General features: G+C 52.0%; 2 protein-coding genes across 2 annotated transcripts; one reads left to right on the top strand and one right to left on the bottom strand.

Annotated features, from left to right (window-relative positions):
• The first annotated feature begins 13,046 nt into the window (after positions 1 to 13,046).
• DLEC1 (DLEC1 cilia and flagella associated protein) lies at positions 13,047 to 83,128 on the top strand. The gene is made up of 39 exons (XM_044001936.1): positions 13,047 to 13,077; positions 13,150 to 13,295; positions 14,684 to 14,824; positions 16,113 to 16,260; positions 18,228 to 18,338; positions 20,939 to 21,276; positions 21,521 to 21,741; positions 22,367 to 22,448; positions 23,959 to 24,046; positions 24,865 to 25,038; positions 27,522 to 27,658; positions 27,878 to 27,970; positions 30,786 to 30,876; positions 39,569 to 39,731; positions 40,173 to 40,365; positions 41,050 to 41,108; positions 46,284 to 46,452; positions 46,856 to 46,949; positions 48,567 to 48,697; positions 49,284 to 49,442; positions 51,197 to 51,336; positions 55,216 to 55,369; positions 56,477 to 56,587; positions 57,455 to 57,585; positions 60,246 to 60,428; positions 61,163 to 61,233; positions 62,543 to 62,694; positions 64,871 to 64,986; positions 65,543 to 65,613; positions 66,797 to 67,005; positions 68,325 to 68,462; positions 68,903 to 69,025; positions 69,149 to 69,243; positions 69,388 to 69,472; positions 69,692 to 69,895; positions 72,885 to 73,046; positions 82,060 to 82,213; positions 82,623 to 82,740; positions 82,916 to 83,128. The coding sequence occupies exons 1-39, from the start codon at positions 13,047 to 13,049 to the stop codon at positions 83,016 to 83,018; spliced, it is 5,289 nt and encodes a 1,762-aa protein (XP_043857871.1). The 3' UTR covers positions 83,019 to 83,128.
• Positions 83,129 to 83,435: 307 nt separating this feature from the next.
• ACAA1 (acetyl-CoA acyltransferase 1) lies at positions 83,436 to 95,939 on the bottom strand. Its single transcript, XM_043979915.1, has 12 exons — positions 95,660 to 95,939; positions 95,464 to 95,557; positions 94,976 to 95,033; positions 88,591 to 88,670; positions 88,334 to 88,376; positions 87,368 to 87,466; positions 86,724 to 86,804; positions 85,383 to 85,573; positions 84,991 to 85,170; positions 84,572 to 84,627; positions 84,096 to 84,241; positions 83,436 to 83,834 (listed from the first exon to the last, which is right to left on the bottom strand). The coding sequence occupies exons 1-12, from the start codon at positions 95,846 to 95,848 to the stop codon at positions 83,759 to 83,761; spliced, it is 1,293 nt and encodes a 430-aa protein (XP_043835850.1). The 5' UTR covers positions 95,849 to 95,939; the 3' UTR covers positions 83,436 to 83,758.
• Positions 95,940 to 107,077: the final 11,138 nt, after the last annotated feature.

Genomic DNA, 107,077 nt, shown 5'->3' with positions numbered 1-107,077 from the left:
GTGATCCAGCTCTGCTGGGGAGCAGTATCCCGACTGGGCCAGGACTTCAGAGCCACACAGCTCTGCCTTGGCTTTCAGGGGCATGGGCTTGTTGGCCAACATTGTACAGGGGTGAGCAGAGCCCAGTCTGGCTTCATGGAGCCAGGCCCATTCACTCCATTGTTCCACTGACGGGGGCGACACAGAGATGCGCACCATCTCCCAGCCATCTACAAGATTGGGTCCCACTATCTGGCAGTGCCCGTTCTCCTCTCCTTCTTACTGTGTCCCAAACCCAGCTTGTCTTTCCCCCAAACTCCCACCTCCCTCCCCTCTCCACTCAGGTGGCTCCTCAGTGTGATTGACATTCCCACCTAAGGGTATCAGCCTTCAGCACCTTGGTCAGCCCAACGTTGCCCAGACTTCGTCCTTGGCCATGTGCTGCCCCTCAGAGAGGCTCCTGTCCTTTTGTGCCATCGTGCATGGAGGGGAAGCATCTATTTCTGCTCTGCCGGCTTCCTAGGAGAGGGAAAGAACACTCCCCACCACCCCAGGCCCTAACTTCTGCCTCCCCCCCACCCCCATCACAATACTCAAAGATTCCGGCCGCCGCTCTTCTGTCCGGCCTCTATCCCGCCAACAGTCACCGCCTCCCGAAACTCAGCAGGAGGAATAATGGCAAGTGTTACATTCAGGTAAGTGCTTAGGGCAGTTCCTGGCACACAGAAGGCACTTAATAAATGTTTATAGTTATTGACTGGGAGGTGGGGGTGGTCGTCCGGCATTCTCGAAGAGGACCCCAACGGCATCACAGTGTTGGGTTCAAGGCGCAGCATGGCCGACTGTGGCCGGTCAGACCAAGAAGGCTCTGCCACAGGTCGGGCACAAATAGTCCATGGGAACATTTGGAGGGGAGATGGCTCTCGATGTGCGTGTCGCACATTTCCTTGGAGCTGCTGCGATCCTGCTTTGCTCACAGAGCACGGGCTCTTCTTCGATGCGGGCACGTGACTCAGGACATTCCTGTGCTACTGTTTCCCAGGTTCTTCCCAAGTTCTTCAAAGAGAACTTGGGAATGTCCTTGTACTGTTTCTTCTGACGTCCATGTGAGCGCTTGCCTCCTGTGAGGTCTCCATAAAAGAGTCTTTTAGGCAAACGTGCGTTTGGCATTCGAACAATAGCCAGCCCATGGGAGTCCCACTCTCTGCAGCAGAGTCTGAATGCTTGGCAGCTCCGCTGGAGAGAAGACCTCAGTGTCTGCTCCCTCATCCTGCCGGGTGAGCTGCACAATCTTCCTAAGACCATTCAGATGGAAGTGAGTCTGTCTCCCGGCAGGCGCTGGCCAACTGCCCACGTTTCACAAGCGTACAGCAATGAGATCGGCACAAGCGCTCCGGAGACCTGTGGTTTGGGGACAGAAGATCAATCAGTCAACATTGAATAACTATGTGCTAGGCACTGTCCTAATCACTAGAAATATAAAAAGGGACAAGATAGTCTCTGCCCTCAAGGAGTTTACAATTTAAAGAGAAAGAAACCATGCAAACAAATATACATATATATGTACATATATATACACACATATATACATACACACACACATATATATACAGGATAAATGGGAAATAATCACAAGTAGGAAAGGCACCAAAATTATTATCAGTTTCACAAGTTCAAGATTTGGGGAGGGGCATGGTTGGATAGTAGTTCTGAAAAAGATCTGGAGGGTTGAGTGGACTACAAGCTCAATGTGGAGCAGCTGTGGGAGGAGTGCAGCCAAGGAAGTGAACATGATCTTGAGTTTCACTGAGGGACTTAGCTTCCAAGAATAATGAGGTGACAGCCCCACCATGTCCTACCACGGAGGATTGAGTTCAGCTGGCTTAAGAATCACTTTGATAAGGAGCAGCTAGGTGGCGCAGTGGATAAAGCACCAGCCCTGGATTCAGGAGTATGTGAGTTCAAATGTGACCTCAGACACTTGGCACTTACTAGCTGTGTGACCCTGGGCAAGTCACTTAACCCCCATTGCCCTGCAAAACAACAACAACAACAACAACAAACAAAAACAAGAATCACTTTGATAAGCTGGAGTGTGGCCACAGAAGAGCAATTAGGATGGTGAAGGGTCTGCAGCCCACATGAAGGTTGGTTAAAGAAATGATGGGCAATGTAGCCTTGGAGAAGAGAAGGAAAGGCAAAGTTTGAGTGTTTGAAGGGCCTTTGTAGGGAAAAGGAATTCCATTGGTTGCACTGACCAGGAAGCAGATGCAGGAGCGACGGGAGGAAGATGAAAGGTGTCAGGACAAACATCCTCCCATTGAGGTCTGTCCCAAAGTGGAGTGGCTGCCCGGAGGGGCTCCCCTCCCTCCAAAGTCTTCAGACAGAGGAGGGAAGGCCCATTCATTGGGTGTGGGAGAGTAGGGATTCCTTGTGGGTGAAGCTGCTTCTAGATCACGGGTCTAGATTGAAGGGAGCCTGTGACTTTGGAAATGGAATCTTTTCTGGTTTTTACCAGTGTTTAAACATCATTGAGTGCATCCTTCCATGATGAATATAGAGAACTAACCATGATTCTGAGGAGGGTCCATCGGGATCCCCAGGGGGCTGAAGGGGAGCCATAACACAAAGGCAGAGAGTCCCTGGGCTAGGTGGATGCCAGACCCTTTCCAGCTCCCCCTTAGGCTTGGGACTCTGGGCTCTTCCTGCTTAGAGCTGGCATGGTCCTCATTCTGCGGCTCCCCAAGCCAAGCTAGACCACATCTGCCTGATCATCTGGGAACAAGCACCCCTCCCGACTTCTCTCCTCTACTCCTTGCCACCCACATCACCCACTCTCTATTTCTACCAAATCAGACTCCTCCTCCTCCCTAGAATTGCTCTGCCTTAATGCAGGCTGTCCCCTGCCCTCGCCACCCTCTGCTGTTGAATTCCTTCCTGCCCATCTATTTGTATCTCCATTCCATTCATTCTCACACACCAAAGCAGCACGCTGCTGGCTGGAGTTGATTGGAGAACAGCCCCATTGATGCTCTTGGGGAGGAAGAGGGGAGGCCAGTGGGTTCTCCTCAATGTCTCTCCCTGCTTATCCCTGTACATCCCCTGGGGTGGGGAGAGGGAGAGCCCCAGAGCCTAGCCTGGCTTCTGAGTCACCTGAGGTCCAAGGCCCGCAGAACCGAGTGGCAACAACCAGAAATGATCTGTCATTTTTGTAGCATTTGGAGGGAGGCTTGTGAACTTCCATGATCTCATCTGATCTCACATCCACCCCATGAAGTAAGTGTTAGGAAGAGGGATAGGGGACCAAGCACAGAATTACATTGGGGTATGGAACTCCCAGGTGAGAAAACACCCTCCATCAATGCAGGTTGGCACCTCTGCAGCTTGTGGGCTTAGGTTGCTGGTTTTATTATCCTCATTTTTCAAACAAGGAAACTGAGGCACTGAGAAGTACAATGACTTCCCCAGAGCTTGACCAGTAGCTCTCACTTGATTCCAAGGCCAGCACTCCTCCCCACCAAGGCTCTGTGAGGGAGGCTGGATCTCAAGGTCAGCTCTGGCTGCTTCCTGGACAGCCCTCCTTCTTCCCCAGGCCTGTCTGTGCTCTCAGGATGGGGACACTGGCCTTCTCCAAGCAGGACAAGCACAGAGGCTGCTGCCCTTGGAATCCAGATCAGAGCTTGCCCTTGGCACCGACCCCTGGTGCGGCCTCCGGGAGGTTCCCCTCACTGGGCCTCCATTTTGACCATTTGTCCAAGGAGAGGGCCGGACAAGACAACCTCTCAGGGCCCTGCCAGCGTGACTTCCAAGGCTCCCCTCTAGCTCTGAAGCACAGGAGAAGGGTGGTGGGCCTTGGATCCTGGACCACGATGAGGATTCCGAGGGTCCAAGATGGCTGCAAGCAAGACGGGCACCCACGCAGACATAAAACTGGGCATGCCTTTGATATCACTCCCAGCCTATGCCTGAGAACTCACCAAAGGAAAGTAAGGAAAGAGCCCATGGTCACAGGTACTTAGAGTAGGTGTGGCCATGGGGCAGGCAAGCAGGAAAGGCTGACCAAAGCATGGAGCATTATTGTGCTGCAGGAACCTATGAAGGGGGCGGCCGACAAAGCGGAGGCAGAACGAAGTGAGCAGAACCAAAAGGACTCTCCTGCAGTGACCAGCCAGGATCCCAGAGCATGGACTCAGCAGCAGGGTGCCCATCTCTGCACACAACTGACGGATAGAACCGTTCGATATGGTCAGTGTGGAAATGTGTGTGGCTTGACCAGGGGCGTCTCTTACAAGGACTTCTTTTCCAGTTAAGGATCGATAGAAGGGAGGAAAATGCTTGTCAATTGAAAAAATTAAATAGAGGCTCTGAAGGCTTTGGCCCCGCCCCCCAGGCAGAGGGGACTGAGGATTTGGGAGGATCAGTCAAAAGGGAAGGAATAAGCATTTATAGAGCGCCTACTATGCGCCGGGCACTTGCTAAGCACTTTACAAATCAAATCCCATGGCATACGAGGTGCAAGGAGGGAAGGTTACAGAACAAGTCTCCCCCCATCTCCCCCACCCCCAAAGCCACACCTGGTCTGGAGAACATCCGGGTAGGCTCTTGTCAGGCCGCAAGCCTATGGGGGCGTGGGGGGCGGGGCTGTCCCACTCTGGTTTAGGGAATGGCCCTGCCCCCGTCAGGCCACACGGTGAGAATCATTGCTGCTCCCTGAATGGCAGGGCAGCAGCATCTTCCTGCAGCAGAGGGAGCTGTGCCACCACCCGGGAATGCCAACCTTCAGGCCTGCCAAGCCCAGCTCAGAAGTCTAGGTTGTCTTAGGGGGAGGGGAAGAGTCACAGAATTTCAGGACTGGAGGGGCTCAGACTCATGGTTGAGCAGAGAACCTGGGTTCAAGTCCTTCCCCTGTAAGGTATGACCTGTCTGACCCTGGACAAGTCACTTCACTTTCCTGTACCTCAGTTCCCTCATCTGTAAAATGAGGGGACTGCACATAAATCAATCATTTCAGTCATGTCTGACTCATCATTTGGGGGTTTTCTTGACAAAGATAATGAAGTAATTTGCCATTTCCTTTTCCTGCTCATTTGACAGATGAGGAAACTGAGGCAAACAGAGTTAAGAGACTTAACCAGAGTCACACAGTTAGTAAGTATCTGAGACTGGATTTGAACTCAGGTCTCCCTGACTCCAGGCCTGACTTTCTATCTACTGTACCACTTTGCTGCTCCCCAAAATAAAACATCTGTATCAGACCACAATGAGATCAGCCAGGTGGACAGTTAGGTGGCCCACTGAATAGAACCCTGGGTCTGGCATCAGGAAGACCTGAGTTCAAATACAGCCACCAACACATTTACTTAGTGTGTGACCTTAGGCAAGTCACTTCCCCTCTTTGCCTCAGTAAAATGGGAATAATGATATTATTTTCATCCCAGGGATTTTCTGAGGATCAAATGATGCAATGAGGGGGACAATTTCAGAGAAACCTGGGAAACTTGTATGAATCGATGCATAATGAAGTGAGCAGAACCAGGATAGCAATTGGTGCGAGCCTTAGTCACTGATCAGTGCAAAGGCCAGCCAGGACTGCAGAGAGTGCACAGGGAGGCCTAGCCTCCCCGCCCCCCCGCCTGCCCTCCCCCTGCCCCCACCACTCCTGGTCCAGAGGTGATGGCCTGAGGCACAAACTGAGGCTCCCGTCTTGTCTCCCCTTGTTTGTATTGGGGGGGTTCTTTTCTTTCTTCATTCCTTCCCTCCCTCCCTTTCCTTCTGCTTGTTCTTTATTTCTTCCTTTCTCAATGGGGTATAGGGAGGTGGGGTGGGAGGGGGAGAAGGAGAATTTTCAACAATTGAAAAAAAATTAACACAAAAATAAAACGAGGAGGTTGGGTTCATGGCTCCTGAGGTCCCTTCAAGCTAAACAATGATGACCATATTTCTATTAAATGACCACTTTCTATTAAAATCTGCTTAGAATTATTTTGGAAAGAAATTCTGGGTTCTATTTTTCTAGGATTTAACTCTCTGTCTCTCTTTCCCTCCCTCTCTCACCCCTCCCTCCATGTCTGTCTGTCTGTCTCCCCTTCGCTCCCTTTCTCTGTCTCTGTCTCTGTCTCTCTGTCTCTGTCTCTGTCTCTCTGTCTCTCTCTGTCTCTCTCCCTGTCTCTGTCTGTCTCTCTGTCTGTCTCTGTCTCTGTCTCTCTCTCTGTCTCTCTGTCTCTGTCTCTGTCTCTGTCTCTCTCTCTCTGTCTGTCTCTGTCTCTGTCTCTCTGTCTCTGTCTCTGTCTCTCTGTCTCTCTCTGTCTCTGTCTGTCTCTGTCTCTGTCTCTCTCTCTCTGTCTGTCTCTGTCTCTGTCTCTGTCTCTCTGTCTCTGTCTGTCTCTGTCTGTCTCTCTCTCTCTGTCTCTGTCTCTGTCTCTCTGTCTCTCTCTCTCTCTGTCTGTCTCTCTCTCTGTCTCTGTCTCTGTCTCTCTGTCTCTGTCTCTCTCTCTGTCTGTCTCTGTCTCTGTCTCTCTGTCTCTGTCTCTCTGTCTCTCTCTGTCTCTGTCTGTCTCTCTCTCTCTGTCTCTGTCTCTGTCTCTCTGTCTCTCTCTCTGTCTCTCTCCCTGTCTCTGTCTGTCTCTCTCTCTCTGTCTCTGTCTCTGTCTCTGTCTCTCTCTCTCTCATCTTTTTAGCTACAAGATAGATCTGCTTTTCACCCAGGAGAGGCAATCTGTTGAGGGAGACGGTGGTTTTACCTGAAAGCTTTGATCAGAACTGGGGGTTGGAGGAAGATGTTTCTAAACTCTGGCCCTCTCTCCGGCGTAAACACCCCTCCACCAACAAGGCATGTAAAGAATTAAAGGAATGCTTCTGTGAAAGGTGGGCAGACAGGCTCCTGCTGGGACCCTTCCAGCTTGGCTCACTTTTGTCTCCTGGGCTTATCTCTGCTTGTCCATCATAGGTTGAACATATATTATCAGCCTGTTATCAATCTCTGTCTCTGTCTCTGTCTCTGTCTCTCTCCTCCACCCCCACCCCCACCCTGTCTGTTTAGAGAACACTGCTTGCCTCACCAGGTAGATGGGGGTAGGGTGGGGGAGGGGCAGCAATTCTGGGTCTCTCCCTCCCTCGCCCCTTTTGCCTTTCTCTTTATCTCCAACCATTCAATTAATTAACATTTATTAAGCACCTACTATGTGTCAGGCACTGGGCTAAGTGCTGGGGATACAAAAAGAGACAAAAGACAGTCCCTGCGCTCATGGAGCTCCCCAGTCTAATGGGAGGGACAAAGAGGAAATGAATAGATACAAACATGCCAAATACAGGCTAGACAGGAAAGAAGGAAAGGGGAGGGGAGGCAGGATTTCAGCTGTGGCCAGAGAAAGTACCCAGAGCAGAGAGATGGAGGGTCTTGTTAGTGGGACAGCTGCGCGGGGGTCCTTGGATGGAAGAGAATGAGGCAGTGAGAAGGTCTAGGGAGATGGGAAAGACAGGACAAGTCCAGCTGGGAAGGGCTCAGCACTGTGCTGGACACACCGTGTTCATTCCTAAGAGGACCAGTGGCATCACAGATGGCGTCTTGACTGGCCGTGAATTGGATTGGAGCGAGGCAGAGCAGCGCAGAGTGTCGGCCTCACTCTCTCCTCCAGAGTCATCACAGTCCAGTGGCAGGACAAAGTCAGGACGATTTGGAATGGCCAGGACGCAGTGGGCGACCTTGGCATCTTCTATGTCTGCCCAAGCTCTGAGCGTTCCAAGCGTCTGCTGTCCTGTTGTACCATCTGCCCATTCAGCTGGGGGAAGCCTTCTGCTAACTCTGGGGCCCATTGGTTACCCTCAACCTGGCTTAGTTTGTCTGTTGGAATGGTTGGCCAGGTTGTTGCCGCTGTGCGTGCTCCAGCTTCTTGGAGCCCCAGGTGAGAGCGGGGTGGCAGGGGGACACCAAAGGTGGAGGAACAGCTCCCACAGCAAAGGTCTGTCTTCCCTCAACACCCCAACCACCCCGGCACATAGTAAGTGCTTAATAAAGCTTATTGATTGACTGCTAGATCTGAGACAGACCCAGAGTGCCACCCTCAGAGACCCCCAGCAAGGCCACAAAACCAGCAGCCTCAATCAGTGAATAAATACATATATACATATAGCTACATGCACACGTGTGTATGTATATATTTATAGTCTCATATATAATGTGTATATACACACACATCATATATAGTGTATATGCACACATATATCATCATATATAGTGTGTATATGTACACATATATAGCCTCCTATATAATGTATATATGTATACACATGTGTCCTATATAGTGTGTATATGTACACACACATATAGTCTCATACAGTGTGTATATGTACACACACATAGCCTTACATATAGTATGTATATGTATACACATATATATCACCAGATATTGTGTGTATATGTACACATATATCATTATATATAATGTATAATTATATATAATGTATACACACATATAGCCTCATATATAATATGTATATGTGCACATATATCATATATAATGTGTATATGTACATACACATACAACCTCATATATAATGTGTATATGTACACACACATAGCCTTACATATAGTATGTATATGTACACACACATAGCCTACATAGTATGTATATGTACACACATATATATCACATATGTGTATATGTACACATCTATCATCATATAGTGTGTATATATACACACATATCATTATATATAATGTGTATGTATACACACATATAGCCTCATATATAATGTGTATATGTACATACACATACAACCTCATATATAGTGTGTATATGCACATACACATATAGCCGCATGGTGTGTATGTGTATACACATGTCATCATATATAATGTGCATGTGTACACACACGACTTCATATATAATGTGTATATGTACAAACACATATAACCTCATATATAATGTGTATGTATACACAAACATATATTATCATATATAGTATGTATATGCACACACACATAGCCTCATATATATATATATATATATATATGTTCACACACACACACGTGTCTCTCAATCTGCCATGGGTCGGCCGGCATTCTAGGCCTTTTTCCCAGGGCAGCAGCACCTGAGAAAAGAAGCTGTCCTGCCGACCCCATTGCCTTCTTCTCCAGCTCGACGTTGCAGACCTTTGTGTCTCTTCCCAAGTGGAGCCGCAGCACAAAAGGCATCTTTGGATGAGTCCCTCGAAGGCCCTTCCCTCAGGCTTCCCAGTTCCCTCTGCTCTCCATCCCACCCCACTTCAGAGCACCTAGAAATGGGGAGCTGCCAATCCCTTACCCTGGGGGTTCCAGACAGAGTAATTGGGCGTCTTCTCCAAGACCCTGCTGTGGGCACGCTCTCTGCCCCTCAGACGAGCCTAATGACAGCAATGATCATAGCTAGCATTTATAAAGCATCTACTATGCACCAGGCACTGTGCCAAGGACTTCACAGACATTTCATGTGATGCCCACGACAACCCCACAAAGTACGTGCTGTCATGATCTCCATTATACAGTTGAAGAAACTGAGGCAGACTTGCCCAGGGTCACCCACTGAGGAAGTATCTGAGGCTGAATGTGAACCCGGTGCTCTACTCACCACGGTGCCCCCAGAGCCCTTGGTCCTGGTGTGGGGAGCAGGCTGCAGATTCTATTTCCACCTTGTTTTAGCTCTGGGTACAGTTTGGCCCCAGTGTGGTCTGTGCCCAAAGGGACACCACCTTGGGGGCTGTTAGCCAAGGAAAGACCACCCTTTTCAAGACAGGGCTTCACCACTCCCTCCCCCAGGCCGTCCCTGTGCAGGCTGGGCCCAGAGCAGGTGCTCTCTTGATTGGATTCCGCTCAGCAGACCCTTCCCCCCTCAGCAGCTTGGAGCAGTGGAGAGAATCCTGGGCCTGCAGTTTAGATCTCAGCCTTTCCCCTTACGCCCGGCACACCAACCACCTCAGCTCGGCCCCAGCTCCTCCTCATCTTCTCTATAAAGCCAGAGGCTTGGCCACAGTGATCTCTCAGGTTCCTCTTAGCTTGCAGACTCTGATCCTGTGGAATCAGATGGGGCTGGGCTGGGGGGGGGGGGGCAGGCAATGGAGAATCACTGTTTGGATGCCCGGGGAGTGGGCAGGTGTGGTTTGTGGTCACGTAAATGACTATAATCAGGACTTCTTGGACCAAGCCAAGCAGAAGATTTCTAAACGTGGGGTGGACAGGGTTGGGCAGGAGGCACTCCCTCCCCGCCCAGAATTGTTCCCATCATGGATTCTCTTGGATGAGCAAGCTCACACCCCTGCGTCCCTAGGAGGCCAAGGGGGGGGGCTGCCTGACCCCTGACCCTTAGTGCCCCTGGGAAGATGAGCATCCAGTCCCAAGATCAGAGCATCCCATTCTCCAGGTGTGTCCCTGAGCAGGCTCAGCCTCTGCTTGCAGAGCTCTGACGAGTGGAACTCTGCCTGCTGAGGCATCCGCTCCACAGTGGGACACTCGACCTGCTCTTTTCAGCTCCTGGTCCTGTCTCCTGGGAGACAGAGATGATGGAGGCAGAGAAGGCAGAGGCAGAGAAGGCAGAGGGAAGCACGGAGGCCGGCTCCCTGCCGCTCGCTGCTGCAACACTACTGAGCCTTGTCCCCTCCAGCCTGTGAGTCTTTTCGTGCACACGTTGGCAGCTGTGGTTCAGAGGCAGAACAGGCTCATCTGCCTCCCACAGTGGCACCACTGGGATCCAGCCCGGACCTCCTACCCCAGAGCCCTGGCCTCTTCCCCTCCTTGCCACATTGCCTTGGAGGAGGGGCCGAGGGCTGGGTGGGGAGACAGACACAGTACAGCAGGGGGACCTGGGGCCTGGAGGAATGGACCCTTCCCCTCCCACCGGCTCCCAGGAGGCCCAGGGACAGCAAAGTCAGGCGCCTGGCTGTCCACAGAAGCACAGAATGGAGGCTGCAGGGGGAGGGGGAAGAGCCCCCAGGCGTGGTGTCTGACAGTGGGGTCTGAGATTCACACCCACAATGCACACGCATGCACTCGTGCACACACACACACATGCATGCACAGGCACACAGGGAAGGAGACAGCATGTGTGTCCAAGCCCCCTAGGCCCCCTGGCAGGTAGGCAGGGTGCCCTCCTAAAACAGTGGTCGGAGCTAGAAGTCAGGGGACCCTCTGTCACGCAGGCCAGGGCAGGCCAGGTCTGATGTTCCCAGCAGAGAGGGTGATGGGGGCAGGGCAGGCCTGAGCCGGCCTTGCGCCTTCCTTAGGGACTCCCGCAGTCACTGCAGGGTCCCAGACCACAGAGGAGTCACCCAAGCTCAGGCCTACTGCCCTTGCCTGTATGGGTCTGAGCTCACTCCAGGTTTCACAGCCTGAAGGGACCCAAAAGATGACCCAATCCACCCCCTCCCCCAAACCTGCCTTTACTATCCAGGACACCTATTGTCCATGCTGAGAACAAGATGCCTGGAACTCCCCAGATAAGGGATTGGCAGCTACCCCTTTCTTCGTCCTCTGGAGTGGGGTGGGTCAGAGACTTAAAGGAACCAGGAGGCCCAAGGGAAGGCCCTTCAAAGGACTCATTGGGCAAAGGTCTGGCTCTCTGCTGGCACTTTGAGAGGACCAGGCCCTGGCCCTTAAGGCAGACTCTCACTTGGGCTTCTAGGGGCCTCTGTTTGTACACAGGCAGAGACAGTGGGGAGTGGGGGGTGGTCCATACACTCCTGGGGTCCTGGGGCATGGCCTCCTAGCTTCTCCCTATAACAGGACAGGCCTCTCTGAGCCTTGCCACTAGCTAGAGAATTCCATGCCAGCAATTCTCCAGGTTCTCTGGCAGGAGGCCTTCCCACGAGATGACGGACCATTTATCCTGTATGGACAAGGCTGTTTACCCATGGTCTCCCCCATTAGAATGGGAGCCCCCTGGGGAAGGCACTGATTTTACTTGGTATAGTACCAGGCATACAGTAGGCGATTAATAAATGTTGGCTGACTGTCATGCAAACAGGGAGACCCGGAGTATATAGGAGTCTCAGAAGGAATCCTCCTGAAGCCTGATGGTCCAGAAAGAACTCCTGAAGGCAGTGGGATTTACGTTGAGTTTGGAAGGAGAAAGGAGTAAGCCTTTATACAGCTCCTACTGTTTGCAAGGCACTGGGCTAAGTGCTTTGCAAATGTTATCTCCTTTTATTTTTACAACCACCCTGGGAGGTAGGGATTGTGATTACTCCCTTTTTATAGTTGAGGAAACTGAAGCAAGCAGCAGAGAAGTGACGTGCTCGGCGTCACACGGAGAGCTTCTGAGGCTGGATTTGAACTCAGGTCTTCCTGACTCCAGGTCCAGCGCTCTGTGGACTTTGGCGCCTCCTAGCGGTCTCTAAGGAGCCTTCTCTAAGCTCCCCGGGGGATGCGGTTCAAAGTAAGAGCCCGCGCCTGCTCCTAGGCCCACCCCAGCGTCCTCGGACCATGGCGCCATCTGGTGGCCAGCTGCGGAAGGCCGTCCCCGGCGTCACGTGCAGCAGGAAGGAGAGGCGGGGGCAAGGGGGAGGAAGAGGCGGCCAAGGCAGAAAAGGGAAAGGATCCTCAGGGGGCGGGGCCAGAAGCTAGGCTGGGGAGGGAGGAAAGCAGGGTTGGTTGAGGGAGGAGGCGGGTCGCGACGAGCCGGCGAGAAGGAGGAGCCGTGAACTGGTGGAGGGAAGCTGCTGGGTCTGAAGCTTGGTCCGAGTAGGCGGAGAGGAAAAGGCGGGACCGGAAGCGGGGCGGGGCAGAGGCCTGAGGAGAGAGGAAGGAGCAGGGCCGGAAGTGGGCGGGGCGCGGCCAAGAGGGAGGGCAGGAGAAGCCGGAAGTGGGGCGGGGCGCGGCCAAGTGGAGGCGCGGCTCTGGGAGGCAGCAGTCAGGAGGAAGAGGGCCGGCGGAGGGAAGGAGCTGGGCGGGGAGCGGACTGAAAGAAGAGGGCGGGGCTAGAAAGCCGGCTGTGGAAAGGGGCGGAGCCGGAAGCAGCCTCGGAGCGTCGTTGTCGCCATGGAGACCCTGAGCCGGGCGTCCCTCGGTGCCCCTGACGCTCCCGGAGGCGCAGAGCTTCATGGAGCCCCCGGGGGAGGCGCTGGGTGGCGGTGACTATGCCGGACCCAGGCCCGGAGCCGGGCCCCCGAGGGGGAGCCCCGAGGGGGAGCTGAGAGCCTGAGCCGGAACCCGAGGGCGAGCTGAGCTCCCCCGGGGCCGGCAGCAACCTGAGTCAGCCCCGGGGCGGCAGGCAGCTGCGAGGAATCCCCCGGAGCCGGCGCCGGAGCCCCCGCTGCCTGCGGCTGCGGCCCACGTCCTGCAGAGCCAGGTGGGGCGCTGCGCCCCGAGCGGCCCGTCTCCCTCCCTCCTCCCTCCCTCCCCTCCCGCCCCCTTCCCTTCCTTCTTCCTTCCTTCCTTCCTTCCTTCCTTCCTTCCTTCCTTCCTTCCTTCCTTCTTCCTTCCTTCCTTCCTTCCTTCCTTCCTTCCTTCCTTCCTTCCTTCCTTCCTTCCTTCCTTCCTTCCTTCCTTCCTTCCTTCATCGTTCCTCCTCACACCTCGCTCCCTTTCCCTCTTTCCCTCCCTCCTCCCTCCCTCCCGCCCCCTTCCCTTCCTTCCTTCCTTCTTCCTTCCTTCCTTCCTTCCTTCCTTCCTTCCTTCCTTCTTCATCGTTCCTCCTCACACCTCGCTCCCTTTCCTCTTTCCCTCCCTCCTCCCTCCCTTCCTCCTCCCTCCCTCCCGCCCCCTTCCCTTCCTTCCTTCCTTCCTTCCTTCCTTCCTTCCTTCCTTCCTCCTTCATCGTCCCCTCCTCACACCTCGCTCCCTTTCCTCTTTCCCTCCCCCCCCCCTCCCGCCCCCTTCCCTTCCTTCCTTCCTTCCTTCCTTCCTTCCTTCCTTCCTTCCTTCCTTCCTTCCTTCCTTCCTTCCTTCCTTCATCGTCCCTCCTCACACCTCGCTCCCTTTCCTCTTTTCCTCCCCCCTCCCTCCCGCCCCTTCCCTTCCTTCCTTCCTTCCTTCCTTCATCGTTCCTCCTCACACCTCGCTCCCTTTCCTCTTTTCCTCCCCCCTCCCTCCCGCCCCTTCCCTTCCTTCCTTCCTTCCTTCCTTCATCGTTCCTCCTCACACCTCGCTCCCTTTCCTCTTTCCCTCCCTCCTCCCTCCCTTCCTCCCCCCTCCCTCCCGCCCCCTTCCCTTCCTTCCTTCCTTCCTTCCTTCATCATTCCTCCTCACACCTCGCTCCCTTTCCTCTTTCCCTCCCTCCTCCCTCCCTTCCTTCCTTTTCTCCCTCCCTCCCTCCTTTCCTCCTGCATCCTCCCTTCCTCCCTTTGTCTGCCCTGCCTGTCTGCTTGTTTGCTCCATTCCATCCACTCACTCCCTTGTTCTATATATTCATTCATCAGTTCATTTACTTCCATTTATTCATTCACTCCTTCCTCCTCCCTTCATTAATTCATTCCCCCACTCCTCCACTCATTGCTCATTCATTGCCACTCCCTCCTTGGTCCATTTCGAGTGCCCAGGAGCCCGCTCCCCTCCCCTTCTCTCCCTCCCTCCCTCCCCCAGCTGTACCCTCCCTGCGATGTGAAGCATGCAGAGGTCTATCAGAAAGGGGGGGGGGCGGGGAGGGTTCTAGAGGACTCCCCTTCCCCAGTGGGCAGAGGGACTCCGCCCTCAGCCTGGGCAGGGTCCTCCCTGAGCCGGCCGCTCTGCCCTACACAGGACATTTCACACTTGCTGACAAACCTCTTCAAGAATCTGTACACTCTGGATGTGATTGGAGAAGACATCGGGATGAACCTCATTAAATCCCGGGGTGGCGAAAACATCCAGCATGAGAAGTTTGTGGACGAGCTGCAGAAGGTAAAGGGAGCATCTCGTCTGGGGGAGCACAGCCACAGGAGAGGAGTTTTCTTTAAGTTCCCTTTGGAGTAGAACAAGCAGCCAGCCCGGGCTGGAGGGACATCTGGAACCTGAGCTTCAACCCCCGCAAGAGCCACCCTTTTCATCATGACTTCTGTGCCGCCCCCCCCCCCAGTTCTCAATCACTCGATCAGGAAACATTAATTAGGCTCCTGCTGTGTGCCTGGCCTGTGCTAAGGGCTGGGGGTACAAAAGACAGTCCCTGCCCTCAGGCAGCTCTCAGTCTAAGGGGAGGGAGGACAGGCAAACAGACGGGTGCCAAGCCAAGCTCTGGCCGAGATGAGTAAGGGATTGTTAACAAGGGAAGGCCCTGGAATGAGGAGAGGTGGTGGGAGCGTCCTCTAGGATTTGCCCTTCTGGAAGCTGAGCAGGTCGGTGGTCAGAGCAGAGGAGGAAGAGCCTTCCAGGCCTGGGGGTGGCCTGAGAGAAGGCTCAGAGCCCATAGGGACCCGCTCATAGAAGTGGCTGAATTGTTGAACAGCAGTTTGTCGGGAAGAGGTCTGGGAGGGGGCTGTTGGGCACAGCAGGCGGGAGCTGTCTTAGCCTGGTTAACACTTGTACAGGGAGAGAACACCTGGAGATCCCCCCCTTCGGTTCTGCTTGTTGATAAGCTAGAGAAGAGGAGGAAGGCCCCTGGAGGGCTGAAGGGATGGCTGTCTCCAGCAGAGAAGCCTTGGACATGGCAGTGGGTGGGACCAGTGGTGTCAGGCCCATGAGCCTCTTGGCCCAAAGCACACCACATTAAATGCCCCTGGGAAATACCTGACAAGTAAAGATACTGTAGCACACAGATGATGTTAATCTGTGGTTTTCTAAGTCCCTCCATGTGCAGTTAAGTGGCCCCGTGTCCTTGAGTCTGACGCTCCAGAGGACTGAGCTGGGGATTTGGCGGGGGGGGGGGGGGGGGGGGGGGAACTTGTCATCCTCAGAGCTCTCCCAAAGGAGAGCGTCTGCCCTGGGAAGGAATGGCTGTTGGCTCCTTGGTAGATCTTCGGGGGATGGTTCTCCTGGTTGGGGATATTGGGGAAGGCTGCTTGTCCGGGGGCACACCGGACCAGCCTGGGCAATCTTGATAGGCCATGCCTGGGCTCCTTGGACAGGATGGCCTGGGTGGTCTCTCCCAGCAGGTAGGTGGTTCTGTCCTTCCCGGAAAGCCATGGGGCTGAGTCTGGGAGGACGTGATGTCAGCGTCACAGTGTCTCTGTCCCTCCCCTTGCTCTTGTGCCAGCTTCGAGATGAATACGCCCAGAAGTTAGCAGACACAGATGTGGTGGAGAGGCACATCATCCAGGCCCGGGCTCGGGCCACAGCAGAGGAAGAACGGATTCTAAACAACATCAAGGCCCAGGGATTTGGGATCGTCCATTTGCCTCCAGGTATGGACTCTGCTCCGCTCTTGTCCGGAGCTCCAGTGGGGGCTGGCTGAGCCCCAGCCACTTTGGACAGGCCAGCTCACGCTGTTGCTGAGGGTCATGGCCTCGGGGCCCCTCACCGTCTCAGTTGGCCTCCTCTGGACACACCCAGTCTGCCAGTGGTGTCACCACCACCCTTGCCATGATGGGGCCGGGGCAAGGAGAGGAAGTGGGAACTGGCCTCATTGGGTCTGAGGCCTCTGTGTCTGTGGGCTCCTGTCCACACTGTGGGTCCCCCATGTTATACTTGTACAGCTGACTTAATACTTGGGGCAGCTAGGTGGTACAGGGGAAAGCCTTGAGCCTGGAGTCAGGAAGATTTGAGTTCAAATCCAGCCTCAGACACTTGGCAGCTGTGTGACCCTAGGCCAGTCCCTTCACCTCTGTGTGCCTCAGATTCCTTCTCTGTGGAATGGGGTCCCAGGGTGCTCGCTTAGCATGGTACCCGGCACACAGGAGGTGTCATGTAAATGTTGAATCCAAGCATATGAGAGTGTCCGTGTTGAATCTGATTAGTGACATTTAGCCCATCCTGCTAGCCTATTAGCACTTTCTTGGTCCGTCAGACACCCTCTGGCCCTTGGGCCTGGTCGTCCCAATTTGGGGTAGACTGGCACAGGTCTGGATAAACAATATTGCCCCGTATAGACCCTGTGTTGTGCTAGGCCAGAGGCAGAATCTTGGAGAGCTGCCGGCCTGCTACTGCTGAGGTCTGGGGCCACACTGCTGGAGTGTGGGCATCCAGCCTTTCTAAATATCCCCACTGGGTCCCCTGGTCCAGCCCCCGTCTCCTTATTCAGCTGCCGCTTCCCTTTTGTGCTTGGCCAGAGGACACTTCCTCGCCTCCCCCTGGCCCGGCCTGGCCTTTCTTGGCTTCCCCCAGATACCCTCTAGGTCAAGTCCTCAGCCCCCTTTAGCCCTTACCAGCCCCTTCACCTCCAGGGAAGATCGAGGGTCATCTGAGGACCCTGGCTGGGGCTCATAGGCAGAGGAGAGTCATGACGCCTTTCTGAGGGGAGGGCTGGGGTCAGGAAGATGATGGGCATATAGGAGGGTCTGGAGTAGGGAAGACCTTGAAGGGGCTTGGCCGCCATTACCGGGCCTCAGAAGGACGGTGCCCATCCAGGGGGGCTGCGGGAGTGGATCCAGGAAGGAGCCAGATGGAGTCCCCAGGGAGAGGGCTTCTTTTCTTTGCACAATTGCTAGGGGTCTGTCTATAGTTGAAGGCCACGTTCCTCAGAAGCCTCCCCAGCTGGCTTCCCCCTCCTCCTTATTAGTATATAAGCAGCCTCTGCCCTGTCCAGTCGTGCCTGTGGTCCGCACCTGCCTGACATGCCCTCCTTCCTGTCCAGAGCCTGAGCGTCTTACCAGGCCCAACTGGGTGCCGCCCCCCCCCAAAGGCTTTCTTGTCCCCCTCCCACCCTGGGCCAACCTGATCCTACCCTCCTCGTCTCTCACCAATATCACACAACCTGGGGCTAGATGGTAATTCATTCGTCCCCCAGCCAGTCTGCAAGCTTTGAGAGGGGAGGGCCAGCTGTCTCCTTGTTCTGCCTCTCTCCCCTAGGACTGACCTAGCAGTCAGTCAGCCCTGATGAAGCACCTACTAGATGCCAGACATATGTAAGCCCTAGGGGCACGAGGGAAGGCCAGAGACCATCTGGGCTCGGGCAAATGACTACAAACAAGACCCTGACAGGATAGGCAGAGAACGTTGGCACCCTGGGAAGGAGAGCATTCCCTTCCAGGCGGGGCGAATCTGGGAGGAGGGAGCTGGCGGGGCCCCTGGAGGAAGAGCCGCGTGAGGCCCTCATTCAGCATCAGCGAATCTGGACTTCTTAATGAATTCCATGGCCGTCAGTGGAAATGGGCATCTGCCTGGCCAGGGAGAGCCTGAGGCCGGCATGTCCGTCCACATTCCTTCTATGCAGTGAAGTCCACCTTCAGATGGTGCGTGGATAACGGCCTGCTGAAGAAGAACAATTTGATCTGTCCCAGCGACTACCTCCGGGATCCTGCGCCCATTTCCCGAGCGCCTAAAGGTAATCGTTCTCTCGTCTCTGAGCAGTCTTCTGGGTGCGCAGCCGGCAGCCCGCCTCAGGCGCGTCCTTCCTCGCTGCATTTGTCCCTAGTCCTGCCTTTCAGAGAGGTTCCTCCTGGGCCGGGTGCTCACCAGGGGTCGGCGAGCTGGGCCCCGCTGGGCCCGGGGCAGTCCAGGCAGCCCGTACGGCTGGTCAGGAGGCCGTGGCCAGCTCTTGCTGACGGAGCCCTTCGTCTGATCCCTTCTCGGAGGAGATCCCTCTTTAGCCGGAGGCTTGCAGTACTTTGACCCTCCCCCTGGTCACTGAGTGCTTGTCTTAGATGAGGCCAGGGCTTTGGGGATAGAGGGTAAAGCAGGGGTGCTTAGGCAAGGACGAGGGCATAGCACGTGACCTGCAGCAGGGTGGGCACACGTAGGGATCCCACCAGAGACGGCGGGGCCAGGGCAGATCACAAGGGCCTACTTTGCCCACGTCAGTGGCAGTCAACGGTGTCCCGGCAGATGAGGGTCCCCTTTTCACTTGATGCTGGCCCAGCATTTGGGGTTGGGGAGTCCTCTTCCCTGGAGTCTTCCCCCACCCCAGGCACCTAGAAACAGGGTCTGGCTGAGGAACCTTGTGACCTTAACCCCGAGGGGGGCCACAGGGCCCTCTCGGGTTTCCCCCTCCCTGTGGCCCCCACTGCTCTCTTCCTTCTCCCTTTCTTGGTTCTCTCTCGGGAGTACAGGACTACGTGGCAGGAAGACCTTTTTTTCTGGCTGGCCCATAATCCCCCACGTGTACTTGAACCTCCAGAAGTTTCTGCTTTGTGGTTTGCGTTAAATCTTTGTATGGTCAGCGGGAAGTTCTGGGGGGCAGTGTGGCGTCCAGGCTGAGGCCCTGCCTCTCACAAGACAGGAGGGAATCCCCAGGATCTTTGGAGCTCTGCCCTGCCCCGGAGACGTGAGAGTGGCCTGGCACCTACTAAACAACCCGCAGCCGAGACAGGAGCCCACTGCTTTCAGGGGCTCACGCCACTACCGCCGAGTTGGGGTCTATGGCTCCGGGCCAAAGATGGGCCCTACTCCCTGGGCCCCCCCAGAGGGCTCCATATGGAGCTAGTCGTGGCCAATAGGTGCCCACATAGGAGCCGCTTGGGCCTCTCTGAGCCTGCCTGAGGCATGTTCACTCCCCAGGGCCTTGCAGCCCAGGCCCACTGAGACCCTCTAGAAGGTTTTAGTCCCTGAAGCAGGTCTCCCCTTGTGCTCTGGGATGACCCAGAAGCCCAGTCTCATCTCAGAGGATGGTGAGACAAAGCTGGGAATTGTATGGATCAGCGCCCCACTGCCAGAGTCCCTCCTCTGAGAAGAGCAGGCCCAGCATCTCATGCCTCACTGCGGCTGTTGAGCAGCATCCGTCCATTCCTGGTCCTTTGCTGGCAGTGTGATGTTTGGGGGGAGGGAGAGAGGAAAGGGCTGCAGAGTCTTCCAGCCTTAAGAGTGCTCCTTGTCCATCGGCACCATGGCGCGGGCCCCCCAGGCAGGGAATGAGGTCCCCTCCAGCCTCTGCTTCTCAGAGGCGACATGACGTGCTGAACCCGGAAAGGAAATGGCTCTACCAGTTACCCAGTCTGCTCACTTACCTGTTTTTATATATATATATTTGGTGTGGGGCAATGAGGGTTAAGTGACTTGCCCAGGGTCACACAGCTAGTAAGTGTCAAGTGTCTGAGGCCAGATTTGAACTCAGGTCCTCCTGAATCCAGGGCCAGTGCTCTATCCACTGCGCCACTTAGCTGCCCCCTTACCTGTATATTTTTAATAAAGCAAAATTTTATTTACATCCTTTGTTCTTTTTTTTTATTTTAAATTTCTAATTTTTCACAATTACATGTAAAGATATTTTTTGAGTTCCAAATTTTTCTCCTGCCCTCCCTTCCCACCCCCTCTCCTGAGGCCAGCAAGCAATCTGATATAGGTTATACATTACTATCATGTTAAACATATTTCCACATTCATCAGAACTAAAGGAAAAAACACAAGAAAGAATAAACAAGAACAATAACAAAGAAGCAGCAACAAAAGTGAAAATTGTCTGCTTCAGTCTGCACTCAGACTCCACAGTTCTATTTCTGAGTGTGGAGAGCGCTTTCCACCAAGAGTCTTCTGGCTTTGTCTTGGTACATGCTTTGTTCCTGCATCACCTACGTTTCCCAGTCCGTCCTCACCCCGTACCACTGCTGCCTCCCAGAAGGCAGAGAACAAATAAGGGGGAAATTGTCAGCAAGACTAACCTGGCAAAAAGGCCAGAGTTGATGTCGTATTCTGTCCCAGTGGTCCCCCACTTCTCTAGAGGAGCAGAGAGAGGGCCCACTCATGAATTTCAGTCTTTCCTTAAGGCATATCACTACTAGAGACAGCAGGGGGCTTTGAGCCCAGAGCTCAGAAGTAGAATTCCCCTCTTGATCAGTGACGCGTGACCCAGAGGTGAGGTCCTGGGGCTGCTTATTCTCTCCTAGCACTCCAAAGGGAGGTAAGCATTGTCGTTACAGCAGCAATGAAAACCGAGGCTGGGAATTCTCTTCCCCGTAAAGTCTCCCTAAATCCAGCACTTTGTCCTGGCAGGCCTCACGCAGGCCCTGGATTCCTGGAGGATCCCGTGGAAGGGACCCCTTCATGTGGACCTGCGCGGGGAGCTGCTGACCTTTGGGTTGGCGGGCCGGCTAATTCGTTCTGTCCGTTCCCTTGGTGATAGCCGCGGCTTCCTTTGGCCCACAGGAGAGGACATCTCAGAGTGCTACAAGCTGACCTTTAGCTGCAAACAGCACAGTATAGCCACTGAGGAAGTTCAAAAAGTCACAGAGATAGTCAGCAAGAAGCTTCCAGCCATCCCTTCCGAAGTGTCCTTGTCCACCCTCACAAAGTGCTCGACACCAGAAGTGAAGCCCCCCAAGGTTGTCAAGGTAGGCAGCAGAACGCACAGGCCCGTGAGTCTTTGAGGGAGGGGATGGTGGTGGAATGAGGCAGAAGAAAGGGGAGATGGAGAGAACTCCCCGGCGATGCCTTCCGGGGCCGGGCACGGGGGCAGCAGAACGCACGGGCCTGCCTGTCTCTGGGGAAATGGTGCATCTGCCCATCTTTCCTGGGTGGCCCGAGTCTGGGTCTCCCAGGAAGCTCTTGTGAGAGGTGCTTCTGCTTGGTCCCCAGAAGTGCCGCTGCCCCAAGAATAAGATGTGGATGAATCATTTAAACACCGCCCAGAGGGTCCAGGAGCGACAACTTCTTAACAGATTCGAGAACCAGCATCAATTTCTCAAGAACCCGCGCTTTTACCCACCTAACACTGCGAATGGAGGCAAGTCCCTCATCTTTCCTCTCAAGAAGACAGGACCGATGGGAGATGAGCGGAATGTTGAGTTCAGTGAGAGGTTTGTCTGGGACGGGTGTGTCCAAAGAACATGAACCCTAAGAACAATAAAAGCTTGCTGGCTTCTCCTTTTACAAAGGGCGTCCTGGCTCTGCTTGGGCGGGCTGGGGGTGGGGGCTCCAGCAGTCAGACCCAGAGAAGGGACGGGTGCCACAGCACCGGCCAGCTCTAGGCCCCCGTTCTTCTTCAGGTCAGCGCTGGGTTGCGGTGACAAAAAAGAGGTCCCCGTTTCTTTCCTAGTGCTCTCGGTGCCTGCTGGGGGCCCTCTCAGTGCCTGCTGTCGCCGGCCCTTTGGCTCACTGGGCCTGCCGGGCTTTGCCTTTCCCTCCCGATACGACAGTTACCAGGAAATGAGCAGAAATCCAGATTTTTCTGCCGACCACTCATTGACACCATTTCTCCTAGTCAGTCAGCAGTCAGCAAGCACTGATTGGCCCCTACTGTGTGCCAGGAATATGAGATAAAAGCGAAATCTCCCTGGGGGAGGAGAACAGTGGCTATGCCCGGAGCTGTGGAGGGTGAGCTTGTCTGCCCTGTGAGGCCCGGGCAGCCAGCGCCTGTGGGGTAAATCTACATGCACACACGTGTGTGTCTAACAGGGCTTTTGTTTTCCCATTTCCTTCCAGAAATGTTGATGATGCTCCAGTGTTTCTAGCTAAGCCAGCAGTGGTTTTTTTTACTGATTATGTAGTTGGACCGGTTTACGAGGTAGAAATCTTGCTTCCTTACTGACTTCTTCTTAACTATCGCCACTCACAGCCTTTGGCCCAGGCCGGACAAAGCCGTGTTATTCTGATGGTCAGTCACAGATGGGGGGAAGCCAGGCACATCCAGACATTGGAAAACACCTTTGGTGGCAACGATTAACAAGAGGCTGAGCATTCTCAGGAAGGGGTTTGGAAACTCAAGGGAGAGCCAACCTTCTCCCCTTGTTCTAAATCATGGCGCTGCCATGCCTGGCATCCTGGGGAGAGGTTGGAGGAGGCCTAGGAAGGAACAGCCTGGAGGGTGGGCTTGGGAAGGCACCTCTTGGACTGACACCCATCAGGACAGGACGGCGCCGAGGGCGTGAGGCAGACTAGAATTGGGATTCCCTCCGGAGCCTGGAAGTGGGTGTAGGTCAGAGTAAGAAGCATCATTTAGTGGTGCACAGTAGCAGAATGTAACAAAACTTACTGCCCAGAAGAGAACTTGATGGCAAACCCCGTGTGCAGACGGGCCCGGGAGAGTTTATTCTAATCCCTCCATCACAGCTCTGGGACGCGTCCTTCAGGGCCGTTGGGGATTCGCTTGCTCATTCGTTCACCACACGTTGATTGGGCATGTGCAAGGTATTGGGTGTCAGGGAGAAGAGGTCCAGAGATGTGTCCTCAAGGAGCTTATAGTCTAGTAGTGGAAAAGACCTGTCCACAAAGGGCCGAGTGCTTAGAAAGTGCTTTGAGTGTGGGAAGGGGCGGGGGGGGGGGGGGGGGGGGGGGGACTCTTGGAAGGCTTGGGGGAAGGACGTGGTTTTGGAGCTGGGCTGGAGTTGACCAAGAAGTGTGGACAAGCAAGCAAGCAAACATTCGGACAAATGAGGTCTAGTGTGACCCAGAGGTAAGGTCGATTAGGGCCAGGGTGGACTGAAGAAGGGCAGTGACGTTTGAGGACAGAGGGGTTTCACCGAAGGGCAGCGGGACAAGCTGCAATTGCCCAAGGCCTCTCAGAGTCACCACCCAGCAGCCGCCATTTCTTCTTGGGAGTTAGGTTGGGCAGCCCCTGGGAGAGGGAGTGGAAGTGAAGGGGGTTACACAGGATCTCAGAGCAGATGGGACCTGAAGGTGGGGAAGCCGTGTCAGGGTCCTCCCCAGAGACCCTCGGTGAAGGCTTGGGAGTGGGTGAGGTTGTGTAGAGGAGGTGGTTGGGGACAGAGCCTGGAGAAACCACCCTAGTCAAGGAGAAGAGAGAAGAGATCCAGGGCAGGAGACGGGAAAGACTTGGTGGCCCCAGAGGACCAGGTCCCGGGCTTAGCTCAGTCTAGGGAAGGAGCTTCTGCTCTTTCTCAGTATACGGACCTCAGCTCAGACCAGACCACTGGGGACCAAAGACCGCGCAGGGCTGCAGGAAGAGGCGGAGCACTGGGCCTCTGGGCTGTGCCCCTGAGTTGTAAATAGCGGGCTTGGATTCAGATTCAGCCTAACCTCTGGTCCCCACCTTGTTCTTTAAACAACGAACTCAGATTGTGCTTGAGCTGCAGAACATGACGTCCACCAGCCGCCACCTGAGAGTGCTTCCTCCGTCCACGCCGTACTTTTCCCTTAGTTTAGGTGAGTGTGACTCCCCCTCCAGGGGCTTTTCCCCAGCAGACTCTCCTCCACTCCCCAGTGACTGGAGGCCACCGAGATCGGGGCCAGCTCACGCTGACCCCTGGGCAAAGCCCAGGGAAGTTTGGCCACAGGAGCACTCTGCCCTCCTTGAGCACAGCTGGGCTCTGGGCTGGCCGGTGGCCTACCCCCTTGCGGTGTCCTAGAAGCAGCCCAACATGACTCCAGCACGCATCAGCCCCAAGCGTGGCTCAGGGCGGTGGGAACAAAAGCCCGGGCTGGCCTCAACATCAGTGCACTGGTTTAGGGTTCAAACCCTAGCTTCCAACCTGTTAGCGCCAGCCAGCCAGCCAGATGTTGGTGCTCACCAAAAAATTAGGGGGGAAGGGGGCCTTCCTGGGGGACAATGCTCCTTCCCCTTGGTGAGTGGGCACAAAGCAGCAGCTGCCATCACATGGGGATCCCGGGGTGGCTATGAGGATCCAGATCACATTTGTAAAGCTCTTAGCACAGTGCCTAACGAGCACATAGTAGGTGCTTCATCAATACTTGTGCCTTTTCCCTTCCCCTTGGGCAATGTTGACTCCTCGGCTGCCCCCTCTTCCACATCCCCCAGCCTGGCCATGCCTGGACCAGCAGCCCCTTGAGCCATCCCAGGCGTCCGGGGGACAGAAGTCACGTCTTTGGGGGTAGTTTGTTCTCAGGAATATTGGTGCCTATGACCCACGTACCTCTCCTGTTCTCCAGAATCCCAAAGCCCGGGTCCCAGTGAGCTCCTGGTGTGGGGCCTGGATACCCAGATGTTTGCCTTTGTCTGACAGGAAAGTTCCCGGGAAGAGGAGGCCTGGTGGCCCCCGGCATGATCTGCCGCTACACCATCCGCTTTGCTCCTGACAGCCTTGGAGATTTTGATGACTTTATTTTAGTGGAGACTCAGTCTGCCCACACACTTCTGATCCCCTTACAAGCCAGGAGACCCCCTCCAATACTGACATGTTAGTATGGATCCCAGCGGGTGTGGGGCGATGGGAGAAGCAAGCAGGTGGTAGATTGGAGATGCGCCACCCCCCCCCCCAGAGCACCTGCATCAGGAGCTCCCTCTAGCAAAGCAGGCCATGGACAGCTAGACTACGGTGTAGACATAAGCACAGTGCCCCGGGCCCTGGATTCTGAGCCCTGCTCTGCACTGCGTCTTGTTTTCACATCTGAAAAAGGAGGGGGTTGAATCAGTGACCTCTGAGGTACCTGCCAGCCTTAGAACTGTGGTGCTTGATAAGTCTTAGGGTGTTCTTCGGGGCACATAGAGGGTAAGGGATTTACCCAGCATCTATCTCACAGGTAAGTGTATTGCTCTGGGTCCCACAGCTAGTGTCAGTAGTGGATATGAATCCAGTTCTTCCTGATTCTGAGCCCAGCAATCTACCCCTTATGCCAGATTGCCACTGGTGGGTAGTCATTGAGCAAAAAGAACTAGAAACAAAGGGAGTTTCCTTTGAGGAGTGGCTGAACAGATGATGGTAGCAAAGATGTCATGGAATATGGTTGTGCAGTAAGACATGGTGACTGAGGGATTCAGAGAAACACGGGAAGATTTGCATGAACTGATGCAGAGCAAAACAAGCAGAACCAAGAGAATATATAAAGATGTGCACACGTTTGCATGTAGAATATATGTGTATTTGTGTGTATGTATACATATGTATACACATCTCCCCACACACATATCTCCGTGTACACATAGACATCTCTGTGGAAGAGGACAGAATATTGCAGGCATCATCTGATCAATCACTGTATCAGATACTTTTGCTTAATTGTTTTTCTTTGGAGGTGGAGGGATGGGAGTGTGGGTGAAATCGCTGTGATGTAAAGACAAAAGGGACTGACGAAATGTACTTAATAAGAAAACCTAAATAAAGATTGGGGATTTCCCTCAAAGATAGCAATATTCTTTTCCAAATCCCATGGAAGGATCTCTTCCCTGGTCTGTCCTTATTGTTAATGCTGCTCGGCTCCTGGCCTCCTTTATTTTTTTCTGCTGTTCTCATTCAAAATGAACTCAAAGTTACCTACAGCAATGGAGACCAGTAGCACAGACAATCCAAAAAATTATTTGTATTTGGCTTTTTAATCCATCCAAATCCTGGTTTGGCAACAGGTTTAACATTTTCCTAATTGTTTTACTTGAGGCAATTTAAAATGATTGCCTTCCCCATATGACTCAGAAGCAGGTAAGCCAGGATTCAGAATTCATTACAAGGGGCGGCTAGGTGGCGCACTGGATAAAGCATCAGTCCCGGATTCAGGAGGACCTGAGTTCAAATCCGGCCCCAGACACTTGACACTTACTAGCTGTGTGACCCTGGGCAAGTCACTTAACCCTCATTGTCCCCCTTAATGAAAATGATGATGCCAGAATTCATTACAAATAATCCACAAAAGAAAGAAGTTTAATGTGGATACTTAAGAATCAACTTGCTCCATTCCTTGCTGTGATTTTGGGGGCAGTAAATTAGCCTCACCATGGCAATCTTTTTACATTGCTACCTTGCACTGTAAATGCTTCATAAATGTGGGCTAGGTTACATCAACTTTCTTGCTTGTCTTTGTAATTTTAATCAGCTGGAGAATATTTGACTCGAGAAGAGGTCCGCCTCCCTTGCCCACCACCTCATGGGCATATAGCCCACACAGTCTTAATTCACATGAAAATAAAAACCACTCGTCATTATCTGGAGATTTGCATTTGGTGCCAGTCCTCTGTTTTTATTACCACGATTAATTCTTTTTTTTTTTTTTTTTTGGTGAGGTGATTGGGATTAAGTGACTTGCCCAGGGTCACACAGCTAGTAAATGTTAAGTGTTTGAGGCCGGATTTGAACTCAGGTCCTCCTGACTCCAGGACCGGTGCTCTATCCACTGCACCACCTAGCTGCCCTGATGAATTCTTTCTGAAGTAAAAACTGGGGGGAGGCCCTGCTCAGGTAAATAGATACCTCCCCATGGGCTCTAGAGCTGACTTCTCATTGGAACATTCTGTCTCCTTTGGAGTGTTGGTCTTGGGACCAGTTTCTCAGGCACTAGCTCCTTTGGCATCCTTTAACCCAGTGTGGACAGAGCTCATGTGACATTGGTCAAGACTTTGGGGTTCTCGTTCCTCATCCATCAGAGACATAAGGGCATGAGGAAGTACCCTTCCGGGTACTCCAGGTGCCCCCACTTACTAATGCCCACTGGCCTTGGAGACTGAAGCTAGCTTTATGATCTCTTGGCAGATCTGAAATAAATATGAGCTGAGATCAGTCCTGGCAGCTCTTTCCCTTTACCCTGGGGGTCTCTTTCTTCCTTGGGGCTCCTGCTGCTGGGGTAGACTCAGTGTCTTTCCAGTCTCATCACGTGAGTAAGTTAACTTGCAATGTGAGAGGTGCTGTGGCTGCTTACGCCTTGATGTTCTGTCTTGTTTTTGTGATTGTTGCAGTGACACAAGCCTTAAACTGTGGTTACTGCCTCGTTGGGGGAATAAAAATGACTGGATTCATCTGCAAGAATGTGGGGCTGAGCCCGGGCAGGTTCTGTATCATGCCGAAGTTGTCCTGGCCACCTCCTAGTTTCCGGGTGAGGGCTCGCTCCCACGTTGTCCTGGGGCAGGGGCTTCATCTATGGACAAGGGCTCAGGCCAGGCCGCTCTGACTGCTTGCGAAACCTTGGCTTCCGCGTGTTCCAAGACACGGGAGCACCGGCGGAACAAGCTGGCCTTGGGGAGAGAAGGACAAGCCACAGGCCCGTCCACCCATCTCCCCGCGCCAAGCCTTGTCTCATTTCTATTTCCCACAGGCTGTTGCTCCTGTGGGCTTTGTGGAGCAGGCACCATTTGGCATTCTGCCCGCTGTGTTTGAACTCATCCCAGGACAAGCCCTCTTACTGGAGGTAGGGAATTGGGGGGGGCTGGAGCTTCTCCCGACAGTGACTGATGTTTGACCCTTTTTGGCCAGAGCCCCGGAGGCCTGCCTTTCATTCCAATCTGAGGTCATCTTATTTGACAAATCTCCTGCTGTAGAGCTTCACAGTCATTTATTGCACAAAGAAATCCCATCCAGAAACTGGGCCATTTAAATGTCTCCTGTGGGGAAAGTGTACTCTGGCTAATTGTTATTATTTGTGCCCAGTGGATTTCTTTTCTGGTCCTTGAGTCAGCTCACGAAGCCCTTCCTGACGCCTGTAGCCACTGGTGCCCTCCCTGCCAAACCGCCTCAAGTTCATTTTGGGTGTCCCCATTTTCCCCAGTTCCAAACATCTCTCCTCTCAGAGAGCCTTCTGTCTGCCCTTGTCTCTACCTTGAACGTACCAGGTTGTGGACCAGAAGCATCTGGAGGGCAGGGACTGGCTTTGCCTCTTTGTGTTCCCAGCACTTAGTGCCCGGTATACAGTAGGTACTTAGGTACTTAATAAATGCTTATTGATGAATCATACTCATCTCCTGGGAGCTTATCCTTGAGCATCATTTTGCTATCTCCTGTATTGAAATAATCTTCAGAACTCCTGCCTCTGCCTGAGCCTTGACTCGTCCTGTGATGTTTCCTGACTTGGGTATGCCCTTGTCACTCCCAGGAAGACTGTGGAGCAGAGCCTGTTATCTCTCCCAGCTGCTGCACCCCAAATCAGGAGGGGGCAGGTGTGGAAGGAAAAGGGCTTGGATGTTTTTAATCATAAAAGTATTTTATTATTTTCCAGTTACATGTAAAGATAGTTTTCAACATTTGTTTTCATAAAATTTCTAGTTTCAAATTTTTCTCCCTTCCCTCCCCCCTCCCCAAGACAGAAAGCAATCTAATGGAGGGTATATATGTACAATCACATTAAACCTATTTCTGCATTAGTCACGTTGGGAAAGAAGAATCAGAACCCAAGGGAAAAGCCTCAAAAAAGAAAAAACAAGAACCAAAAAGTAGGAACAGTCTGGTTTCATCTGCATTCAGAATCCACAGTCCTTTTTCTTGATGGGTAGAACATTTTCCACCATGAATCCTTTGGGATTGTCCTGGATCACTGCACTGCTGAGAAGAGCCAAGTCTCTCAGAGTGGATCATCCCACAGTGTTGCTGTTACTGTGGACAGCGTTCTCCTGGTTCTGCTCCCTTCACTCAGCATCAGTCCCCTTAAGTCTTTCCAGGTTTTTCTGAAATCTGGAAAAGGGCTTGAATTTGTAGTCAGGGGAATTCGGTTCAGATATCAGCTTGGCTCCTTATTTCTTGTCTGGGTTTGAGCAGACCACCTCACGCCTGGGGGCTTGAGTTCCCACATCTCTAAAAGGAGGAGGCTGAATGAGATGACTTCCCATTCGAAATCTCAGCTCCTGTGAAGTTCAGCAATTGTTCCAGGAGTTTGCTTTGTTCCCCAGTCGAGAAGTAAGGACCGTCACCGAGGCCTTTGCTGGCCTGGCTCCAGGTGTCCACTCTCCCCGGTCAGTCGCCCTCCCTCCACACAGTGACAGACCTCATCTTTTTCACACATGGTCTTATTCTGCACTTCTCTTCCTTGAGAAGTCCTCCCTTCCCAGAGAGCCGTTAGTGACATGAATGCCCTGACAATGAACGGGAAAGGTGTGAGAGTGAAGGGACCTGATGAGCTCCCCCATTTTGTGATTTCCTCAGCTCTAGCTTTCTGTTGCCACGGCCTCTTTGGGTGGCAGGGAATGGTTCCCCCAGCTCAGGACTGAGTCTCTGGTTCAGAGGAATGGTTTGGGGTTGTGCTGTGCTCAGCTGGGATTCATCCTCCAGAAACAGCTGCACCTTGGGTGTCTGTGTCTAGGCCATGCCCCATCTTCTCTTCCTCTGAGTTGTAGGTTCTCCTCTTGGAGGCTCCAGGGGGTCCCCACTTGTGTCCTGGTGTTCAGGGAGCAGCAAGCGTGCTGGCTCATTCCAGTCTTAGGGTTCTGATGTTCACCTTAGCCCAGTTTCCGAGAGCAGTGACCTTTGTGCTTGAGAACCAAGGACTTGGCTCCATTCGGAAAATATCAATGAAGCCCTTCTGCTATGCCAGGGGCTGCCCAAGGAAAGGTCCTCATATCTGTGGTTTCCTCCTTCGTTCTCGTGTCCCCGGCACCTAGCATGAGGCCTGGACAGCATAGAGGCTTAATAAGTGACTATTGGTCCCGTTCCCACCCAGCAGCCTCAGACACTTGCTGGCTGAGTGACCTGGATAAGGCCAGAAACCTCTGAGAGCCTCAGTTTCCTTACCTGTGAAATGGGAATCCTTCTGGTCGTCCTAGTTACATCACAGGGCGTGGTGAGAAAGGAGGATTGTTCCCAACCTTCCCCAAGGAAGATCTACCATTGGGTCCTAAAGAGACGTCCAGGGCCTCCTCCACAGGACTGGGGGGAGCAGTTGTTGGTGTGCACGTGCTTGCTCTCACACCACGGCCATGCTCCCCATGCCCCATGATCACCGGGCATCCCTTCCTCACCAGCTGGGGGGGGGCATCCCTTCCTCACCAGCTGGGGGGGGAGCTGCTACCCTCTTTTTAGATTCCTGGCACTTACAGGCTCAGGGACCAGGGTTGATGTTTGCTTGGTCATATGGCTCCCTGTGTCAGACAAGAGACCATGCAGGAGCTCGCCCTTAGGATGCAGGGGAAGGATCAGGTGTCAGCGTACTCTGGGACTGGCTCAGAGGATTCTTTAGGGCTCTTTTCTCAGCTGGAAGTTGGAGCAGCATCATAGACAGTCACATGACTCTGTTTCAGGTGCTGTTTCTTCCAACTTCCCTGGAAACTGTGGAGAAACCCTTCATCATTGTGTGTGACAATTGTCAGATCAAAGAAGTCATCATTTCAGGTTGGTTTGCCCCGGGGGAAGCACGCAGGGCTGCCAGCTTTGGCATGAGCTCTGAGGGGACTCTCTTCTGTTTCTAGTAAAGGTTCTTCCTCTTTCAGGCCCTCTCCCTACATGTTGGCGGCATCCTTCTAATGGCCTCCTCTCTCCCCTCTTGGGTCCCCTCTCCCACTCAGCTGCCAAAAGGATTTTCCTGAAGCAGAGCTCTGATCGTGACACTCCTGCTCAGCAAACTTCCATGGTTCCCTATTACCTTCAGGATCAAACGTGTCTTTTCTCTTGAGTCCCTAAAGCGTGCCACCACCCAGTCCCTTCCAATCCTCCTGCTCTTGTCATACAGAGCCTCCCCGCCCACTGGGCAGTACAGAGATGCCTGCTTCCTCACTGTTCTCTGTGGGCAATCTCCGTCTCGTCTTTGCCTCCTTCAGGATTCAGTTCAAACTCTACTTTGTATTCAGTTTTTCCTGGTTACTCTGCTGCCAGTGGCCTCCCTCCCACAACCACCTTGCATTCATTTGTATGTGTTGTGGGTATTCTGACATGTATACATGTGGTCTCCCATTACACTCCTTATTGAGGAAGCAAAAACCCGCTTCCCTCTTTTCTTTGTAGTCTCACCCCAGCACACAGTAGGTGCTTCAAGCATGCTTGCTGACTGACTGTGCATTCACACTGCCTCTCAGAGTTCATGCGATGCCTGTCACACTTACATCTCAGCCATGACCCATTTCCTGTGCTCCATCTTGTTTACTGTTCCTATGTAAAGCCTGAACCATTTATAGGTAAAGAAATGTCAAATAAAGCTCAAGTAGATGATAAAGAGCAAATAACCCTATCTCCAAGTGAACCCCTGAGTTCCATTATCTTGACATAGTGGTATATGTTTAACTGCCTAAGGAAGGAAGACTTGACACATGAGAGAGCCTGGTTTAGAGAGCACTGGGCTGGGCTATTCCATTCCAAGCCAACAAGCATTTATTAAGTGCTTGCTGTGTACAAAGCCCAATGCAAAGGGCAGTTAGGTGATGCAGTGGATAAAGCACCAGCCCCGGATTCAGGAGGGCCTGAGTTCAAACCCAGCCTCAGACACTTGACACTTACTAGCTGTGTGAACCTGGGCAAGTTCCTTAACCTTCATTGCCCTGCAAAAGAAAAAAGCCCAATGCAAGGTGCTGGAGTTTCAGAGACAGCGGGGCAATACCTATCCTTAAGGAATGTTATGGGGAAATCAGATGGGGGTTGGGGTCAGGGTCCTTAGGAATTCCTTTCTAAAGAATGACACCCTCTGGGGCAGCTAGATGGCGCAGTGGATAGAGCACCAGCCCTGGAGTCAGGAGGACCTGAGTTCAAATCTGGCCTCAGACACTTACTAGCTGTGTGACCCTGGGCAAGTCACTTAACCCCAATTGCCCTGCAAAAAAAAAATAATAATAAAATAAATAATGACACCCTCTTGCACACAGATCCAGTAGAATAAGATCATAATTTAGGGGCTGGGGAAAGGAAACCAAGAGAGAAATCCTTGCACTTCTCTTGGGGAGAAGGCATAGGACTGAGGTGTGACTCTGAGATACCTATCTCCATGAGCAGGAGACAGGCAGGTACTTTTGTAGAGGACAGATGAGGTGATCATCTGACTGGAAAGTTCCCTTATTGGGGGAGGACCATCCCCCACTGGTGGTGGCTGGGGGAGTTGGGTGAGGGGTGGCTGCGGATCTCTCAAGCCATCTCTCTCCTCGGGCCACAAAGGCAGCAGCCACACCTAATCTTATCTCCCCAGGGGTGGGGGAGACTGGAATGAAGGGTGGGGGTCCTGGGGCTAGCTGAGTCCGGATCCTGTGCCACTTGTCTTTAGGTGTGCCCGTCCTTTGGTTTAGTTTCTCAAGGAGAGGTTCTTTTGATTTACCCCACAAAACTTCTGGGGTGCCCAGGGCCATTCAAATGAGGTGCCCAGGCCCACAACTAGGAACTAACCTTTTCTTTGTGGAGGAGACCAAGGCAGAGCTGTCACTTCTACACTGCTCAGTCTGTACGTGGTCATCGAGGAGGCCAGAAAGAATGCTGACTCCTGGGCTTCCTTCCCATGGAAGCTGGCCCATAAGCTGGGTCTCCAAGGAAGGTGGAGAATCTCCTGCCCAGAGGTGAGGAGGAGAGAGCCACAGGGAACAGAGACAGGAGCGAGAATGCTGGGTTGGGGAAATGGCAAGGAGCTGTCCAGAGGGGGATTGGCAATGGGCAGCCAGCCTAGAATGAGAGGCCAGAAGGCTTTAAATGCCCAGCGGGAGAACTTAGATCTTCTTATCCCACAGGTGGTAGGGATCTGGTGAAGGTTCTTGAAGAGGGCACTGGCTAGGAAGCTGGTTGCTATGATACCTTGTGCCCACCTACAGGCCGTCCTTACTGGGAAACCAAGCTTCAGAATTTCCCTCCAAACCCCAGGCACTTCCTCCCTTTCTTTGTGATTCCACACTAACCCACCACAGCTATCACCCCTGCCCCCCCCATTATCCCTGTGTGTTCCCCAGGACAGGGGCTCTAGCAGGGCACTTGGCTTCGAATTCCAGCTGTGAGGCTTTGGGTTAACCCTCTCCAGGTCTCTGTTCCTCAGCCTGAAAACAAAGCAGCCGGACGACCCAGGGACAGCTTGTTGTGGTCGAAAGGTCCAAAACAAGTTTTCTTTGGTGTCTTCTGTTTTTGACTTCATCGGAGTCCCCAGCTCCCCTTTCCCTGCCCCTCCCAGAGAGTCACGGGTATAACAAATAGTATTTTTAAAGACAGAAAAAAGGAGCTGGGACCCCTGTGGCCCTCCCACCTCCGCGAGCCAGCAGGTGGCTTGGGGCAGCCTCTGGTCTCACCTCAGGTGATTCACAAGGTCCCTTCCGGCTCTAACCCAGTGATGCCAGCACTTGATGCTCTCTGTCGAGGTAGAGAAGGGAGTATTTGCAGTGTGAGAAGAAAACAAAGCTTGTTGGGCAGCAGAAGAGAGCGTGTGGATTGGAGGTGGGCTCAGCCTCACTGGCTAAGGGGCTTCTCTAGCCCTGTTCAGGGGGCCAAGCATTGAAGGGGAGAATGTGCATGGAGGAGGTGTTGCACCTGAGAGGTGGCACACGGGGAGGTGGCGCACAGAGGAGGTGGTGCACGGTGGGCTTTGCAAGGCCTGAGGGGCAGGAGGACGCAGAGAGTAGAGGATGGGGTAGAGGTGAAGGGGAAATGAGGCCAGAGCAAAGCTGATGACGAGCCTGGGAGGACAGGATGGCAAGAGAGAAATGTCGGGGCAGAGGAAGTCCAGGCTCTGGTGGTCAGGGCTGAGGGAAGGAAGGGTGTGAAGCTGGAAGCCTGTGTAGTTGCGCTCCGAAGGCCCCAAGGACAGGACAAGGAAGGGGGCACACAGCACGGCCCGGCCAGGTCCTCGAGTCCATGTAAGGGAGCAAGGAGGCCTTGGCTGTGGCAGACAGTGAGGACAGAGTGACCTGTGGGATGCAGGGCGGGTGAGCCGCGCTGTGTCTGCTCCTGGTGCTCTGTGCTGAAGGCACCGTCTGGGGTGGCTGGGGCTGCTGTGACTTCTGCAGGAGAGAGCGGATGACAGGACAGGAAAACAGGCTGAAGGGAGGTTTGACCTCTGGTCGCTGGGCCTGACCTTGGGGAAGAGCTGGTCAGGCACACCGCACAAAGCCGTGCTGGGGCATCGCCATTTTCCCTGGTGACAAGCCCTGCTGTGGTCATGATGTCACTCTGTGCCTCAGTGTCCCCATGTGTAAAGTGGGAATCATCATGCCTGCAGCACCTCCCCTCCTCCCTGGGCTGTGGTGAGCGAGGTTCACAGGGGACGACGTATGAAAAGGGAGCTCAGTACAGTGTAGAGCATTCTGCGTGTGCTATGTGGCTGCCTGACCAGAGTTTTGCTTAGCCTGGATTCTCTAAGTGGCTTTGCCACTTAAGAGCTTTGCTTGGCCTCTCGATACTCCAGAGTCCAAGGCCCTTCCTTCTCTGGAGGAGATCTCCTGGCCCCTCAACAGCACGTCTGATCTCCCTTTCAGCTGTGACACATGCTACCCCCTTCCCGGGTCTCAGGGCATTACTCAGGCCCCCTCCAGAACCTGGGCCTTTAGCCAAGTCCCACATGTTGGTAAGACCTAGCTGGGTCATTGCTGTCACAGACCGTGAGCTTGACACATGCCCTAATTATAGAGGGTTGTACATGAGACTGTACTGTTGAGAAGCTGGGGCGGGGGGTAACCCTGAGCTGCTGGGGACAGTGCAGGCTGGGTGAGGCCCAACAAAAATTAGCATTAAACCAGTTGTGAGTTGTGAACTGATACAGCCATTCTGGGGAGCAATTTAGAACTATGCCCAATGGACTACAGGACTGTGCATACCCTTTGATCCAGCAATACTACTGATAGGTATATATCCCAAAGACATCCCCCAAAAGAGAAAAAGACCTATTTGTACAAAAATATTTCTAGCAGCTCTTTTTGTGGTGGCTAAGAGTTGGAAATCAAAGGAAGGCCCATCCATGGGGGAATGGCTAAACAAGCTGTGGTATATGATGGTGATGGAATATTATTGTTCAGTAAGAAATAACAAGCAGGATGATTTCAGAAAGGCCTGGAAAGACTTGTATGAACTGATGTGTACTGAAGAGAGCAGAAATAAGAGAACATTGTTTACAGAGACAGCCATATTATTTGAAGAACTGTGAAAGACTTAAAGACAATCCCAAAGGACTAATGATGAAGCATAATATCCACCTCCAAAGAAAGAACTGATATGGATTGAACACAGACTGAATCAGGCTATTTTTCACTCTTTCATTTTTTTAATTTTATCCAAGTCTTCTTGTACAAAATAACCAACCTGGTCATGTTTTATGTAATTGCAAACACCAGTTGCCAAGTGCTTGACAGATATTATCTCCTCTGATCCTCACAACCCTGGGGGGAGGGGGACACATTACTAGTATTCCCATTTTACAGAGGGGAGAAACAGGCACAGATAAAGCTAAGTAAACATCAGAGGAAAGATTTGAACCCAGGTCTTCCTTACTCTAAGTCCTGGACTCTGCCACCTGACTTCCCATTCCTTAGTAATTTTTTGCTATTATATGGTGTTTTGTGTGTGTGAAAGTGCAAATGTGAATGCTGACCCTGAACATTCTTGGTGTCCATAGGGAAATTGTTCTGTTGGGAAAGTCAAATGAAGAGTATCAGAGTGGCCATGTGACCCCAGCATTTATGTGTTAGGTGACCTCCACCGGGGCTAAGACTCTGTTAAGCCCTTGCTGTAATTGTACAAGTCATTCTGGCCAGGCAGGCTCTTTTTCTTGATACCTCCAGTGATGGGGAGCTCACTCCCTAAGGGAGGTGACCCATTCCATCTCAAACAGATCTAATGGTTAGGAGGTTCTTATATTCAGTAACATATTTATTTCCTTGTAACTTCTGGTCCTAATTCTGCCTTTTGGGGCCAAATGGAGGGAATCTTTTCGTCTTGTCATACCAGCCCATCAGACATTTGAAGATAAGGATCATGTCACCGTTAGTCATCTTTTCTTCTGCTCAGCCCATTCCAAGTTCTTCAGACTAGCCCCCAACCAGTTTCAGAGCTCCTCACCATTCTAGCCTTTTCCCTAATGCCAACTTAAGCTCACACCATGCTGATTCACCTCAAGTTGGCAGTTGTCTCAATACTAGAGCCTGTGGAGTCACATCTCTCTGATCCTGGGCTTATGTAACTGAGTGTGTAAACCCAAGTTTAGGACTTTACACTTCTGTCTCTCACATCTGTCATTAAGGGAGATAGGAGAAGTCTTCTTGTAGGAGAAGAGATTTTAGCTGGAACTCATAGGAAGCCAGGGAGGTCAGTGGTCAGAGTGGAAGAGGGACAGTGTTCCAGGCCTTGGGGATAGTCAGAGAAAAGCAGGCAGGAGGCTGGTGTCACTGGACCAAAGAGTATGTGGTGGGAAGTAAGGTATAAGAAGTCTGGAAAGGAAGGAAGGAACAAGTTATGAAGTGTTTTGAATGACAAACAGAGCTGAAGTAGTTGAACCTTGGGGTGATCGAATGACATGGTCAAACTCACTTTAGGAAAATAATGTTGACAGCTGAGCAAGGGTTGGACTGGATTGGGAAGGACTGGGGCAGGCTCTTACAAGGGTCAAGGTGTGAGGGGATAAGGGTCTGCGCTAACCTGGGGACTGTGTCAGAAGAAAGAAGGGTATTTAAGAAATGCTGTAGAGGTGAAATAGATCAGAGATGCTGCAGAGGTGAAATTGACTAGATGTACAGCAGAGGTAAAATTGACCAGAGAGGCTGCAGAGGTGAAATTGACCAGAGAGGCTGCAGAGGTGAAATTGACTAGATGTACTGCAGAGGTAAAATCACCAGAGATGCTGCAGAGGTGAAATTGACCAGAGATACCGCAGAGGTAAAAATCAATGAGCGATGTTACAAAGGTTTAAATCGACAGGCCTTGGATATGGGGGGTGAGAGTGAGAAGTCTGGAATGACTCAGGTTGTGAGCCTGGGAAGATGAGGGTGCCCTCTACAGTAATAGGGAAGGGAGGAGAGTGGAAAGTTTGGGGGGAAGATAATGAGTTCTCTTTTGGTCATGTTGAATTCAAGGTGAATATCCAATTGGAGATATCTGAAAGGCTGTTGGAGATGCAAGATTGGAAGTCAGCAGAGAAACTGGGGCAGGAAAAGGTAGATTTGAGAATCCTCAGCATAGAGATGGTAATGAGGAGTGGTCAGAGAGGAAACAGGAGAATGGGGTCGGGGTTGGGAGTGGGGGTAGAAGGGAGGTTGTCCTGAAAACCTGGAGAGAAGTGTGTCAAACAGAGAGGGTTGTTTGGCCACAGAAAATCTGTAAAGTTGTTAGTAGGGGGCCTCCCTCTACCTATGCAGAGTGCGTCCTGTTTCTGACTTAGCAGCTGAGTTTTTTTTAATAAACATTTTTATTTATAGTGTTGAGTTCCCTCCTTCCCTCCCTCCCCTAACCCCTTCCAGAGGTGGTAAGCAATCATATGTGGGTTATACATATGCAATTATGTAAAACATTACCATATTAGTCATTTTGTACAAGACAACTTGAATAAAAGAAAATGAAAGAAAGAAAGTGAAAAATAAGCTTCAGTCTCTGTTCAATCAATATCAGTTCTTTCTCTGGAGGTGGATAGTATGTTTCATCAATAGTCCTTTGGGATTTTCTTGGATCATTGTATTGCTGAGAATAGTCAAGTCATTCACAGTTCTTCATTAAACAATATTGCTGTCTCTGTGTACAATGTTCTCTTGGTTCTGTTCACTTCACTATACATCAGTTCATACAAGTCTTTCCAGGTCTTTCTGAAATCATCCTCATTTCTTATAGCACAATAATATTCCTTCACCACCATATACCATAGTTTGTTTAGCCATTCCCTAATTGATGGGCATTCCTTTGATTTCCAATTCTTATCCACCACAAAAAGAGCTGCTAGAAATATTTTTGTACAAATAGATCTTTTTCTCTTTTGGGGGATGTCTTTGGGATATATATATATATATATATATATATAAACCTAGCAGTGGTATTGCTGGATCAAAGGGTTCTATAGCCCTTTGGGCATAGTTCCAAATTGCACTCCAGAATGGTTGGATCAGTTCACAACTCCACCAACAGTGGACTGCAGCTAAGTTTTAGGGAGTTGCCTGAAGCGCCCATCCTCACTGGTGTTCCTGACGTATCCTGTCACCCCTGCTGCTCTTATCTCTTCTCTTCCTGAATATGTTCTAAGGTGCCATGACAGCATGAATCTCATGCTGCTAAGCATCAGTGATGACAGAAAACTCATATTTTCCCCTTTTGCCCTAAAATCTGGGTTGGCTTTGTTCATTTCAGGCCCCTCTTGGGTAACCCATTTTTCTCCCTTTTGGCTTCTCGTCACTGATTGTAAGTGTCTGGTCCCTGTCAGAGTGTCCGGTGCCTAGTGAGCCCTTAATAAACGGTCCCACTCCCAGACCATTTCTTCACACCAGAACTCTGTCCTCTAGTAAGACTGACTTCAGTAGGGTCCTTCTGCCTTCTTGCATGGGGACCCAGGACTTTGCCTTTAATGCAGGGCTCTCTGGCCTCCAGCAGGGACACAAACATAGCTGTTTTCCTTGGTCATGGGGTCAATTCCCTCCATTTCCAGACTTTGTGGACTTTAAACCTTCAGCTCTCGGCCTTTCATTCTTTGTCATTTCCCTCTCGATATCCAGCAGATTGGCCCTGTCTGTCTGCTGCCAGTGGGCACCAGTCACCTGAAGTTTCCAATGCTGTTTAACCAATTCTCTTCAACCTTTTCCCACTGTTTGATGCTAAGTCGTCACCTGACAGGCGTCTGTTAATAACAGTCACCACAGCTGTGAAACACACATGTCACGATCAGAATTTGTGAGAGTCCCTGCTCACTGACTTACCAATGGCCAGCGGCAGATAATGCACAAATCATTTCTTTTGGCTGGAAACCCGTCACATGCATTGGGGCACACGGGGGCACATATCAGACCTCTGGCTTTGTTTAGCATCCACCTAATGATGCTGCGGCGGTGACTCGGACTGTGTGAGTCTTTGTTCCCTGAGCAGGAGCCCAGCCGTGGGCGAGCCCCCCACAGATCCCCAGGAGCACCGCACCCTGGGAAGATCTGACCTTGTGAGCCTCTTTCCCCAGGAACGGGCCAACTGGTCGCCTTGGAGCTGCTCTATGTGTCCGGTGAAGCCAGCTGCCCTGAGCCAGGGGAACTCACAGACCTGACTGCTCAGCATTTCATCCGCTTTGAGTCCCAAAACATCCAGACCACAGCCTCCAAACACCTCATTATAAGAAACGTCACGTAAGTGGCCCTCGCTGGTCTCCTCTGGGGAAGTGAGTGGTTTTGCCCGTGTTGGTCAAGAAGGACACATACCGTGCAGCTGCTGAAACATGAGCTTTGAAAGTCATGACGTAGGAGTCACACCTTATGTTTTGCTAAGCACAAACTCCCAGTCTTTTGGCCCCAGAAGGGCGGGGCTGGGACCTCTGGTAAGTGTTGGGAAGGCGTCCTGAGAGCCGGCTGCATGGGCTACCTTAGTGGGACCAAGATCACCTCGCCCGTGCATTCTCCCTTTTCATGTGAAACTTGAGGGTCCTTGGGATGGACCCCCGTGAGAGAGAGAGTCAGGGGCAGTGTGCTCCTTCTCCTCTCCATCCCCATGAGGATCCTGAAGACCCAGATCTCTTCCTCCACTTGTCTGTCGAGGAGAAGCGTGTTCACCGGGCCTCTCCCCTGCTTCAGGCACGTGGCTCTACCGTTCCACTGGCAGATTATGAAACCCAATTTACTACCCCTGATGCCAGGAGAGGTTTGGACCTGGAAGGACATCAAGTACTACCCTGATGCAGAGACCGCCTTCTATGTTACGCCCCAGAAGGGCGTCCTGCAGCCTCACTCCGACCACGAGTTCATCCTGAGCTTCTCTCCCGAACAGGTAAAGAGGAGGGCCTGGCCCGTCCACACTGCAGGGAGGGCACCGACGTTTTGTCTAATGACATGGGGGTGGGGGGATGTGTGGTCCAGGCTCAGTGGCCCGAGCCTGGCCTGACAGACTCCAAGGGCCCTCAGGAGACCTCTCAAGATCAGCCTATCTCTGCTTCTCTCCTTGCGGTACCATGAGAATGGCTGAGATGGTGAATTCAGCTTTCTGGTTTTGGAGAAGAGAAGGGGAAGCCACAGGCAGACTTCATTTTAATGCATTTTCACTGTTTGGGGACATTTTTTTTTCAGGGCAATGTGGGTTAAGTGACTTGCCCAGGGTCACACAGCTAGTAAGTGTCAGATGTCTGAGACCAGATTTGAACTCAGGTCCTCCTGACTCCAGGGCCGGTGCTTTATCCACTGCACCACCTAGCTGCCCCCAATATTCTTATTTCTAATAACATCACTACTAAGAGTCGCTATTTCTGTAGCATTTTTTGGTTATATGACTTTTGCACATTTTAATTTTGTTTGATTCTCACAAGAAGTATTTTCCCCCTCTCTGGGCTTATCCGTGGGTCCTCAGGGCACCTTCTGTTCTAGTTCCTGGGATCCTAAGGAGGGATGTATCCCTCCCACACCCCAGGAGCTCACAGAGACCCATAAGGGGCTCAGCCAGTGACCTTTTATCTTGCAGCTGAAGGATTACCACAGTGTGATCCAGATTGTGCTGGAGGAGATCCCAGACCCCATTCGGTAAGCGGAGAGGGTCCCTTGCCTCAGCAGGAGGGCTTGGGAGATTTCCCTCCTCTTTTCCTTACAAACCATGTCCCTTTTAGGCCTCCCCATGCTTGTGCCCCTGCCAGCCTCAGGTGGGGTGATCTGGGCTGTTCCCAGTGCTGGACCTTGAGGCTTCGCGTGCCTTTTCTCTGTCTGAATGACCAGGGCACAAGATGGCTCCTGGGAGCAGTCACAGCCTGACCAAATCTCTGTCCTCCTGTGCGTTTCTGGGGCAGTATAGACCCCCTCCCACCTTGGCACTGATGGGGCCTGGCAGCCGGAGCTCCTTTGCTTCAGTTAGGCAAGGGGAAGCAGCGGCATTGGCCGATGGAGCCGCCAGGGTGGTCTCTCCACGCGGTGCAGGTTGGGGGGCGGGGTGGGTTGTTTTCTGAAGCCTAGCCCTGGCTCTTGTTTGGGTGACCTTGCATTCCCTGACAGCCCTCATGTCTGACTCTGCTGGAGATGACCTAAATGTGAATGGAGTTCCCAAGTGTCCTGGGCCTGCCCGAAAGTCCAAGCCAAGCCTTGGTTTGTCACCCTTTAATTTGCCCACTTCCATTTCCTGTAGAACCAAAAAGGGACTGAACACCCAGGCAGGCTCCTTGTAAAACTGCTTCTGAACCTTGTGTTGGCTGTGAGAAATCCGCGTTGGGTTATCTTTTAGGAGAACATCTTTGCAGATTAAACATTAGGTAACGCTGCTTGCCAAAGGTGCGGGATCTTCACTTGAGGCTTTGATGGGGATTGGGGATTATGTGAGGCAGAAGTGAGAAGCGACGGCATTACAGGTGTGGGGCACAGCCTGGGCAGGAAATGGAGGCTTGTGGGCCGGGAAGAGCAGAAGGAAGCCAGGGCTGGATGTAAACTGGGCAGGGGAGTGAAAGGGTCCGACTTTGGCCTCCATCCAGAATGTGACAGGTTAGCAGGCGCCTGCTTGGTCTAGGCAGGAGGGGCCAAGAGCGCCTGTGTGCCAGGCACCGAGCTAAGCATTATTGTCTCGTTAAATGAGATGTCGAGAAGACCCGTGGTGGAAGCCAAATCCATCAGCAATTCCCCGGATGTGGGGGAGGGGAAGAGTCTGGGAGATGTCAAGGTGGTGAACCCGAGGGACTGGAAGGAATGAGGAAGATGTATGGGGGGCGGGAGGGAAGCAGGGGTTCTCTTTGGAGCTTGTCCAGTCGGAGGTACCTGCCCTGGAGATACCTGCCCAAGAGGCCCGGAGGGTCTGGGCATGGAGGGGCTAGAGCTCAGGAGAGGTTGGCCCTGTCTGCCTCCAGGTGAGCCGGTGCCCTCCCCGGGAGAAGGGCACGTGCTGGGAGGATCGAGCGCTTCTCCCTGGTAGCTGTAGCTGCTTTGCTTCCCCCCCCCCCTCCTGGGGAAAGGTCCGGCACAGCCCTGAGGAAGGAGCATCACATGGCCGCAGCCTCCCTCCCTGTTCACAGCTGCAGGAGATGATGGCATTCTGGCCCTCGGCCCATAGGCCAAGGGTGCTGGAAAGGGCCTGGCCCTCCCCATGGCCACAGAGCTGAAGATGCCTTCTCACACAAATGCCCCTGCATATGAGATGCCTATTTAACCTCAGTTGTACCAAATGCCAGGGATGCGATATGTAAACTGCCAAGGGCCTCCCAGGTTGTGTGCAAAGAATAGTCATCTGTAGTCAGCCATGCTCGGCTGTTACCTGTGTCCAAGTGAACAGACATTCCACACACCTATCCCACTGCTCTTAAATACCCTCTGGTATGTATACCCTGGCTGTGGGTCAGAGCATGCTCTCCACACAGGATTACTTCAAGTCCTAACCTCACACATGAACATATAGCTAGTAAGGGGCAGGTGACAAGGCCAAGGACTCTCTGCTCAGTGGTCCAGGACATGGAGAAGAACTAAGTAAGACAGTAAGAGCTTGTGCATTTGCCTCCGAGAGTGTGGAGGCGCCAAAGTACAATGGCAAGATTGGTTATAGTGACAGAATTATGGCTGTAGCTGGCGTGGTTAGCGAGCTTTGCTCTGAGAGGCAGAAGCAGGGACGTGCTTATAACAGCACCAAGACGGGTCCTCCAGACCTGAGCCCAAGGACACAGACTGACTCAGCACGGGTCTGATAGGACAAAAACACTGTTTGTTTCAGATGACAGTTTATGACAGAAGGCCATAGACAGGCTCCAAATGCACCGGGTGGGCAAAGCTCTTGCAGGGGAAACTGAGTCAGGAAGCACCCTAACTCAGCCTGCCAAGGTTGCTCACTCCCAAGGTGGATATCAGGGACAGACAGCACTCCCATCACACAACTGGCATTTTCTTGAAGTGGCAAAACATTGGCTTAGTGACAATGAAAATGAAGCTCACAAAGAAAGTGCACAAAGTCTCATTTAGGGCTGAATGCAGGTATTCTTTTTTTCTCTCATGGTGTTGTGATAAGTTATGTAGGAGAAAAAGTTTGCCAGGCTTCACACATACACACATGCAGGCACACACACCTGTAGAGACACACACACACACCTGTAGACACACACACACACACACACCTACCAATCACTCACCACTCACCACCTCCTTTTTCTTCCATAGTCTAAACTCATCCTGGTGTGAAAATCAAACATTAGAAATAAAGAACATAGTTATGATCTGGAATTCTATACAGATAATGAATATGTGTTTGTTCACTCAAAAAAAAAAAAAGCCCAGAAAACACTGGCTACTGTAAATTTCCATATAGCCTTCTCTTAAGCTATTGTATCCCTAAAGCAAAATTAAATCCCTCGCATTGGAATCTGTCAAGATCAAGTTGGTTCAGAATGTAACATCAGTATGTACTATTCCAGATAAAACTTCATAATTTTCATAATCACAAATCATCACATAAATTGCTTCTATATTATAAACAAACTTGTAAATCTCCCCTCCCTTTGTCAAGGAGCATATGCAATGGGATCCCATTTTCTCTGTAGAACAATTAAGAAGGTTTTTCACAGAGTTGAAGATTTCATGCCCAAGCAAATGGTCCCAAGAAACTTGGAAGGTTTACAAATAAGATTTTAACAATCTCTCCTCTCTCTGTCTCTTTGTCTCTCTCTCTCTTTCTCTCTCTCTCAGCAATTATTATTCTTCCCTTTTGAAATACCAATTAAATCTGGGTAGGTTTTTTTTTTTTTTGGTTTGTTTTGGTTTGTTTTTTGCAGTGCAATTGAGGGTTAAGTGACTTGCCGAGGGTCACACAGCTAGTAAGTGTCAAATGTCTTAGGCTGGATTTGAACTCAGGTCCTCCTGAATCCAGGACTGGTGCTCTATCCACTGCAGTGCCACCTAACTTCCCCAAATCTGAGTAGTTTTAACATTATGAACAATAACCTCTAATAAATTAATAATTTCACAGCATCCAAATGAAAAGGATATAAAATGATATCATGGCATCATCTCTTCAGCAGCATTTCTTATACAATGGTTTCCCAGAATTTACAAGACAATAGAATTCAGGAACACAATAATAACATTCACAATATCATAAATTTAAAACATGGAACAAAACTTCAGCCTACTTCAATGATATCGGATCAGTCAAAGGCATTTCCAAACAGAGAAAATCATTTTTTTTTTAATTACCGTTATAACACATTTTACACTGGTCACATCTAAAAGCTCAGTGCAGAGGTTGTTCAGTGTGGAGAAATTGCATTCAGTTAAATAAATAACAACAGTTAAAGTTTATATCGTGCTTACCATATGCTGGGTCTTGTGCTAAGGACTTAACAATCATGTGATTCTCATGGCAGCTCTAAGATATGGGTGCTATTTTTATCCCCTTTACAGACTCGTCAACTAGTGAAAGCAACTTGTTTTAAGATCATGCAGTGAACAGATTTCCCCAGACCACAGTGTAGGTCAAGCTGCCCTGGTCCATGCATTTCTCCAACATTGTTTCTTTTTCCCCCCATTTAAAAAAAGAAACCACAAGCATTTTATTAGGCAGTCGCTTGTTCTTCAGCAGAAAGAGGGGAGTGAGTTATTCGGTTTCTTGTTGTCCTTGAAAGAGTATTGGTAGATTTCAGTGAACAAAGCCTGGTCTGAAATTGGTCCAGAAGCTTTTGTCCCTGAGTTTCCCATAAACCCTCTGGTCTGGCTTTCCGCCTGCTCGCACACGCATATCATTCTCAGACACTATCAGTGGAATTCCAGGGTCACAAAGAGGGAAGCAGTTGCGAAAGAAAATTAAGAATTCACCTTTCTTGGTTTGCTGCCCTCCTAAACCTGCACCATTTTGTCTTAATTCCAGAGAGTAGAGTAAATTCTGACTTCTTATAATTGTCCTAAGAGAACACTTCCCACTTAAATTAAGACCAGAATAAATTCAATCATTCCTGGATCTGTTTTTACAAATGGTATCACACAGAATCTGTTTTTATGTCATTTTTAATTTTTATTCTAAGCACTTAATATTGTAGGGCTCACTATTTCCATCTAGTCTGCTGCCAAATATTTTTGACCTGCAGTATCACCTGGTTCAATATATAATCCTGCCCAGTTTCCCCCTAAATGGAAGGAGATAAGGAGACATTTCTCCTCTCTTCTTTGGGGGGAGAGGCTTGTTTTTTTTTTTTTTTGCGGGGGCAGTGAGGGTTAAGTGACTTGCCCAGGGTCACACAGCTAGTGAGTATCAAGTGTCTGAGGCTGGATTTGAACTCAGGTCCTCCTGAATCCAGGGCCGGTGCTTTATCCACTGTACCACCTAGCTGCCCCAGTTTTTATCATTACAGTGTTTCGTTCCCCTTTTTGTTGCTCTTTCCCTCACATTGTCTGTGTTGTTTTCCTGGTGCTTCTTACTTCCCTTTGCTCAGTTCCCACAAGTCTTCCCAGACTTCTCAGAAGTCTTCATATCCACTGTTTCTCATGGTGTAGGGATATTCCATCACGTTCTCCTGCACAACCTGTGGATCCACTTCCCAGTCGATGGGAACTGACTTTGTTTGCAGGTCTTTGCTGCCCTGAAAAGAGTTTCTCTGGCCATCCTAGAACTTCCTCTAGGTCAGCGACATACCGAGCAGTGGGATCCGAAGAGAGAAACTTCACACTAAACTAAAAAATGTTCCACTAGAAGCAGAGCCCCAACCCCAGGCCTCTGTAGTGGTCACGGCTGCCTGTGTTTTTGCATAGTCTAGAACACGAGAACACCTGCGAATTACCTTACACCGCAGATGATGTCATCGCCCTGGAAATTGAGGTGAAAGGCTCCACCGAGCCCTTCCAGATTCTGCTGGAGCCCTATGCCGTCATCATTCCCGGAGAAAACTACATCGGAGTCAACGTGAAGAAAGAGTTCAAGGTGGGGCCTTCCTTCTTCCTGCTGTGCGCACTGGGCTCTCTGGACACTCTCGGATTCCTGGGGCGGGTGGGCGGGAGGGTGCATTCCCCAGAGGGGCGTAGCTGCCCCAAGGGACCAAGGGACTGCCCCCCGCCCTGCTCTTGCTGCCTTTCCAGCCTCGGCTTCCAGTGCTGAGTGAGTGCCAGCTCTCGCGGGTTGCCCTTGTTATCTTTGGTCTCACAAGGGAGCTGACCACGGGCCATCCTAGGGAGTCAGTCCCCAGCCCGAGCACCCTATGGAGGACGTCCGCCAGGAGACACCCAGGACTTGGGTTTGGGAAGCACAGTAGATGTCGCATTCCCGCCGCGGTCTAAGACCAGAAGGACCTCTCCCAAGCCAAACTCGGGGTCCGCTTGTCTTGTAGATGTGGAACAATAGCAAATCCGCCATCCAGTACACGTGGGGGAAAATCAGCGACTGCCACATCGTGGAAGTGGAGCCCTACACCGGGACCATAGGTAACGCGCTGGGCCATGGCGGGATGGCACCCGGGCAGCGGGGAGCCGTTTGCTCCCCCATTTATGGGAAAGGTCCTGGAGAGGGCATCTCAGAGGAAGGACCCCTGCCCCAAGCAGCAATGCCCTCCTGGAGGATGCGCCAGGCACACAGATAAGGAAATGGAGAAAGAAGGCGTGGCCTGGGAGGGGTCCAGACCACCAGGGTCCTCCATTCTCCTGCAGGCGGAAGCCACGTCCTGATTGTGCATAGTAGATGCAGGATGGGGAGGGGCCCTTTGAAGGGAAGCTGGGAGCCCCAGAGAAGCCTTCCTGATCTAGGGTACAAGGGCGCCAGAGGGAGAGAGAGGACTAGGCCGGGTTAGCGTAGGTGTGAATGAAGCACCTACTATGTTCCAGACGCTGTGCTGAGTGCTGGGGACAGAGAAAAAGCAGGCCTGCCCTCCAGGGACTTCCAGTCTAATGGGGGAAAAGACACAGGATGGGGGGGGGGGGGGCGGGGGGCTTTTGAAATCAGAGGAGCAGGAACAGTCATGGGACAGCTCTGTAGGAGACCCAACACCTGAGACGCTCTGGAAGCAGAATCACGGGACTGGGCAGCGGCCTGGTAGGCCCCGCAGGCCCCGCAGAGCAGAGGCAGCTCCCAGGGAGGAGGAAGGGAGCGTGGAGAGGCAGGGCGGCGGCCGACAAGGCCAGTGGGTCCCCATGTCCACAGGTTGTGTGAACTCGAGAGCCCGGGGCTCAGCCTGTCCATGGGGCGTCCTCCAGCGGGAGGCGGTTAAACCCACTGGGACAGGCCACGTGATGGCCTGAAAGAGGAGACTAAAAAGGGGGGGCTGAGTGCCCAGCCTTGGGGCCCCCATCCTCCAAGGGTGGTCAGGAGCATGTAGGGACGAGGACTGAGAGACCGCCGGCTCCTGAGAGCCTCTGGGGTGGGGCACAGAGATGGGGATGGACATGTGGAGAGAGAGATGGGGAGAGAAAGAGTGGAAAAGCAGGGAGAGAGGAGAGAGACGGGAGACGGGGAGGGAGACAGGAGAGAGATAGAGAGAAGGGAAATGGGGAGGGAGAGAGGAGAGAGGTGGAGAGAAGGGAAATGGGGAGGGAGAGAGGAGAGAGATGGAGAGAAGGGAAATGGAGAGGGAGAGAGGAGAGATGGGGAGGGAGAGAGGAGAGATGGAGAGATGGGAGATGGGGAGGGAGAGAGGAGAGATGGAGAGATGGGAGATGGGGAGGGAGAGAGGAGAGAGATGGAGAGAAGGGAAACGGGGAGGGAGAGAGGAGAGAGATGGAGAGAAGGGAAATGGGGAGGGAGAGAGGAGAGAGATGGAGAGAAGGGAAACGGGGAGGGAGAGAGGAGAGACGGCTGGGTGGGGGAGACAGAGCACACTCACAGGAGTGACACAGGCTGGCGGAGCCATGGAGAAGGATGGAGGGGGCCTCACGATGGGGTCATTGGGAGCACTAGATGCTAGAGGATTATGAGGGGTAAATAGAGCCGGAGGCACAGGGCTCGGAGGCTCTGGGGTCTGAGGGGGCTCCAAAGTCCCATCAGGGCCAGTGGCAGAGCCTGTGGTGGAGACACGCCCCTGGTGACCCCGAGGTCTTTTCCTTCCCCAGAGCCCAATGAAAAGGGCGAATTTGAATTGAATTTCACTGGAGGGGTCCCTGGGGTGACGAGCCAGGAGCTGCTCTGTAAGATCGAGCGCTCCCCGGTCCCTGTAGTGCTGCACATTGAGGCTGCCTTCAAGGTGAGGAGGCAGGCGGCCCCTGGCGGGGGAGGGAGCCCGTTGTCTGCTGCCATGGAAGACCCTGGGTTTTTAGAGCTGCTCCTGTGAATGAAGGGGCAGAGGGACAGAGACAGACAGATGAATGGGTGAACAAAAAAGCACTTATTAAACACTTACTGTGTACCAAGCCCTGCACTCAAAGGAAAATGCAGACAGCCCTGGCTCCCAAGGACTTCCCATTCTGTTGGGGGGAGACAGTGTATGAAATAAAGTGCCGCAGGATGGATGGGAAAGCCCGGAGGCCCTAAGGTGCGCGGCAGATCAGAGAGCAAGCCCAGAGGGCCTAAGATCTTGCCAGTGTCAGGGCTCTCAGGGTACAGAGACAGGGGCAAGGCCTCCATCTGGTTGGGAGGATTGGAGTTGGTCATTCCCATCTCATCCAGGTGCCGTTAGCAGCCTCTTTGGCCTTGGACTCTGGACGAGCCAGGGGTCAGGGTGAAAGGAAGGCAAGGGGAAGGGCACCGGCCCTAGCAAGCAGCAAATGTAATTGAGAATCTGTATAGAGAGTGTCAGGAATGGCACGTTGAGGGCCTTTGTCGGTACTTAGGGGCCCACGCTTAGCATCGATGTCTCAGCCCTGCGCTTTGGTCTGGTTCGACTGGGGAAGAGAGCCATCGGCTTTATAAACATTCAGAACACAAGCCAGCTCCCCGCAAAGTGGAAGATGCAAGAGAGCGCAGCGTGCCTCGAGGAGAGGAAGGGAAAGGTGAGCTCCCCGAGGGTGTCCCAGGAGACCTGGGCTGTGCGGGGCTAGAAGCCATGCGTGACCTCCGAATTTGGTGGCCCCTGAGCTGGGTGACCTGGTCATCAGTTTGCTTCTCCTCCCCATGGGGGAGACATCAGGGCTTTATCTCAGACTGAGCGACCCTGGCCAGACTTGGCTTGGAACTTACTGAGAAAATACGGTACCTCAGACGCAGCCTCTCCAAAGTGAAGCTCCCCCCCGCCCCAACTAGGCCTTCTCTCCCAATCTTGTCCCAGTCCCCGGGGCTGCTCAAGGTCAGCGGATCCCACAGGTGGAAGGGACTTCTCCAGCCTCAACACGCCCTGATCTTTCAGCTGATCCTAGGATGCCCCGGACTGAAGGCACCTTTGCCGCCTGCCCGGGACCCTGTCCTGTTGCTCTGGTCCTCCTGAAGCTGTGGTGCCCAGAACTGAGTATCCCCTCCAGGGGGCGTCCCAGGACGGCCATGACCACCCCCCTGCTCCTGGGAGCGCATGCCTTCCCCCAGGACCGAGGCCCTCCACCATCCAGGCCCCTCCTCTGGGTCACCTCTGCTTCCTCCCTGAGGAGTCTGGCTAAGCTCGAGGGCCTTTCTCTTCTCCTCCAGCTCCGGGCCCTGTGCTCCCCTCCTCCTCCTCCAGTCCTGATCTGTCTCCTCCTCCCTCCCCGCTTCCCTCCCTTCCTCCTCCTCCTCCCTCCCCCCTTCTCTCCCTCCCTCTCTCCTCCTCCCTCCCCCTTCTCTCCCTCCCCCTTCTCTCTCCCTCCTCCTCCTCCCTCCCCCCCTTCTCTCTCTCCCTCTCTCCTCCTCCCTCCCCCTTCCCTCCCTCCCCCCTTCTCTCTCCCTCCTCCTCCTCCCTCCCCCCTTCCCTCCCTCCCTCCTCCTCCTCCCTCCCCCTTCTCTCTCTCCCTCTCTCCTCCTCCCTCCCCCCTTCTCTCCCTCCTCCTCCTCCCTCCCCCTTCCCTCCCTCCCTCCCTCCTCCTCCCTCCCCCCTTCTCTCCCTCCCTCTCTCCTCCTCCCTCCCCCTTCCCTCCCTCCCCCTTCTCTCCCTCCCCCCTTCTCTCTCCCTCCTCCTCCTCCCTCTCCCCCTTCTCTTTCTCCCTCCCTCCCTCCTCCTCCCCCCTTCCCTCCCTCCCCCTTCTCTCTCCCTCCTCCTCCTTCCCCCCTTCTCTCTCTCCCTCTCTCCCCCTCCCTCCCCCCTTCCCTCCCTCCTTCCCTCCTCCTCCCTCCCCCCTACTCTCTCCCTCTTCCTCCTCCTCCCTCCCCCCTTCTCTCTCCCTCCTCCTCCTCCCTCCCCCCTTCTCTCCCTCCCTCCCTCCTCCTCCCTCCCCCTACTCTCTCCCTCCTCCTCCCTCCCTCCTCCTCCTCCCTCCCCCTTCTCTCCCTCCCTCCCCCCTTCTCTCTCCCTCCTCCTCCTCCCTCCCCCCTTCTCTCTCTCCCTCCTCCTCCTTCCTCCCCCCTTCCCTCCCTCCTCCCTCCCTCCTCCCTTCTTTCTTCTCAGACCCTCTTGATCCAAGGTGTCAGAATGAGGCCTGTTGGCCAGCACAGATCCAACCAGACCCTGGGAAACATTTCACAGAATAAATAGAAATACAGATGCTGTTCATTGGCGGTTCCCTCAGTCAGCTGCTCGCCTCCATTTCTGTTAGGGTTTGACCCCCGGCTCCAATGCCGATCGTGAACAGGATCCAGAGCCGGGAGCCTCCCATGATGATCCGTTTCTCTTCTTCCTCCCCAGGTTTCTCCCTTCATCATAGAGCCACCCCGGGGCCATATTCCTCCTTTGGGAGAGCACCGTGTGACCATTACCTTTGAGGCCAAATGCTGCCAAAGCCTCCAGACGGTCTTAGAGTTACAGGTGGAAAATGGGGAACCAAGGTAGGGCCTAGGGCTGTGCCTCAGTTGATCAACAACCAGTCAGTAAGCATCACTTAAGCACCTGCTGTGTGCTGGTGATACAAAAGGAAACAAAAGATAGGCCCTGCCCTCCAGGGGGCTCTAATGGGGAAACAGAGCATCTCTCTGTCCAAACATCCATCTGTCTGTCTGCATGGTGCTGCCCCAGTGCCTCCTACGGGGCTTCTTTTCCGATCATGATTTTGACTGGGAGCAGGCTCCCTTTCCAAGACATCGAGTAGCTGTGCCACAGTGCCTCTGCTATCTGGCTTCCATCCCCACCACTCCTCCTTCATTTGGGGAGCAACCTCATCAGCTCACCAGATAACTTCTTTATTAAGTCATTTTTGTATTCTGAACTTAACAAACACCCACCCACCAAAATGTGCGTTTTCATATACAGAGCAGAACAGAAAAGGAGAATTGTAAGTGCTATATTTCTGCTGTGTACAGTTCACCAGGTAACTTCCAGAGCTGGTCTGCGGGCCCGTGTTCTGTGCACTTAAAAACGTGCTTCAACCACCCCACTGTGTTTGCTTTGTCTTTTCTTTTTTGGTGTCCTGCCTCTCTCCCTTCTGTCATGGGGAAAATGAGGTAGGGGGTTAGGGATAGGGGATAGGGGTTTGGGGTTTGGGGTAGGGGTTTGAGGTCCTTAGGAATTCCTCTTTAAAGAATTACACCGTCTTGCCCACAAAAGCAATTAGAATAAGATAGTAGTTTATTTAGGGGCAGAGGAAGGAAAGGGAAGGGAAACCATGAGAGAAATCCTTGGACTTCTCATGGGGAGAAAAGCATGGCACAGAGCGTGGCTCTGAGATACCAATCTCCTCGAGCAAGAGACAGGCAGGTACTTTTATAGATATACTTTTATATACTGATGGAGGTGATCATCTGCCTGTGGAAAGTTCCCTTAGTGAGAGAGGACCATCCCCCACTGGTGGTGGCTGGGGGAGTTGGGTGAGGGGTAGCTACGGATCTCTCAAACCATCTCTCTCCTCAGGACACAAAGGCAGCAGCCACACCCAAACTTATCTCCCCAGGGGTCAGGGAGACTAGAATGAAGAGTGGGGGTCTTGGAGCTAGCTCAGCCCGATCTGGTTCCACTTATCTCTCTAGGCATGTCTGTCCTCTGTTTAGTTTCTCAAGGAGAAGTTTCTTTGATGTGCCCCAGAGAACTTCTGGGGTACTCTGGGCCCATAACACTTCTCAAAAAAGAAAAGCAAAACTCAAGTAACAAGTATACAGTCAAGAAAAAGAAATTCCCTCATTAGCCACATCTAAAACTGTATGTCGCCCTCTGCTCTGGAGGGTGGCACCTTTCTGGAGGTGGGCAGTGTGCTTCACCACACTTTATCACAGGTCCCCTGGGGACTTGGTTGGTCCCTGATTTGATCAGTGTTCTTAAGTCTTCAGAGTTAAGTTTCTTTACCATATTGTCATTACACAAATTATTCTAGCTCTGTTCACTCATTCTGCATCGGTTGATGTAGGCTTTAGATTTATTGAAACCGTCCCTTTTGGCATTTCTTATGGCTGAACAAATTATGGTATGCGAATGTAACAAAGTATTGCTATTTTCATTACATTCATGTACCGTAATTTGTTCAGCCTTCCCCCAATTAATAAGCCCCCTCTTACCATTCAGTTCTTTGTCACTACAAAAATAGATGTAAATATTTTTGCACACATAGATCCTTTTCCTCTTTCTTTGATCTCTTGGAGTATGTAGGCATAGCAGTCATATCACTGGGTAAGAGTGTGGGTAGTTGAGGGATTTGCAGCCATAATGCTCTACCAAGAGTGCCTTAGTGTACCCTTTTCCCTGCAGCCCCTCCAACATTTCTTATTTTCCTTTTTTGGTCATCTTTTTTAATCTTACAGGCATGAGGTATAACCTCAGGGTTATTTTAATTTCTGTTTCTCTAATATTGGTGATTTGGAGCATATTTTCATATGACTGTTGATAGTTTAGGTTTCTTCCTTTGAAAACTTCCTGTTCATATGCTTTGACAATTTATCAGGGAATGATTCTAATTCTAATAAATTTAAACCAATTATACACACACACACACACACACACACACACACACACACATATATATCTCTTAAAAATGAGACTTTTATGAAAGAAATTTGCATCAAATATTTTTCCCAGTTAACAGTCTCCTTTCTAATTTTAGCTGCATTGATTTTGTTTGTGCAAAAATTTTGACATTCTATACAATTGAAATTGCCCCTGTTTTACTTTCCACCCCCTGTTTGGTCATGAATTATCCACTGATCCAAAAGGACATTTCTTTATTGTTCCCCTAGTTTGGTTAAGATGTAGCCAGTTATATCTAAGTTCTGGATCCATTTGAAGCTTCTCTTAATATATGGTAGGGGATGTTGATGTAAACCTAATTTCTGCCACACTGCTCCCCATTTTTCTCAGAATTTTTTGCCCAGTAGTGAGTCCTTACTGCAGTATGGGGTCTTTGGTTTTACCAAAATCTCTACCGCTGTTCTTTAGGGTAAGTTCTGCGTCTCTTCCTCAGATTTACTTCAGTGATCTCTTCATCATTAAACCCAATGAATGGTCTTCCTCCTCATCTTCCTTGATCTCTGCAACCACTGACACTGCTGACAACCCCTTACCTCAGGAGCCCTTCTCCTCCCTGGGTTTTCAGGACATTGCTCTGGTCAGGTTCTCTTTCTCCCTCTGTAGCTGTTCCTCCTGACTGTAGGTGTACCTGTACATCTGTCCTGAGGCCTTGGGTCTCTGTCCTGAGCCTCTCCTCTCTATACATGTATGTGATCTCTTTCTGTCCTCTCTCCATCTCTCCCCATCTTCCTTTACTCCCCCTTCTCTCTCTCTCTCCCTCCCTCCATCCTCTCTCTCTCTCTCTCTCTCTCTCTCTCTCTCTCACTCTCTCTAGCTCTGTCTCTTTCTCTCTCTCTCTCTCCCCCTCTCCCTCTCCCTCTCCCTCTCCCTCTCCCTCTCCCTCTCCCTCTCCTTCTCTCCCTCTCCCTCCCTCCCTCCCTCCCTCTCCCTCTCCCTCTCCCTCCCTCTCTCCCTCTCCCTCTCCCTCTCTCCCTCTCCCTCCCTCCCTCCCTCCCTCTCCCTCTCCCTCCCTCCCTCTCCCTCTCCCTCTCCCTCTCCCTCTCCCTCCCTCCCTCCCTCTCTCTCTCTCTCTCCCCCTCCCTCCCTCCCTCTCTCTCTCTCCCTCTCTCCATTCTTTCTCTCCCTCCCTCCATTCTCTCTCTCTCCCTCCCTCCATTCTCTCTCTCTCCCTCTCTCTCTCTCTCTCTCTCTCTCTCTCTCTCTCTCTCTCTCTCTCTCTCTCCCTCCCCCCTCTCCCCCTCCACATCCTCCCATCAGTTCCCATGAATTCAAGGACTGTCTTTATGGCTGTGACTTCCCGATCTGCACATGCAGCCCTGTCACCGCCCAGCTGCCCTTTGTCACTCCTCCTCTACATGTCTCTTAGGCATCTCGATTCTAGACCATCATTACGATAGGAGGAGATTCCTTAGGTGGACCGTGGCCCCCTGGGGAGGATGGTCCCAGATGCTTGGCTGTGGTTTGCAGTGGAAGGGCACTTCCTGTTTGCCGGCCTTTGGGGGAGCTCCAGCCGGGACATTGAGGGGCTCAGGGTGCACAGGGCCCTGCCCGCGGTGTCTCAAGGGTCACTCCTGAGAGAATGCTGGATGAAGGCAGCTGCCTGGTACCGGGTGGAGCGCAGAGAAACTTGGGGGGGCAATCGGAGAGAGTCCCCATGGGGATGGCGAGGAGGAGGGGATTCGGGGTAGGCCTGGCCCAGGAAGCCTGGAAGAGACGGCAGCCTGAGAGGCCCTCAGCCTGTGCCCATTCGCCCCCAGCTACCTACCCGTCTATGGCGAAGTGCAGCGACCTTACGCGTATCTGATGTGCAGCCAGCTCCTGCTCACCAACATGTACTTTGGTGTCCCCACTGAGGCGACCGTCACGCTCTTTAACGGGACCCTCCTGCCCACCAAGTTTCTGTGGGGGAAGGTAGGAGACTCACCCTCCACGTGGGCCTGGCCTGGTCACAGGGAGGGGAGAAGGGCAGCAGCCCGTGTTTCCACTGGAGCATGGATGGTTTGCAAAGGGGCCATGGGGTTGTTAGAGCCTCAGAGACCGTCCAGGGAGTCCAGCCTCTCATTTTACAGATGAGGAAACTGAGGGAGGGAAGTGGCCCACCCACAGTCCCACAGGGAGTAGGTGTCAGAGCCGGCCTGTGAACCCAGGCCCTCTGTGCTCCCCATGGTGTCCCCCTCTCATAGCTGGGCAAGCTGAAGCTCCGGGGGGGTGCCCATGACAGGTGGTGAGTGGGTGCCCACAGCCTTTCAGGCAGCTTCAACCCAGCATGTCCAAAAGGCAGCCCATTTTCTTTCCCCCGCCCCTTTCCCAGTTCTGTCCCCCAGGCTCCTAGCCGAGGGGGGGGGGTCATCCCGGATGCCTCCCTCTCTCCCCCCCAGACCCAGTGTGGTGCCATGGCCTGCCAGTTTCATCCCTGCAGCGTCCCCTCTGACCCTGCATCTAATAATAGCGAGCGCTTTACCTATATTGCTTTACAAATATTTCGTGGGATCCTCACAGCCACCCTAGGGAGTAGGTACTGTGATTACACCCTCCCCCCATTTACAGATGAGGAAACTGATGCAGAGTAAATAGACTTGCCCAGGGTCACACAGCCAGTGAGTATCTGAAGCTGGATTTGAACCCAGGTCTTCCTGACTCTGGTCTTGGGGCTCTCTGATAGACCTGGTCTTGTGAGAACCTGAGGCAGTGCCCCTTGGCAGTGCCAGATAACTTCCAAGATCCCCACTTCTGCTGCATCGGCTCTTTCTGAGAGCTAGGAACAGAAGTGACCTGGTGCCTAGTAACCTCGCCTCTGTGGTTCTCCAAAGAGTAGAGGGTCTCCTGGAGGGAGATGAGGCCCAGGCTGGTGGTGTGCACCAGATCCGCCGAGCCGCTAGGGCATTGGGGCACTGTGCCCTCCCTTGGCCTGGGCAGGAGCGGCTGGCCCTGTGGGCACAATGTTCAGAGCTTTGGGCATCTCTGAGATTAATTGGGAAACATCTAATGGCTCAGGAGGGCATTTCCCTGCACTGACAGCTCCTGGGGACTCATTCTGGTCTCTGCCTGGCGGAAGTCTGCCCCAGACGCGGCCTGTTGGGCCCCAATGAGGAGAAGCAGCTGAATTTGCAGTTCACGGCTTTCACTATGGTAAGTGCTGTGGCAGAACCTGGTGGGGAGGGGGCTCTGGCCCGGCTGGGGCCTCAGAGAGCCAGGGAGAGACCAGGACGGCTTCCAAGGCTTCCAGCAGGCTCTGGATGAGGGCCCCATTTCTGCCCCCAGCCCCCGCATGCACCTTCTAGTGCTGCCCAGTGCTCGCCCTGCCCTCCTCTCTGAGGCTACCCCATATAAGCCTAAGAGGTTTCGAAATTAGGCTAGAATCGTTTGGGTTTTCACAAAATGAAATCCACATTTTTGTGCCAGAGGGTGAGATGCCCCAAAGTCTCCTGTGTTAAAGGGCTCTCAGGTTTACCTGTCACAGTAGGGCCCAACATTGTGTGTCTGTGGACCCCATAAAGGAGCTGAAAAACTGGCTTTCCTAGTTTTCATTTTCACATCTGCAAGCATTTTGTGCATCTGAGAACTGGGAGTAAGGGTTCTGATCCCCCCTCCGGGATGATGCCGTGAGCCCCCCTTCCCCAGGACTCTTACCTCAATCAGCCCCAGGGGCCTCTTGGCTCCCCTGCCCCTCTTAACTCTTCCAGCCCTCGCTGGGTGGTCCGAAGCTCTGCATTTTATCACTAGACCTGCCGCGGTTAATAGTGCAAGGACTCATGACAGAGAGATGGACATTCTGCAAGGGATGGGGGATACATCTTGAAATTGAAAAGACACAAATGGGGTCATTGACACTTGTTCTGTTTCATATCCTTGGAAATGAACTGTGCAAGTAGGTCCAACACTTACGGCCCAAAGAGCAGGGGAGTCCCTTTTTCTAATGACCTCCCACCCATGTCCCAAGCTGGTTCAGAGTCTTGGCTTGGGAAGCAAGAAGGTAGGACTTTGTCTTGCTTTTAGGACGAGCTGACAGACCTTGCCCTCCCGTGTCAAATTGAAGGGATGAAGAAATCTCTTGTTCTAGGCATTTCGGGGAAGCCCAAGGGGCTGGATGTGACCTTCTCGATACCCCAGGCTGATGGCAAAAGCAGGTGAGCCACAGCCATAGGGGGAGGGCCAACCTTGTGGGGAGACTGAGGTTCAAGACCCTGCAGTGTAATAGCCCAAGGAGCTTAGGCAATTATAGGGTGATGGGGAGGACAGGGGCAGCTGGGCAGGCTTAAGGGGGACAGGGTGATAATGGGCCCTGTTTTGGACACTTAGAGCTGGCGCTATCAGCAGGGTGGCCCGTGATTTCTAGCAGGCCATTCGTGTGTGGGACCGGTATCAGAGAGAGACAAGGGTTAAAAGAGAGATCTGGGGGGAGGGTCCAAATGGAGATAAACCAGGGATCCCGATGAGTGTAGAAGAGGGCCTGGGACAGAGGCTTGAGCAACAGGCACACTTAGGGTGATGATCTCCCATGGGAGACTGAGAAAGAGGGAGGCGCCAGAGAGAGGCTGGCAAGAGGAGGACCAATCAGAAGCCAGAGGGGAAGAGATTAGGAGATGAGCAGGCCAGATAGAAGGACGGGAAGGGCCCCTTCTCTGCACACTTGTGCTGGGCATCAGGATCAGCAAGCTCTTTACCGAGGTCTGGGCATATGAGGAAGGCTCAGCCGCAGCACAGATAGAAAGGGCCCCATGCTCCTTAGCAGCAAAGCCGCTCCATTTCTTCTTCTTCTTCTTTTTTGTTTGTTTTTTTGGGATTTTTGGTGAGGCGGTTGGGGTTAAGTGACTTGCCTAGGGTCACACAGCTAGTAAATGTTAAGTGTCTGAGGCCAGATTTGAACTCAGGTCCTCCTGACTCCAAGGCCGGTGCTCTTCCACTGTACCATCTAGCTGCCCCATTTCTTCTTTATAGAGAGTTTAACTCATTTCATTATTTATTCCCCAGTTACACTTCTTCTTTAAGTTCTAATTTCGCCTTCCTTCACAAGTTAATATCACATTTACTCTTGTGTCCTTCCTGCGAGGACATCTTTTTGTGTGTATTTTTACTTTAATTTTATGTATCTGTTGGTTACATTTTGAATGGCAAATTGTCTCCCTCCCAACCCCACATTAGAGAAGGCCAACAATGGATATAGATATATGTGTGGGCCCAGACAGTGCATCCTTCATAAATCAGTTCTTTGTCTGACAGGGAAGAGCATCTTCCTTCATAATGATGTTTATCTCGCTCCTGGGTTTGTCTTAGGAGGTTCACTCCCAGGTGTTTTACATTGACTACAGTTATTTTAAAGGAAATATCTCTTACCGTCTCTTCTTGCAGGGCTGTTGGTGATATACAGAAATGCTGATGATTTATGGGGGTTAATTCTGCTACTTTCCTCAATTGTTGTTTCAACTAACTTTTTAATTGAATCTCTAGAATTTCCCAGTATATCATCGTATTGTCTGCAAAAGGAGATAGTTTCCTTACCTCAGTGCCCATTTTGATTCCTTCCGTTTCTTTTTGTTCTCTTACTGTGATTGCTAGCATTTCTAGGACAATATTGAATAATAGTGGTGACAATGGGCATACTTGTTTCACTTCCTGATCTTATGGGGAAAGCTTCTAGCTCATCCCCTTATAAGTAATGCTCACTCATGGTTTTAGAGAGATGTGTCTTATCATTTTAAGGAAAAATCCATTCATACCTATGCTCTCAGGTGTTTTTAATAGGAATGAGTGTTGTATTTTGTCAAAAGCTTTTTCTCTACCTATTACTTTAATCATACGATTTTTATTGCTTTTGTTATTAATTTAATCAGTTATGTTAATAGTTTTCCTCATATGAAACCACCCCTTCATTTCTGGTATAAATCTCACTTGGTCATTAACAACAGTCACAGCTCACACTGGCACAGGGTCTTGGGGCTTACAAAGCACTTTCTTTCCACATGACGACCTTGTGAGGGAGGCTGTGTAAGCACCACTGGCACCACTTTACAGTTGAGGAAACTGTGTATCTTTGTGATATATTGTCATAGTCTCCTAACTAGTATTTTATTTAGGATTTTTGCATCAATATTCATTAGCAAAATTGGTCTATAATTTTCTTTGTTTTTGCTCTTCCTGTATCAGAACTGTTTTTGTTTCATAAAAAGAGTTTGTTATGACTGCTTCCTTGCCTATTATTCCAAATAATTTATTTAATATTAGAATTAGTTGGTCTTTAAATGTTTGGTAGAACATTTGTAAATCCATCTGGTCCTGCCAATTACATTTCACATTTTGTAAAAATTTCGGAGTTCCAAATATTCTCTCTCTCTCTCTCTCTCTCTCTCTCTCTCTCTCTCTCTCACACACACACACACACACACACACACACACACACACACACACCCCTCTCCCCTACCTTTGGAGAAGGCAAGTAATATGATATTGACCATACATGTGAAGACATGCACAACATAGCAGATCTGTTTCTGGTGTTAAACACTGCTAAGGACCCTAGTGTCAAGACTTCTTTTCTGGGTCTTCAGTAGCCATGACTGCTGAGGGGGTGGGAGCCATCATACCTGGAGAGGCAGTCACCAGCTTGCATTCCTCCAACAGAGGTTGCTCCCCTGCATGATGGCTGGAGGGCTGGGGTCTCAGGGGGGCTCTTGGGTTTGGAGTCCTGGGATGTCTCCATTGGGGACCACAGGAATGAGTTTCCATCTCTCCAAGCCTAGGAGATGGGATTGTCCATCAGATGATGCATGGGATTGTTTTGCTTTTTCAGTGAGGACCAAGATCCGGGCAGTCCTCAGGATCTCTACTTGGACTTTGGCTCGAACATTCCATTGAGATATCTACTGAAGCGCCAGCTGATCCTGACCAACAATTCAGCAATAAAAGCATCCTTTTCCCTCGAGTTTGATTATTTTGGGGTCACCGAAGAAATCTGGGACAAAAAGCCAAAGCTGTAAGTCTTCCTGCACCTTACCACGCTCAACCACCCGAGTCTTAGTTGGGGCCATGGTGCTGCTTGAGACTCACTGGATTAACGAGGGGGAGGAGGCATTTTGTCCCAGTTTCCTCGGGCTCTGTAGGAACCCATGGTGCCGGTCTGATGGCCGAGGGTGGGCACCTTCAGGGCTCTAGAATGTCCCCATTGGGTTAAGAATGTCCTGGGTGGTGGGGAGGGGGTCTGCAGGAGGAATTGGACCCATATGCTGGCAGGGTGGGGATGACACAGATGGTCAAGTGTTGCCGGCCCCGCCCTTGTTCCATGTGCTTGTTGGACGACACGCTCCTCACGAGCGTGTGGCGGTTTAGGGACAGTCGGGCCCTGTGTGCATCTGGGAATCAGGGATGGGAGCCGGGGGCAGAAACCAGCTCACAAATGTTTAGGAGCCCGTGAAAAGAGCTTCGGTGGAATGGGCTTGGAAGCCAGGCAAAGACTGGCCTGGCCGGGGCTGTTGGAGCCAAGCGAGGGAGCGGGGGCCCTTCTAGGGTTCCAGATGGCGAAAAAGGTTCTTGCTCCATCCCAAAAGCTTCTCTAGGCTTTCTGTCGGGGCAGAGACCGGGGGGACCAGTCACTGAAGCATGGAAGTGTAAGGGAAGTCCCACAGTCCTGGGCTGCCCTGCTTGGGGGACGATGGGTGGACAGTGGATGCACTCGGTTGATTGACTCTGCTTTCCTTTCTGCTTTCTAAGGCCTGATGTACCACCCTCCATGAGACACTCAGTGAGGATTGCGAAGCACATGGCCAGGAGGGAGCTTCTGGGTAGGAATCCCTGCCTCACCTGGCCAGCTGCACCAGCCTGCATCTTTCAGCCTGTCTCTGGAGAGGGCAGCACCCTCTGGAGGCCACTGGGGAGGGCACTGTCCAGCTGGGTGGCCCCAGGCCGTGTCCTGAACTCCCAGTGTCAGTTGTCTGGGAGGGCACAGGTGGGCCTGTAGAACTGCTCCTTCCAGACTCTGTGACAGCCAGAATCCAGCCTCTTTCTGGCCTCCTGGTGAAGGGCTGCTGGAGTGTGGAGGGAAGGCGTGCCTGCCTCAGGGACCTGATCCATCAGAAGGGACTGTGAACAAGCCCTCAGTTCACAGGGTCAGAGGGGAACCAAGGGGGCCAGGAAGGAGGGGCTGACCTCCCACAGTCACAGTTTCCTCAACTGTAAAGTGGTGCCAGTGGCGCTTACACAGCCTCCCTTACAAGGTCGTCATGGGGAAAGAAAGTGCTTTGTAAGCCCCAAGACCCTGTGCCAGTGTGACCTGTGACTGTTGTTAATGCCATCATCTTAACTGGCATATGGTGCTTTAAGGCAGCAGGACACTCTGTAAACCTCACCTCGTTTGAGCCTCGAGACAGCTGGGTCGGTGCTCATTTGGCCTCATGCCACAGATGACGCCATTGAGGCAGACAAAGGTTGAGTGACTTGCCCAGGGTGCTTAATAAATGCTTGTTCCCTTGAGCATGAATGTGGCACCTTCTGTAAACAGTGTCCCTTTCCCATAGTGAGTGAGCTCCATGCCCACCCAAGCATCCATCCTTCCCGATAAATCCCATTATAGACGAAGTCAGTTTTGCATGAATTCCCTTCGGGTCCTGGCCAGCCACTGCCAACAAGCTGGCCCAGGAGGCAGACGCAGGATAAACTGCAGCTTCTTACACTGTGAGGGCAGTGAGGCAGTGAGCCCCAAGCATCATTTTGTGCCTTCAGAGAATCTGGCTCCGTAAGCAGGGCGGGTCCCCGGGGCGTTTGGCAGAGAGCAGAGGGATAATGAGCTAAAGATGATCCCACCGGGAAAACAGGGAGCGACTTGCTTGCGACCAGAGCCCGATCTTTGTGCCCACTTTACATAAATGTCTGCGGTGAGTTGAAGCTGCGGCCTCTTGCGGCTGCAGTTGTTCTCTTGCGGGCTCTGGAGTCTGGTTGAACAAGACCGGCAGCCGTGAGGACGTCCCCCTTCATAGGCGGCTCGTCTGTAAAAGGAGGGGATTGATGACGTTCTTCTCAGCTCTGGGTCCAGGCTCCATCCTTTGATCTTCTGGGGAGGAGTCTGAGTCATCCCTTCTCACCATTCTTTCCTAGACTCTATGGAAACTCTCTTATCCAAAGGGAAAGGAGCCGCCTTCTTTCTTCACATCTCCCAAGGGACATTGGACGCCTTCCAGAAACTGACCATTGACATCACTGCGTGTAGCAACATGTGGGGAGACTACCAAGATGAGCTCATCTGCAAGGTAGGGGGATGGATGGGCCCATGGTGGGAGTGAGCAGGGCACAATGGTGAGGAACTAAAGAGGAACGGGGTGGGAGGGGCAGCTAGATAGCACAGTGGATAAAGCACTGGCCCTGGATTCAGGAGGACCTGAGTTCAAATCCAGCCTCAGACCCTTGACACTTTCTAGCTGTGTGACCCTGGGCAAGTCACTTAACCCTCATTACCCCACCAACAAATAAAAAAAATTAAAAATTAAAAAAGAGGAACGGGAGGAAGACACCAGCAAGGAAGCATGAGGGATGGACCAGTGCCGTGGCAAGATGGAGGGGCGACAGATGGGCCGTGTTCCGCTGGGACCCTGGCAACGTTAAGGGCAGAGTTGGGGAGGGGTCTTCAAGCACGTGGAGTGGACGTAGATGAGTCACAGAGGATGGATGGTTGCCATTTGTATCGATGGGAAGTTCTGAACTGTGATCAGACCACACACAGACCTATTGAAGTATTGGAGTTTGCTATTTGCTATGATCAATACCTTCCGATTTCCTTCTTTTAAAAAATTGGGGAGGGCAGCTAGGTGGCGCAGTGGATAGAGCACGGGCCCTGGATTCGGGAGGACCTGAGTTCAAATCTAGCCTCAGATACTTGACACTTACTAGCTGTGTGACCCTGGGCAAGTCACTTAACCCTCACTGCCCTACAAAATCAAACAAACAAACAAAAAAATTGGGGTTTTTTACATCTGAATTCTCTTCCGTCTTCCCTTCCTCCCTGACCCTCCAACTCCACTGAGAAAGCAACAAGATGAAAACCCACTGGAAACAGGTCTAGTCAAGCAAAGCAAATTCGCATATCAGCCATTTCCAGTCTATCCACTGATCGAAATCCATCTAGGTGTGCCTCAGTCTGTGCTCTGAGCCCATCACCTGGGGGCTGGTGTGTTTCATCATGAGTCTCCTGGAATTGTGGTGGGTCACTGTCTTCGTCAGAGTTGCTAAACCTTTGGAATGGAAATCATTGATGAAATAATTAACAACTTTAGTAAGGTGGCAGCATATAAAACAAATCCATACACATCATCAGCAGTTCTACACACCTATAACCCAGAAGACAGTGAGACCCCCAAGGGAAGCAAGTAGTGTAGAGGAAGAAGAGAAGCAGCCCAGGACAGAGCCCAGTTACAGCTGTGGTCAGAGGGCGGGGTCTGCAGGAGGAGCGGTCAGAGGGGGAGGCGTGTCCTGAAAGCCCAGAGAGAAGAGAGGGTGAAAACGGGGACAGACACAGGGACTTCTGTTTGATGTGTTGGTCCGTTCTGGAAGACTTTTCTCTCTTTCTTAATACATTGAGTAGAACAGCAGGGAGGGGTCTCTTTGCAAGTGAAGGTGATATCAAGCTAGATGTATTAATAAGAAAACAAAAAAGCAAATCGAGTCAGGAGGTGCACCAGTTCAGGTGGCACCCAGCCCCTCTTAGGCCTCTGATCACAGCGTGGCCCCTTGAGAGGAGGAGGTGCCCCGCTACTCAGCAGAAGACAGCCCTGGCTTCATGTCCCTGATCCTTGGTCCTCAGCCGAGGCTGGCACCTTCACAATGCCGGTCATGATGCCAATGCCCACTCCATTGCAGAGCCAGATGGATGACTGCCCTGTACGCAGGACAGAACCTCTTAGTGCAGAGGAATAACTGTGCAAAGAGCTAGCCTTTTGGCTGTAGAGTGCTTTGCAGGTAAGATCTCATTTGTAACCCCAGTTACAGAGGAAAAACAAGGCCAAAGAGATGGCAGCTGAGGGCTGACGAACACACAGGTATTAAGGATCTAAGGCAGGATTTGAACTCCCTTCACCTTCACTTTCCCTACCCAGCAGCCACTGAGCTGGTCCTGGAAGTCTAGGAAGGACTTCCAGAGTGTGCCTGGAGTCCACACTGGTTGGCCCATGGGCTATGTGAGGGCCAGGCAGAGAGGAACCATAAATGGGGATACCCCGGTCCAGAGAAGGGGGAAATGTGCCAGCACACACTCTAAAAAATGATGCTGCTGAGATTTGGAGCAGGCCCCTCCAAGGCCATTCCCCATTCCAGTGCCCACCTACCAGCTGGACGAGTAGGTCTAGGAGAGGTGAGGGCAGACCCCGCAGCAGGGGGAGTAGGCCTATGGAAGCTGGGCTGTGGGACCTGAACGTGACCTGTGTCTGTCCCCAGGTGGAAGACCTGCCGCCCACCATCATCCCGGTCCATATGGGTGTGGTGGGCTGCCCCATCACATTGTTTCGGACGAGCCACCTGGCCGACGAGCCTCCCCAGGACCAAGTCATCAGGTACTGCCCTGGGGGATGCCATCCTGCGGGTGGGGGGGCCACCGTCCTGCGGGTGAGGGGAGGCTGCCATCCTGTAGGTGGGGGGCCACTGTCCTGCGGGTGAAGGGGGGCCGCCGTCCTGCGGGTGAGGGGAGGCCGCTGTCCTGCGGGGGGCGGGGGGGGAGGCCGCCATCCTGCGGGTGGATCCACCGTCCTAAGACCAGCAGCCCTGGGCACACCTCTCTCTGCTCTCTCCTGCTGTGACTTGGCTGGCCTTCCTGCTGAGTCTGTTGGCAGGATTCTGGTCAGTCGGCCTCTGGCTCTGCCTCCCTCCTTCCCAGGTCTTGCAGCCTGGTCTTTTCCCTTTTGAGATAAGAGATCATGGCTGGAGAGAAGCAGACCAGGCCCCTGTACTTCGTCTCCGTCCAGAGCCCAGACTTGGCCTGCTTAGCCTGTGGACTCCATGGAGCCCCTTGAGATTGCTGAGGGTCCCTGGCCAGGCCTCTTCTCCCTGGGCCTGTTCCCCAGGCTGGCTCTGGGCAGCGGCTGAGCCAGGGGCTGTCTCCTCCCTTCCCAGGTTTGGCACCCAGATCTCTGGAGGAGACGCCGTCTCCCGCACTCTCCGCCTGAATAACTCCAGCCCTTGTGGTAAGACTTCCAATTGGTCAATCATCAAACACTCCCGGAGAATCTACCATACGTGCAGGGCACAGCGCTAGCCGCTGTGGGGGAGACCGAGCTGTCTAAGACCCGGCCTCTGCTCGTGAGGAGTTTGTAGAGTGGTTGGAGAGAAAAGACATACACGGTGATCAGTGATGCAAGGTGCTGGTCTGGCAGTGGAGGGGGCCCAAACGGTGTGGGCCATATCCGGCAATTGCCAGAGAGAGCCTGCTGGGCCCAGGAAGGAGGAGTGACCCGCCGACCTTTAGAGCCAGAGGGCCCAGATCACATTGTCCAGCCCCCCTCGTCATCGTACATTTGGGGAACAGCAGCTTGGATGGCCTAAGACCTGCCCCACCCACAGGGAGAGATACCCCATGGGTCTGCTTTCTCAGCATATGCCTTCACTGAGGCTCCGGGATGCCAAGGCCATAAGTGCCCGCTGGCCCCCACTCAGGGCTTGCCTTCCTCCATGGTTTGTCCCTGCCCGTTTTTGACAGACCAGGGAGTCACTGGCCTGTCTGGTGCCTGGGAGGCCCTGACTTTGGCTCTTTGCTGTGCAAGTGGGTTACATGTGGATGTTAACCTAGGGGTGTCCCACATATTGCACTCTCCATGTCTCTGCCTGCCGGTGACAGGAGCCCTGGGCCAGGGGGCAGGAGGTTCCTAGCATGAGAACCCCCAGGAGATGGGGAAGTGGGGGGGTTCTGGATCCCCTTTTCAGGACCATCCCTGTTGGCCTTGTCATCCCCAGGAGCACAGGGCAAGGGAAGGAGCTTGGGAGAGTCCCCCTGGCTTAGGTGAGGCCCTGCCGCAAGGAGGCCTCCCCCTCCCTGCCTGTCCCTGGAGTCTGGGGACAAGATTGGTACTGGGGAAGCCTCAGGCGATAGTGGCCGTGTGGCTCCCATGTCTGCACTGGGCTCGGTAGTCAGCCAGGTCCCCACAACAGTCCCCAGTGCCAGGAGGCCTCCTTGTGGGAGCTTCCGGCCCTGGGCAGACTCGCCCATCGCCCAGTGGCCATGAGGCCCTCCCTGATAGTCCTAGTGTCTTCTTGGGGTCCCCCACCCCATGATTGTTTCTTTTCCTGGCCCTGACTCCCACTTTGCCTCCTTCCCTTTCACCGTCCTGCTGTCTACCACCACACCCTTATCCAAACTGTGTGATAATGAAGACATCAGAATAGACTGGGAGCCCTATAACCCAGAAGACAGTGAGGATAAACTGCTGGACTTCTTGGTGGTGTATGGGACACCCTTCCCCCTGAGGGACGCTGCTGGGGTGGAGATCAATTCCAAGGAAGAGCCTGTGAGTGACACATCCTTCGTGTCCAGCTCTGGCCAGTCCTCCACCTCCCTGGGCAGCGTGACCACATTGGAAGCTGTGAGTATCTCTGCCCCTGGGAAAGAAGGGGTCCCAGGGGATGGGGGGCATGCCCCCCTGGGGGATCAGGGGGCACACCTCGATGACAGTCCAGAAAGCCCGGGCTGTGTGCCAAGCCCCCAGGGGGCAAGGTGTCTCCCTGCACCCCAACGGGAGGACAAAAGAGTGCCTGGGGAGTCTGCCAGGTGAGGCCAGCCAAGAAGCAGAGGCCAGAAGTGGCAGGCCCATGCTGGGAACAGCCCACGGACCACTGGTCTCAGAATGGCCGTCTGGAGCCTGAATGTCAGGAGGAGAAGCTGGTCGTTGATCCTGGAGGCAGTGGTGACCACGGGCACTTCTTGAACAGGGAACCAGCATGGCCAGGGCTGTACTGAGGAAGAGACCTTTGGCAGCTGGGGGGAGGAAGGGGAAACTGAGGCAGGGAGGCCAGGAAGGAGGCTGTAGCAATTGTCCAGGCAAGAATCAAGGAGGGTCTGAACTAGCCAGAGGCCACAGAGTGAGGAGTGGCGGTGGAGGGGGGGGGCATTAGGGGGATTAGGAAGGGCCCCAGGAGGAGATCATGGTCCCTGAGCTGGAATTGAAGGAAGGGAGGAATTAGCAGAGGGGGAGATGAGAAGGGAGAGGATTCCAAGCCCAGGGGACAGCCTGGCAGAGGCAGGAGAGGGGAGTGTCTTGTCTAGGGAATAGGAAGGGAGCCAGTTTGGCTGAACTGTCTCTCTTTGCGAGGGGGATTCTGTGTGGATCATTCTGGAAAGACAGGTGGGAGCCTCAGAGCTGCCTTCTCTCCTATGGGCAATGGGGAGCCACAGGAGGCTCTTGAGCAGAGGAGTGACATGTTCAGACCAGTGCTTTTGGAACAGTAGTTTGGGAGCTGTGTGGAGAATGGGTTGAAGAGGCTGCCAGGAGGACCGTTTAGAAGGCCTTGCAGTGCTCCAGGCTAGTGGGATGAGGGTTTGAGGCCGGCTCACAGGCTTTGGGAATGGGTGACTTGGAGATGGGCCTAAGGAGCAGGGAGGACATGAATGGAGGGAATCGGAAGGAAGAGAGGGGACCAGCTCTTGACACAGAAGTTGGTGAGGACATCCCATCCAAAATGTCCAGTCTGAGGGTGGTGGGTGCCACAGGTCTGGGGCCGGGGTCTGCAGGGGGTCTGGGGGGGGGGGTGGAGCTGATGAGGCCTTCCAAAGTGAGGGCCAGCGGGAGGGAGGCGGTGGAGAGCCGCGGGCCGGCCTCCCCCCTCTTCCCAGGGCACACCAGCCTCCCAGAAGGCTCACCCCCAGCTCAGCCGCTCAGGGGCGGCCGATTGGTTTCTTTGTAAGCAACCCGGGTCCAGAATGGTGGGTGAAGAACCTTTCCCGCTCACGGCCGACGGGAACCCCAAGATCATCTCGGTGATCCTGCAGACCCACGACGGGGTCCGCTCTGACAGCCCCTACACCATCACTCCCAAGCAGCTGGTGAGTGGGCTCCCTGCAGCTCCTTGCCTGCGTCCCAAGTGCCCCAGGCAAGCAGCGCCTGGTGACCGGGCCACAGGCCTTCCCTCTCTTCCGAGGGGCCCTGCCCCACCTGCCGGGGGCCCCCTCCCTCCAAGGGCCTCTAGGTCTCTGTGCCCACATTCCCTTTGCCCCTTTGAGTTTGTTCATCCTCATTTCCATGACTAATCACAGTGACATTTGGGGGTCCTGATGTGTGGAGAGGCTCCACCCAGAGACTCCTCAGAAGAGGAGGCAGGCTCGCCCCTTTGCTGACCTGGGTCACGTGGGCCTGTGCTTAAGGGCCCGATGGGCCACGTCCAGGGGCCACATCCTGGGCAGCCGTGGCTCCGGTGGCCGGCCCCATTCAGTGACTGGGCAGGGCTCCCCAAACAGTTGTATCTTAGTTTGGGCTGCCTTGGCAGGTGATTCCAGCTTCTGGAAGCAACTTCATCCACATCTCCTTCACACCCATGGTCCTGCCAGGATCCGTCAGCAAGATGGTGTGCAACAGCTACATCTTGGGCTTCATGAGCCTGGACAACAAGGTGAGCCTCGGGTCCAAGTGGGCCACAAGGCCAAGGGAAGGGGAGGCTGAGGGGAGGCCTGCCTTCCCCACCTGAGCACCCACAGCCTGGCCTGAGATGGCTTGGCCTCTCTGGCTGGGGCAGATAGCGCGAGAGATCCCAGGAAAGGTGAAGCGTCCACAGAAGTTTGATGCTGAGCTCTTCCGGCTGGACCTGCAGGGCCTTGTCAGGCCTGCTCGGTGAGTGGGGGGATGGGGTCTTCCTCGGCCCTCCCATCCCCCCCCACTAGGGAGGGGAAGGGAAGGGCCCAGCCCCCCAGACTCTGCCCCGGCCATGTGATCGGGAGGGTCTCCTGACCATGCTCTGCTTTGGCTTTGGGGCAGGCTAAGCATTGAACAGGACTATGATGGGGGAATGGTGTTCCACATGCAGGCGAGTGACCTCATCCCACCCGATCCGCTTACAGGGGTGAGTGTGAGCAGCACCCAGCACCTGGGCAGGGCTTCAGACCCTCATCCAATGCCCCCCCCCCCCAGGAGAAGGCCAGCCCTCAGGCTGAATGTCATGAGCTTGTCAGCATGAGAGGAGACTGGCCAGGCTCCTGGTTCTGTGCTCTGCCTGCTGGGGGCCTGGGGACAGGCTCTGGCCTCTCCCAGACCAGCCCGGCCCCTCTGGCCTGACTTGCAGGTGCTCACTGAGTTGGTGACCACTCACCGCCTGAAACTCAACAACTTCACTGAAGTGGCCCATTGCTTCGGGCTCTTGGTGGCCGCACCATTCTCTGTGACTGGAATCAACCCCGAATACAACCGGAGGACCTGGGACAGGGAGGAGGAGGAAGAGGAGCCGGCCGGCGATCAGTTTGTACTCTGCCCTCAGCAGAACATGCTGGTAGGCCAGACCAGGCCAGGTCAGGGAGGGCTTCCCAGGGGGAATGGCCTGGGAGGGGAGGAATGGCCTGGGGAGAATAGCCCCAGGGTGCTCTGCCAGCCTCTGGCTGGGAGATACATCATCCCTCCTGGCCAGTCTCAGCTGCCCATCTCTGGAGGGGCTGGCGTGGGAGAGACACCACCTGCTGCTCCCCTGGGACTCCTCACCTTCTGGGGGGCTGGGCAACCAGGCAGATGAGAACAGAGGCGGGGCGCAGCTCTCTGGGGGTTTCAGAGCAGCGGTCACAGGCTCATCTTGCCTGGGGACGTCTGCACAAGTCACAGCTCTGGTAGGGAGCCAGTAACTGGCCCAGTTCACACACTGAGTCCCAGAGCCCAAGACTCGTAGCCTCAAGGACACAGCCCAGCCGGTGCCTGGGGCGAACCCGGTGACTGGGCCTCCCTCCCTCCTCACCTGCGGTCACTTCCACTGTCTACTGCCCTATCCTCCCTGACTCCCCACTTTGCCCTGACTCCCCTTGCTTGCTACCTTTCACGCCCACCCACACGAACACACACATGTACACACGTGTGCACACATATGTGTGCACATGCACGAACACACATGCACACACGGCCACTGAATGAAGACGGATCACGTCCCTCCACTGTCCTGACTGCGCCCAATTCAGATGCGTTACACCCCCTCCGAGGGTGCCCGCTGGGCAGTCCTCCTGCTCCTCCCTAAGGGTGGTCTTTTCCAAACCTTGTGGCCTCCTGTTTCTATGATGTGTTGGAGCTGCCTCTTCTCCCTCCTCAGCTCTCATCTCCCAGGGGTCTCTGCCCCCTCTCCCCCATCATCCAGCCTCCCATGACGAGGCAGCCCTTCTCCTGACAAACAATGCCGTTCCTTCCCCCTCTGTCCTCCCTTTTTCTACCCTCATCTCCAGTCTCTCCTCTTGACTGATTGCTTCCCTTCTCCCTGCAAACACCCCTAAAAAACCCTCACTGAGCCTGCCATCCCCACACTCGGCCTTTGTCTCTTGACGAGTTCTTTGCAGCTGAACTCCTGGGAAAGCCACAGGGGCCTCTTAACCCCCCCCACAGCCGGCTTCCAGCCTCATCCTTCCTCCCAAACTTCTCTCCCGCATCACCAGGTATCTCTTATTTGCCAAATCCAGCGGCCTTTTCTCCAAGTTCATGATTCCTGACTTCTCTGCAGCCTTGGATGCTGTAGGTCACTCTCTCCTCAGTACTTTTCTCTCCAGGTTTTGGGGGCACACAACTCTGTCTCTCTCTGCCTCTCTGTCTCTCTGTCTCTCCATCTCTGTCTATGTCTCTGTCTCTTCCCCCACACACTCCCCCAGCCTGGTTCTCCCCCTCCAGTCCTGACTGCTCCTCTGGGTCCTCTTCTGCCTCCATCTCCCTTTGGGAGCTCATCAGTTTTCCTGGTTTCTGTTGCCATCTCCAGGCTAAAGATTCTCAACTAGGACAAATCTAGTCCTGACCTGTTCCTGGGCTCCTTCCTGCCTTCTGGCTTTCCGTCACCAACTGCCTCTTGGGCATCTGAAAGTCCACGTCCCAGAGCCGTGTCCAGTTCAGCACAGGCCAAGCAGAGCTGATTCTCATTCCCACGGCTCTGACTTTTTCTGAGCTTCCCCAGAACCTCCCAGTTACCTGGACTCTGCGGCATTGAAAATCTAATGCGTGGTCGCTTTTTTTCTGTCCCCAGTGTGGGGGGAGAACTAGCTCAGGTTTACCTATAAGCTAGAAATGTCAACACCAGTTTGGGGCATTAAGCATTTCTTAAAGAGTAAACCTGAAGTAGGTTCTCAGTCAGTCTCTCTCTCAGTCTCACCCAATTCAATCAATTCCAAATCAGTCTTCAGGTGGGGCCTCTGGACGTCTGCCAAATCCCATTATTTTCTCACAGCCCAAACCCCCTTGTGTTCACCATACGCGTTAGTCTATTGCTACCTTATAGAGTGCACAGCCACGGTTTTCGGCCCACCTCACACGGCTGCCCCCCGCCCCGTGCAGGCCCTGTCACCTCACACCTCGACCTTGGCAGTAGCCTGCAGGGGTCTGTCCCTACACCAACCCACCCTCTGCTCAGCCTCCAAAGAAATGTTCTTATAGTGATGGCCGACCATATTCCCTACACACCCATGCTCGGTGGTCTCCAGGGGCTAGCCCCTCCAAGATCAGAGTCCGCTGCCTTTTTTATCATTGTCTTGATATTACTTTCTTTTTAAATGGGTTTTTTTCAATGAACAAAGACTGTTGTTGTTCTCCCTTCTTTTCCCTGCCCCCAGGAAAAAAAATGAAAAGGACACCCTTGTAACCATACAGGTAGTGTAGTGGCAAAGAGCTGTAACCCGAGGGCAGACAGGGAATGACAGGCCATGGGATGGAACACCAGCTTCCCTCAGAAATGAGAACCCGGGAAGACCCCCATGACCGGGTGCAGAGGGAACTGATTGGAGCCAGGGACCCTTCAGATAGCATGATGGAAAGACAGACGGACAGCTCAGAAAGGCTCGGCCTCTCTTCGGCATTTAGGGCCCTCTGTACCCACCCTCCCTCATAGCACTCTCTCTGGACCCAAGGCTCGGCCCGATCTCCCTCCTCCTGCCCCCCTGGACCCCTTCGGGACTGGAGCCCCGGCCCCACTGCCAGCACCTCCCCTCTGACATTGTCTTCATCTGCACAGTCCTGGCGGGGGGGGGGGCAGTGTGCCCCCTGCACTTAGCACAAGATTGTTGCTGACATCCTGATGGCCCTGATGGTGTAGGTGTAGGTGCCGGGGGGGGGGGGTGAGAGGGGGCAACGCCGGCCCCATCAGCCCAGAGCTCGGCTCAGTCTGAGCACGGCTTAGCGCCAGCCTTGGCCAATCCTGACCCTGTGGCCTCAGAGCTGCGGGCCCTGCCCTGGGAGGTGGGGAGCGATGTGGGGAGGCTGGGGCGAGTGATGGCTCCCCCTGTGATAAGCGGGAGGCCATATCCCCCCAGATTGAGGTATCCTTCTCGCTGTCTCTGGAGTTACTGACGTATCAGAAGCTGCCTTCGGACCAGATGCTGCCGGGAGTGAAGATACTTCAAGATGAGGATGGTGCCAAAAAAATGGAGTTCAGTCAAGACCTGGTGTTGGAGTACAGCAACGGGACCACCCAGGCAAGTAGAGGCAGACCGGCTGTCGCAGTGGCTGCCTGTATTATCCACGTGGCAGCAGGCTGGCCCAAGAGATGAAGCCCACAAGACCTGTGAGGCCAGGGATGCTTTCCATAGGATTCCACCCCAAACGCATTGATTAAGCATCTATAGTGGGCAAGGCCTTGGGCTGGGGGCTGGGGATGCAGTCAGACAAGGGGAGCTCACTGGGGCTGGGTCTCAAGTGGGATGGGGAGACACCACAACAGGGATTGCAGAGGGGAGTGGGGGAGGGGTGGCCCCAACAGCAGATCCTCAGCCTTTCACAGCAGGGATGGTCCTGTGGGTTAGTGTATGAATCCCAAGAAAGAAGTACAAGGTACTGGAACAGACAAGGAATGGGTCCTGGCCCTGCAGGGTGGGCAAGATGAGAGGAGGGGGAGGTAAGGCCCACATGGAATGGAAGGTGAAGCATGACAGAGTTCCTCAGCGCCATCCCCTCCCAGAGGAGCCTGCAGCCCAGCCAATTCCCTCTGCCCCTCGGCGTGGGGGTGGGGGGCTCATAAGGAAGTTCCAACCTGCCTGGTGTCCACTGTGCAGCAGGCAAATGATCTTTTTCTATTTTTAAAGTTTTATTGTCAGACTGTATTCTCTCCCTCCCACTTCCCTGAACCCTGAGAAAGCAAGAAAAACCTATTATAACCCTGTATAGTCCAGCAGATTCCCAGTTAGCCATGTCCAGTGTACATATATGTATATGAATATATAAAGTGTGTGTGTGTGTGTGTGTGTGTGTGTGTGTGTGCCGAGTCCATCAGCACTCTCCCTGGAGATGAGCAGCATGATTCACCATGAGTCTAATGAAATTGTATCTGCTTTTTGGCAAAGGCACCTGGTGGTGCCATCTTGAATAGAGCACTGACCCTGGAGTGGGGAAGAGCCCCCATGCCTACTAGCTGTGGGATTCTGGACAAGTCACGTCACTTTTAACCACTATTCCGTCTGTCCTCTTTAAAATGGGGGTAATTGGGGCAGCTAGATGGCGCAGTGGATAGAGCACTGGCCCTGAAGTCAGGAGTACCTGAGTTCAAATCCGGCCTCAGACACTTAACACTTACTAGCTGTGTGACCTTGGGCAAGTCACTTAACCCCAATTACCTCACTTAAAAAAAAAAATGGGGATAACCATAACACCAGCCTCTCAGAATGCTTAATAAATGCTGATTCCCTTCTCTCCCCGAGTCCTGACATTGATCTGAGTTCCTGAGTCTTTCAAAGTTGTTTGTTATTACAAGATTTCTTTCTTTACAAAAATCATTGTCCTGGCTCTGCGTGCTTCACTTTGCATCAGTTCATACAAGTCTTCCCAGGCTTTGCAGAAACCATCACCCTCATTGTTTCCTACACATACAATAGTATTCCATCATAGTTATGTGCCCCAACTTGTTCAGCCACTCCTCAGTGGATGAACACCCCTCTGTTTCTATTTCTTTGTCACCACAAAAAGTTGCTATAAGTATTCATGTACATATAGGCCCTTTTCCTTTTCCTTTGATCTCTTTGGGATATAGACCTCACAGTGGTATTGCTGGAGCAAAGGGTATTCACAGTTTTATCGCCCTTTGGCATAGTTCCAAATTGCTCTCCAAAATGGTTAGACCAGGCCTCAGACACTTGACACTTACTAACTGTGTGACCCTGGACAAGTCACTTAACCCCAATTGCCTCACCCGAAAACCAAAAAAAAAAAAAAGGTTGGACCCGTTCAAAACTCTACCAACAGTATGTTAGTGTCCCAGTCTTTCCACATCTAGCATTTGTCTCTCTTTTCTATCATGTTAACCAATCTGATGAGTGTAAGGTGGTACCTCAGAGTCTCTTGAGTATTAGTTATTTGGAGCAATTTTTCTTATGGCTATTGACAGTTTGGGTTTCTTCCCCTGAAAACTGTCTATTTATATGCTTTGACCATATATCAATTAGGGAATAACTCTTGTTCTTATAAATTTGGTATAGTTCCCTATATAAGAATTGAGACAGTTATTAGAAAAATTTGCTGCTAAGATTTCCACTCCACCCCCCCCCCCAATGTCATGCTGCTCTTCTAATTTTAGTTGAATTGATTTGGTTGAATTTTGTGTAATCGAAATCGTCCATTTTGTGTGTCCTCTCTCTGTCTTGTCTGGTCATGAGCTCTTCCCCTCTCCATAGATCTGACAGGCAGTTTCTTTCTCGGTCCTCTAATTTGCTTAAAATATCAGCCTTTCTGCCTATGTCATGTACCCATTTGGAGTTTATCTTGATATAGGGTATGAGAGGCTGGTCTCCTACCTAGCTTCTTCTAGACTGCTTTCCTGTTTTCCCAATGGTTTTTATCCAACAGTGAGCTATTACCACAACAGCTGGGGTCTTTGGGTCAATCAAACTCTAGATTACTGTGCCTGATTGCTTCTCTGTATTGTATACTTAATCTGTTCCACTGATCCACCTTCCTATTTCTTACACAAAACCAAAGTGTTTTGTTGATTGCAGCTCTGTGGTATAGTTTGAGATCTGGTACTGCTAAGCCCCCTTCTTTCCCTTTTTTCCCCTTATTCATTCTCTTGATATTATTGACCCTTTGTTCCTCCAAATGAAATTTTTTAAATGATTTTTCTAGCTATATAAAGTAACCCTTTGGTTGGGATGATACTGAATAAATAAATTAATTTAGGCAGTATGGCAGCCTACCCATAAGCAACTGATATTTCTTTCTCCAATTATTTAGATGTCTTATTTATCTAGAGAGTGTTTTACAGTTGTGTTCATATAGTTCTTCTCTGTGTCTTGGTACGTGGCCTCTCAAATATTGTATACTGTCTGTAGTCATTTTTTTAATTTATTTTTTTTGTGAGGCAATTGGGGTTAAGTGCTTGCACACAGCTAGTAAGTGTTAAGTGTCTGAGGCAGGATTTGAACTCAGGTACTCCTGACTCCAGGACCAGTGCTCTATCCACTGAGCCACCTAGCTGCCCCTTGTCTGTAGTTATTTTAAATAGAATTTCTTCCTCCTAGACTTTGTTAGTACTATACATAAATGCTAGTGATTTGTGTGGGTTCATTTTATATCCTGTAACTTTTCAGATGCTGTTGTTTCATTTAATTTTTTTTTATTTGACTCTAGGGTTTTCTAAGTAAACGATCATATCCTCTTCAAAAAGTATATAATTTTGTTTCCCCTTCACCTGTGCTTAGTCTCTCAATTTAGTTTTTCTTATTTACATAACTCTCACTTCCAGCACTATGTTGAATACTAATGGTGATAATGGGCATCCTCACTTTCCCTCAGATCTTACAGGAGAAGTCTCTAGTTTATCCACGTTGCCTATGATGTTGGATCTTGGTTTCAGATAGTTACTAATTACCATCTAAAAGAAAGCTGCATTTTTTCTTAGTCTATCTGAGTGTTTTTAACAGGAATAGCTGTTGTATCTTTTCAAAAGGTTTTTTGATTTAATCATGATTTTTCTTGTGTGTTATTAATATAGTCAAGTATGTTTAGACTTTACCTAAAGTTGAACCAGACCTGCATTCCTGGTATAAATACAGCCAGGTATATTATACAGCATATAATCTTTGTGATATGTCACTATAGTCTCCATTGTAGTATTTTTATTTTACATTTTCACATCAATATTAAATAGGGATATTGGTCTATAGTTTTCTCTCTTTGATTTGATTTTCCCTTAATTAGTTAGGCTTAGTTATCAAGAATATATTCGTTTCGGGGCAGCTAGGTGGCGCAGTGGATAAAGTACTGGCCCTGGATTTAGGAGGACCTGAGTTCAAAATCTGATCTCAGACACTTGACACTTACTAGCTGTGTGACCTTGGGCAAGTCACTTAACCCTCATTGCTCCACCAAAAAAAAAATTAAATAAATAAAAGAATATATTTGTGTCAAAGGAGGAATTTGGTAAATCTCTTCCTTTTTCTATTTTTCAAACAGTATATGTAGTATTGGAATTGTTCTTTAAGTGTTTTGATATAATTTGCTTATAAATCCATCTGGCCTTGGCATTTTTTCCTTTGGGATTTCATGTATTGCTTTTTCAGTTCTTTTTCTAAGATAGGGCTTTTAAACACTCTGATTACTATCCTGTTAATCTGGACAATTTATGTTTTTGTAAATATTCATCTACTTCATTTAGATTGTAAGTTTTATTGGCATATAAATGTATGTATGTGTACATATGCATATAATTAGGTGAAATAGCTCTTAATGATTTTAAACGTCTCCTTCCTTGGTTATGAATTCACCTCTTTAATTTTTGATATTGCTAATTTGGTTTTCTTTTTTTAACTTATCTGATTCATTGTTTTTTCTTTCAAAAAAAAGCAGCTCCTAGTTTGATTTATTAATTCATTTTTTTGTTGTTTTTACTTTCATTCTTGTTAATCTTGTCTTTAATTTTCAGGGTTTCTGTTTTGGTATTTAATTGCAGAAATGATTTGTTGTTCTTTAGGTTTTTGTAGGCTTATGCCCAGTTTGTTGGTCTGTTCTTTCCCTCCTTTTATTGACAAGTGTTTAGAACTGTACATCTTCCTTGAAGTACTGCTTTGTCAGCATCCCTTGTTTTCATCAGTATCTTTAATGAAATTGTTATTTTTATTTGTTCTTTGACCCATCCGTTCCTTAGGATTAAATTATTTCCAATTACCTTTTTAAAATAAGAAATATTTTATTTATAGTTTTGAGTTCCAAATTTTATCCCTCCTCTCACTCCTCCCTGAGGCAGTAAGCAATCAGATGTGGGTTATACATGTATAATTATATAAAACATTACCATATTAGTAATTTTGTATAAGAAAATTTTAATAAGAGAAAAAAATGAAAGTGAAAAATAGCAGGTTTCAGTCTGTGTTCCATCAATATCAGTTCTTTCTCTGGAGATGGATAGTGTGCTTCATCATTAGTCCTTTGGTATTGTCTTGGATCATTGTATTGTTGAGAATAGTTAAGTCATTCACAGTTCTTCATCAAACAATATTGCTGTCACTGTGCACAACAGTTCTCTTGGTTCTGCTCACTTCTCTCTACATATATCGGTTCATTTTCCAACTACTTTTAATCTTTGCTTCAAAGGCTTCTTATAGAATATAATTTTTTGAATTGTGGTTTGGTAAAATATGCATTTAATGTTTCTGCTTTTATGTATTTGTTTGTGAGGTTTACGCCCTAATACATAAGTCAATTTTTGTGAAGGTGGCATTGCTGTGAAAATTTCCAAGTCGCAGAGTTAGATGAAGAAAAAACAAAGTCTCCAAACTGAAGAACATAGGTTTATTGGGAGATCCCGTCTCGCAACAAAGCTGATCTCAGGTCTAGGACTCAAAGACCTCGAGCCACAGGGAAGAGGGATATTTATACCCATAGAGTCCCCAAGATTAAAGCAGTATAAAGGCTAATAGTTATTTCTGCAACAAGCAAAGATATAGTGTTGTCTTCTCATCTGTTGTTTCTCCATATCATTGTTGCTAAGTTACATAGCTCATGATTTCACATTGTGGTAGTAGAAAACCCATCAAAAAATGTAGAGGCAGCCATTTTGGGCCTGGCTATTACACAATATGCCACTCTGAAGTCATTTGGTCAACTTTGAGTGTAATCGGGTTTTGCTTTACTTCTTCTACCAGTACTGATTGATCCATAGCAACTCCAGAGTAGCTATTTTGGGAATCTGACCTTGACCCTGATTGGTCCTTCCTAACCAGTCCTTTAAAGGTTTAAAGGAGAATGCCTAATGTATGAGAAGACAAAGCAGTTACAGTCTATCCTGTATGAGTGGAAAGATTCAAGCCTTTACAATCTGTTTCTGTAGAGAAGTAAATCATATATATCTAAGGGGTGGGGAAAATCTCACTCACAGCATAAACAACTTAGAATAGATATACTCCTTTCTGTTATTATCCAATATTCTTCAGAGATCTGTCATATCTAAATTTTTAAAAATTATGTTAGATTTATCTAGGTCTAAGAGAGTAAATTGAGGTCCCTTCATTAAAGTCGTGCTATATATTTCTCTTTATAAGACCTTTAACTTTTCCTTTAAGAATTTAGATGCAAGGGGGCAGCTAAGTGGCACAGTGGATAAAGCACCAGCCCTAGATTCAGGAAGAAGACCTGAGTTCAAATCCAGCCTCAGACACTTGAGACTTACTAGCTGTGTGACCCTGGGCAAGTCACTCAATCCCCATTGCTCCGAAAAAAAGAAAGAAAGAATTTAGATGCAGGGGCAGCTAGGTAGTGCAGTGAATAAAGCACTGGCTCTGGATTCAGGAGGACCTGGGTTCAAATCCAGTCTCAGACACTTGACACTTACTAGCTGTGTGATCCTGGGCAAATCACTTAACCCTCATTGCCACACAAAAAAAACAAAAAAAGAATTTAGATGCCATACTGTTTGGTGAATCTGTTTGGTATTGATTACTCGTTGTGTTTACCTTTTAGCAAAACATAATCTATCTCTTTTAACTAATTCTATTTTTGTTATTGCTTTGTCTGACACCATGCTTGCTGCTCCCAGCTTTATTTCAGCTAAAGCGTAATAGATTCTACTCTAGCCCCTTATTGTCACTCTGTATTTATCTGTTTCGAGTATGTTTCTTGTAAAAAACGCATTGTTGGGGGAAGCTAGGTAGCACAGTGGAAAAAGCAATGGCCCTGGATTCAGGAGGACCTGAGTTCAAATCTGGTCTCAGATATTTCATACTTACTGGCTGCATGGCAAGTCGCTTAACCCTCATCCCCGCCGCCCCCCCCCCAAAAAAAAACCACAACACAACACATTGTTGCATTCTGGTTTCTAATCCATTTTTTTGTCCTCTTCTGTTTTATGGGTGAGTTCATCCCATTCACAGTTGTTAATTGTGTATTTCCCTCTCTCCTATTATCTTGTAGGTTTTTTTGGGGGAGGGGTCCTGTCCCCTTCTTTTAAGAGCTAATTTTGCTTCCAAATAATTCTTTCCTTAATCAACCCTCCCTCTTTATTGCCCACCCCACTTTTCCTAGATCTCTTTCCCGGTTTTCTCTGCTGAGAGGGTAAGAGAAGGGGGAGGTTTATAGGTTGGAATAGCTGCTGTGATGAATGGCATAATCAGAACTAGGGAGGTATAAAAGAATTACTTTGCAATATTGAGGGTCTAGTTGAGAATCTGCAAGATAAACTTGTAGTGTCCCAAGGCAACATAGTTTTATGATTTTCTCAAGCTTCATTTAGCAGCACATATGCAGGTATGAAAGCTGTAGATAATAGGAGTAATCTTTTTTCTTTTAATAGTATTTCCCCCAATAACATGTAAAGACAAATTTTGACATTCATTTTTAAATAAAATTTTGAGTTCCAAATTTTCTCCCTCCCTCCACTGCCCCAACCCTAAGATGGTAAGCAGTTTGATATAGGTTTTATATATATGCGATCGTGTAAGACACATGTCCATATTAGTCATGTTGTGAAAGAAAAAACAGAACAAAAAGGAAAAAAACCAGGAAAAAATAAAGATAATGAAAACAGGGGCATTTAGGTGGTGCAGTGGATAAAGCACTGGCCCTGGATTCAGGAGGACCTGAGTTCAAATCCGACCTTTGACACTTGATAGTTACTAGCTGTGTGACCCTAGGCAAGTTACTTAACCCCCATTGCAATGCAAAAATAGACAGACAAACAAACAAATAAATAAATAAGTAGCAGAAGATAATGAAAACAGTACACTTTGATCTGCATTCAGACTCCATAGTTCTTTCTCTGGATGTGGAGAGCATTGTCTTGGATCATTGCATTGCTGAGAAGAGCTAAGTTGATCATCATACACACAATGTTGCTATAACTGTGGACAATGTTCTCCTGGTTCTGCTCACTTCGCTTTGCATCAGTTCACAGAAGTCTTTCCAGCTTTTTCTGAAAATTTCCTGCTTGTCATTTACTTTAGCACAGTAATATTCTGTCGCCATCATATAGCACAATTTGCCATTCCCCAATGGATGAGCATCCCCTCAATCTCCAATTCATTGACACCACAAAAACTGCTATAAATATTTTTGTACATGTGGGTCCTCTTTCCTTTTTTTATGATCTCTCTGGGATATAGACCTAATAGAGTGGTATTGCTGGGTCAAAGGGGATGCATGGTTTGATTGCCCTTTGGGCATAGTTCCAAAGCACTCTCCAGAATGAATGGATCAGTTCACAACTCCACCAAGAGTGCATTAGTGTCCCAGTTTTTGGTGGGAGTAATCCAAGGCCGAAGTTTGGCAGGGCAAGATCAGTGAGAGGATAAGAGGACAAGGGGCTTGAAAGAACACAGTGGAGAGTCAAGCTGGTTTACTGAGGAAGGGAGGAGAGTGTAGCCAGGGCAGAAGTGAGGGCCTGGGAAAGCACTCAGGGGCCGAGTGATTGTAAGAACACAGAACAGTGTTTGGGCTGCCAAGGCAGAGGGAGAGGTGGGATGAAAACCTGTTCTAATGATCAGATAAAGTAATTTCAGAACTCGTGAACACGAAACACGCGTGTGTGAGGAGAAAACCCCTGGGGGCCAGGCACTGAGCTCATGGAGGAAGGGGCTAGACGGCAGCTACCGCTCGTGATGAGGCGACTATGGATTAAATGACCCCAAGAGGAGAGGTGGCTGTGATGGGGAGCCAGGAGCATGAAGTCTCCCTGCTCCCTGGGGCAAGAGTAAGAGTGTGGTCAGATTGTGGAGGGCTCCGAGTGCCCACTGAAGATTCTGGGGTTTGTCTTTGAGGCACATCGGGGGCCACTCGAGGTTTTTGGGTATGTAAGTGACCTGGTCATATGATTGGAAAGGGAAGAGGCCAAGAGGCCAGGAGGTCCAGTATGAGGCTGTTGGCATCGGCCAGGCAAAGGGCAACGGAGGCCCCGAGAGTGTTGGCTGTGGCGAGTGCAGGGAAGAGCTGGGGGCATGAGACATGGCACCTGATCTGGATGCCCGATGGGGTGTCAGGACCCGCCCTGAGCTGGTGCACCTGCCTCACCCACAGGTGGTGCCCCTCCTGGCCACTGTGGCCATCCCCTCCCTGCAGCTCTCTACCAGCTGGGTGGACTTTGGCACCTGCTTTGTGAGTGAGATGTACACCCGAGAGGTCACTCTACTGAACCTGAGCCCCTGCAGGAGCCACTGGATGGCTTTGATGGGTAAGACTCCAAGCACCAGCCTGGGAACCAGCCTTGAAAAAGAGACTCGTGCTGGCCAGGGAAGGGGTTTTCCTAGACCCTTGGGGAAAAAACGGTCCCGGTGGGCCTCGCCATCCAGGCACTGTCACCTGGGAGGCTGCCCTTCCCGGGCCAGGCCTCCTGAGCCTGTTCCAGCACAGCACAGCCCAGGGGTTGCTCAGGGAAAAGGGAAAGGTGGGTAACACCAGGTGGGAAGTGGCTGCCCACAGCGGATCTCATGTGGGAGAGCCGGGCTGGGGGTGTAGGACCAGCAGAAGCCACTTCCCCCCACCCCAGAAGGCCGCAGCCCCCTCCTTTAGGCGAGGACCTGACCCTGGCCAGGAAGCCACCCCCAGGAGGGTGACCCGAGCTTGTTTCCCTCAAACCTCAGACAAGCAGGAGCGTCACAAGGCTGTCTTCCAAATCTACCCGACCAGCGGCATCCTGGAAGCTCGGAAAGTCAACTCCCCACCGACCTCCATGAGTCTGTACATCCATTTTACCCCCAGGTAGGCCGCAGGCCCAGCCTTCCTTATGGGGAAGGGGAAGAGGCCAGACTGCACCTCGCTCAGGCCCCAGGCAGGGACTCAGCAGCGGGTCACGCTGCTGACACCGAGCACACAGGCCCAGGGTCTCTGGGGCCAGCCCTGCCGCCTGCTGACGGACTGTCCCCTTTCCTGGCAGTGACAGCACTGAGTTTGAAGCGGTTGTGATGGTGGACGGCATCCTGGGAGAGGCCTGCATCTTGCATGTGCGTGGGCAAGGCTCCTATGATGAGAAATACTAGATGCTGGTGCCAACCGGGCCGGCTCCATCCCAGGGAGTCTGCCTCACTCGAGCAGGAGGCATTAATAAACTCCGAGAATGCCTCGCCTGCCCTTCTCCTCCTCTGCGGGGCTGGGGCCGGGGGTCTGGGTGGGGCTAAAGACAGTGAACTGTGCTCGTGCCTTTTTGGACAGAGATGATGATGGGACCCTCACAACCCATAAGGTCAGTGCCCTAATGACCCCCATTTCACTGATGAGGAAACTGAGGTAGAAAGTGGTGAGGTAACTTGGCCAGAAAGAGTCTGAGGCCAGATCTGAACTCGGGTCTTCCACCTAGCTGCCTTGAGAGGAGAGGGAAGAGCTTACTCTTAGCCCCCGGGGCCTAAGGGGCCGTCCTCAGGCCAAACCCCTAGAGGAGCAGCTGGAGGAAAAGACGCTGGGACACATAGTCAGGAGGGTTTATTGTTCTGATTAAAGAGATTTCCAGGCCACCGTGTGCCCCCCACCTGCATGCCCCCCTTTCCCTGCCCGCTCTACTGGCTGTAATTTCAGTTATTTATACAAGAGAACAAACATTTCTTTTAAAAAGGCACAAGAGCCGGGAAGCTGCTGGTGCTCCCCCCACCAACGGCTGCCTTCAGGCCCGCTCCCAACAAGGGAGGGAGGGGAGAGAGGAGGCAGGAGGTGCAGCCTGAGCTCTGTCCCCCAGCAGGAGGCCAAAGGCCAGCCCCTCTCCCCAGGGCTCTGAGGGTGTCCCCTCTCAGGGCCCCGGGTACTCGAAGACAGCGGCAGCTCCCATTCCTGTCCCGATACACATGGACACCACACCATAAGCCCTGCGGGGAGAAGAGGCGGGGCGGTCACAGCCAGGCCTGAGCAGGTGACCACAGCAGGGTCGCACTGTCCTGGCCTCAGGCTGATCAATCATGTCTTTGGCCCAGGAATCAGAGGTGCTCAGCGGTGCCTCCCAAGAAATGGTTGGCTTTTTCTCAGCCCTGACGGCCCTTGGCAAGCCTCCAGACTGTCATGTGGGGGCAGGGGGATCATGAAGTGAAGAGCCCCCTCCCCCCTTTCCCCCAGCGGGCAGGGTCTCTCACCTCTTCCCCCTGCGTTTCAGCTCATTGAGGAGTGTGATAACCTGGCGGGCCCCTGTGCATCCCAATGGGTGCCCCAAGGCAATGGCTCCTCCCAGGGGATTCACTTTCTCTGGGGGGATCCCTAGCTTCTCCACACAATAAATAGCCTGGAAGGACAAGGAGGACAGGGTGAGGAGTCATTCTTCTTCCCCGAACCTGTGATTTCATGGATTAGGGGACTCCCAGGTGAGAAAGCTCCCTCCACCAGTGCAGGTTGGCACCTGTTCTGTCACTCCCCAAGTCACATGGTCAGTAGGTGTCAGAGGAGGACTTGAACCCAGGACTCCCTTCCCCATTGCTGGAGTCACTTCACCCCAACATCATGTCAGAAACTGGAAGTTTCCAATATCAGCTCTGGCCCTTCCAGAAGAAAAAGGAGTGTCCGTGGACCCTGAGAAGCGGGTGCAGGAGGGCAGTGGGGTTGATGGGCAGCTCACCTGACTGGCAAAGGCCTCGTTGATCTCAAAGATGTCCACGTCGTTCACCGTTAGCCCTTCAGGTGGGGGTGAGGCCAGGCCAGGGAAACAGCGTCAGCAACAGCAGGTCAACAGACAGCACTACGCTCCCCCCTCCCCAGCCAGCCCCTCGAGTCGTCGGGCCCTACCCCCAAACACACACACACACACACGCACACACACTCACACTCTCTCTCTCTCTCTGAGCTGGGCAGCAACAGCTCCCCCACCTGCCTCCTGCCAACAGCCAACTCTGGGACAGGCCCGACCCTGCAGGAGGGAGGTGGGCCAAGAGGGGTCCCTGCCCCGTGGCCCTTTTCCACATTTGGACATTTTGACCCTCCCAGGCTGGAGGGATGGGGTGGCCTCTAGAGGCATCCTGGGCAAAGCTGCCTTCTCACCTGATCTCTGCAATGCCACCGGGATGGCGTGAGCGGGTCCAATGCCCATTATGTCAGGGGGGACGCCCACCACAGCGTAGGACCTCAGAACACCGAGGACAGGGAGGCCCAGCTGCTCGGCCCTGGCCCGGCGAGCCAGCAGGATGGCAGCGGCTCCGTCACTCACTTGGCTGGAATTTCCTGGTGGAGACGGGGCTTGTGAGGGGGGGCTGTGGAGCAAGAGGTCATCTTGGCACTGCCCAGTGTCCGCAGGGGCTCCCAGAGCAGCTGCTTCACCCTCCAGGTGCCTTGCTGCCCTCAGGGATCTCAGGCTGCCTGGCCCCCCTGCAGTGGGCTGCCCCCCCCTTCCCTTACCAGGCCCCCTGCAGTGGGCTGCCCCCCCCCACCCTCACCGGCTGTGGTGGAGCCATCCTTCTTGAAGGCCGGCTTCAACTTGGCGAGGCCTTCCAGCGTGGTGTTGCCTCGGATGCCTTCGTCCTGGGACACAGTGATGCTCTTCTCGTTCCCCTTGTTGTCCTGGATGGTGGTCTTCACGGGCACAATCTCTGCCTGGAAACAGCCCCGGCTCTGGGCACTGGCTGCCCTGTGGGCACCAGGGAACAAAGACTATAGGGCACTCCCCGGTGGGGAGGCTGCCCCTCGACCCAGGGCGCTGCCCCTGCTCTGAAGGCAGGTGCTTCCAGGCCCCTAGGGCCCAGCCATGCACATCGATGGGCAGAGGCCTCACTCTGGGCCAGGCACAAGAGAGGATAAAGGCCAGGGCCAGTGGCCCAGGCCGAGCGGTGATAGCTCGGACTGGAAGTCGCATCCTCTGGCTTGGGAAAGGCCATGGGCACAGGCCACAGTGCCATCCGGCACCTCCCCCACCCCTGTCTCTAGGGACTTGAGACTCCCAAGTGTGGATGGTCCCATGGGTGAATCCAGGCACAGCCAGGGCAGACCGACGGAGGCAGTGGGTGAAATGCTGAGCTCAGAGAGCCTGTGTCAGGCAGAAATGAGAAGGGCTTGAATGGTGTGAGTGAGTGAGTCAGCTGTTCCCGAGGCACGGGGGAGCGGGAGAGGGCTGTCACCTCAAGGAGCCAGGTATGGGGAGTGCCTTCCCTCCCCATCGCTAACCTTCCAGCCACAGGGAGGCCCGGTGGCCCCGCAGCCAGAGTGCTGGGATTGGGGGTGACTGGCCGGGTGAGCCCAGGCTGGGCCTGCCTCAGTGTGCTCATCTGTGAAACAGGCATCCCGACACCCCCCACCTCCCAGGGTGGTTGTGAGGACTGGAGGAAACGTGCTTTGGGAATGAGAGCTGATTATCTTTGTCGGTCCCTCTCCGGCTGTCCAGGGGGCAAGGCTGGGGGCTCTCTAACCTCAGCCTGGCATTTGAGGCATGTTCTTGTCTCCCCCACAGCAACCCTGAGGTCGGCTTCATGCTGCGGCAGGAAGCACAAGGCTGAGGGGCTCCCAGGAGAGGGAGGAGTGGGGGCCCGGGGGGACAAGGAGGGGTCTTAGGAAAGACCCCTGTGTGGCCAGGCCATCTGCCCAGGGAGGGGTGCCCCTCCATGGGCTGTCTGCAGGGTGCTCCCCTGGGGTTCACAGCTTAGGAGGCCAAACCTGCCTGGCACAGGCCCCTTCCTAGGGGGCACCACACCCCAAGGGCCGCCCAGACCCAAGCCCGTCCCTCGGCCTGTCCGGCCACAAAGCACCGCAGGTGACCCGAGGGGCCCAGTCAAGCACGCACTCACTTCTGCTGGGAAGCCAAAGAGAAGGCGTCCTGCTTCTCCCGGGAGATGCCAAAGCGCTCAGCCACATTTTCTGCCGTGATCCTGGGACGCCAACAAGAGCAACGGGTCAAGCCAGGGAAGGAAGGGGGAGCTGGGTTCCTTGTTCCTGTCCTCACACAACCTCTGAGGGTGGGGCTGGGGTGCCTGCCCCCAGACTTACCCCCCCCCCATGAAGCCCTGCCACCTCTGCCTCCAAATACCAGTCTGGGCACAGGAGCCAAGAAAAAGAGGCTTCTTTAAACAGGAACTTCTCAGCCCAGCTGGGGACCGACAGAGGGAGACTGTGAATGGGGCAAAGCAGGCAGGGGTGGAGAACAAGGGGCCTCTGGGATGATGGGCCCATCTTCACAGATGAGGAAACTGAGGCTCCGCCTGGCGCCGAGCCAACCAATGATCCGGAAGCAGCCCCCCCCAGTCACAGTCCAAGCCCTCCCCCAACGGGGGCTACAAGAGGAGGGGCTACAGCAGACGCACAGGGGGCCCTGCCAGACTGCGCCTGGGCAAGGACCCCTGCTGGAGCCTGAGAGAGAAGGTGCTCGGACAGGCGGGCTCAGCACAGTGCAGCTGCTCCCCCGACCCCAGCAGGGCAGGGCTGGCACACTCACCCCATGGGAATCAAACAGTCTCTGGCTTTACTGTTATCCACCAGGCGGGACGTGATGTTGCCGGGGTTCCCTCGGTCAGCCATGGACATAGACTCCACCCTGAGCAGGGAAGAGGTGCTTCAACTCTGGGCTCCCCTGCTGGGGGCCCTGAGCACAGAGCTGCCCCTGGCTTTCCCAAGGCCCAATGGACACAAGCCAGTCATGGATCCTGCTGAGGGGCTGGCGGGTGTGGAAGGAGGGGAGGGGAGAAGGACGGCAGCCTGGACCCCAGCCCGGAGTGGGAGCGGATCACGGCTCTTGCTGACCAGGCCTGGACCTGTCACAGGCCGCCACCAGCAGCCTCAGGGTGATGAGTTCGAGATGACCCCAAATGAGGACGGGGGACAGTTTGGGCGTCAGAGAACGTTAGCTGCGCATTTTATGGGATGGGAGGTGACCGGCTAAGGTCAATGGGCTCTGGCCCGACTGGGCAGCAGGATGATCCCAGTCACAAAGGGGCAGGGCCAGGGCCAGATGAGGAACAATGGGCTGGCTCAGGATTCAGAGCCACAGACTAAAAGAAGAGAAAGTCAAGAGCAAAGAGCATAGTCCCGGGGGCCCAGAAACATTTTCCTTGGGCTTCTCTCAGGCCCGAGCCTGGTTGCTTCCCTTGGTAGGGGAAGAGGCCCAGCAGACAGCCAGAGTAGCCCAGGGAAGTAGGGACCCTGGCGGGGGGCTGCCCAGCCAATCCACCAGCAATCATTCACCCCTCGGGTCACCGCCCCCAGACCCCCACAGGCCACAGCAGCTGCTTCTGAGACTTTACGGCCTCAAGGACCCTGAGTTGTGCCCTGGGAGGGGAAAGGTCTAGCAAGAACAAGGAGTGAGGCACCAGCACCACGGCTAGGCCCCCAGACTGGCCAGGGTGTTGGGAAGGGCTTGGCTTGGAGACAGAAACACAGAGGGAAGGCCAGGGAGGACACTCACCCACAGGCCAGGCCGATGTCATAACAACCCTGGCGGATCCCACCTGTGATGGAAGTGGCTGGTGAGCGCTCCTTAGGCCCCGCCCCAGAGCATCCAAGAAGGCTCAGAACCCAGGGTGGGAGAGAAGGGGACAGGGAGACCAGGGCGGGCCGATCCTAGGCCGGCAAGCCGGGATTACCCCCATCTCCCGATGAAATGCCCAGGCTGGCCTCCAGTCACCAGGCCTTGAAGCGGCTCCTGCTGCTGCCTGGGCTTACCTGCAATGTTTATCACGGCCTGCAGCCCCGAAGAGCACTGCCGGTTCACTGTGCACAGAGGCACCGTCTCTGGGATGTCACTGAAACAGAAAACACGTCCAGCGCCTGCCGCCCCTTGGGCCCAGCCCAGAGGAGCTGAAGGAGCCGTCTGCCTCCAGCGCTGACGCAGGGCCGGGACACTGGTGGGAAGGCCTCTGGGAGGATCCTGCCCCAGGATGGGAGAAGCCACTTTCTGGTCCTGCGGCCCACATGTCCTTCTGTGCCCCAGAAAGGAAGGGGGGGTGCCAAGGCACACACTCCATCTTGCCCTCACCCAGAGGTGCTCCCTCCACAGTCGAGAATTCTGAACCCCCCGATCTGACCAGGCTTTCCGCCTCCCACACAAAGTCTGACTCTTCACCCACGCCAAGACCTCTAAATCCCTGGAGCCCTCGATCCTCTCCCAGGCCATCTCCCCTACACCAACCACTCGCTGACCCCCCTAGGCTGTCCTCCTCTCTGGAATCACTGGCTGCCATCCCACGTCACAGACTATGCCAGCCCAGCCCCAGCCCCAGCCTGGAATCACTCCCCTTTGTCACCTTTGCTCCTACAAAACAGACACACGGACGTGCTGCCCAAGGTCCACCCCACGCTGATGGGACACAGCCTCCACCGGGCCCTCCCTGATGCATGGCAATCCCACTCTACCTCCCTCATCGACCCCCTCTCCCACTCTCCACCGAAGCTCTTCCAAACCTTCTCATCCCTCATCTGACCTCCCTCTTAGCCAAGACCCAGCCTCCTATTTCATGGAGAAAATGGAGGCTACTCCCCATGAGCTTCCTCTTGTCCCTGCCCTGCTGCACCCATCTCACAGGAAGAGGAGGCTTTACTCCCAGCCCGGTCCAACTCCCCACCTGCAGAAGAGACCCCCCCCCCCAGCTGACTGCCCTGTCTTTCACCCCCACCTACTTATAGCCAATTCCTCCTTCTCTACCACCTACAAACATGCCTATGTCTCCCCACCCTGAAAAAATCCTTCCTTGTCTGCCCTAAACTCCTCCCAAAGGCTGCCTACCCCAGGGGCCTCCCCTTTCTCTCCCCTCACTCTCTTCTTAACCCCTTACAGTCTGGCTCCCACCCTATCAGATCTATGGATAGGGGAAGAGGCCATGACCAGACAAGACAGAGAGAAGACCACAGGAGACCATTTTAATTACATAAATGGCTTGTTTAGCCATTCCCCCATGGATGGGCATTCCCGATTCTTAGCCACCACAAAAAGACCTGCTATGAATATTTTTGAACAAATAGGTCTTTTCCTCTTTTTGGGGATGTCTTTCTCCCATCTCTTTGAAAACTTGCCATATTTTGTTGTGATCCACACAAAGGCTTTAGTGTAGTCAGTGAAGCAAAAGTAGATGTTTTTTCTGAACTCCCTTGCTTTCTCCTCAATCCAACAAACATTGGCAATTTGGTCTCTAGTTCCTCTGCCTCTTCGAAAACCAGCCCGCTCTTCTGGTAATCCTCCTATTGCTGAAGCCCAGCTTGCAGACTCTTAAGTGTAACCTTGCCGGCATGTGAAATGAGTACAATTGTTGGGCAATTTGAACATTTCTTGGCATTGCCCTTCTTTAGGACTGGGACGTAAACTGATCTTTTCCAATCCAGTGGCCGCTGTGGAGTTTTCCAAATGTGCTGGCACATTGAGTGTAGCACTTGGAGGATTTAAATAGCCCAGCTGGAATTCTATCACCTCTCCATGCCTTATTGTTAGCAAAGCTTCCTAAGGCCTGGGTGACTTCATCCTCCAGGATGTCTGACTCAAGATCATTAACCACACCACTGTGGTTATTGGGGATGTGAAGACCCTTCTTTTATGTATTCTTGCTACCTCTGCTTGATCTCTTCTGCTTCTGTTATGTCTCTACCATGTTGGGTCTTTTATCATGCTCATTTCATGAAAATTTTTCCATCATCTCTGATTTTCTTAAAGAGATGTCTTTCCCATTCTGTTGTTTTCTTCCACTTCTTTGCATTGCTCATTTAAGAAAGCCTCATCTCTCCTTGCTATTCTCTGGAATTCTGCACTCAGTTGGGTACATCTGTCCCTTTCTCCTTTCCCTTTCATTTTCTCTTTTTCCTCAGCTATTTGTAAAGCCTCATCAGAGTGCCATTTTGCTTTCTTGCTCTTCTTTTTCTTTGGAATGTTTTTTGTTGCTGTCTCCTAGACAGTTTTGCAAACTTCTGTCCATAGTCCTTCAGGCACTCTAGCTACCAGATCTAATCCCTTCAAACTATTCATCACCTCCTCTTCATATTCATAGTGGATATTTACCAATGCTCTCTTAATTGTCAAGTTCAATGGCCTTTCCTCAACCTTACTGCCTTGAATACTGTGGGTTATTTTCTCCTCTTTGATGCTCTCTTCTCCCTAGGTTTTCAGGACACCCTTCTCTATCTCTCTGTCTCTCTCTCCCCCTCCCTCCCCTCTTTCTCTCTCTCCTCTCTTTCTCCCTCCTTCCTCCCTCTCTCTCTCCTGGTTCTCCTCCTTCCTATCTGACAAATTTTGTCTCCTTTGCTGGATCTTCATCTAGCTCACACCCACTAATGGTGGGTGTCCCCCAGGGTTCTGGTCTGGGCCCTCTCCTCTTCTCCCTCTATCTTACTTCACTTGGTGATCTTATCAGTTCCCACAAACTTAATGACTATCTCTATGCTGATGATTCTCAAATTTATTTATCCAGTTATCACCTCTCCAGCTGCCTTTCAGAATGCTCAAACCGGATGTCTGGTAGACATTTTAAACTCAATTTGTCCAAACCTGAACTAACTCATTATCTTTTCTACTAAACCTCTCCCCTCCCCCCACCCCCACCTTCCCTATTACTGTGAAGGGCACTACCTTCCTCCCAGGTCCTCAAGCTCCCACCATTTCTCACCTCCCACATCCAATAAGGTGCCAGGTCCTGCTGATTTCACCTCCGTAGCATCTCTAGAATACACTCCCTTGCTCCTCTGACACACACTGGTCACGCCCTGGTGCAAGCCTTCATCACCTCACAACTGGTCCATTCCATAGCTTAATGGTGGGTCTGCCTGCCTCGAGTCTCTTCCCTCTGCAATCTACCCTCCAATCAGCCACCAAAATGATCTTCCTAAAGCACAGATCAGGTCACCCCCTACTTAATAAATGCCACTGGCTTCTTATCACCTCCAGGATCAAATACAAAATGCTCTGGTTGGCATTCGGAGCCCTTAATAACCTGACCTTCCTACCTTTCCAGTCTTCTTACACCTCACTCCCTAAAATGGTCTCTTCAATCCAGTGGCCCCAGCCTCCTGGCTGTGTCACCAAAACCCTCCATCTCTTGGCTCCAGGCACTCTATCTCCCATGCCTCGAATGCTCTCTCTCTCCTATGTTCCAACTACTGACCTCCCTGGCTTCTTTAAATCCTAACTAAAACCTCATCTTCTACAGGAACCCTTGTCTAATCCCTCTTAATTACAGTGCCTTCCCTGTTAACGATCCCCTATTAATCTGGTATAAGCAGCCAGCTGGCACAGTGGATAGAGTGCTGGCCTGGACTCAGGAAGACTCATCTTCATGAGTTTTAATCCAGACCCTGGGCAGGTCACTTCACCGTTTGCTTCAGTTTTCTCATCTGTCAAATGAGCTGGAGAAGGAAATGGTCGAGCCCTCCAGTGTCTCTGCCCAGAAAACTCCACATGGGGTTACAAAGAGTTGGAGGATGCGACTACAATGACTGAGCAACGACAGCTCGCTCTGTCCCTGTGTTGGCTTGTTGTCTCCCCCACTAGACTGGGCATCCCGAGGGCCTCCTTTTGTATCCCAGGTGTATCCTACAGTGCCTGGCACTTATTTACATACAAAGACAAAAATGACCGGTATCACAAGAGTCCATTGTCCCCAAGATGCTGCTTCTCTCCTTCCCTACCTTAATTAAGCCAATTCATTCGCCCTCATTATCTATTCCTACTTAAATTAGGTTGTATCTCCTTAAATCCACTCCAAGCTTCTTCAAACTGTGCTCTAGCTACACCCCATGAGATAATCTGCTAATTAATGGAAAGTCAATTCTCAAAGAGCAGAAGCTTTCTTTTCTCATCCCAAGTCCCTTCCTTCCCCTAAAGGTAAAGGAAGATCACAGGACATAGAATGAGGATCCAGGGGAAAAAAAAAAAGCAAAATTAGGCTCTGAAGACAGATGAAAAGCCTAACATATATCCCTCTGAATAGGAATGATCCATTCATCATGTTGGAAACCTTTTTTTTTTTTCTAATAAGTAAATTAAGAAGGGGGAGTGCAGGGGTAAGCTTTCTGTCTGGTGGGTGGTGTGCCCTGCAGCACAGGAGGAAGGACAACCCTCTCTACCCAGGGCCCTCTTCTCCCTCCATACTAGATCCCATCAGTTCCCTGGATTTAATTTCCTTCTCTATGCTCATGCTTTTCAAATCCTGCCCCAGTCTCCCTGCCAACCTCTAGTCTCGGGTCTCCAGATGCCTTTCAGATATCTCAAACCGGATGTCCAGGAGACATCTTAAATTCAACCTGTCCAGAATGGAATTCATCATCTTCCCCGCCCCCCTAACCTTCTCTGTTCTCGGGGTAGAAAGGACGCCAGCATCCTCGAGGGCCCTCACTCAGGCTCCCACTGTGTCTTACCTCCCCACAGCCGAGCTGTGGCCAAGGATGTTGATTTCATCTGGGCAACCTCTCTTGCAGATGTCACTTCCTCCCGACCGGCCACGCCCCCGTCCGCCTCTCTCCTGGATCTCACTTCTCTACCATTTCTGGCAGATTTCACCTCTCTGGTGGTGTCCACAACGTTCCTCCTGAACTCTACCTCCTGACTCCCCTGTTTTCATTCAAATCGAGGCTAAACTTGTACCTCCGACAGGAAGTCCCCTGATTACTAGTGTCCTCCCCACTTAGCCTGTGGCTAACGTTTGTGTATGGTGTTCTTTCCTGGCCGTCTGCCCCCCTCCCATTAAATTGTAAGGTTCCTGAAGGAGGTCTGCCTTTCCTTGTATGCCAAGCACTTAGCACAGAGTGCCTGGGACACTCCCACCTGCCTGCCTGCCAGCCCCTTCACTGGCTTCATTTCCTGGGTCCTGGCCAGTCTCTCTAGGGAGAGCTCCATATATTCCCTGGGTTTATACAAGGAATAAGAGGTGCTGAGCTTCAAAGAAAGAAAGAGTGGGGAACTTGGAAACATGGTGCGGGGTCCCCGTAGGCCAGTCTCCTCATCTCTTCAGGTTGAATTCTTTTTTTTGGGGGGGGGGGAGTGGAGCAATGAGGGTTAAGTGACTTGCCCAGGGTCACACAGCTAGTAAGTGTCAAGTGTCTGAGGCCGCATTTGAACTCAGGTCCTCCTGAATCCAGGGCCGGTGCTGTATCCACTGTGCCACCTAGCTGCCCCCCCCCCCAGGCTGCATTCCAATCAGTAAAATGAGGGGCTGGAATGTGTGGCCCCACAGGTGCCTTCTGGTTTCGCCCTGTGGGCCTGGGGAAGATGCCCTCCAGCCCATCCAGAAGGGTCGGAAGGCCACAAAGGTCCCCACAAAAAGCTTGCCATTCGGTTGAGAAGACAAGGACGCAGAGACATAAAAGCTAAAAAGCACAGTGGCAGATGCCCCCACCAACACTTTTAACCAGCAAAGGAACAGGGCTACACAGGAAGAAGCCATCTGAAGAGACAGGCCAGGGCCCCAGCAGAGCGCCAGACAGACTCGGAGGAAAGAGGAAGGGGGGCAGCTCCAGTGCCCACAGGCCCAGTTCCAAAGGGTCAACTTGGACCTGTCCGTCAGTGCAGGGTCCCCTGGACTGGGGCCTCCAGGCCGGCTCTGCCTCAGAAGCCAATACCCAGCTCTCAGGGATGGGTCCACCAGGTGCATCCAGGCTGGGGTGGCCCTGCAGCAGACCCTCGGGATGGAGATCAGGGTTCTGGGAAGCTCCAGGGAGCCACACCCCGGTTTGGGCTTAACAATGGCCCTACTTCCCTGAAAGCGTATTTCTTAGGAAAAGGCTGCCTTGGAAGAATTAACAGCAGGGAGCTCCCTGGCTTTAACCTGACCTGGGAATTCAAGAACTCAATTAATAGATACTCCCTTCAAATCAGGGGAAAGTCCATGACTGGACCAACAGGTCAGAGATAATCTGTTTGCAAGCTGAGGGCTAGGTAATGAGGGAAAAGTTCAAGCTCCAGAAGTCACGTGGTTAATGCTGCCAGATACCGCAACAATGAACTCCATGATTGGGGATCCTGCTCTACTCACTGCCCCCCCCATTCCCGTTCTGGCGGTGGGGATGGGGGTCTCTTGCCAAGTCTGAGGTCAAAGGGCAGCCATACCAAGAGCTCGAGAGAACTTTGTTTTACCTTAGAAACTGGGCAATTCTGGCCATGACAGCACCAGCCCCTGGCTGCAGCACGTTCCCTGTGGGCAGAGAGTTGGGGGGGGGGGCAGAGAGGACGCCTCAGGCTTCCTGACCAAGAGTGTTGCCCCAGGGTGCAAAGGGCTGCCTCCAGTGGGGGTGGGCTTCTTGATCACCCTGGGGAAGGGTTATAATTTGGGATTCCTTTGGGAGGGAGGTTTCGCTTTTGTCTTTGTAAGTAGCCCGTAGTGCCTAGTATCTGGCACACAGTAGGCGCTTACTAAGTGCAGCAAGTTCAACGGTAGGCTGGTCTAGTGGTCACTGGGCTCTTCCCCACTGGAATTCTTTGCCTTCTGATGCCTGCCCTGTTACTGCAGGTGTATCCTTGGCCAAGGAGGGCCCCTCCTCCCCAAGCTGGACCTCAGCTTCCTCCCCAGTAAAAGGCCGGGGCTGGGGGGCAGCGTCCCTCTCCTGCTTCGGGACCACACTCACCCACACAGATGTCGCCCACTTCCCCAGGCGGCAGCCGCACGTCCCGCAGGACGGCGGTCAGCACGGCGGCCAGCAACTCGTCTGGCGTAGTGTCCTGCGGGGACAAAGGGACCGAGTCGGGAGATCAGACGGGGCCGGGGGAGCGGGAGCGAGGGGGGTTCAGCGGGGTCAGGGCCAAGGCCGAGGGGCCGGCTACCTTGAAGCCGCCGCGGCCCGCCTTGCCGATGGCCGTGCGTCGCCCATGCACTACCACGATGTCGTCGGCGGACGCCCTGGAGGAGGCTTTGGGAGTGAGGCCCGAACATGGGGAGGCCTGCAGGGCCAGACCCGAGCCCAGATCCGGGCGGCCCGACAGGTGGCCGAGAACAACCTGCAAGCGCTTCATCCTGAGCCTGACTGACCCCGGCCCACTGGTAGCGGGAGACTCCCTCCCGACAGGCCACGCCCCTGTCCGCCTCGCAAGGACACGCCCCCTGGCTCCGCGCGACTTCCGCCTGGCTGGACAGACACGCCCCCGCCGCCTCGCAAAAACACGCCCCCAGGCTTCCGTCCTACAGGCCGCGCCCCCAGCGCTGCGTGACTTCCGGCGAGCCGGACACGCCTCTTCCGCCTCACAAGAACGAGCTTCGCTGGGTCTGTTGCCTCTGTAGCATTCCAGAGACGAGAACGCCCACCCAACAAACGATGAGGCGGAAATGAGACTTCGCCCACGGGGGCGGGAGAGAGGAGGGGAGAAGGCAGGCTCCGCCCCCAAGGACCAAGAGACCGCGTCCCTCTCCTTGCCTCGAGCCCTGTGCCGGTGAGGCGCCCTCAGGCGGTAGGAGGTCCCGGTGCAGGCGCGCTTCGCGAGGCCGGCCTGGTCCATTCCGCCTCGGTGACGTCATCCTTCGTGTATCCGCCCCCTTTCCCTCTGACACTGCCCCCACCCTGGTCCGTTCCCTCTTCACCGCCGGCCTGGACCCTTGTAACGGCAGCTGGCGGGGCGGGGGGTCCTCCATTCAGCCACCAAAGTGATTTTCCTAAAACACAGGCCCGACCTTGTCACCCCCCTACTCACTAAACACCAGGGGCTCCCTATGGCCTTCAGGGGCAGATCGAAAACGCTCTGTTTGAGCCCGCGGCCCCTCTGCCCCTCAATTCTGCAGTCCACTCACACTGGCTCCTCCCCAAGGTAGACCCTCCACTTCCAGACCCCCGGGCATTGGTCTGGCTGTTCTCCAGGCGGCAGACGAGCGCCCTCCTCATGCCCAGCGGCTAGCTTCCCGGGCTTCCTTTAGATCCCCATGGAAACCCCACGGGATTCCCCATGGGGGAATTTCCCAACCCCTCTTAAGTGGACTACTGCCTTTTGTGTTATTTCCGCCTTCTCCTGCACAGAAACTATATATTTGTCGCCTCCACCAGACTGCAAGCTCCTTGCAGGGACAGTCCTTTGCCCCTTCGTATTTCCAGTGCTTAGCCCAGTGTCTTAATGTTGCTCGATTGAGACTCAAAATGTCCATGCGGGGCAGCTAGGTGGTGCAGTGGATAAAGCACCGGCCCTGGATTCAGGAGGACCTGAATTCAAATCCGACCTCAGACACTTAACACTTACTAGCTGTGTGACCCTGGGCAAGTCACTTAACCCCAATTGCCCCGCAAAAAAACAACAAACAAAAAAAACAAACCAAAAAAAAAAAATGTCCATGCAAAACTACCCAGTGGGTGGTTATTGTCTACAAGGGCCCTTATTTTTATTGCCATCACCCCTAACGAAACTTGGTGTGCAACCAGCAGAGTGAAGTTGGGTGCCGTAATTACTGGGCAAACTCCTCCCAAAGATTGTAAATAGCTTCGGAGCCCCTACCAGCCAGCCGGCTCTTTAGCAGTCACCCAGAAGACACAATTAGCTTGGAGCAAAGGTATTTCCTGAAATGGCAGGGAAAGAAGCAACCGGCTGCCCCACGAACATACTCCACATCGGCAGGAAGATCTTAACCTTGACCACGCTTTGCAAGAAACGTGGTGCCAGGGCCACACTGCTGCCTTTAGTCACCCCAGCCTAGGGTATTGCTAGGGAGCCCCGCGCCCTGAGACGACTAAGCGCCTCCCTAGCAGGATCCCAGTCCCCGCAGCAGCCTCTTTAAACCCTCGGGCTTCTCTCCTCATTCCCTTCACTGCGGTCCGATTTGTCTGTTTCCCTCAACTTCCTTCGGTTCTCTTCGGTGCATTTAAAAAGGGAGTCCACCGCTCTCTTTTTCCTCTTTTGCTTTTAGACCCTATGGTGGAGAGTCCTGGAGCTGGAGTCAGGAAGACAGGAGTTTAAATCCCATCTCAGACTCTTACTAATGACTTCACCTGTCTGCCTCAGTTGCCTCAAGTGTAAAATTGGGGATAATAATGGCATCTCCTTCCTAGCATTGTTGTGAGGATCCAATGAGATCATTATAAAGGGCTTGGCACAGTCCCTGGCACCTAGGAGTGTAATCAATGTTCTTCTCTATCCCTTTTTCAGTAACCCTGTTGTTGCTAGCTCCTCTTTTCTCTCATCTCCACTCCCCTCCCCAACTGAAAAAAGAAAAAAAGCTTTTTAGTAAATGTCCTCAAACAACACAAGTTCCCCCAGTGGCCGCCATGTACAAGAATGAGTGCCTCTGATTCTGCACTTGAGTTTGCCACCTCTCTGGAAGGAGGCTGAGCTCCTCAGGGCACTGCTCGGTGCCCTCAAGTCTTCCAAAGATGTTTTCCTTTACAATGTTGATGTAAATTGGGCTCCAGAGCCATTCAATGGCTTTCAGTTTCATGTCATCCTCCCTTCTATCTTCTGTTGTCCACACTCCTGTTTGAGCCTTTACTTCTCTTTGCCTAGGTTTGGGGCAACAACTGTCTGATTGCGGTTTTCAAATCCAAGCTCCTCCCTGTGCGATCCATCCTCCATCCTCCATAACTTTGCCAGAATAATTTTCGCATGGCATGGTCACTACATCTGGCTGAAAACCCCTGATGGCTTCTACTGCCTCTTAAATTCCAAACGCCTCCTGTGGCTTCAAAGACCTCCAGCATCAGGCTTCAAACTACTTTGCAAGCCTTGGCTTCTGTTATGCCTCCTTCCCCACAGATTTTGTGACCCAGCGAAGCACAATGTTATTTCCCGCTTTTCTTTATATCCTCCCCTACTCTCTTCCTTCAACATTTTAATAACCCTTCAAAGAACATACCAACCACCTCCTCCTTCACTGAAAGGTCCCCAATTTCCCCTTCCACTCCAGCTGTGTCCATGAATTCACTAGAGGCCTGCCTGTAGGCCCTTTTTAAACACTTTATAGGCAGCAGTGTGGCAGGCTGTCAAGATGTCCATCCTGCGGCTGGCCCAATTTAACATTTTAGTGCTTCCACTGACATCTGCATGACTTGCAACTTTGATTCTATTGTGTTTTGGGGGACACTTTATGGTTTTCAGACACAGACTGTCAACAAAACGTGTGTGGGGTGGGGGGGAGCAGTTTGGGATCATTGGACTCTGATAGTTATCGATTCCAGTTCCTTCCATTCAAAACTGGACCCAGGTAACTGTCCTGTGATAGGTCCTAACTAAATGGAATGGTCTTTCTACCACATGTCACAGTTAAGACAATAGGCACTTTATTTACTCATTCATTTATTTATTTTTTTGGTGAGGCAATTGGGGGTAAGTTATTTGCCCAGGGTCACAGAGCTAGAAAGTGTCAAGCATCTGAGGGCGGATTTGAACTCAGGTCCCCCTGACCCCAGGACCGGTGCTCTATCCACTGCGCCACCTAGCTGCCCTGACAATAGGTACTTTAAAAAATTATATTTTATTTTTTTCAGTCAGCCACAATCTGCTCTCTCTCCCACACATCCCAACCACCCTCCTCCCTGGATTGAGAATAAAAGACAAACAAGGCCACTGTTAGAAACAAACATGCATAGTCAAGCAAAAGAGATTCAGCATTGGCCACATCCAAAAACTGTGTTTCCATCTGCAATCTGAGTCCTTCTGATCACATTTCATGAGTGCTCTGGAATTGTGATGATTTATTACACTGATAAGAGTTCTTATTTGATTATTTAAGGGATCAAATAAGGTATTTGTAAAGCATTTGGTACAGTGCTTGGAACACAGTCGGGACTTAATAAATGCTTAGTCCCTTCCCCCAAAACTGTTCTCTTGGTTCTACCCACTTCACTCTGTATCAGTTCATGTAAGTCTTCCCAGGTTTTCCTGAAACTATGCTGTTCATTTCTTAGAGCACCATAACTGTATTCCATCACAATCCTGTATCACAACTTCTTAACTCATTCCCCAATTCCCTCAGATGCCTATTTTTTTGGCCACCTCAAAAAGAGCTGGAAATATTTTTGCATATTTAGTCTTACTTAGGACCTCTACCTCTATTGTCTTCAACCTTCCCCCCTTGCCCTATTTACTACTGAGTGAAATGCATCTCTGTGTTCACGTGTAGTCTTCCCTCCTTTGACCAGTTCAAATGAGTGAAGTTCAAGTGTCCACTACCTCCTCCCCCATCATTTGTATAGTTGTCTACTTGTGCCCCCCCCAATTGTGTGTGATAATTTTCCCTAGCCACCTTCCCCCCACCTTTCCGCGGTGTATTTCGTTCCCTCTCTCCATTTTCTCTTTTTTTGTGTGTGAGGCAATTGGGGTTAAGTGACTTGCCCAGGGTCACACAGCTAGTAAGTGTTAAGCGTCTGAGGTCGGATTTGAACTCAGGTACTCCTGACTCCAGGGCCGGTGCTCTATCTACTGCACCACCTAGCTGCCCCTCTCCATTTTCTCTTAAGGTCATCATGACGTGATAAAACCCCACCTAGGCCGTTTCATGAGGCTAGTTGTATGAGCCCAGATGACGAATGACAGGGTGCCGAGGGGATACATGAATCATCTGTAATACAGGATTGTGATGGAATACTGTTATAGTGCTCTAAGAAATGATTATTACATTATAATAATGTAAGCCATCGCTCCTTGTTTACCTTTTCTTGTTTCTCTTCACTTCCATGTGTGCACTTTGAAGTTCCTAGGCAGCTCTGGTCTTTTCTTCAGGAAGGCTTGGAAGTCCTTGATTTCATTTAAGGCCCATTTTCCCCCCTGTAGAATTATACTCAGTTTTGCTGGATAAATTAATCATGATAGGGGGGTAGAGGAATGGGGGGGCAGAGCCAAGATGGCAGAGTGGTAGAAAACAAGGCAGTGAGCTCCACTCCACAAACTTCTCCAAATAGATCTAGAAAATGCACCAGACCGGATCCTGATGGGGAAATCCAGAAAAGGTCACAGTGAGTCATTTATCTAGCCCAGCCCAGCATAGGGGGATAGATGGGGAGGTCTGTGGACATCAGGGATCCCACACTGGGGCACTGTGACCACTGGACAGGTTTGACATACACTGCCCAGCTCCAGGTAGGGGACCCCACCCACAGCAGCTATTGCAGTCGTGAGGTGCTGAGGGCTGGCAGCAGGGTGGAGGCAGTGTCAGAGAAGGAGGCCTATGCTGCAGAGGTCAAATCACAGCCCTTTACCATAACTTGGTCTTGGAGAATGAGAGATAAGAGGAGTCCAGGTTGACTCCTCAATGGATGGTGTCCTTTACTGGAAAAGGAAAGCTAAAAGGGAAGAAGCTTTTAAGGGAAAAGCAAATGAGTTCCATGGAGGGTGGTGGTTACACTGTCTTCTGGACATCCAGTTCGAGATGTCTGAAAAGGTGGTTGAAGATGTAAGAGGGCACCTTTGCAACAGCAGAGAGTTTGAGGCAGGAAAGGTAGATTTGAGACTCACCAGCATAGAAATGGTAACTGACTACATGGGAGCTGATGAAGATCCAGCAAAGGAAATAGAGGAGTGGTCAGATAGGTGTTAGGGAAGACCAGGAGAGGGGTGTCCAGAAACCTGGAGAATGGAGTCAGCAGTTACAGAGAAGTCAAGAAGAATGAAGACTGAGAAAAGTCCTTTGGATTGGGCAGCTAGGCGAGCCCTGGAAACTGGGGAGAGCAGCTTTGGTGGAAGGATAAGGTCAGGAGCTAGATTGTAAGGGGTTGAGAAGAGAAAGAACGTGGAGGCTTTTCTGACAGCTTTGGGGAAGTTTAGCTACAAAGAGCACAAGAGGCACAAGACGATAGTCGGGATGGAAGGATCAAGTGAGGGTTTTTCTAGGTTAGGGGAGCCATGGGCATGTTTGTAGACAGCAGGGAAGGAGCCAATAAAGAGGGAAAGACTGAAAATAAGTGAGTGGGGATGACTGAGGGGGCAACCTGCTGGAAGAGAAAGAATGGAAGGGGATCACTTAAGCAGGTAGAGGGGTTGGCGTTGGTCAGGAGTAAGGCCACCTCATCATGTGAGACTCGAGAAGTTGGACAGAAGGGACCTTATGGGATGTCAGAAAGAAGAAAAGGGGGAATTCACAGAGAATGGCCTTGACTTTGTCTGTAAAATAGGAGCCAGGTAAAAACTGGAACTCAAAGGGATGCCCATCAATTGGGCAGTGGCTGAACAAGCTGTGGTATATAATGATGATGGAATGTTCCTGTGCTACAGGAAAGGGCCAGCAAGATTTCACAGAGGCCTGGGAAGAATTGTATGAACTGGTGCATAGTGAAGAGCACAGAAATAGAACATTGTGCACTGAGACGGCAATACTGTCTGATGAAAAACTGCGAAAGACTTAACTGTTCTCAGCAATGCACTGATCCAAGACAATCCCAAAGGCCTATTGATGAAGCGAACCACCCACCTCCAGAGAAAACTGCTATCGATGGAACACAGGCTGAAGCCGGCATTGTTTCACTTTCATTTTTCCTTTTCTGCAAGTTTTCATATACAAAATGACTAACATGGTAATGCTTTACACAGCCACAATGGATAACCTTTGACTGCTCACCACCTCAGGGAGGGGAAAGAGGAGGGATACAAATTGGAACCCAAAACTCTAAATACAAATGTTTATTACTTAAAAAAAAAAGGGGGGCAGCTAGGTGGCGCAGTGGATAGAGCACCGGCCCTGGATTCAGGAGTACCTGAGTTCAAATCCGGCCTCAGACACTTAATACTTACTAGCTGTGTGACCCTGGGCAAGTCACTTAACCCCAATTGCCTCACTAAAAAAAAAAAAAAAGTTTAAAAAAAAAAAAAAAAAAAAGGGAGCCAGGTTCTCAGCCGAGAGGGCTGGGGGAGCTGCTATGGAGAGTGGGAGTAAGTTGATAAGGGGAGGAGTAGAATTGCCTAGAAGCTGTGTAACATAGATTTACTGTGGACTGTCCAAACAGCTGGGTGATTTTCTCCACCTTCATTCAGCAGTACATGTATGTATAGGCTGAAAGACCAAAAATGGTGGGAATGACTTAAGGCTGGGACTTGGGTAGATAAACAATACAAGGGACCAGAAATTCAAGAGAGGAGGACTGTGTAGAGTTGAATGGTTCACCAAGGGTCAAGATGGGGAAAAGTGACAAGTGCAGGGGAGATAGCCTGGGAAAGAATTGAGGGGTTCAGGGATTGGAAGTCATGGTGTGAATGATGAATAGAGTAATGTAAGGGAAGGCAGAGGGAGAGGTGAAAAGCCAATAAATTGCAGTCAAATGAGGGGTATTCACAATTCTGGAACATGGAGGTGGCACCATCTTTGTGACTGAGGTTGGGTAAGGAAGAGCTCATGGGAAGGGAGTAGTTTGGGTGTGTGAGAAAATAATGGGATTTAGCAGATACTCAAAGGCCCACCTGGAGATTATCTAAACTGATTGACTTTGCTGATTGGCCTACTTAAAGTTAATTAGATTGTATCCACACCTGGCCAGCCCTTAAGGCGGTATTGTTCCAGTGAACCAATGGATTTGGAGGACGCTAGCCAATCAGCTTGAAGCAGTGTATAAGGACCGCCTCTGCTCTGGACCTATAAAAAGCTTCCACACTCAGTTTGCCGGAGCAGTTCATGGTTGAAGCAGGCTCGTGGTGGAGGACTTGAGGAAGAACCAGATCAGGCTGGAACTCTAGGCTAGATAGGCCTTTTCTTAACTTTCTGAACTCCATGTGTTCTCCTTTTACTAATACCTGGTATGCTTTAATAAAGGCTTAATGCCCAAAGACTGGTGCTAAAGCTTCTAATTTAAGGTGACCACACATTTAGATTTTAAATATCACAGGTGTTTTTGAGAGAGAGAGAGAGAGAATCATTGTGCATATTGAATTGTCCTAGATGAGGGCAGGAGTAGGGGAGGAGAGAAAAATGGTATCAAACTGAGGAGAGAAGGGGAGTGACCTGTAAACACCAGCTACCAGGATTCTGATCAGCTGGGCGGTAGGAATAGCATTAAGTGCCAAGGAGGAGAGGTAACTGACTGATGCATAAAAGGGGGAGAACCAGGAAGTGGAAACGGGGAACAGGGAGCATTCCAACTCCTCCTCCCCAACCAGTGAGCTGAGAATGAGTGAAAGTACAGCAAAGGGTGGCCCAGGAGGTCATGCTGTCATCTGGGGGAGCCAGGCTTCAGGAAGAGTTAGTAGAAGAGAGGGAGAGGAATAGATTTAGGATGAAGGGAAGTTGTAGTCTCGGAACAATTCCAGGGGCACAGTAAATGGCTGGGTGGAGTTAGAAAGAAACTTTATTCTATTATGAAGGTAGCTCAGTGGCACCACAGAACACAAGCCACTGGGCATAGATTCAGAAAGACCTGAGTTCATATCTAGCCTCAGACACTTCCTTGCCGTGTGACCCTGGGTAAGTCACTTAACCACTGCCTCGGTTTCCTTACCTGTAAAATGGGTATAATAGTAGCACCTGCCTCTCATGGTTACTGTAAGGCCCAAATTAGATAACTGTAAAGTGCTTGGCCTCAGTTTCCCTGTCTGTAAAATGAGAAGGAAATGGCAAAACACTCTACTGAGTCTGCCAAGAAAACCCCAAAAGGGGACACGAAGAGTCAAACATGACTCAACAACCACCTTTGGTTCATCAGACCGATACAAACTTGCAAGGCTCTACCACAGGTCAGGGACAAATACTCCAGATGACCATTTGGAGGAGAGGTGGCTCTCAATTTGTGCATCTCACGTATCCTTTGAGTTACTGCAATTCTGCCTTTGCTCATAGAGCCCAGCAGCTTCTCTGACATGGGGACACCGTGCTGGGCAGTCCTGTGCCAGTACCTCCCATGTCTCACAATCAATTCCAAAGGTCTGTAGAGAGACCTTAAGAGTGTCTTTATATTGCTGCTTCTGACCTCCACGTGAGCACCTGCCTTGTGTCAGTTCTTGTCTTTTAGGCAAACGTACGTTTGGGCATTCAAACAACGTGGCCAGTCCATCAGAACAGTGTTCTCTGCAGCAGTCTGAATGTTTGGCAGCTCAGCTCAGTGTCTGCTACCTCATCCTGCCAGGTGGTCTACACAATCTTCCTAAGACAATTCAGATGGAAGCAATTCCGTTTCCTGGCATGGCACTGGTAGACTGTTGAGATTTCACAGGTGTACAACAATGAGGTCAGCCCAAGGGCTCTGTAGACCTTCACTTTGGGAAGCAGCCTAATACTGCTCCTCTCTCACATTTTCCTTTAGAGCCTCCCAAACATCAAGCTAGCTCTGGCAATGTGTGCATCGACCTTATCATCTCCATGTACATCCCTTGAAAGTATACTGCCCGGGGGCTGCTAGGTGGCGCAGTGGATAAAGCACACAGGTCCTGATTCAGGAGGACCTGAGTTCAAATCCATTGTCAGACACTTGACACTTACTAGCTGTGTGACCCTGGGCAAGTCATTTAACCCTCATTGCCCTGCAAAAAAAAAAAAAAAAACCCAAAACAAACAAACAAGCAAAAAAAGAAAGTATACTGGCCAAAGTAAGTGAACTTCTCCATTTGCTGTACCAGATGATTCCATGTGTGGACAGTGCACTGCTGGCTGTCAGAAAACCTGTTTTCTTGGTGTTGGTTGTCAGTATGAAGGCTTGCCTAGCCCTTTTCAAGGCTGTTTGTCCACCTTTGGTGTCCACCTGTCACCCGACTCTCACCTATGGGTGTTGAATGAGATATTTAGGGGATGGGAGAAGCAGCTGACACTCGAACCTCACTCATCTGAAATGGTCAAAAGAGGGAAGAATAGGCACACGCCTCTGCAGAGGTGAGTTCTGCAAAGCCTCTGCCTCAGGAGTGGATCTTAACAGTAAAATTCCTATACAGACGAGGCAGCAAGGTGGTGTAGTGGATAGAGGGCCGGCCCTGGAGTCAGGAGGGCCTGATTTCTTTTTTTCTTTTTTTTTTTTTTTAGTGAGGCAATGGGGGTTAAGTGACTTGCCCAAGGTCACACAGCTAGTAAGTGTTAAGTGTCTGAGGCCGGATTTGAACTCAGGTCCTCCTGACTCCAGGGCCGGTGCTCTATCCACTGTGCTACCTAGCTGCCCCTAGGAGGGCCTGATTTCCAATCTGGCCTCGGACACTTACTGGGTGACCTTGGGCAAGTCACTTAACCCCGTTTGCCTGTTTCCTCACTTACAAAATGAACTGGAAAACGGCAAACTACTTCAGTATCTCTGCCAAGGATGTTGTCTATGATCTTCCTGTCTCCTTCCAGAAAGAATGAGTCAATACACAGAAGGTGCCATGGTTGCCAGGGATCCTTGTGCCCAACCACTGGGCAGCAGGAGTTGGCAGCCCTTTTCTGCCAAGGCATTTGAATAGACATTTTTAAACATGGGGAGTCAGTCCAATCTCTTCCTTACTTAGCTCACACCCTCTTGTGACCTGCACGTTCAAATAAAGCATTAAAGGTCTGGGATGGCACCATCCCCGAATCCATTACAGTCCAACAGGACACTGCACTGGGCAGCTCCAACTTCAGCCACAGCCCCAACAGGAGACTAGTGGCCCCAAGGACTTCTCTTGCTTCTTGGATTGCCGGGCTTCATCTGGGGGCTGCTCTCACCAGCAGTCGTCCCAGGGCAACCAGGGCCAGTCTGGAGGAGGTGGAATGCAGCCAAGTTCCCCAAGAGCTCACCCTGGAAGCTCTCCCTCAGTCCCTGTGGCCTCCACACCCTGGAACCTCACCTTGAAAGACCCCTCAGTTAAGCTGGCACACCTCCCCCATTGGTGAGGTCCTCCTGGAGTTCCCATTGGGTCCAGCCTGGGTACTGGGCACCCTCTCATGGCCCCAGCCTCTTTTTCAGCTCCTCCTTTTGCTGTGCCATCTTCCCTCCTCAGGCACCTGAAGGCAGAGACTGTCCTTCTTTTTGCTTTTATTTCTATCGCTGATGCTTAGCACAGGGCCGGGCAGATAATAAGCCTATAAGAGATCCTTGTTTCCTTCCTTCTTCTGCACTTCCCCACGTTACTACAGAGCAGAGCCACTTGGCATTTGGTGGGTAGGTCACCATAAGTAATCATCTCATGGGGATGAACCTCTCTGTAGCTGTGTAGGGGAAGCCCTCCCCAACTGGCAGACCCCCTCCAAGCTTGCCCTATATGTTTGTGGAGAACATAAACACTAGGATCACCCCAATGAAGAACCAGACCGTGACCTCATAGACACGAATATGTCAAAGTTGTCACAGAATTAAACAATCGGGAAATTCCAGTTATCAGGAGCCAAGGTATGAAGCACTGACAAATTCAGAG

Source organism: Dromiciops gliroides, chromosome 1 (assembly GCF_019393635.1).
Source record: "Dromiciops gliroides isolate mDroGli1 chromosome 1, mDroGli1.pri, whole genome shotgun sequence".
Taxonomy (NCBI): Eukaryota; Metazoa; Chordata; class Mammalia; order Microbiotheria; family Microbiotheriidae; genus Dromiciops; species Dromiciops gliroides.
Note: the sequence above shows the minus strand (reverse complement) of the source record. Positions and strands in the feature narration are given on the sequence as shown.

What these genes read in the sequence shown, in the direction of transcription:
- ACAA1 (XM_043979915.1), bottom strand. Translation starts at nt 95,848, where the DNA reads ATGAAGCGCTTGCAGGTTGTTCTCGGCCACCTGTCGGGCCGCCCGGAT. An exon ending in CGGGCCGCGGCGGCTTCAAG is followed by an intron (nt 95,558 to 95,659) that starts GTAGCCGGCCCC and finishes TTGTCCCCGCAG; the next exon opens with GACACTACGCCAGACGAGTT. An exon ending in AGTGGGCGACATCTGTGTGG is followed by an intron (nt 95,034 to 95,463) that starts GTGAGTGTGGTC and finishes CTCTGCCCACAG; the next exon opens with GGAACGTGCTGCAGCCAGGG.
- DLEC1 (XM_044001936.1), top strand. Translation starts at nt 13,047, where the DNA reads ATGGAGCCCCCGGGGGAGGCGCTGGGTGGCG. An exon ending in GTACTTTTCCCTTAGTTTAG is followed by an intron (nt 24,047 to 24,864) that starts GTGAGTGTGACT and finishes TTTGTCTGACAG; the next exon opens with GAAAGTTCCCGGGAAGAGGA. An exon ending in ACCCCCTCCAATACTGACAT is followed by an intron (nt 25,039 to 27,521) that starts GTTAGTATGGAT and finishes TGATTGTTGCAG; the next exon opens with TGACACAAGCCTTAAACTGT.